Source organism: Pongo abelii, chromosome X, assembly GCF_028885655.2.
Source record: "Pongo abelii isolate AG06213 chromosome X, NHGRI_mPonAbe1-v2.0_pri, whole genome shotgun sequence".
NCBI lineage: Eukaryota > Metazoa > Chordata > Mammalia > Primates > Hominidae > Pongo > Pongo abelii.
Genome location: NC_072008.2, coordinates 52034470 through 52178648, shown reverse-complemented (window position 1 = coordinate 52178648; position 144179 = coordinate 52034470). Strand labels below are relative to the sequence as shown.

The window sequence follows — 144179 nt, the reverse complement described above, 5'->3', positions numbered from 1 at the left end:
ACAGTGGTACATGAAAAGTAACTTGAGCATCGTCTTCAAGCTGAGGCCCCAACTCTGGGCAAACAGCTGGCGAGTGGACCTGGTCCTTCTGGCCTGGATGGGGGCCTCCAAGGAACTACTTTTTCTCATACTTTTGCTTGATGTGTTTCCACAGCTTCCTCTCGCTGATGTGCTGGTAGATCTCGTCCACGCCCTGATGGAAGACTCGCTCGAAGAACAGGACGCCCACAGCAATGGTGAGGGCGAAGGTGGAAGTCCTGCGGAACAGCAGGGAGTACAATTTCGCAGTCAACGTCGGCATCACCATGTTTCTTCCTCTATTATCTTTTTAACAATAAATTTTGGTATTAATTTTAGGGGTTGCTCAAGGGTTACCATATGCATATTTAACTTATCATAGCCTATTAGCGTTAATATTTACAACTTCACATAAAACATAATACATTTACAATAGTAAAAATTCATTCACGTCTCTCAATTGTGTAGTTGTGGACATATATTTTATTTCTACATTCATTATAGACTCCACAATAGAATTTTTTTGCTTTAGTTTTCCTTTTTATAATTAAGAGAAAATAAAAGATAATATTTTATGCTTACCTACATATTTAACATTTCTGCTGCTCTTTATTCCTCATTGTAGATCAAAATTTCCATTGAATCTCATTTTCCTTCAACCTAAAGAACTTCATTTAGCATTATTTGTAGTACTATTCTGCTGGTAACAACCTCTCTTAATCTTCACTTCTCACAAAAGATTTGTATTTCACATTGATTTTTCAAGTACATATATAATATATACGTGATATAAAATGTTGGTGTAACAGTTAATTTTTTCGTTTTGCACTTTACATATATTGAAGAAAAGTAAGGCAGCAGTACTGTTTTGGGAGTAATGTAAAAATTCTGTTCTAGCTCTTGATTGCTAAATCTAAATCCTCCTTCCTCATCTTTCATGTTTTTCTGACTTGGTACTAGGACTAAAAACCTAAGCATTAGTGCTTTCCAGATGCACAACAATAGGCCACCAAAACCAAGGGCCTCTATTATCCCTGAGGCAACCCTGGCCCTCCTGTTGTCATCCAATTAGGAGATAAGAAAGTAGCTTAGATTATCCAGGAGGCAGATGCAGAGAGGGAAAGGGATGGGGAAGGGGACTCACCCATCAGGTATTACACACATTGTTCTGCAGGGAACTGATATCACCTGCCTGGCGACTTGACTTAACATTTCTTTGTACCTCCACACCTTTCACAGAGGGTTGAGGAGCCCTAAGGAAATACAAAAGATTGGAAACACTGTGTCAACCCTGCAGGACCAAGGGAAATTCACATTAGAACAGACAGACCAGACTAGGAGGCAATGCAGCATTTTCTGCCAGTTCTAAAGGATCATTTTATCCAGCTTCTTTCTGACCAGTCTGATCAGTCTGTCCTCAACCAGAAACGAATATTCAAGATCTTCTATGCTCTTGTTCAGTAGATTTAATGGATTTAAAAGAGCATATGCCTGCCATGCAGAACACGGGAATGACAGTGATGATGATGATGAAGCTGAAGATGATGATGAAACCGAGGAACTGGGGAGTGATGAAGATTATATTGATGAAGATGAGAAAGAATATTTGGAGATTCTGGCTAAGCAGGCAGGTGAAGATGGAGATGATGAAGATTGGGAAGAAGGTGATGCTGAAGAGACTGCTCTGGAAGGCTATTCCACAATCATTGATGATGAAGATAACCCTGTTGATGAGTATCAGATATTTAAAGCTATCTTTCAGACTATTCAAAATCGTAATCCTGTGTGGTATCAGGCTCTGACTCACGCAGTCTTAATGAAGAACAAAGAAAACAGTTACAAGACATAGCAACTCTGGCCGATCAAAGAAGAGCAGCCCATAAATCCAAAATGATTGAGAAGCATGGAGGATACAAATTTAGTGCTCCAGTTGTGCCAAGTTCTTTGAATTTTGGAGGCCCAGCACCACGGATGAATTGAGTTATCTCTTTCTTTCCTGCTGTGTGATTGCAGTGAAGAGCTTGTGTTCCTCCTAGTAGTGGTTCCAGAAGTGGTTTATGTTATCTATTCTAAACTAATGATCAATAGATGGAAAAATCAAACAAACAAACAAACACCAACAACCCGAGGAGATGGGACCTGATCATGCAACCTGGCACTGGAAAAGAAACCAGCGGGGTTTGGGGGGTGAGGGGATGGGGAGGTACCTTAGGGGGCATATTTTCTTTATTTTTTGAAGAAAGTAAGATCCTGACTCTGAAGCTTCAAAGTGACACTGTGGAAATCTGAAACAAGAGGGGATGTCATGAAGGCAGCTTTTCTTTTTCTGAGGAAAAAATAGGCATGGGCTACAGGACCATTTAAAATGTTTCATTTGCAGTATAAAGCTCAAAAGTAGATGTAATGTTTACACCCATGGGTATTTGTCCAATTTCTGTCTCTTCCTCGCCATTGGGTATCTATTCTTTATATGTAAATAAGATAAGGTAACCTGATAGCCTTATTCAATCTTCATCATTTTCATTCATCATTGTTCCTATGTAGATTATTGGACACTTACTGTAGCACTACATAACTGATTATACAAATCTGTAAATGAATTAGCACTTTCATATTAAAACAAGGCTGCTAGCCTATGTATAAAATAGCAAAATATTTTCTGTTTATAAAAAGATGTAATGGGGTGGGGAGGCATGGGTAATTTCAAGTTATTAATTTAAAAATGAACTAGCAATTTTATACCTGGTGACTTTGTGTGACACTCACCTCTGATAGTGACTTGAATTTGGTATGTGGTATTTCATTGCTGCTGAAAATAATGACTCTCTCTGTGTCCTGTTTTTCTTAAAGCTGTCAATGTACAAGTGGGTATTTTAATACCAGACCTTACTATAAAAAATAAGAAAGGTGGTATCTAGAGCATGTAAATTGGATATGAAGTTCTACTCTTAAAAAGTTCATCTAAGAGTATGGCTAAACATCTATATATGCAGTCTATCAAAAGAACTTAATTCGGCTATTATGTCTTGATTTGATTGCAGTTTTTTCCTAATTAAAACATTTTTTTCCTCACTGGCCTGTTTTTAATCCCATACCTAGAAGAGTACAAAATGCGCACTTAAAAAAAGTTGATATCTAACACTTACCTACTCCCTCTTCCCCATCTCTTCTACTCCTCTTGTTGATTGTGGTATCTAATCTTGACTAGATAGGCTGATGGCACACAGTTCCCTTCAAAAACCACTATTGATACCAGTGCAAAAACAAGCCAGCAAAAAGACAGTGTAGAGAGGTTGGCTTGCTTCCCTCTCTTCCTAACTGCATGTTGAAAAATAAGCCTTTATTGATCTTAAACATCTGTCAGATGAGTCATACATTGGGTTATTTTTTATATACATGTATACACAAAATATTTCAAATTGAAAGCAACATCTTAATGGATTCAAAACTATTACAAGCTGTTGTCTAAAACAGATGAGAAAATTTATAACTGTAAAAACAAATGCACATACTGATATTTAAAATGCATAATTAAGAAAACCCATTGGTGTTGTGTTTTTCTTGTATACCAATAATTAAGCCACTACTGTCAGCACTGTTTGGTTTTCTATTTTAACACTGAAGAAGTGAAAGTATTTCCTATATTTATGAACTTACTACTAAAATCTTGGCAAAAAAAGAAAAAAATTGTCTAAAATGTGTGGGTGAAAACTGTTAATCAAGTGTGTTTCTACTCCCCCCCGCACCCCCTGAAAGTTGGACCCCAACTGTATACCCTAGGTTGCTTGAGGGGATTTCACTATTATATAAAGTCAGTAAAAATGAAGTGGTTGTATATATGCAACACTGTGTACAGAGGGGAGATAATGAATAGTATAAAAGAAACATTCTCATCTTCCTTTACCTTTTGTTCCCTAACACCCAGTCTTCTTTTTAAATGTTCAGACTTCACTGCCTTTTGAATTCATAATTGTAATTTTCACATTATTGTTAATGGAAAATCATATCTAATAAAGGTTTTAGTTATTCCCATGCACAGTATGAAAAAAGAAAAAAGAAAAAGAAAAGGACAGAGAGCTCTATGTTAATGAAGGTGCTGGATAAGAGTGGGTGGTGACTCTCGGGAGAACAGGGAGAAAAATGGGCCTGCTAAGGAAGTTTAGTCAAAACATAGAAAATCTTAAAGGCACATGACACGGAGTTCTATGTTTATCCTACAGGTGATAGTTAAAAGAATTTTAACAGGGGTATGTTGTTACAAAGCAAATACTACCAGCACTTTAGGGAATGAACAAGAGTGGTGGATGCCTCTTCTTTCACGTAGTGAATAGCATAAACTACTGCATTTGTCATTGCTAAAAAGTTTCTCTTGGGAATATTTTGAATATTTTGTGGTGAAGTATCCATACCCTTTTCTGGAACACTAGGATGTTATCTAATCCTCTCTCTTAGCAAAATACTCATGCTGGTATTTTAAATTCATTAGATAAAAATAAACCTACTAAATAGGAAACTTAAATTCAGGAGCCATGAAAATGTTATTCCCCTGACACAAATAAATATTACCAACTATGACCATTAAACAATGTAAGCTTGGTCCAAAGCTGCAAGATGGTGTTACAGGTTTCTCACGTTAATTTTTTTTTTTTTTTTGAGACGAAGTTTCGCTCTTGTTGCCCAGGCTGAAGTGCAATGGTGTGACCTTGGTTCACTGCAACCTCTGCCTACCAGGTTCAAGCGATCCTCCTGCCTCAGCTTCCCAAGTAGCTGGGATTACAGGCACCTGCCATCATGCTCAGCTAATTTTTTGTATTTTTAGTAGAGACTGGGTTTCACCATGTTGGCCAGGCTGGTCTCGAACTCTTGACCTCAGGTGAGCCATCCCCCCTCAGCCTCCCAAAGTGCTGGGATTACAGACGTGAGCCACTGCGCCCGGCCTGGTATTAAATTTTTTAATTCCTCATGAGTTAGTATTGTTAATACGAGCTGATAAAGTCTTTTCGTCAAGACTTTCAGTATTCAGATTAACAGAAATGGAAAAGTGCCTCCCATCCTGAGACCACTTTACTGCACCAATCCTAGCTTTGTCATAGGATGATTCCAGTCCCCTTTCGTGAGCATATATTAGGAATACTTACTTTATTACCATTGCGCTAGGGCTCAACTTGTGTGATGGCACCATGTGATATGAGTATGATCTCACAAATGGATTTGTTTCAAGATGGCAGAGGAATGTAACTCTACCAAAGCCCATGGGAACAGAGAATTGATTTTCCAATGGTGGAGAAACTGTTGTGTAACAGACAGTTTAGGATTGATTATAGAGACTCTAAAGCAGGCTCTACCTGTCATGTGAAGGTGTAATTGGAAACTGACCACCAAAGAGAAATTTATTCACCCTATTTTGACTATGCTTATATAAATATTTGACATGAGCCTGTGTGAGGTTTGTGTGCAAGAGAAAATTTATATTGGAAAGTAGTAGCAATGCTGCAGGACAAAATTTCAAATACATAACTTACTGAGAGCTGAAAGTTACTTCTTGAAAACACAAGAGTGATATGTGCTCTCTCTTTCAAGGAAATCAAATAATATGAGGTACATAGAATAGCATTATGTGCAAGGAAAGCTAACAATTAGTTAAAGATGTGTGTGCAGTTACTAAAGATGAACTTAATTGTCCAATTCTAACTGTAATTAAGACAACTGAGAAGTGGCAAAAAACAGCAAGTTCACCTGGGATGTGTTTGTCAGTTTGGACAATTTAATGTCAGAGTTAAATTATTGAGAAGTAAAATTGTAGCTAAATGAGGACAACCTGCTTACTGTGAGACTAGATTAAAAACCAAGAACTGGTTTCACAGCCCCTGAGGATGGTGCATGAAACATAAAAAGAAAAGTAAAGAGTAGGGAAACTAACAGAGTTCAAGAGGCCTCCCATCAGTCTTTTTATTCAAGTTGCCTGTATTGCATCACCATGAATTCTAAGAAGACAGGGTACGGGTGACATCTTGACATGAACTCAGGAAATGAAAGCAGGTGCCAATAAGGCTAAGTATCATAGAACACCCTAAAGAATAAATGGGGAAGAAACAAAAAGGAGAACAGGGAGGGAATAATGACTCTGCAAATGATTGAAACTACTAAGAACTACAGAAAGTTACCCTTGTCTTTTCATACATGAAGTCCACCAATCATATCTGCAAACACCTAGTGCTGACATCTGGACGGGGGCATGGCAACACCTGAGGGCATGTCTATTTGAATGGGTATGTCTATTTAAATGGGTATGTCTATTTGAATGGGTATGTGTGACATTTCAATGTGGATGATGACATTTGGGTCACCATCTGCACCACCTGCAGTAGAGCGAGAGATATCCAATTATGTGGCATTACTGGTAAGAATCTGACAGTGTGGGGTTAGCATTTGTTCAGAGGCTACAAGAATACCATACTCCTATGTTACACTGCTTTATTGCCCCCCTTAGGGCTTTCCTTGAAAAAGACACGCACACAAGGACCTGAAATATCATTCATTGGGCCAGTTCCCATGACCCGTCAGTGCAGAGCCCTCAGGTCAACTTGAATTGAAGCACAGGTTTAGGCACAAGAATGAAGCAGGGTCTCTTTGCCTCTTTTATTCTACAGAAATCTTATCATCAGCTGACCCCTAGTAGGCAGGAATGACGGAGCCCAAAATCTCCAGTGAGAAGAAAGAGAGGCCAGTGTGTCAATGCCCAGCTTTCACAGTCAGCACCAGCTTATCTCATCACTTCAGTATCATAAGAAAGAGAAGAGCTTAGATGTGTCTTACATGTATGGGTGTCACCTAGCAATGCACAGTGGTACTCCTTACAGTGCTCCAGAATTTGACCTATCACATTGGTCTTCCTTCCTCTAAGGGAGTAGTGAGGAAGAAGCTTGAGAGAAAGAGGCTTTTCTTGAGCTAGAGATGAGTTATAAGAGAAACCTGCCCCCATCCGAGTGACCTAAATCACTAATGCTTGGGTAGAAACTGATATGATCATAGAAAAAATTAGGTCATGTGTAAAAAAGGATTTTGCTGCTCAAATCTCAAGTGCATCAAGTCTAAAAACTATAAATACTGAGGATTTTCAAGTTTTAATAACAGTGTAAATCAGCCACATTTTTTCATTGACAATATATAGCTACATTTACAAATATAATAGGATAGTGACTTCACAAATTTATTATATATTCATTGCTTTATAAAAATCAAGCACTATAGGAAAATATAAAGGCAAAAGCAATATATTATACCAAATTGAAACACCAAGAATTAAGCAGTGTTAACACAGGATCAAAAACACATCAAAAGTAATGTTTCTACACTTCACTCTAAGTGGAATCTTAACAAATGTTCATATAACCTATAGGGAGCAGAGAGAGAGAGAGAGAGAGACAGAGACAGAGAGAAACAAAAAACAGAGAGATGCACAGAGAACAAAATGGCATACTTAAGCCTTAAAATAGGGACAGTTATTGTAAATATAAATGGTGTAAATATACCAATTAAAAAGAGATTAGACCACCAAGAAATGATAGATGTTTAAGGTGATGGATCTGTGAATTACCCAAACATGTATACATGTATACCCAATGTATACATGTTTCAATACATGTTACCATTATACAATGTATACATGTATTGAAACATCACAGTGTACCCCATAAACATGTATAATTAGTATGTGTCAATTATAAATACAATTTTTTAAATACTTGGCAAAAAAACAGATTGGCAGTATGAATTTTCAAAAAATCCAATGTATACTATCTACAAGAAATTTACATCATAGTACTTCCTGTACTATATTGAATAGAAGTGGAGAGAGTGGGAATCTTTACCTTGTACTGGATCTTAGAGGAAAAGTTTTTCATTTTTCCTCATTGATTATGATATTAATTGTGGGTTTTTCATAAATGACCTTTATTTTGCTGAGAAACTTTCCTTTTATACTTAAACTGTTCAGCATTTTTATCAAGGAAGGATGTTGAACCTTGTCAAATGCTTTTTCTGTGTAAATTGAGATGATTTTTGTGTGCTTTTTATCTTTCATTCTGTTAGTGTATCACATTGACTCATATGCATACTTTAAAACAGGCTTGCATGCCAAGGATAAATTCCACTTGGCCATCGTCTTAGTCTTTTCTGTTGCTTATAACAGAATATCCAAAAGAGGGTACTTTATTTTAAAAAGGTATTTATTCTTACAGTTATGGATGCTGAGAAGTCCAAGGTCAAGGGACTACATATGGTAAGAACGCTCTTGCTGCTGGGGACTCTGCAGAGTCCTGAGGCGGCTCAGGGCATTACATGGTGAGGTGGCAGAGCATGCTTGAGTCTCTTTCTCTTCTTATAAAGCCACCAGTTCCTTCCCATGATAACCCACTAGTCCATTAACTCATTAATCCATTAATCTATAAATGGATTAATCCATTCATGAAGGCAGAGACCTCATTACCTATTCACCTCTTAAAGGCTCTACTTCTCAATATTGTCACACTGGGGATTGAGTTTCAACATGAGTTTTGGAGAAGACATTCAAATCATAGCAGTCATGATGTATAATCTTTTTGATGTGTTGTTGAACTTGGGTTTGCTAATATTTTATAGAAAATTTTTGTATCAATGTTTATCAGATATATTGGCCTGAAGTTTTCTTTTTTTATGGTGTCTTTGTCTGGCTTAGGTATCATGGTAATGCTGGCCTCATAAAATAAGTTTGGAAATAGTCCCTCTAGCTCTAGTTTTTGGAAGAGTTGAAGAAGTATTTGTATTAATTCTTCTTTGAATGTTTTGCAGAATTCAGCGATAAAATCATCTGTTCCTGGGCTTTTTTTTTTGTTGGGAGCTTTTAAATTATTATACCACTTCAATCTATTTGTTATTGTTCTGTTCAAACTTTCTATTTCTTCCTGATTCAACCTTGGTAGGTTGTATTTTTTCAGGAACTTGTCCGTTTTATCTGAATTATCCAGTCTGCTGGTGTATTGTTCATAATAGCCCCTTATGACCCCTTTCATTTCTGATTTTATTGATTTGACTCTTCTGCCTTTTCTTCTTAGTCTAGCTCTTTTTGAAAAAAAAACACTCAGTTTTATTGATTTTTTCCTATTGTTTTTCTATTCTCTATTTGATTTACTTCTGTTCTAATCATTATTACTTACTTCTGCTAAAAAAGAAATAAAAGGTATTCAAGTTGGAAAGAAGAAAAGTAAAATTATCTCCATTTGCAGATGACATAATCCTATATATAGAAAACCTCAAAGATTCCACACAAAAAAACTGTTAGAACTAATAAATCAATTCAGGAAAATTGCAGGGTATAAAACAATCCCATTTATGGTAGCATTAAAAAACATTTAAGAGTAAATTTAACCAAGGAGATGAAAGACCTGCACATGGAAAACTATAAAACATTGGGGAGAGTAATTGAAGAAGATACAAATAAATGGAATGATAGTCCATTCTCATGAAATGGAAGAACTATTAGGTTGGTGCAAAAGTAATTGTGGGTTTTGCCATTTCTTTTGGTTACAGTAAAAACCACAAATAGTTTTGCACTAACTTGATAATATTGTTAAAATGCCCATGCTACCTAAAGCAATATACAAATTCAATACACTCTCTATCAAAATTGCCATGGTATTCCTCCCAGCAATAGGAAAAATAATCCTAAAATTTGTATGGAATCACAAAGACACTGAATAGCCAAAGGAATTCTGAGGAAGAAAAATAAAGTTGGAGGGATCACACTTCCTTATTTAAACTTATATTACAAAGCTACAGTAATCAAAATAGTATGGTAGTGTCATAAACAAACACATAGAAAACAGTGGAACAAAATAGAGAGCCCCAAAATAAATCCACACATATACGGTCAACTAATTGTAGATAAGGGCACCAAGAGAACACAATGGGGGAAAAGATAGTCTCTTCAACAAACGGTGCTGGGAAAACTGGGTTTCCACAAGGAAAAAAATGAAATTGGACTGTTATCTTACACCATACACAAAACTCAACTCAAAATGGATAAAAAGACCTAAATGACAAAGGAACCAAAATACACATTACAGAAAGGACAGGCACTTCAATAATTGATGCTGGGAAAACTTGATATGTCTATGTATAAGAACAAAACTAGACCCCTATCTCTCACCATATACACAAACCAACTCAAAATGGATTAAATACTTAAATCTAAGACCTAAAACTATAAAACTACTAAAAGAAAACATTGGGGGAACATTTTAGACTGTTGGTCTAGTCAAAGATTTTTTTAAGACCTCGAAAGCATAGGCAGCAAAAGTAAAAAATAGACAAATAAGATTACATCAAGATAAAAACCTTTTGCACAACAAAGGAAACCATCAACAAAGTGAAGATACAATCTGAATAATGGAAAAAATATCTGGAAACTGTTCATCTGACAAGGGATTAATAACCAGAATATATAGGTGATATGGTTTGGCTGTGTCCCCACCCAAATCTCAACTTGAATTGCATCTCCCAGAATTCCCACATGTTATGGGAGGGACACAGGGAGAGGTGATTGAATCATGGGAGCTGGTCTCTCCAGTGCTATTCTCGTGATAGTGAATAAGTCTCATGAGATCTGATGGGTTTATTAAAGGTTGCTTCTTCCTCATTTTCTCTTGCTGCCAACATATAAGAAGAGCCTTTCACCTCCCACCATGATTCTGAGGCTTCCCCAGCCACGTGGAACTGTAAATCCAATTAATCCTCTTTTTGTTCCCAGTTTCGGTTATGTCTTTATCAGTAGCATGAAAACGAACTAATACAATGGGTAAATCAAACAACTCATAGCAAAAAAAAAAATCCAATTTTAAAATGGGTAAAAGATCTGAATAGACATTTCTCAAAAGAAGACAAACAAATGACCAATGGATATAGAGAAAATACCCAATCACTAGGAAAATGCAAATCAAAATCACAATGAGATATCATCTCACTCCAGTTAAAATGGCTATTATAAAAAAGACAAGAATAACAAATGCTGGTAAGAATGCAGAGTAAGGGGAATACTGGTACAGTGTTGCTGGGAAGGTAAATTTGTACAGCCACTATAGAAAAGTTCCTCAAAAAACTAAAAATAGAACTTCCATATTTCTCAGAAATTCCACTGCCCGGTATATATCCAAGAGAAAGGAAATAAGTATACTTAAGAGATATCTGCACTCCCAGGTTTATCGTGGTACAATTCACAATAACCAAGACATGGAATCAACTTCAGTGTCCATCAACGGATAAATGGATAAAGAAAATGTGGTACATGTATACAATGAAATATTATTCAGCCATAAAAAAGTATTAAATCTTATCATTTGCAGCAACATAGATGGAACTGGAAGTCATTACCTCAAGTGAAATAAGCCAGGAACAGAAAGACAAATGCTGCATGTTCTCATTCATGTAAGAGTGAATACTGCATGTTCCCATGTGCATTTAATGGGAGCTTAAAAAGTGAATCTCGTGGAAGCAGAGAGTAGAAACGTAATTACCAGAGGCCAAAAAAGGTAGGGGGGCAATGAAGCGAAATTGTTTTAGGGATACAAAAATACAGTTAGATAGAAGGAATAAGTTATAGTATTCAATAGTACAGTAGAGAAACTGTAGTTAACAATAATTTATTGTGTATTTCAAAATAGCTAGAAGAATCGCAATGCTTCCAACATAAAGACAACATAAAGTTTGGTGACAGATATCCCAATTACCCTGATTTAATTATTACACATTGTATACAGGTATCAAAATACCACATGTACACCCAAAATATGTACAACTATTATGTATCAATTTTAAAAGAAATAAAAATACAAAGGATGAAAGTGAAGGATGGAAAGTGATGTATAATGCAAACATTAATGAAATGAAAGCAGGGGCCGGGCGCAATGGCTCACGCCTGTAATCCCAGCACTTTGGGAGGCCAAGGCGAGTGGATCACTTGAGATCAGGATCTCAAGAGCAGCCTGGCCAACATGGAGAAACCCTTTTTCTACTAAAATTAAAAAAAAAAAAATTAGCCGGGCATCGTGGTAATCCCAGCTACTTGGGAGGCTGAGGCCAGAGAATCGCTTGAACCTGGGAGGTGGAGGTTGCAGTGAGACACTGCACTCCAGCATGGATGACAGAATCAGACTCCGTCTCAAAACAAAAATGAAAGCAGGAGTATTGATATTAATATCAAATAAAGTAGAATTGAGAGCAAAGGAAATTACTGGAGACAGAGAGACACTACGTAATGATAAAAGGTCAATCACCGAGATTTACAATGATTTACAAGAAACTACAATCCTAAATGTGTATGCATCAAACAAAAGAGCCTCAAAATATATGAAGGAAAAGCTGATAGAGCAGAAAAAAGAAATAGACACACTTAAATTTATACTAAGGGACTTCAACAGTGCACTCTCAGCAATTGATAAAGCTACTAAACAGTATATCTGGAAGGATATAAAAGAAATGAGCAAAGCAATCAACCAATATGATATAATTGATACATATATATAGAAAGAGCACTCCAACTAACAACAGCAGAAAACACATTTTTTCAAGCACCAGTGGAACATTCAATAGGATACACTATGGGGAAAACTTCAACAACATTAAAACAATTGACATCATACGGAGTATGTTCTCTATCCATAAAGAAATGAAATTAGTAATCAATAACAGAAAAACAACAGAAAATCTACAGATGCTTGTGAATTAAACAACATATTTCTACATAATTCATGAATCAAAGTTTCTAAGAAAATTTTAAAAATACATAGAACAGAATGAGAATAAAAACAAAAAATATCAACGTGTGGAATACTACAAAGCAAAGATGAAATGGAAATTTAGAGTACTATATGCTTACATTAGAAAGAGGAAAGATCTAAAATCAGTGATCTAAGTTTCTATTCCAAGAAACTAGAAAAAGAAGAGCAAAGTGAACCTAAAACATGCAGAAGGAAAGAAATAAAAAAGACGAGAATAGAAAACAATAATATTGAAAACAGGAAAATTATACAAAACATCAATGCAACAAAGGCTGGTTCTTTGAAAATATCAATAAAATTGATCAAACTTCAGTAAAGCCGACAAAAATAAAAACAGAAAAGATATAAATGACCAATATCAAGAATGAAATAAGACTATTACTACAGACCCTGCAAGCATTAAAAGGATAATAGGGAACATGACAAATAACTATGCTTATAAAAGCTACAACTTAGAAGAAATGAACCAATTCCTTAAAAACTACAAGATACCAAAATTCAATTGAGATGAAAGAAGTATATAACTATTAAATAAAATAATTTGTAATTTCAATGCTCCATAAAAAGAAACCTACAGGTCCAGGTGGCTTCACATGAGAATATAACCAAGTATTTAAACAATTAGTATTGATTTCACACAATATAAGATACAAATAACATAAGAATAGAAAACACTCCCAAACTAATTTAATGAGCCAAGTATTTTCCTTTAAGTTAAGGAATAAGACAAGGATGACCATTGCAGCCATTTCTATTCAACACAGTATTAAAGTCTTATCCAGAACAATCAGGAAAAGGAAAAGAAAAAGAAAAAGCAAAAAGCATCCACACTGGAAATGAAGAAGTAAAATTATCTCTCTTTACAGATGACATGATCTTTCTTATATGCTGAAAACTCTAAAGATTCCACACACAAAAACTGTTAGCACTAATAAACAAATCTAGGAAACTTGTAGGATACTAAAATCAACACACAAAAATAAATTGCATTTTATACAGTAACAATGAACAATTCAAAAAGAAAATTAAGAAAACAATTCCATTTTCAATACAATGAAAAAGAATACAATACTTAGGAATAAACCCAACCAAGGTAGCAAAAAGACTTATACACTGAAAACCATAATATATATATAATATTATATATAATATATTATATTATTATATATTATATATATATTAAATATATTATATATTTTATATATAATATATATTTTCATCAAATATATATATATTTTCATCAAATATATTATTTTCATCAGTAATATATTATATATTATATATTATAATATTTATTTTATATATATGGTACTGGCATAAAGATAGACATATAGACCAATGAAATAGAATAGTGAGTCAAGAAATGAACCCTCATATATGTAGTTAAATGATCTTTGACAAGGGTGCCAAGATTCCTCAACGGAGAAATGACAATCTTCAACACATGGTGCTGGGAAAACTGGACATCCATCTGCAAAAAAGTAAAATAGACCTTTTACAAGATAAAAATTAATAAAATAGTTTAGAGATTTAAATGTAAGATCTAAAATTTAAAAACTCCTAGAAGTAAAGATAGGAGAAAATCTTCATAACACTGGATTTGGCAAATAATTTCTGGTTATGACACCAAAAGCAAAAAATAGACAAATGGGACTACATCAAACAAATACGTTTGTGTATCAAAGGACAAAGTCAACACAGTGAAAAGGCAACATACAGAATGGGAGAAGATATTTGCAAAGTATATACCTAATAAGGGATTAATAAGCAGAATATATAAAAAAATACTGCTCCACAACAAAAAATTGAATAACTGGTTTGGCACAGTGGTTCATGCCTGTTATCCTAGCTCAGCAGAGGTGGGAGGATCGCTTGAGGTGAGGAGTTCAAGACCAGCCTGGGCAAAATAGTGAGAACCTGTTTCTAAAAAAAAAAAAAAAAAGAAAAAAAATCAATTAGCCAGACATGGTGGCGTTCACCTGTAGACCTCACTGTTCAGGAGGCTGAGGTGGGAGTATCACTGGAGCCCAGGAGGTTGAGGCTGCAGTGAGCTACGATTGCACTCCAGCCTCGGTGACAGAGCAAGATCCTATTTCTTAAAAGAAAGACACAAGTAACCCAATTGTAAAATGGACAAAAGACAGACATTTCCCCAAAGATTATATGCAAATGGCCAGCAAGCATATTGAAAGATGCTAAACATGGCTGATCATCAGACAAATGCAAATCAAAACCACAATTAGATATTACCTCATACCGATTAGGATGGCTGCTATCAAAAGAGAGAAAATAAGTGTCACTGGGGATGCGGAGAAATTGGAACCCTTGTGCACTGCTGGCGGGATTGTAAAATTGTGCAACTATTATGGAAAATAGTATGGCTGTTCCTCAAAAACTTAAAAATAGAACTACCATATGTTTCAGTATTTCCACTTCTGGGTATATATCCAAAAGAATTGAAATCAGGGTCTCAAAGACATGTTTGCACACCCATGTTCATAGCAATACTATTCACAATAGCTAACAGGTGGGAGAATTCAAAATATCTATTGACAGATGAATGGATAAGCAAAATGCTTTATTGTTCAGATTTGAAAAATAATGGACTTTTATTAGCCACATGCTACAACATGAATGAACCTTGAAGACATTATGCTAAGTAAAATAAACAAGTTACAGAAAGACAAATGCTGTATAATTCTGTTTATGAGGTACATCATGTAATTCTGTTTATATGAGGTATATCGCTTGAGCTTGGGAGGTTGAGGCTGCAATGAGCTGTGATCGCGCCAATGTACTCCTGCCTGGGTGACAGAGCGAAACACTATCTCAAAAACAAAACAAAACATCATGTTGTACTCTGTATATATATATATATATATATATATACACGTATATATATATATACATATATATATATACACGTATATATATATACACGTATATATATATACGTGTATATATATATATACAATTTTTGTCAACTGTACCTCAATAAAGCTGAAAAAGAAAGAATGATGGAAATAGAAAGTTATTTTTGCACAATAAACATGGTAATCATTAAACAAGGGAAGAATAATTAATGGATACTAAAACCAGTCGATGAAAAAAATTGACATTATGTATGTGTCTAATGCCCCAGGAGAAAGTGTAACCTGCCCAAGCTTGTCTTTAAGGCTTTTCTTCAATCTGGCCTCAGCCTACACTTGTTATTTTGGTCCCCTCTGGGCCCTCTAGTCCAGTCTTTCTGCATCATTCACCTGCCCCTCTCCACACCAAATCAAACTTACTAAAATCAACTCCCACATGTGAGCCCTTTTGCAGCTTACTGCTCTGTCAGAGACAGGGAAGGTTGATGCCAGGCTCCAGATTCAGAGGCCATCCCAGTCCTTCCCCTATCATCCTACTGCACCAGTCTGGCCTCCGCCAGGATATCCAACCAACCATTTAGGGTACCTACCCCAGGACTCTGCTGTGCACACATTATTTTGAAGATATTTGGCAAATGGGATCTAATTAAACTCAAGAGCTTCTGCACAGCAAAACAAACTACCATCAGAGTGAACAGGCAACCTACAAAATGGGAGAAAATTTTCGCAACCTACTCATCTGACAAAGGGCTAATATCCAGAATCTACAATGAACTCCAACAAATTTACAAGAAAAAAACAAACAACCCCATCAAAAAGTGGGCGAAGGACATGAACAGACACTTCTCAAAAGAAGACATTTATGCAGCCAAAAAACACTGAAAAAATGCTCACCATCACTGGCCATCAGAGAAATGCAAATCAAAACCACTATGAGATACCATCTCACACCAGTTAGAATGGCAATCATTAAAAAGTCAGGAAACAACAGGTGCTGGAGAGGATGTGGAGAAATAGGAACACTTTTACACTGTTGGTGGGACTGTAAACTAGTTCAACCCTTGTGGAAGTCAGTGTGGCGATTCCTCAGGGATCTAGAACTAGAAATTCCATTCGACCCAGCCATCCCATTACTGGGTATATACCCAAAGGACTATAAATCATGCTGCTATAAAGACACATGCACACGTATGTTTATTGCGGCATTATTCACAATAGCAAAGACTTGGAACCAACCCAAATGTCCAACAATGATAGACTGGATTAAGAAAATGTGGCACATATACACCATGGAATACTATGCAGCCATAAAAAATGATGAGTTCACGTCCTTTGTAGGGACATGGATGAAATTGGAAATCATCATTCTCAGTAAACTATCGCAAGAACAAAAAACCAAACACCGCATATTCTCACTCATAGGTGGGAATTGAACAATGAGAACACATGGACACAGGAAGGGGAACATCACACTCTGGGGACTGTTGTGGGGTGGGGGGAGGGGGGAGGGATAGCATTGGGAGATATACCTAATGCTAGATGACGAGTTGGTGGGTGCAGTGCACCAGCATGGCACATGTATACATATGTAATTTACCTGCACATTGCGCACATGTACCATAAAACCTAAAGTATAATAATAATAATAATAATAATAAAAGAAAGAAAAAAAAAAAAAAGAAAATAAATTCTTCCAACAACCTGGAAAAAAAAAAAAAAAAAAAAAAAAAGAAGATATTTGGGCTTTTAGGTGTCTTATCCTGGAAGTGCAGATATCATTTCTGTACACTGGCCAGAAATAGTCATATGATCCCAACACAACAAGAAAGTTGGCTGGGAAATGTAGGGGAGTGCATGAAAATTCAGTTTTTGCCAAATAGTGTATTTCCTCACCTACTTTCATAGATGAGTAAACTAAGACTCAGAGAGGCGAAGATACTTGCTCAAAGTCACACCACTGAAGAAACGTGGGATTAGAATCTAGGATTCTCTGATGGTGAAATCCAAGTTCTTTCCACAATACCCTGCTGCCTTTGCCCTCCTAGAGCTCAGTGTCCAGCCCCTTTGTAATCCATACATATTCCATTACTTAAGATTTTGTATGCAAGCAATGATGTGCTGGCAAATGGTTAATAACTGGTTCTCTGATTTTAAAAATTCGCAATTGGTAGTCTGCCATTTTTCACAAAGTTAATAATCCCACCATGGCCAATTTCACCGAAGGCAAAGGTGGGACGAGGTACATACAATACACTGCCTCAAGCTGGTACAAACTGGCTTCACCACATGACTGGTCACAATCAATAAGAATTTTTTCTTGTCAATGTAAATACAATGGATTTTGTTAGACAGATGTCAGAGGCTCACAGAACTGGAGGGAGACTGGAGAAAGTAACTTGAGAACTGGATAGGAGCGTGAAACACAGGAATGGTCTGATAAGGATGCTGCTCTGGGGATAATAATCACATAAGCCTTTTTTTTCACTCTTGTGTCAATCACTTAAGTTTCAAAGTCCAAGGAGAGGGCATGTAATTGACTAAGAATAGGTTGTATGACTGTACCTTGGCAATATTGGAATCAGAGAGGAATAATCTGATTTACTCCTTGTCAATAGCGGGAGGAAAACATCTAGACATGTCATTCCACAAAGACTACATATTGGTTTTCTTTTAATGCACAGCAAACAGCCACAGACTGAGTGGCTAAAACAACATCTATTTATTATCTCCAAGTTATTATAGGACAGAAGATGTGGCATGCCTTGGCCAGGTTCTCTGTTCAAGCAAGATGGAAATCAAGGTGTCAGCAGGGCTGCCTTTCTTTCTGATGCCTTCCAGTCTCATTCAGATTATTGGCAGAACTCTTGTACTTGCAGCTATAGTTCTGAGGTCCTCATTTCTTTACTGGATATCAGCTGGAGGCCTCATTAAGCCCATAGAGGCCACTCATATTCTTTGCCACGTAGCATCTCCATCTTCAAATCTAGGAATGGAGAATTTCCATGCATAAATCCCTCTTGATCTTCAAATCTCTCTTCCCAAGATGAGTGCAGTATCCTCTAAAGTCTTACTTGAGTAGGTCAGGCCCACCTGATTTTAAGGTCAACTGATTTTGGATGTTAATTACATGCACAAAATCCTTTCACAACAGCACCTAGATTAGTGTTTTACTGAATAACTGCCAAAAAGTCTATGTACACCAGAGGGTGGGGATCTTGTGGGCCATCCTAAAATCCCATTTACTACATTTGGAAACTGTATTATCCTAAAAGGAAAATGGGTGCAATCAGGATACCAACTAGATAAATATTCACCCCAGTTCATTTGGCTAACATATACAGATATTTTTTTGTCATCCCACACTGAAATTTCACAACAGTGAATGAGGCATTCTGTAGGATCACAGGTGGTGATAAGACAGAAATATTGTGTGTAGGGAAGGCAAATCCATACCTAGAATATTCACTTATTGCAGACAAATCACAAAGCCAACAAACCCCTCCATAATGTAATGGGCCCAATGTAATTAATTTACTGCCAGGTACTGGGCTGGTGCTCTTTGGATTGGTACATATCAGAAACTCAGGATAGTTTTGGAAATTTGCACACTCAGCAGTAGGGGTAGTCATATCAGCCTTTGTGAGAGCCTTTTGTTGAGGCCATACATAGCCTTGTTCATGCCACCATATGACTTTGTATAGGTGCCCATCGAGCAAGCAAAGGAATAGCTGAGAAAAGAGTCTTCCTGACCTCCAATGAGTAGGTAATACTGCTCACCTGATTACTAAGAGCTTATTGGTGAGAATTCACATGTAACACTAAGTCTCATGCTTTGGATCAATCCCAAGAAGTCCACATACCACTTCCCTAGACCTCTTTTTTGGATATTTTCCCACATGTCCTTATTCAAAATCCCTGCTAAATTAGGATGAACAATTATCCCTGGATTTGTATCTGCATGCAACAGCTTATGAGACTTTTGGTTTTCTTGCTTTGGAAAGGAGTGAATGCACTTTTGTTTGTATGAAGAATAACTGCATCATGTTGCACAGTGACCTTTTCTCAAAGGGTGCAATGTCAAGAAGTGTGTGTAGTACCATGGAATACTATGCAGCCATAAAAAAGGATGAGTTCATGTCCTTTGCAGAGACATGGATGAAGCTGGAAACCATCATTCTCAGCAAACTATCACACGGACAGAAAACCAAACACTGCATGTTCTCACTCATAGGCAGGAGTTAAACAACAAGAACACATGGACACAGGGCGGGGAACATCACACACCGGGGCCTGTCAGGGGGTGGGGGGCTGAGGGAGAGCATAAGGAGAAATACCTAATGTAAATGACGAGTTGATGGGTGCAGCAAACCAACATGGCACATGTATACCTGCGTAAGAAATCTGCACATTGTGCACATGTACCCTAGAACTTAAAGCATAATTTTAAAAAATTCCTATAGAAATTAATTAAAAATTATAATAATAATTAAAAGGAAGTGAGCATTTGGTGATAAAAAAAGAAGTGTATGTAGTACATGCTAGTCAGATGAACTTCAGTGAATATTTGTAAAAATAAAAGTACTTTTTAAATTTAAATTTTTATTCTGATATAATTGAAGACTTACAAAAAATGTTGCAAAACTAGTTAAAAAAAATTCCTGTCTACACTTAACCTAGATTCTTCAATGTTAACATTTTATCACATTTGTTTTATCCTCCCTGTCTTTTGTCTCTCCTTCTCTATGTATGTGCACACACACACACACTTCCATAAATGTTTGGAGACTAAATTACAAAGACACTCTTTTACAGAAAAAATAATATAATCAAAATAAGGCCACTAACATTAATATAATATTGTTGTCTAATCTAAATCTAAAGACTTTGTTCTGATTTTGCCAATTGTGCAAATTACGTAAGAATTTCACGAGCAGGGAAGGGACAGAATCAAACCTATTCTGGGGCGTGGACAGAGCAGAATGGCCTACTGAAGCCTGGAGTAAGGTGCAGTCCACAGAGCTTCCACAGGCATTAGGCCTCCTCTGTCAGCCCCAAACCCCAAAGATGCAGCCCCAAACCCCAAAGATGCACCCTCCTCCTTCTTCAAGTTCCCTAAAACTCCCACGTGATCTTCCACACTCCTGGTGTTGCCACAACCACATTGTCCTCCTGATAAACTTGGCCTGGCACTGATCACCCAAGGCAGTGGCCCCAGGACTCTTCCACCTCTTCACCACCTAACGTGGCTTGGAGGATCCGCAGAGCTACATCAATATTACATAGATGAGACTGATGTCCTGTGGACCTCAAGAGCTGTGGGCAGCCGTAGAGTTCATCTCTCACCTCCATCCCCATTTACAAATGAGCAACTGAAGCTCACAGAACTAAGACTGTTAGGGGCAGAGGTGACAGGATGCCCTGTTGGCTGCCTCTTAGGCCTGGTGTCTTCCCCACACATCACACTGCTGTCTAAATTCCCCAGGCAAGTCATGATCTGTACACAGTATGAAGCTGGGAGTGTGGGTGGTGATGGGCGGGAGGTGATACCCCATGGAAGACCTGTGCCTACCTTGGGGACTTATGGAAAGATGGATTGTTCTTTTCCAAGGCTGCAAGGTGGAGTCCATCCACCTGAATGTGGAGGCCATGAACACACACCGGGAGAAGCCTGAGGTAGGTAGGGGACTCTGTTGCCCAAGCTGGCTGTGGACACAGCACATGGTGGAAGCACCTTCTCCACAGAAAGGCTGCCCCAACCCCACCGAGCCTGGGTGTTTTGCACCAAAATATGGAAAAAACAGCACCCAGAAATGCAGGAACTACAGCCCAGACCTGAGGCATCATGGAGATGCAGGGCTGGTGCAATCCCTGCCAAAAAGGCCTCAGGCTGAGATTTCCCCCAGGCCTACCTGAGGGTCAGGATCCAGGCCTGGTTGAAAGAGGGGAGCTTGGCAATGAGGACAACAGGCAGGGGAGGCGTTGGGGCCCTGCGCTGCTGTCTCCTTCCTATTAATCCTGGCCTGTCTCCTCAGAATGTGGACATCACTCAGGAACCTGAAGAAGCAGTGGACACCATCCCTACCCACTACCAAACCCTTCCCAGGAGGCCAAATTGCCTTTGCTCTTTTTTCTGCCCCAGGAGCTCCCGTCTCTGCCCTTGTCTACATGTCCAGATACTACCAAGCACCCAAGGAAGTTATGGCCTAGGCCTAATTTTGTCCTCAGTGGGAGAGCCTTGCTTCCAGCGTAGAACTCGGCAGCTCAAGCCAAGTTCCTGCTCACAGTCACAGTCAAAGCCTGTGCATGGAGCTTTGTCTTACTTTGTAATTCTTGTTCTTGAGGTAACAAAGTCTTCTCTTTCTCCCTGCAGGAGAGAAGAGGCCGTTGTGAGGCCTCCTTCACTGTACATAAGATCCTGTCTCGATGAGGCAGCCCCAGTCCTGTGCAAGTGGGAAGATTGTGAGGGCCTCGTAGAGGGACAGGATCCTGGGCAGCATTTCCAGAGATGGGGAGGAGTGCCTATGAGCCCATCCCTTTATGAGCAATGTGACTAGGGGTATATATTCCTTCTCACAGAGGAGACTCTGGCATCTAACTCATAGTGTTCTCTACTCCTACTCCTGCTGCCCTCTTGGAGTTATTTCACTTTCCCCATGGGTTGTATAACCAACACCCTAGAATCACAGGCCATGGACCCCTTATCTCCAGAATAGTCACCTTCTGTCCCCTTCAACTACCTACTCTCTGGACCTTATCATCACCTGGAGCTCCACCTCCTCTGTATTCTTAAGTGCAACTGTCTGAGAACCAATACCCTCTCTCACTATGCGACTTCTCGCAATGTCACTCCAGGACACCTAGCAGCATATCTATCACATGAGAGTCACTTAAGTGATATTTATTGAATAAACTATACCAGTTCTTGGGTCTCGTGTTCATTGATCCTGCCTTTGTATCCCAATCCAGTAGCTGGATCTTCCCACATTTCCACCTGCTGAAAGCTGATCTACCCTTCAAACTAGAGCTGAGGTCCTGTCTCTCCCACATAAACATGTTGCTCACTCCCCAAATACAGGGAAAAAAAGAAGCAGAGAGCACATCTAATTCACTTTGCAATTTCAATGTTTATTTCTGATACCAAAACTTGACAGCACACAAGGGGAAAAAAAGCAGTAGACAAGGAACAGCAAATAAATTTATCTTGCATGCCACTTTCAGTCAACAGGATGTGGCTCTCTAGATAGCTGTGTTTAGAAGGAATCTGAGGCTTCAGCCTCACACAGGGGAAAGACTACTGCGATTGATAGCAATATCTGTGAATATAAGAAAGAAGAAGTAAAAAAATCAATGATATATATCAAATAATAAGGAATATACATACCAAAGAGTGCTGCCCCATACTTTCCTCATCTCCCTACAATGAGTTTCCTAATACTCCTAGCTCATGCACATAAATACAACCCCATGGACCCTATATCCCCCAGAGATCCTAACTGCCCAATCCAAAGTGATATACCTACCCAACATCTCACTCAACCCAGAAGAAACCAATGGCACCAAAGTTGGCAGCGAAGTTGGCACTGGCTGTACCACCAGGACCAATAATGGGACCGGCAAAGGTCTGAGGGAATCTGGAGCGGGCATTCTGGTGGTATCTGGCCCAGAAGGTAAATGGAATTCTGGACCAGGGATCTCCAAAATCTCCTTCCTCATCCCAGGTCAGCAGCTCAAACTCAATGTCATCCCAGCTCCAGGGCCCAGACACAGCCTCATCTCCAATTCCCATGCGGGTTCTTGCTTCAGCCCGGGCTTCGGCCTCAGCTGCAGCAGCATCCAGAGCATCCAAGGCCTCATCTGCAGCCTCCATGAACTGTGCAGTCCAGTCACGAGGGTCTCTTTTCTGAACCTGAGATGAGGAATAGGAAAAAAACAAAATCCATTTACAACAGCCAAGATATGGAATCAACCTACGTGTCCATCAATGGATGAATGGATAAGGAAAATGTGATACACACACACACAATGGAATACTATTCAGCCTTTAAAAAGAAGGAAATTCTGCCATTTGCAACAACATGGATGATGCTGGATGACATTATGCTAAGTGAAATAAGCCAGACAAAGAAAGACAAATACTGCATGACCTCATTTATACATGGAATCTAAAAACGTCTAACTCATAGAAGCAGAGAGTAGAATGGTAGTTTCCAGGGCCTGGGGTCAGGAGGGATGGGGAGATATTGGTTAAAAGGTACAAAGTTTCATTTAGATAGGAAGAATATGTTCTGGAGATCGACCGTATAGCATGACGACTACAGTTAATAATAATGTGTTGTTTATTTAAAATTGCTAAAAGAGTACATTTTAAATGTTCTCATCACAAAAAAAATGTCAAGTATATGAGGCTATGGAGAGTTAACTAGCTTGATGTAATCATTCTGCAATGTACATGTATTATCAAAACATCATACTGTACCCCATAAATATATATACTTTTTATTAGTCAGTTAAAAATAAATGAATGGGCCGGGTACGGTGGCTCACGCCTGTAATCCCAACACTTCGGGAGGCTGAGGCAGGCAGATCACTTGAGGTCAGGAGTTCGACACCAGCCTGGCTAACATGGCGAAACCCTGTCTCTAATAGAAAAATAAAAATTTAGCCAGGCATGGTGGTGGCACGTGCCTGCAATCCCAGATACTTGGGAGGCTGAGGCACAAGAATCGCTTGAACCCGGGAGGCAGAGGTTGCAGTGAGCCAAGATTGCACCACTGCACTCTAGCCTGGGCAACACAGCAAAACTCCATCTCAGGAGAAAATAAATAAATAAATAAATAAAACAAAATACTTAAAAATTACATTGTACACCATAAATATATACAATTTTTGTCAATTACAATTTAGTAAAGTTGGGAAAAAATAAAAATACTATAAAAACCTAAAAAAAACACCCAAAACAAACTCATAATTGTATTAGCTAATATATTAACATATGTTAGCACCTAATACATGTTAAGTTTACCTAACAGCAACAACAAATACCACCAGCAATGCGGCACCTACCACGTGCCACACCTGGGATCTCATTCCTACCCTGGGCCTTTCCCAGCCAGCGATACTTCATCCCTTGACCTATCAATGCTGGAACAGTTCCTCCATTACCTCTGCAATGAATCTCAGCACTTTCATCTTGCTAGTCTCATGGTAGGAACGGAGGCCCCAGAGGAACTCATACTCCGGGGGGTTGCTGTTGGGCACTCGTCTGTAGTCCAAGTATCTGAAAGACCAAAACAGTCTTTGTGTCTACCTACCCAGGCAGAATGGTAGTCCACTAATCAAAAATAATCTTACATTTTTTAACAACAGATTTCAGACAGCAACTCCCCCTCGGGCTCATTCCTGAACACCATCAGGGTATTTACCCCTTAATCATCAAGCCTTGAATTCCTGCACTAGAACACTAAGCACTCACTTAGAGATGCAGACGAGGCTTGTATAGGGTCATAGAAAGGACAACATTTCCTTTCACTCCTTCTGCCTCAGCTCCAGCTCCAGATTCTTGTAATCTTGTCAGTGAGCCACAGAGGTCCATTGAAATGAGTACAATGCAGTGCAAAAGTGTCAGCCTGGCCCAGCCTTGGGAATGTCTACTGTGGGGATGGTGGATGGGCTTCACTTGCAAGACAACTACTTAGAAAAGTAGAAAAATTAGAAAAATTCTGGCCGGGTGTGGTGGCTCACACCTGTAATCCCAGCACTTTGGGAGGCAGAGGTGGGTGGATTGCTTGAGGTCAGGAGTTTGAGACCAGCCTGGCCAACGTGATGAAGCCCCATCTCTAATAAAAATACCAAAACAGCCGCGCATGGTGGCACGCACCTGAAGTCCCAGTTACTCGGGAGGCTGAGGCACGAGAATTGCTTGAACCTGGGAGGTGGAAGTTCAAGCGAGCCAAGATTGCGCCACTGCACTCCAGCATGGGCAATAGAGTGAGACTCAGTGTCGAAAAAAACAAACAGAAGAATTCGCCCGGTACGGTAGCTCACGCCTGTAATCCCAGCACTTCTGGAGGCCGAGGCAGGCGGATCACCTGAAGTCGGGAGTTTGAGACCAGCCTAACATGGAGACACATCATCTCTACTAAGAAGTCAAAATTAGCTGGGCGTGGTGGCACATGCTTGTAATCCCAGCTACTCAAGAGGCTGAGGCAGGAGAATCGCTTGAACCCAGGAGGCAGAGGTTGCGGTGAGCTGAGATCACGCCATTGCACTCCAGCCTGGGCAACAAGAGCGAAACTCCATCTCAAAAAATAAAAACATAAAAAATAAATAAAAAATAAAGAATTTAACCATGAGGAGTATATGCAATAAATACTCCTGAGGACATAAGTGTTTCTGTATGCACAGAAACACATATGCACAGGTGTAGTATAAGAAACGAGCTAGAGAAGGGCTTTCTTTTATTTTTTTTGAGACAGGGTCTCACTCTGTTGCCCAGGTTGGAGTGCAGTGGCATGATCACAGCTCACTGCAGCCTCAACTTCCTGGGCTCAGGTGATTCTCCCCTACCTCAGCCTCCCAAGTAGCTGGGACTACAGGTGCATGTCACCACGCCTGGCTAATTTTTGTATTTTTTGTAGAGATGGGGTTTCGTTATGTTGCCCAGGCTGGTCTTGAACTCCTGGGCTCAAGCGATCTGCCCACCTGAGCCTCCCAAAGTGCTGGGATTACAGGCGTGAGCCATTGTATCCGGCCAGGAAGGGCTTTCTAAAGCTGACCAGCACACAGGCAGAATCATAAGAAGCAGGAAAAGCCCCTTAGGCATCACTTACTTTTGCTTTACAAATTCATAGGTGAGAAGTTTCCTTAGATCTCCAAGGAGGGGATGTCTCACCCTGAAGGTGAAAAAAGGAAACCCACAATCAGAGGCTGTTACCATGCCCAAAGAGCTTCCCAGAACAGAGGTCAGAGATGAGAAAAGAGGCAGAGAGTTCAGAACTGTTTCCCCATCCACCCAGGTCACATCTTTGGGCTCTGAACATCCCCAAACCAAACCCTCCAGACCCCCAGGTTAATGCAATCCTGGGACCATCCACTGTTGCCAAAGGATGGTACAAACAGGCAAGAGATGAGAGAGCCCAATCATACCCAGGACGCAGTCCCATCTTGCGTAGTGCCTCCCAGAGGACAGCTGCAATGGGAGGCAAGGGGAGACAAGGGACGGAAAATAAGCATGGAAATCAGGCTGTGGCCAACCCCCAGCTGCAGGTCCAGCCACTCACCCTCACTGGCACGGTTGCCATTCATGAAGATGACACCCAGAATCACCAAGAGGAGACCGAGCTTGGGTGTGTCTTTGGTCCTAAGGGAATATAGAAAGAATATATTTTCAGCAGCCATTTGCGTGAGAGACCCCAACCAGCTTGCCCATCTAGCCTCCCCAGTATTCCTCAGCTAGGGGAGAATTATACCCCAGCTCTCCCCATGACCTGCTATGTGACCCTGAACCCTGATCTACGCGAAACTCCTAGAAAAAAAGCACCACTGAGAAAGGCCATGTTCCACCTTCTTTCCCATCTTACGTTCCCAGTATGCCAGCCAGGGACTCGGGGGTACTGATGAGAATATACAGGTGTTCTTCTTTGTCAATTTCTTTCAGCTGAATCCCAAATTTCTACAGGGGCAAGAAAACAGACTATGAAATTACAATATCTAGCATAAGCTACCCATAGGCAGACACTCATCTCCCTGAGACTTGCCCTGAACTCCCAGTAGGAACCCCATGAATCTTTGAAATCAAGACTTTCCCCATTATTCCTGTACCCCAGGGCTGCCTTCTCACCTTCTCTAGGACAAAGCATGCACGTTCAATGATTTCTGGATAAACATCAGTGTATTCACGGATGATATCTCTCAGCATTTCTGTAGGAGAGAGGAGGGAGCTCTGAGCCAAGCGGGGGCCACAGAGCAGCAGTCCCTTTGCCAGCCCTGCTGGGGGTAGCACAGTCAAGGTCCTCAAGGGTGGAAAGAGCCAACCATGGAAAGGAGGGGACAGAAGGGGAAGGGTCATACAAGCAGAAGAATGCCGACAGAGCATGGAGTGAAGGGAAAGGCAGAGCTTGGGGAGGGGACACTGGATGCCTACCTGAGCGCTTGATGGGCACCTTTGTGTAGTCCTTAAGCATCAAGTACTTGACCAACTTATTTGCCTGGGAGGGAAAAAGGAAATCATTAAATTTATAAGATATTTACAAAAAAAACTTGGTTGAATTATAGATGAGAGGGTGACAAAGAAAAGAGCAAGAGAGGGGAAAAGTGACTGGGGAGTTATAGCTCTTACTCTTTCCTGAAGAAGGGCCACATCTCGGGGCTGTGCAGCACCCAGGTTCTGTGAGGCACGCGAGTTGGGGGAAGGGCGCAGGTTAGGCGAGGGGCGCAGGTTCTGCCAGTCAGGTGGAATTGGCCAATCAGCGGGGATCCAGTCAGGTGGTAGTGGCCAGTCAGTGGGAAGTGGCCAATCAGGTGGCAGTGGCCAGTCGGGTGGTAGCGGCCAGTCAGGAGGACCTTGCCAGTCTGGAGGACCCTGCCAGCCCGGTGGGGTCTGCCATCCAGGTGGGGTCTGCCATCCAGGTGGATTCTGCCAGGCCAGTGGATTCGGCCAGACAACAGGGCCAGGCCAGACAATGGGGTTTGGCCAGATCACTGGGTTCTGCCAGATTACTGGGTTTGGCCAAATCACTGGGTTCTGCCAAGCGACTGGGTTCTGCCAGGCTGGTGGGGTCTGCCTAGCTGGAGGGCTCTGACGTGCTGGTGGGGTCTGCCTGGCTGTCTGGTTTTGCCAGCCTGAGGGGTTCTGCCAAGCCAATGGCGTCTGCCAGAGCACATTGGGGGGTGCGCCAGGTGGGTTCTGAGTGGTCACTGGAACTGGTGCAGACCTCCAGGTCCCTGCAGCCAATGGGGCCCGCCTCTGATCCCCACTGCTGTTCTCTTCAACATTCAAGTTATTAATCTGCATCACCAGAGAGAAGAAAAGTTCAGAATCGCCAGTGGGTTCTGTCCTCACCTTATCTATTCCAGGAATGCCCTCTAAACCCTCACCTGTAGTGGCAGCCTGCCCCACTAGCCATTGGTCACCCTGAGTCCTGGGTTTGTCTTTCACTGTCTTTCAGGCAGGAGTTTCATCTCCGAGCCAGGCCAGCAGCAACCCAAAGATGGGGCCTGAGGCTTCTCCTCTTCCTACGTCCACCACTGGTTCTGCCTGTACCACCCTGAACAAATCACTCGAGTCACTTCACCTCTCTGGCACTTAATTTCCTTCTCTGTAAAATTGGGACTATGATCCCTACCTGGTAGGAGGTGCCTTTAAGATTTAATGAGACAACCTGCGTGAATGTGCCTAGCTCAAGGCTTAACACATGGTGGTTACTAACATAACAAAATGTAAACTGAATTACATACAGGTTGTATATATTATTTGTGTCCATGTATTATCTCCCCATCAGTTTGTGAACATCCGGAAGACAGGAATAAACATTCTCTTCAAATGCCCTATAGCCTAGCTGAATACAGTTACATACATTGTTTTGTTTAGAACAAATGAACACCCTCAGAGAAGAAAGGAGAGAGCCCCAAAGCAAAATGAAGTTAGCAGGGATCTCACCTTGCGGGTCCTCTTGCCCCGAATTATTGTCCGGGACTCCAGATTCTGAGCCTGGGAACCATCGGCTGATGTCTGTGCAGTTGCACCGTCAGGTTCAGAGATACCTGGGTCGGTCTCTATGTCAGCCTGGGAAGTGGCCATTTTGGCCTGATTTACATTCTGGGTCTGGGTATCAGCTGTTGGGGCCTTAGTGGTATCATTCCAAGCCTTGAAGGGGGTCTTAGGCCTGCTGTTGGCCAGGTCATTGGCATTGAGAGACTGAGAGAAATTGTAGGTGGCATTTGGGCCCACTTTGGTAGTGGCATTCTGGGCCTTGAAGGCCATCTCAGACTTGTTAGCAGCTAACTCGCCAGTGGTTGCTGCCTGGGAAAAATCATAAGCAGCATTTGGACCCTTTGGGGTAGCATTTTGGGACTTAAAGGCTGCCTTGGGCTGCGTGTTGGGCACATCCTTGGCATTATGAGCCTGAGAGAAATCATAGACACCATTTGGGCCTTTTGTGGTGGCATTCTGGACTTTAAAGGCTGACTTAGGCCTAGCGGCAGCTGCTGAAACCTCAATGTCAGCCATCTCATTGGCAGTTGGGGGCTGTGAACTCTGGGGACTAGCAGCTGCGGTGGCCTGGTTAGTAGGTGGAGCCTCTGAGATCTGGATGGCCTCCATCAAGGTCTGCATAAGCAACGCGCTGTCTTCTACGGAGGCCTCAGCCTGCAAACACAGGGGGAAAAAATTAAATCTCTAGGCTTCTGAGGCAGGAGGTGGGGTGGGAATAGGGACCCCGGGTGGCAGCGCAGCAGGGGAGCTGCAGGCGGGCGGTGGGTGCAAAAACAGGGGGGCTGAGGCAGAGATCTAGGGGGCCCGCGAGGGGCGATGGGGAGCGAGGCGGGTACTAAACATGTGGCAGGGGTGAAGTAGGGCAGGGGCAAAATGAGGGGTGGGGCGGTATGCGGAAAGTGGGCACGAACAGGAGCCGGGGACGCTCCAACAGGCGTGCAGTAGCAGCTAAGGACGGCAGGCGGATGGCGGAGTTGAGAATAAGGGGGGTCGCACGGAGTGGGGAATGCAGAAAGAGGGAGGGTGGAGGCAGGAGGCTGGGGGAGGGGGTGACAGACTGCTCTACAAGCGTCAGGACTCTGGAAAAAAAAAAAAATGGTTCCTTACCCACCCCGCAGTCTCTGGGCAGATTGCCCTGACTACTAACAGGGTCTCCCCTCTCTCTGAGCAGGGACTGATGGCTGAAAAGAGACGCCCCTCCCCCCCTTCGATAAACGATGGGAATTCGAAAAGCCCACGGAGTCTAGTCACTAAATAGGGTCAAACCGGATCCCGGCGTTTGGGAGACCAAAGAGGCCCGCAGGGAGGGGTGACTGTCGGCTGGGGAAATGGTGGGGTGGGGAGTGGAGATCTCACCTGGAAGCCGAGGAGGCCCGCACCACAGTCCATTTTCTGAGCCATGGCTCCTGTCCCTCTGGCAAGAGCGGAGCCTGGGGGCTGTGGGAGAGGGGCAGGGCGTTATACTACAGAGGGCAAATACGAAGGACCGAATTGGGAGGGGGGGTGACTGTGGTCTGACTGTGCGGGTGGATAAGGTGAATGTGAAGAGGAACGGATCGGAGCGGGAAAAGTGAATGGGCGTCCAGATGGAGGTTCTGAACCCCGAGAAGCTACTGACAGGGAGAAGCTTCAAATGGGGATCGGGAAGCAGATGAGTTCTGAATTCGGAGGGGGGGTGCGGTTGGGTTGGGATTCGCATTTGGGAAGTTGCATGGAGGCTTTGAGTCAGGAGGAATCATCTAACAGTACAGATCGAGGTCAAGGAATCTGAGGATTTCGAACGATGGGAGGGATCGGACAGGGGTTTTGAATCAGGAAGGATCGGGAGGGGCATGTGAATTTGGGTTTGGGGGGTGGAAGGGGATTCAGAATCCAGGGTGAAGGGATCGGGATAAAAAAAAATGGGGGCCCGCACCAGGGGGCAGATGCCCAGTCTGGGGGCTAATTCTCACCTTGCCTCAGGCCCCAACCCCAACCCCCTCGCTGCCTCCCTTCTTCACGACTCAGAGGATCGGGATTGCTGGGCTCGGCTCTCAGCAGCCGCACTCTCTCCTCGTCCAGGAGAAAATGCCAGCGCGGCAGCTTGGGCGACCCCGCCTCTTCGCCTAATATACCACCCACCGCCTCAGGACGTTATGCGCATGCGCAAACACTGAACAGCCAAAGTCAGTCCCGCCTGCTTTCCCAACAAAAGCTTCGTCCTGGAGACCATGATGCGCATGTGCGCTGGAAAGCGGTCCCGCCCCCTTTGCCAACACACCACCCCACCACCAACCAGGTCGACACTATACAACAGCACCTCCCCTTCCTCTACGCCCCCTCCCCCGACAGATGCGCTGTGCCTCTTGGTTGGTTCCACCCCTTGCCCCACACACCGGCCCCCTACCTTTTCCGCAATGCGTCTCTATTCCGTCCCTCCCCTATTCAAGGCCCCTACTGTCAGGTCGGCTTGCATCTCCACCCCCTTGCCCAGCATGCTTAGGTCTCTGTGTGGGGTCTCTAATTGCAACAAGTGTTAGACCTCTGCTGAGGAAACCGAATGGCCTGAGAGGATACACTATTGGAGCTAACAAAGTAGTAGTAGTAAGTCTGTGGCTGCCACGTGACTCCATGATTTCTCCCCCACCCCCTGCCCGCCCCCACAAGCTCCCAGACGCAGAAAGAACGTTAGTTTCTTCCCTGTTCTTTCTGCAGCTCCGGTGATGGACTCATTTTGTGTGTGTTGGGGGAGGAAAGGAGGGAAGGGCACAGCTTGTACATCACAGCAGGATTTGTGCTGGGGCTTGTCTTCCTGTCACAGCAGCCCTGGGAGGTGGATGTCAGCACCCCCATTTTGCAGATCAGGAAGCTGAGGCACAGATACATTGCATGAACTAGACAAGGCCACAGAGCCAGGAAACAAAATGCAAAATTTGGGTCTGGGTCTTCCTGACTCCAAAGCCCACGTTCTGCTCATGCTGTCCTGGGGACTAAGGGTACCCCTCCCTCCTCCATTTGAGCAACAGACCACGGCACCCCATTTGTACCAAACAAGCAAAGTTTGTGTTCTAGGAGGCCCAAGCTCATGCTCTGCATGCAGGAGGACCCAAGCAGAGGCCCCCACCCTCTCCCTGCCCTGTGTGGGTCCATCCAGGTGTGGGAATTGTTCCTTGGGGTCCACTCTGTGCTCAGAACGTCAGGCCTCTTCCTTATCAGGGATACAATCATACTGTCCCTGAGGCCTTCCTGGTGCCCACTGGAGCAGCCAGGACAATCAGACCTGTGTGTCTGAGCCATGGCAATCCCTGGTTCCTTTCAGGCCTGGGGCCTGGGGCAGCTGTGGTTTTATGGAGAGAAACTGGGCTGGGCTTCAGAATTCTAGGGATGGAGTGCTCAGCCTGTCTGTCTCGAGCTGTGTGAGCCCGCACAGGTCACTCAATTCTCTGGGCCTGGTTTATCAATGTGCAAAGTGGAATGCACAGCAAGTGGGTCCTACCCAAGGACACACACGCTGCTATGCTTCCAGGATAACTGGAGAAACTCAAAAAGGCAGAAAATTAAATACAGATGTGAGGTGACTCAAATTAAACTGGTACATTTCCAAAATTCAAGACAGATCTTTGTGCAGTTCACATTTGTTCTGGCATCAACTCATGCCAGAAGCCTGCACATGAAAGGAAGCTAATGCTAGGAAGGACTGCAGCATTTGGTCCCCAAGGGCCAACATCAGTTCTGCCTGGCTGGATGACTTTCCTCATCTGTTGCATAGCAACCTCCTCTGTCAGCTGCCTGTTTTTCCTCAGCACTTCCTCTGTAAAGTGTCTGCAGTGAGACGTGATCAGACTCAGGAAAGGAGGTCAGAAACACCATTTTCTATGCTATCTGTTTCCATATCTGTATCTTCGATCATGACTTGGCCTATGAATTCTAGATTCATAGTAACTACCTACCTCACTTCTCCAAATGGATATCTCTCAGTATTCTCTAAATTAACAGGTCCCAAACCGATTCCTTCATACGCCTCCTCCTTCCCACCAACACAGTGTTTCTCCTCTAGTTATGCCTTTCTCCCCCATTTAGAGTGTAAACCTCTTAGGGAGACAGATTTTTGTTTTATTCATTGTTGTTTCCCCAGCGCCTAGAACCATGCCTGGCACATTTTTATATCCTCAATAAATATTTGTTAAATGAATGAATTGCACTCTCCATCCCATTGCTAAAGCAAGAAACCTGAGAGGCAATTTTTCCTGTGATCAATTCACTTGTTTTTCCTCATTATACAAATAATGCACACTCATCACTATACATTCAAACACTGCCTAAATATTTTAGAAATTAAATAAACATCACTCTAAATCTCATCACCTTGGACAGTTGCTTAGATTTGGTGCTACCTTTTCATACTTTACGCACATATATGTTGTTACATAAATGATGTGTTATATCTGCCAGACCTTAAATCGCATTCTTTTCCTTACTGCTTCCCACTTTCTTTCAATTCTACCTTCACCTGCCAAACACTTGTTTTTAACACCATTTGATATCCTTCCATACTCAAAAGTTGTTTTTTATTTTTACAAATTTAAGATTACATGAACTTTTATGTGTCTGAATTATCTTATTTGACAACAGTCTACCTCTGATTCGTTCTTTTAAATGACTGCATAATATTCCATGGTAAGAATGTACCACAATGTATTTAACTATTCCCCCATGGATGGAATCCATTTTAGTTTCAGGATTTTTGTGGGGAGAATGGCACATACAACAACACTGCAATAAAAATACTTGTACATATATTCTTATACTTTAATAATTAATGTTTGTCTTTATTTCCGTGACAACAGAAGTAAGACTGACATACTCTACAAGACTTTTCCATTTTTTTTTTTGCCAATCTTATGTGTATTTATTGGTATCTGCTTATGGTTTTAATTTATATTTCTGATAAGCAATGTGGTAGAACACATTTTTATACATTAATGAACATATTAGATTTATTTTGTAATATGCTTGTATATTTTACCTGTTTTTCATTTGGGTTGTCTGTCTTACTGACTTTTAGGAGTTCTTTATATAGCGTTATAGATCCTTACTGAAAACCCTTGGGGCCAGATGTATTTCGATTTTTAACATTTTAGTAAGGTCATATATATTCTTACTTAACAGTTCCAACTGCAAAAGCCACAAAGGCCAGATATTTACTTCTTCACATGCCCTTGGCAGCTAAGAGAATGTGATCTAGGATTTACCAGTGTGGCAAGCTCCTGAAGACCATCCTCAGATTCAATGATTTGCTAGAAGGACTCGGAGAACTCAGAAAAAGTGTTATGGCTATTGTTTATTACAGTGACAAGATACAGATTAAAATCAACAAAAGTAAAAAGTGCATAGGGAAAAATTCAGGAGAGACCAGGCACGACTTTTCAGTTGTACTCTCCTAATGGAATTGTATGGCCAGTGCTTAATTCCCCCAAAAATGTTGTATGAAAACATGTATGAAATACTGTCAACCAGGGAAGTTCACCCAAGCCCTGGTGCCCAGAGTTGTTTTGGGGGTTCAGTCAGATAGGCACGGAGCACCTGTGTGGTTGACCTTAGTTATTCAGTCTCTAGCCCATGCAGAGGTTAAACTAGTATCTCTCAGCCCAAGGCTCACACCACAAATCACACTGTTAGCATAAACTATCCAGTGTGGGCCAAGGCCACAGTAAACAAAGACACTCTAATCAGGCAGGATACTCCAAGGGCTTACAGATTATCTCCCAAGAGCTGGTCAAGAGCCAAAGCATTCTTTGCAAAAGACCTTTTTTTGGAAAGCACAGGGTTTGAACATTGCAGACCTGATGAGTACAACCCTTTCACTGCAGTTACAACTTAGACCTAACACTTTGTCTCAAAGGAGTGATTCAAATATGCAGTGATGGAATTCATCGCCATAGTTGTGGTGGTGGGAGCAGCAGCCACAAGAAAATCCAGTTTCTAGGGGCAGCATTAGCGGCAGGGCTAATATCCAGTGTCCATTGTTCAGTAGCGGCAGCAATGGTATCCAACCAGCTAATACATATGGCATGACTTTTTTTTTTTTTTTTTTTTGAGACAGAGTCTCACTCTTTCATTCAGGCTGGAGTGCAATGGCATGATCTCAGCTCACTACAACCTCCACCTCCCAGGTTCAAGTGATTCTCCTGCTAGAGCCTCCCGAGTAACTGGGATTACAGGCACCCACCACCACGCCTGGATAATTTTTCTGTTTTTAGTAGAGATGGGGTTTCACCATGTTGGCCAAGCTGGTGTAGAACTCCTGACCTCAGGTGATCCACCCACCTTGGCCTCCCAAAGTGTTAGGATTACAGGCATGAGCCACCATGCCCAGCCCTATGGCATGATTTTTGAAATATAACTGATGCCCTACTGCTTTTAGGTAATATTTTATTAATTCTGCTTTTAAAAAACTTTTTAAACTTTTTATTTTGAAATAATTACAGATACACAGGGAACTGTGAGGATAGTACAGTGAGGTTCTATGTACCCTTTATCTGTTTCCCCAATGGTTACATCTGTGTAACTGCAGTACAAAATCAAAACCAAGACACTGACATTGGTACAATATGTGTATATAGTTCTATATCACCTTATCACATGTAGAAGTCTCTACAAACACCACAGCAATCAAGACACAGAACTATTTCATCACCACAAAGATTTCCCTCTTACTACCCCATTATAGTCACAACCAACCCTCCTCCACCGCCCCCATCTGTAACCCCTGGCAGCCACTAATGTGTTCTCCATCTCTATAATTTTATCATTTCAAGAGGTCATGAAAATGTAATCATACAATATGTCACATTTTGAGATTGGCTTTTTTCACACTCAGCATAATGCCTGTGAGATGCATCCCAGTTGTCTTGTGTATCAGAGTTTCTTGTTTTACTGTTAAGTACTATTACATTGTATAGAGGTGCTACAACCGTTGGTTTAACCATTCACCCACTGAAAGACATCTGGGTCATTTCCAGTTTTGGGCTACTGTGAATGAAGCTGCTATACACATTTGTGTACAAGTATCTGTGTGAACCTAAGTTCCCATTTCTCTGGGATAAGTACCCAAGAGTGCAATTGCTGGGGTATATAGTAAGTGCATGTTAGTTTTACAAGAAATTACCAAACTTTCCTAGAGTGATCATACCATTTGACATTCCCACCAGCAATGTGTGAAGGATACGGTTTCTCCAAATCCTTGCTGGCATCTGCTGGTGTCAGTATATTTTGGCCATAGGTGTGTAGTAATATCTTACTGTGGTTTTAATTTGCATTTCCCTAATGGCTAATGATGTTGAACATCTTTACATGTGCTTATTTGCCATCCATATATCCTCTTTGATTAAATGCCTCTTCATGCGTTTTACCTATTTTTTAATTTAAAAAATTTTATGGGTACATAGTAGGTATATATATTCATGGGGTACATGAGACGTTTTGATACAGGAATGTAATGTAAAATAAGCACATCATTGAGAATCCATCCCCTCAAGCATTTATCCTTTGAGTTACAAACAACCCAATTACACTGTTACTTTAAAATGTACAATTAACTATAGTCACCCTATTGTGCTATCAAGTAGTAGGTCTTATCCATTCTTTCTAAGTACTTTTTGTACCCATTAACCATCCCCACCTCCTTCCCCGTCCCCCATTACCCTTAATTGCATTGTTTTCTTTCTTTTCTCTTTTACTGTTGAATATTGAGAGTTCGTCTATTTTATGTACCAGTCTTTTGTCAGATATATGGTTTGCAAATACTTTCTCCCAGTTTGCAGAGACTTATGCAGGGGAAATTTTGAAGAAATTCAATTTATTGGGTTTTTTTTTCCTTTTATGGATTGTGGGTTTTATGTCATTTCTAAGAAATCTTCAACAAGCCCTAGTACCTCACAATTTTTTCCTACAATATCTTCTAAAAGTTTTATGGTTTTAATTTTTACATTGATGTCTGTCATCCATTTAAGTTTTAATGAGGTGTGAGGTTTAGGCTGAAGTTCATTTGGCAGCGGGGGGGGGGGCGGGGGGGCGGGTGTCAGAGCTATGGATATCCAGTCAGGCCAGTACAGGGTGATTAAAGGGTGATCCTTCTTCCTTTGAATTGTTTTTGCACCTTTGTCGAAAATCAGCTGGCATATTTGTGAGGCAATTTCTGAGTTCTCTGTTCTATTCTATTGTTCTGTGTCTGTTCATCTATCAAATCCTACAGTCTTGATTATAATAGTCAGTAGTGTTAAATTTGAATAGAATGATTTCTCCCACTTTATCTTTCTTTTTCAAAATTATTTTATGTATTATTCTAGTTCTTTTGTCTTTCCATATATTTTGGGATAATCTTATTTATATCTACAAAACATCTTGCAGGGATTTTGATAGGAACTGCACTTAAACTGTGTATCAACTTAGGGAAAATTAATATCATTTTTTACGTTGATTCTTACAATCCATGAATGTGATGATATGTCCTTCTCTATTTACTTTGCTCTTCTTTAATTTCTTCACTAACATGTTGTAGTTTTTAGTATAGAAATATTGTATATGTTTTGTTAATTTACACGTATTTCACCTTTTTTTGGGGGGGTCATTGTATTCTCTTTTTTTTCTTCTTTGTTTTGAGACAGGACCTTGTTCTGTTGCCGAGGCTGGAGTGCATTGGTGCGATCATGGCTTACTGCAGCCTTCAACTCTTCGGCTCAAGCGATCCTCCCACTTCAGCCTCCCAAGTAGCTGGGACCACAGGTGCGTGACACCATGCCCAGTTAATTATTTGAATTTTTGTAGAGATGTGGTCTCCCTATGTTGCCTAGGCTGGTTTCGAACTCCTGAGCTGAAGTGATTGCTCCCGCCTCAGCCTCCCAAAGTGCTGGGATTACAAGTGTGAGCCACTGTGCCCAGCCCAGTATTCTATTTTTAATTTCCACATGCTCATTGCTAGGATATAGAAATAAAATTGATATTGGTAAGTTGATCTTGTACCCTGTGACCTGCTAAACTCACTTATTAGTTCTAGGAGATTTTATTTTTTTGTAGATTTTTGGGAATTTCTACATATACTATCATGACATCTGGAAATAGTGAGTTTTATTTCTTCCTTTCTGATCGGTATTGCTTTTCTTTCTTTACTGAGCTGGCTAGAATTTCCATTATTATTTTGCTTTTTGTTGTGCTTTGTTTTTTAAGAAGTATGCTTAGATTTATCTTTAATTTTTAATTTTTATGGATACATATTTGTTGTATATATTCATGGGTTACATGTGATACTTCAATACATGTATATGATGTATAATTACCTCATCAGGGTATGAACTTGTATAATGATCTCATCAGGGTAACTGAGATATCCATCACCTCAAACATTTATCATTTCTTTGTATTGGGAACGTACCAAATCCACTCCCCTAGTTATTTTGAAATATACAATAAATGATTGTTAGCTATAGTTGCTGTATTGTGCTACTGACTACTAGGTCTTATTCCTACTATCTAACTGTATTTTTGTACCCCTTAAACAACCCCTCTTTAGGCTCCCCACCCCCCACCCTTCTCAGCCTCTGGTAATCATCACTCTACTCTCTACTTCCATGAAATCAAATTTTCCTTAGCTCCTGCATATAAGTGAGAATACGTAATATTTGTCTTTCTGTGTCTAGCTTATTTCACTTAATATAATGTCCTCCAGTTCCATCCATGTTGCTGCAAATGACAGGATCTCCGTATTTTTATGGCTGAATAATATTTCATTGTGCATGAAATATTATTTCTGTGTCTAGCTTATTTCACTTAATATAATGTCCTCCAGTTCCATCCATGTTGCTGCAAATGACAGGATCTCCTTATTTTTATGGCTGAATAATATTTCATTGTGCATATATACCATATTTTCTTTATCCATTCATCCACTGATGGACACTTAGGTTGATTCCCTATCTCGGCATTGTGAATAGTGCTACAATAAACACAAGAATCCAGCTATCTCTTTGATATATTGATTTTTCTTTCTTTTGGACCTATCTCTCACCATATACAAAAATCAAATCAGAATGGGTTAAAGACTTAAATATAATACCTATAACTATTAAAGTACTGGAAGAAAACATTAGGGAAGTGCCCCAGGATTGGTTTGGGCAAAGATGTTTTTAGTAAGACCTCAAAAGCACCGCAAACAAAGAAAAAATGAACAAATGGGATCACATCAAGCTAAAAAGCTTCTGCACAGCAAAGGAAACAATAAAGTGAAAAGAAAACCTACAGGATGGGAGAAAATATTTGCAAACTATTCAACTGACAAGGAATTTAATAACCAGAATATATAAGGAACTCCAATAACTCAATAGAAACACACACACACACACACACACACACACACACACACACACACCACAAATACTCCAATTTAAAAATGAGCAAATGACCTGAATAGATAATTCTCAAAAGGCATACAAATGACCAAGGGAATATATTTTTAAAATGCTCACCATCACTAGTCATTAGAGAAATACAAATCAAAACCACAAAAAGATATAATCTCACTCCAGTTAATAATGGCTATTACCAAAAAGACAAAAAATAATGGATGTTGGCAAGGATGTGGAGAAAGAGGAACACTCATACATTTTTTTGGGAATGTAAATTAATACAGCCACTTTAGAAACAGTATAAAGGTTCCTCAAAAAACTGAAAACAGAACTGTCATGATCCAGCAACCCAATGCTATTTTGATAGCAGTGGTGAGTGCAGATATACTTACCTTGTTCCTGATGGCAAGGAGAAATTCAGTCTCTCACCATTAAGTCTGATGCCAGGTGAAGGTTTAGTGCATATCTTAAAAAATCAAATTGAGGAAGTTACTCTCTATTAGTGGGTTGCTGACAGTTTTTAGCAAAAATGAATCGTTGGATTTTCTAAAATGCTTTTTCTTTGTCAATCAATATGATATGGCTTTTATTCTTTAGCCTGTTGATATAGTGGATTACATTGCTGGATTTATGGATGCTGAACCATACATGGAATAAATTCCACTTGGTCATGGTGTATAACGTTTTCTACAACACTGGATTTGACTTACTAATATTCTGTTGAAGACTTTTGCGTCTATGTTCGTGAGACATATTAATGTGTAAGTTTCTTTCATGTACTTTGGTTTCGGGATGAGGGTAAGACTGACTTCATAGAATTAATGGAAGTTGTTTCCTCTTATTTTCTGGATGAGATTGTGTAAAAATGCTGTTCATCCTTCTTTGAACAATTGTCAGAATTCTTAATTTCTTTTATAAGAACTTCCTTTGGCCATTATTTTAGGATAGGTAGGCTAGAAACAAACTCTTTGTTTTCCTTCTGGAAATGCCTTGATTTACTCTTCATTACTAAAGGGTATTTTATTTTCATTGAGTATTTAATTCCAGGTTGATGAGCCTTTTCTTGCAGCACTTGAAAAATATTGTGGCCTCTATGGTATCTAATGAGAGAGCTTCTGTCTGTCATTGCTTTGGTATTCTCTATAGGTAAGGTGTCATTTTGCTCTGGTGGGTTTCAAAACTTTTTGTTCTGTCTTAAGCTTTCAGAAGTTTAAAAATGGTTTGACTGTATCTTCTTAGGGGGTTGCTCAGCTTCTTGAATCACTGAATCTGTGGGATTGTCTCCCCCACCCCCAAATTTGGGACATTTTCAGCCATTGTATCTTCAACACTTTTTCGGTCCCTCTTCTCTCTCTTCTGTGATTACAATGACACATATTTAAATCTTTTGTAATAGTCCAACAAGTGCCTAAGGCTCTGTTTTTAGTTGTTGTTGTTTTGTTTTTCAGTATATTTTTCTCTGTCATTCAGACTGAATAATTTCTATTGTTCTATCTTCAAGTTCCCTGATTAATTCTTCTGTTATTTTTATTTTGCTGTTGAGTTCATCTACTGAGGTTTGTTTTTTAAAGTCCATGTATTAAAATTTTCAGTTTTAAAATTTCCTATTAATTTTTCTTTATATCTCTGATTTCTTTTAGAGATTTCCAATTTCTTTGCTAAGACATCCTTTTTTTCATTTGTTCTAAGCATGTTCACAATTGCTCACTGAAACATTTTTAGGATGGCTGTTTAAAAATCTTTGTCAGATGATTCTAATAACTGTGCCATCTTGATGTTGATGTGTGTTGACCGTCTTTTGTCACTCAAGTTGTGATTATTACAGTTCTCACTATGACAAGTGATTTTCAGTTGAATCCTGGATATTTTTGCATATTATGTTATGAAGATCTGGGTCTTATTTAAATCTTCTATTTTACCACATGTAGGTGGAAGTCCAGGTTCCACACTCAGATTCCACTGATACCTGGGGTTGAGGAGCTTCCTGTCACCATGGGCTAAGTGACAGTTCCAGCTTTTACCAGTACCACTCTGCTTGGGAGAGACTGGGTGCCCAGTTACTTCTCTCCAAATGGCCTCCACTGAGACCACTGATAGGTATCATTGTTACTGTTGGGTGGTGATAAAAACCTGACTCTTCATTAGGCTTCCTCTTGATACTACACCATTTGTTAGGGGAGAGGCACCTCATTATCACTCATTAGGGGTGGAAATCTAGGCTCCCCACATGGTCTCTACTAACTGAGGGGACTAGGATGTTCCCACTCCCCGTTCATCTTACCACTCTATCAGGGAACTAGAGGTCTTATTACAGGCTGGCAAGGGTGGAAGTCTCTCTAGTTGGCCTTTGCTAGTAGGGGTAGAGGTATAGTCTCCTCTGGTATTTAGCTACAGTAGAGCAGTCATTGTTTAAAAAATTTGGTCAGCCAGGCGCAGTGGCTCACGCCTGTAATTCCAGCACTTTGGGAGGCTGAGGCGGGCGGATCACCTGAGGTCACGAGTTCGAGACCAGCCTGGACAACATGGCAAAACCCCATCTCTACTAAAAATACAAAAATTAGCCAGGCGTGATGGCGCGTGCCTGTAATTCCAGCTACTCAGGAGGCTGAGGCAGGAGAATCGCTTGAACCCAGGAGGCGGAGGTTGCAGTGAGCCAAGATCGCACCACTGCACTCCAGCTTGGACAACAAGAGTGAGACTCTGTCTCAAAAAAAAAATAATAATAAAAAATAACTGCCTTACTAAGCTGTCTGTTCTTTAGATGAAGAAAGAGTGGATTTACATTGAAGCTGTTTTTTTTTTTGTCTGTGCCCTTTGGTGTTTCCAGTTTGCCAGTTTCTCTAGCATCTGGTCTAGGATGTATGCAGCAAAAAGAAAACACAGGGAACTTACCTCCATGTTGATTCCTTGGTTCCAAGTTCCCTAGAGAATATATCATCTTCTTTTCAACTTTCTGGGTCTTCTTATGTTTTGTGTATATATTTTTATATATACCCTGTTTACTACTTCTTTCTGGAAGTAGAAGTCCTCAATTCCAGTATTTTATTTTTTAAATAATCTACTGTGATTTCTTAATGTACAATCACACTATAAGAAAAAGAAATAATTTGATCACTTCTTTTACAATATGAATAGCACTTATTTGGTGGTCTTCTCTTATATGAGTTGCTAAAACATCAAGAGCAATATTGAGTAATAATCTAAATAAATAACATCCCTTTCTTTTTCCTGAAGTGACTTTACCATTTTGCCTATCAGAATAATTATGGCTTTTTGATAAGTAGTTTTTAAAAATCATATTTAATAGCTTCTTTCTCTCCCTATTTTACTTTGGGTTATTCATAATGCCTCCCTCTGCCTTATTCCCCAGTTAAACCCATCACCTATTCCTGTTACCATTTTAAGTACATTTTTATTGCATTCTATTACCTTTTTCTCTCTTTTCCACCATCTTGTTAGATGGAAGCATGAAGAGTGGGAGAAATTAGAAAGAAGATCAAGTAGGAAAGAAAGGAATTGAGGAGGAAGAGAGGGAAGAAGAAAAGAAGAAAGAATATAACAGGAATAAGAAAAGATGAATGAAAATAGCAGCTGGAAGTAAATGGAATTAGAAAGATAAGGAAAAATAAGATAATGGAGAAAGAACGGATACTAAGTTGAAGTAGAAAAAGCAAGAAGAGGCCAGGTGCAGTGGTTCATGCCTGTAATCCCAGCACTTTGGGAGGCTGAGGCAGGTAGATCACCTGAGGTCAGGAGTTCGAGACCAGCCTGACCAACATCGTGAAACCCCGTCTCTACTGAAAATACAAAAAATTAGCTGGGCGTGGTGGCAAGTGCCTGTAATCCCAGCTACTCAGGAGGCTGAGGCAGGAAAATCGCTTCTACCCAGGAGGCGGAGGTTGCAGTGAGCCAAGATCTCACCATTGCACTCCAGCCTGGGCAACGAGAGCGAAACTCCGTTTCAAAAAACAAAAAAAAAAGAAAAGAAAAGAAAAAGAAAAAGCAAGAGGAAAGAGAAGAGGATGTAAGGTAGAAGAGCGTGAGAGGGAGGCAGGAGTAGATAGAGGGGTGGTATGGACAAAATGTTTGCGGCCCCACCAAATTCAGATGTTGAAACCTAAATCCTCAGTGTGACTGTATTGGAGATTGGGACTTTGGGAGGTAATTAGGTCATATGGGTAGAGCCCTCATAATGAGATTAATGACCTTATAAGAAGAGAAGGGAGAAAGTTTACTTCCTCGGTCTGCTCTCCACCTTGTGAGGATACAAGGAGAAGATGGCTATCTGCAAACCAGGAAAAAGAGGGCCCTCAACAGACAGCAGATCTACCAGTGCCTTTGTCTTGGACTTCCCAGCCTCCAGAATGGTGAGAAGTATATTTCTATTGTTTAAGCCACCCAGTCTATGGTAGTCAGTTACAGCAGCCCGAACTGACTAAGACAAGAGGTTAAGGAGTAGATAAGGAGGGATGAAAAATAAACAAGGAGAGGGGTAAAAAAGAGGAAGGAGGGAGTAGAGGAAATAACTAGGGAGAAAAGAGAAGTATTTGAAGTAAGAGGGACAGGGACAGGAAGATGAAGAAATGAAGTAGAATCACACCTCACCAATGACAGTGATTTCATTCTGCAGAGAAGTTGTCCTTTGCTCTCCTCAGATTCCCAGTTCCCTTTATGTTGGTACCCACCAAAATGCCAGAGGTCATTTCTCATATCTCATTCTGGCCTTCAGGTAAGACCACCGTGGTTTTCTACTATAAGAGCCACATACCCCATGTTTTGAGTAGATAAATTTGTTTGAGATACTCAGTGTTTATCACCCACTTTTTGTTAATGATTGTTCTGCTGGTATGGGTATCATCTGACAAACTCCGGTATGCAGGAAATGTAAGTTATTTTCTCTGCAACTCAACATAAATTCTATGTCAAGTTCCCATTCTACCGAGTGGTGGAAACTTAATCTCCAGCAATATGGAGTCCCCCTCTCACTCTCTGCTTTGGGGTTGTATTTAAGTTCTAGGGATGTTAAATAGTGTCAAAACATCAGGATGGGTAATGTATGTTGGGTATCATGTATCCATGCTGGCATACATGTCATATTTGTTCACCAATGTCTGTCCAAGCAGGAAGTTGTTGAGTGAGCTTCCTTCTTTACTGTAAAGCTGCTTTGGGTCCAACTCTCTCTTTGGGTATCATATATCACTCATACACATGGAAAACATTCTGCTGTTCCTATGATATGCTGAGGTCTATTAATCTCTGTGAGGCTGTCTTTGTCTCACATATACTCCCGTAAATACCCTGAGCTGAGGGAAACCACACGAAGAGGCTCTAAATAATTATAGACACCACACAGACAATTCTATTTTGTAGTCTTGTCCTCTCTGGCCTTAGCCAGAAGGTGAGACACAAGAACACATTGCTTAAGGATCTTACAAACCTACCTGGCATTTCTTCCCATCCCTAGAATATGGGGCTTATGGTTCCTCCTTTTTAAGGAACCCACAATATCTACTGACGCTTTGCTTCCCCATGCCTTTCTTCCACCACAGAATCAATGTGAGGCTGGAGGCACCAACAACCAGAAAAAAAACCTGGACAAACTAAAAATCAATCACTTTTTTGGACCTGTCAGAGAAATGAAATTTCAGGGCAAATCATCACCCTAAAATCTTGATGGATAGGCAAATCTGGAGTCACATATGCATAATTGGAACATCAGATGGAGAAGAGAAAGAGAATAGAGCAGAAGAAATATCAGGTAATAATGGCTAAGAATTTTCCAAAATTAATGACAGACACCAAATTACAGATCCAGGAAGCTCAGAGAACACCAAATATCTTACTTATAATAGAACAAGAATAATAATTACAGCAGCTTTCATCAGAAACCATGCAAGCAACAAGAGTAAAGTGAAATATTTACAGTGTTAAAAGAAAAATGACTACCACCCTAGATTTCTACATATAGAAAAAGATCTTTCAAAAGTAAAGGAGAAGAAAAAAAAAAGTAAAGGAGAAATAAAGACATTCTCAGATGAACAAAAATAGAATGAATTGATCACCAACAGACCTGCCCTGCAAGAAATATTAGAAGATTTTCTTCAGGCAGAAAGAAAATGATATAGGGCAGAAACTTGGAAGTACATAAAGAAAGGGAGAGCACTGGAGAAGGAATAAATGAAGCTTTCCTTCAAAGAGGAAATCAAATCTCCAATTACAGAATATTTGAGGATGCTGTAATTAAAGGAAATTTATGTATCTTTCCATTATAAAGGCAGCTACATACAATTAACAAGAGAAATATCTTAAACATAAAGATACAGCAAAGATGAAAATAAAAGGATGGAATAAATTATGACATGCAAATAATAAAAAGATGACGTATTCATATCAGACATAGTACTTTAAAGCAAAATATAATAAAAACAAAATCATAGCATGAGATTATAACACCCCTAAGTAAAGGATAGAATAACCATATGAAATAATGGGTCCTTCTTGAAGCCTCTACATTGATAATATACACTGAGACCCAAACATAAAGCAATATGGTGCCTCAGAATAAACACTTTAGAATTCTTAAATCCTTCATCCAAGTTTTCTAGACTTGAGTCAACTTGATTTTATCTTCTTTATTTATATATGTATAAGAATTTTAAAACATTGTAAAAGTATACCTAGTAAAGTGCTACACATTGTGATAAGTGCTGGAGAAATAATGATGGCAAAAATACATGTATTACCTGCTTTCAAGGATTAACCGATCTGAGTCCAGTCAGATTTCCACAATTTTATAAAGTTGGCTGGATTTCTGGTGCCAATTTGCATCATAAGAGCAGACAAACTGACATCTTAGGATTATATCTAATGCATTCCTATGGCTTCAGTATGTATTTAACAATAATGAATGACATCCAAACTCTGCTTGAATGACCATCCATGATTACTACATTCATAGAGTTCATCACTGTTAATGAATTTTGATGTTAATAAGATCTGAAGCTTGGCTAAAGGCTCTTCAATGCTCTTCACACGTTTTCTCACCATCGCAGGCTTTCTTGGTGACTTGTAATCTCTTACAGACTTAAATAGATTACACCTTCCTTCATATTGCACAATTCCCTTCCAGTTAATTCCTCACCCCCATCACCACAGCAACTTACATTCCATTAATAAGCAGAAGGTTATCAGAAGAGACAAGGGGAGGAAGCCTGCAAGTAGAACCTCAATGCACAGTTTGGGGATGTTTGTTTGATACTGCCTCATATGACCTTACCATGTGAGCTTCTGGTATCTTGTGACATAGAGTCCCTCTTTGATTTGCACTGGAAAATTTCAAGACATATCTGAATGCTCTCAGACACCTGGGATATGATTTAGTGCCATATGTGTCCTCAATGTTCAGCATCAATATAAACCTCATAAACCACTTAATTTGGGAATCATGGAACATTAACAACAATTACAACAGATATGTAGCTGGACTCAGAAAAGTCATATGAGTTCAGCTACATAGTATGACATTTCCTGACTTCATTTTATAAAAGAAAAATCATCTGAATAAATCATGCTGCTATAAAGACACATGCACACGTATGTTTATTGCAGCATTATTCACAATAGCAAAGACTTGGAACCAACCCAAATGTCCAACAATGATAGACTGGATTAAGAAAATGTGGCACATATACACCATGGAATACTATGCAGCCATAAAAAATGATGAGTTCATGTCCTTTGTAGGGACATGGATGAAATTGGAAATCATCATTCTCAGTAAACTATCGCAAGAACAAAAAACCAAACACCGCATATTCTCACTCATAGGTGGGAATTGAACAATGAGAACACATGGACACAGGAAGGGGAACATCACACTTCGGGGACTGTTGTGGGGTGGGGGGAGGGGGGAGGGATAGCATTGGGAGATATACCTAATGCTAGATGACGAGTTGGTGGGTGCAGCGCACCAGCATGGCACATGTATACATATGTAACTTACCTGCACGTTGCACACATGTACCATAGAGCCTAAAGTATAATAATGATAATAATAATAATAATAATAATAAAGAAAAAGAAAAAAAAATCATCTGAAAAACATTGGGAAAATGGTCCATACCAAGTCTAACATCACACACATACATGCACGGTTGTAATTAATATACTACATCTGAGATTCTTTTTGTATATAATGTTTTATCACAATTATCTTGGCATAACATTTTCTATGACATTAAAAAGTCTTTGCAAAATTCTTTATGATAACGTGTAATATCCCATCATATGAACTTACCTACTTGACCAAATAACAAAAATCTTGTTTCCATTTATTTTTGTTCACTAGATTATCATTGTGGTGATTTTCCCATAACAAACCTCTGTGCATACCTCCAATTATTTCCTTATGGTATATTATTAGAAATGGAATTACTAGTTCAAAGGGGCATGAACTATTTTAAGGCCGTTATTCAATAATACCAAAATGCTTTCCAGAAAGGTTTTTGTCAACACTAGCAATGCAGAAGACTTCTCACATACCCTTAATAGTGCTGAACATTTGCTTTAAAAATATCTTTGCCATTTTGATAGACAAAATGACATTTAATTGATTCAAACTGTATTTATTATTATTATTAATGATGGGAAGATACTCTCGGTGTTTCTTAATCATTTGTATTTTGCTGTGAGAGTTCTTTGTACATTAAGGTTATTAACCTTGTATCTGTCACACTTGGTGCAAATGCTTTTTTTGGCTGGTGTCTCGCGTCTTAGTCTTATTTACGAATTCCTGATCTAGGAAAAAATGCAATCTATGACTTTCTTTTCCACTATCATTTTCTCCATTAAAAAAAAATGCTGAGGATGTCCTTTGCTATTGAAAAGCCAAACAAATATTCCTTTTACTAGAAAACAATTCAGAAACGTATATTTAGAGCCTAAAAAATATCTATACTTTCTTAGTAATTTACCTTTGAAGACTATGCTCTAAACTGGGAGTGATAAAAAATCCGATTTAGATGTTTTTAATGGCAGAAGCATGCTTCTATTGTAACATTAAATGAGAAAAGATAATATAAATTTAGCAGGTTATTGAATGGAACTTTCACATTTTCCTCAGAATTTTGGTTAAAGCCATATAGCCTTTTAAAAAAAAAAAAAAAAAGAAAAAGAAAAAGAAAAGAAAAAGGTACCCAGTGCCTCCACATTCTAAAAAGAACATCCCAGGAGATCTGAACACAATCCTACGGGCCTTACGTGGGGAGAGCATACTAGTCATGCTACTGGTATTCATTCCATTCCTTTTCAGCCCATATGTACTCAGAAAGCTAGAAAGAACTAGATAAGAATTTATAGTGTTGTGAGTCCTTGGCTTGAGGAAGAGTGTTTTCCTTTTTCTTGAGGAAGGAGAGGGGCATGCAACTCCCTCACCAAAGCCATGTGAGGAGGGATCCAAAGGAATCACTTACACAGATTGGGGGAGTCTGCATGGGATAAGAACAGAGTGGAGTATCACATTTTGTATATTCAACAGTTTCTCTCCAGGTTGAAATTTCTCATGATTACTCGGGTTTGATTTGTTCCTGAAGGCTTTTTTCCACTGACTGCATTTCTATGGCTTCAGTATGTGTTTAACAATAATGAATGACATTTGAACTCTGGTTGAAAGACCATCCACAAAGTCAAGTGAATGTGAAAAGAAAAAAAAAAAAAGAAAGAAAGACCATCCATGATCACTACATTCATAGAGTTTATCTCTGCTAATGAATTATCTGATGTTAATAAGATCTGAAGCTTGGCCAAAGGCTCTTCAATGCTCTTCATGCGTTTTCTCACCATCATGGCCTTTTCTTGCTGATTTATAGTCTCTGAAATTGGTCTGAAGCTATGGTCATGTGACCCACACTATGGGTGTGGGTGTGGGCTTGTCCTATGTATGGTTTCATCCTCCCGTAGGATGTCTGAAATTAGAGCACAATTACTCTAACACTTACTATAGTCTTGGAAGCCCCCTGGCTGGGAACCAATCCTGTGAATATCTACCCCAAGCCTTAAACATCTATCCTTTGAAAGAAGGTTAATCTCCTTTTCTAACTTGTCTTTATGCTCAGAAGTTCCTTGTGGTTAGAGTCATGAGGAGTTATCCTTGTAATATATGGCCACATTCCCCTGTGACCCAAATTGTTCCTCAAATCCCTGATTTTGAATACATTTCTTATTCTCAGGCTTTTCTCATTTGATAAAAAAATTATAACTGTCACTCATTTGTGATACTTGGAAGTAGTGAGAAGGTCAAACAACTGTAAAAGAAAAGAAAATAATTATCTAACAGGTCTCCACCATATAACTTCCTAAGAGGCAAGCTGGAGACAGGATTTTGCCCTCCAACCTGACAAAAAACACTTAAAAATGGACAGAAAATATGAAATAATGGTTTTTCAAGACACTGAACATTAGGCAATGAAGAAGAGTAATCCCTGAGAGATGAGGAAAAAAGAAGTGAGCACTTACTGCTTGAGAGGTTCCAGTTTGTGGAGCAACAAGGGAGAATGTAGTCAGAATCCAGGGGATTCCCTGAATTGGAATGACAGAGATGAGAGACCAGAAAGACCAAGGTAGCTAGAGTTCACAGAGCAGAGTACCCAAAAAGAGAGAGTTACACAGGGAGAACACTGGAGATCTTTGAAGGATTGCCATTAAGTATTCAGCAGAGTACTGATCAGTGAATTCATAAAAGGAAATTGCCTGAGGCTGGGGAAAGAGTCACCTGAAAGGATTAAAGGGAACAAGTGCCAGAAGCTCCAACAGGTCTGGGGACCATGCTGTTCTCACCAGCTAAAGTGGAAAACTTCCTAATTCTTGAGGCATGGGACACTCAGATGGGTCTTGCCTCATCAGTCAGGGATAATTAGCTTTATGCAAAAAACTGCTGTGGTCCTGCCTAACAAATCATAAAAGCAAGACTCAAAAAGATCTAACTGTTTCCAAAGAAGTGCATTTCAGAACAAAGCAAAGGTAGCTTTGTAGGAATATAAAAATATCTAGCACCAAAAGAAAAAATTTCACCAAAATTTTACCGAAAGGTAAAATTCACATTGCCTGGCATCGAATTAAAAAAAAACAGGCATACCAAGAAGCAGAAAAATAGGACCCATCTTGAGGAGAAAAATCAATCAATCCAAACTTACCCAGAACTTACATATTTAATAGATGTTATAATTAGCAGATAAGCACATTAAAAGCCATTATAACTATTTCCATGTGTCCAAAAACTTAGAGGGAAGAATGGTCATGTTAAGTAAAAACATGAGATCTATTTAATAAGGTCCAAGTCATACATCTAGATATAAAAACTATAATATTTGAGAAGAAAAAAATGCTAGATGATATTAATTACTAAAGATTAGTGATTAAGTTCACTAATCTTTAGTGAATAGAAGTTCACTAATCTTCTATTATGAAGACATAATAGAAAAGATTCTAAATGAAATAAAATACATTTTAAAAGACAACAGAGCGTAAGTCTCTTTGTTCATGCTGTTTCCTCTTCTGGAAACACTTTTACCCCATCCCATCCACAGATCCTTCAACCAATCAATTCTGAATCTGTCTTCCGATTTCATCTCCATCATTACTTCCTCCCTGCTTTTACTTCCCTGATTAGGTAAAGCCCTCTTTTAACCTATTCACAGAACCATGTACTTCCCCTCCATAGCACTTACCAGTGACAACTTCACAAATATTTGAGTCTGCGATTACTGTCTTCTTCACAAGACAGTAGCTTCATGAGGGCAGAGACAATATGTCTATTTTTGCTTACCATGATATCCTCCAGCATCTCAAACTCTGCCAGTCATATCCCATCTGTATCTAGCACCTTTGTGATTTTCATCTATTAATTATACTCCCTCTCCCAAATCTTCAACCTCTCCTTCTCTACTGGTGATATCCTACCAACATCCCCTTTTCCTTACTAAGAAACTGTTTTTTCTTACCATGTTCTCTCAGCTACAGATAGCGGTGGCTACGTGTCACAGTTCTTTCCCATGGGATGTATTTGGCAGTCACTGGATAGGATTTTTGGGAAAGCTCTGTATAAGGAGACTAATTCCACTGACAAGGTATTTTTGCCCTCTCCTCTGCCTCATTCTTTCTACCTGAAACATAGAAATGATGGCCAGAGTTGCAGCAGGCATCCTTCAACCAGAAGGCACCTGGAAGATGAGAGCTATATACCAAGGACCATGGAACAAAAAAAATATATAAGGGGACTGAGACATTGATAAAATTGTGGAGGTCCTGGGCTTGTTTCAGGTAAGGAAAAGATATCCCCTAATTATTTTAAGCAACTCATTTTTAGGTCTTTGTTACTCATATCCAAATGATATTCCAAATACCCATCCTAAAACATGACATGCCCCTACCCCAACTTCTCTCTCTCTCTCTCTCTCACACACACACACACACACATACACAGAGTCTAACACACTGTCTCATTCACACGACTCTCTCTGACTCATGATCATGACTATGACTTATAAAGTATGATCTCCACATATTGTCCCAGTTCTCCAAACTATCATATTCACACTTTACCCTTCAATCCTGCTGATATGGTTTGGCTCCGTGTCCCCACCCAAATTCCATCTCAAATTGTAATCCTCATAATCCCCACATGTCAAGGGAGGGACCCAGTGGGAGGTGACTGGATCATGGAGTCATTTTCCCTTATCCTGTTCTCGTGATAGTGAGTGAGTGCTCATGAGATCTGATGGTTTTATAAGGCAGTTTTCCCTACTCTTGCTCACTCTCTTTCACCTGCCGCCATGCAAGATGTGCCTCTTCCCCTTCCACCATGACTGTAAGTTTCTTGAGCCCTCCCAAGCCATGCAGAACCGTGAGTCAATTAAACCCTCTTTCTTTTTATTTTTTTATTTTATTATTTTTTTTGACAATGAAAGAAAGCAAGTTTATTTGAGCAACAGTATACAGCCAAGTGACTGCTCCATAGACAGAGCAGGGCCACCCTAAAGGCAGATTGGTCCAGAGTAGCACTTGTGGATTGCTGGCTACCTATATTTATACCCATTCTTAATTATTTGCTAAATAAGGGGTGGGTTATTCAGAAACTTTATGGAAAAAGGGAAGAGAGTTCCCAGAATTATATAAGGTAACTTCCAGGTCATTGCCATGGCATTTGTAAACTGTCATAGTAGTGGTAGAAGTGTCTTATGCAAGTGCATTATAATTGCTGGTCCTACCTGGCTTTGGCCAGTTTCTTTGCTACATACCATTTAGGTAGACAGGGTCTTGACCAGTGCTCAGAAAACAAGTCCTGCTGATCGCCTACCTCAAAGCAAACCAAAACATTAATTGTGAGAATATTCTAGAAAGACAAGTTGGTAAGAAAGAAGATACTGTAAAGACTCAAACAGAAATGTAACATAACATATAAAGAATGAAATAAGAAAGGAAATATAGCAAAGATGCTAAATCGGTGTAAGTTAAGAGTTAAATGAACCCAGAGAACAAATGATAAAGTCCTTTAAAAAGCACTATGATGGAAAGAATAGGGTGCTCCTGGTGGAAAGCCTGGCACAGGTAGAGTTTTGTTAGCTTTCCAGAAAGATTAAAAGATTATGCCCAACAAGGACTTCATGTCTAAAACACCAAAAGCAATGGCAACAAAAGCCAGAATTGACAAATGGGATCTAATTAAACTAAAGAGCTTCTGCACAGCAAAACAAACTACCATCAGAGTGAACAGGCAACCTACAGAATGGGAGAAAATTTTTGCAATCTACTTATCTGACAAAGGGCTAATATCCAGAATCTACAATGAACTCCAACAAATTTACAAGAAAAAAACAACCCCATCAAAAAGTGGGCAAAGGATATGAATAGACACTTCTCAAAAGAAGACATCTATGCAGCTAAAAAACACATGAAAAATGCTCATCATCACTGGCCATCAGAGAAATGCAAATCAAAACCACAGTGAGATACCATCTCACACCAGTTAGAATGGCGATCATTAAAAAGTCAGGAAACAACAGGTGCTGGAGAGGATGTGGAGAAATAGGAACACTTTTACACTGTTGGTGGGACTGGAAACTAGTTCAACCATTGTAGAAGTTGGTGTGGCGATTCCTCAGGGATCTAGAACTAGAAATACCATTTGACCCAGCCATCCCATTACTGGGTATATACTCAAAGGATTATAAATCATGCTGCTATAAAGACACATGCACACGTATGTTTATTGTGGCACTATTCACAATAGCAAAGACTTGGAACCAACCCAAATGTCCATCAATGATAGACTGGATTAAGAAAATGTGGCACATATACACCATGGAATACTATGCAGCCATAAAAAATGATGAGTTCATGTCCTTTGTATGGACATGGATGAAGCTGGAAACCATCATTCTCAGCAAACTATTGCAAGGACAAAAAACCAAACACCACACGTTCTCACTCACAGGTGGGAATTGAACAATGAGAACACTTGGACACAGGAAGGGGAACATCACACACACCCGGGCCTGTTGTGGGGTGGGGGAAGGGGGGAGGGATAGCATTAGGAGATATACCTAATGTAAATGATGAGTTAATGGGTGCAGCACACCAACATGGCGCATGTATACATATGTAACAAACCTGCACGTTGTGCACATGTACCCTACAACTTAAAGTATAATTAAAAAAAAAAAAAAGTTTATGCCCACAATATTCCCTTGAGAAGTGGCAGGTGTAAGAGGACTCTGGAAATCAGTAAGTAATGCAGCTTCAAAAAAATAATTTTTAAAAAGGAGTCTCTTCTTGAGGAGAAATGGAGATCCAAAACAGATGTTCAAGCACATCAGAGGCCCCTACTGTTCTGCATCTGCAGAGGCAGAATCTTATGCAGTCTGGGCTCCTGTTGTCACCGAGGCCATTAAGCCATCTCTGAGCACCTGCTGGGGGACAAACACAGCCTGAACCCTCTCCGGGAGTGTGCTGCCAAGCACTGGAGAGGAGATTTAATTTGGTTTTATTCTTATCATGATCATGTTTTATTAATTTATATCTTTCATTCCTCTATAACATGAGGTCCATTTGTCATCCATGAAATACCTTAAGCCAGATCTATACTGTTTTCACATACCATGTAATATTTGATACGATTAAGAAAAGCCATGCTTGCTTTGGCAGCACAAACACTAAAATTGGAACCGTGCAGAGATTTGCACATGGCCCCTGTACAAAGATGACACACAAATTCATGAAGCATGAAAAAGAAAGAAAAGAAAAGCAGTAAACTAGTGAGTTAACAGTTAACTGGAAAAGTTATCACTTTGAAGGCAATCCAACGTATTACCCTTCTACATATCAACCTTACCACCTGATTCTAAATTTAAATACTTGCTGTTTACCAACAGGAAATTACAACTCCATTTACATGTGTCTCTGGGGAAAGAGCATGCAAAGAATGACCACATCTCTACATATGCAAGGCAAATATCTGGAACAAAACAAAACAATTCTGGAATCCCGCATGACATTAATATTTTAGGAGTAGAGCACAAGATCCCCAAAGAACAACAAAAAAAACTTCACATTATAGAAAAAGAAATCACATACACATCAATTCTGAGTAAGATAGAGCAATATATCTCAATCTACTTGTGCAAAACCAGTTGGTTTTTTGTTCGCTTTAATTCGTTTCAACCAATACTTTTGTGAAATAACAGTCTGTTTCTAGAAAAAATGATATTACAGTAAATTATAGAATACAAAACACAAGCCTCACTTTTTAAATTATTGATTCAGCATAAATAAAATCACTCTAAAATTGCAGTAAAAGTTCCCAAACACTTAGGCTCAGTTCTGTATTTAGTTCATGGCAGACCAGATCACCAACCCACACTTGTCCAAGAACCATATTTTGAATACACTGAGATAAAGTGTCTAAAAATGGAGATCTTAGCCCAGCACGGTGGCTCACCCTCCTAGTCTCAGCTACTCAGGAGGCTGAGGCAGGAGGATCCCCTGACCCCAGGAGTTTAGGCTGCAGTGAGCTATGATAGCGCCACTGCACCCCAGCCTGGGCGCCAGAGCAAGACTCCGTCTTTTTGTTTTGTTTTGTTTTGAGACAGGGTCTCACTCTGTCACCCAGGCTGGAGTTCAGTGGCACGATCTCGGCTCACTGCAATCTCCGCCTCCTGGGTTCAAGCAATTCTCCCGCCTCAGCCTCCCAAGCACTGGGACCACAGATACCCGCCACCACACCGGTCTGATCTTTGCATTATTTTTGTAGAGACAGGGTTTCACCATGTTGCCCAGGCTGATCTCAATCCTGAGCTCAAGCAATCCGCCCGCCTCGGCCTCCCAAACTGCTGGAATCACAGGCATAAGCCACTGCGCCCGGCGGATACCCTGTCTCTTAAAAAAAAATTAAAAATGAAAAAAATCATAAAAATGGAGATCTTCCAGGCCAAGTACAGTGGCTCACGCCTGCAATACCAGTACCCTAAACCTTCTTTCTTTTTAATAAATTGTCCAGTCTCAGGTATCTCTTTATAGCAGTGTGAAAATGGATTAATATGCCCACTAACATGCACACTGTCTCTATCACTCCCATTTCCACACATACTCTGTCCTATCCTGTACTATCATAAATAAAATGTCTTTAGACCAGAACAGATATGGTACCCACGACACCCACTGCCAAATACAACTAACTTAAATCAATCCCCATTATCATACACACCATCCCCATCATTCACATAGTCACACCCCAATTACTCAATCCCTACACTACACCATTATGCCGTGTCTAGCCACACCCACTATCATACACACAGTCCATGTCTCCATTATCAAACTTGTATCATCCTCCAAATCTCCTTCCACACATTCTCATACCACCTCCATTTCATACATACTCACAACCAATAACCACATCAACTCTGCTCTCACACACATATATTCCCCATTCCTCACTGGCACTCAGAAACTCTTTGCATTTTCCCATCATGTACTTTATTCAACAACCCTATTCAGAAACTCATGATTTTCCCACTCCAAATTATCACATTTTCATTGACTGTGATTACCCATGCTCACTGTATCCATCTGTCCTCACAAAGAGACACACTTCTCATTTTCCCCAGCACACATAGACACACAGACATACACCAACCTTCTCACCTCCACCATGTACCTATCTTCCATAATGACATTAAACTTGCCCCATTCCATCCTCCTTCTACATCAACATGTCCCATCCACATTTTCACACACACAATGATCCCAGTGTCCCATTATCCTGTCCTCTCCCTCCCCACTTTCTCGCACAACCATATTCACACACATGCACAATTCTTGTCTTTCACATATACTGTGACCATAACTACAACTGTCACATACATTCTGATCTCTTCCTGTTACTGTCACTCACATTGCCTCTGTCTTCATGATCACAGTGATTTCATACCATCCTTACACTGTCCCCATTGACACCATTATCACACATACCTTGGCCACATATCTCCACTACCCCACTACCACACAATACTCTCCCTATCTCTCCATCAAACACATGGCCCACATCACTTAGGATTTTACACTTGTGGTGCCCATTTCCTGATACTCATTTTCCTTCTCTCTTTTCTTTTCTCTCCTCTCCTTTCTTGTCCCCGACTCCTATCTTATTCTCTCGTACACACACACACACACACAAACACACACACACACTTACTTTCCTGATATGTGGATCTTACATCAACCCAGATATAACAGAGAAGTTTCTCACTTGAAGCCTCATTGCAGAGTTCTAGTAGGTGTTAAGTGGAGAAACATATCATGCTCTAAAGATACGTTTGATGTTCCCATTGGTAGAGAGTGGTGAATGGATTCCTTTTGGTACATCTGCCTTTAAGAAGCATTTCTTCATGTTTTGTTATAGCATTTAGATGGGGTTTTAAATATTCTATTGATATGTCATTAATATGATATTCTGTAATTGAGCTATTTGTACTACAGTCTTCCTAAAATATCCTAATACCTTTCGTGTCACAGCAAAATTATGATATTTTTGGTCCTGAAGAGATAGACAAGTTCAAGCACATGGCAATACTGAATATATCACTGAGCTATGTTAGAGGGAACACTTAATCTTTACTTCTCATGTTTCTAAGTGGAAGAACTTCAAATAGACTAACACTCCTGCTTTTCTGTCCACAGAAGAAGGAATGAGTTATATGACTAGTATGTTTGGAAGAAACATCTGAGTATGCTTGTGTGATGGCTAATACCGAGCATCAACTTGATTGAATTGAAGGATACAAAGTATTGATCCTGGGTGTATCTGTGAGGGTGTTGCCAAAAGAGATTAACATTTGAGTCAGTGGACTGGGGAAGGAAGGCAGATATACCCTTCATCTGGTGGGCACAATCTAATCAGCTGCCATCGAATATAAAGCAGGCAGAAAAACGTGAGAAGGAGAGACTGGCCTAGCCTCCCAGCCTACATCTTTCTCTCGTGCTGGATGCTTCCTGCCCTTGAACATTGGACTCCAAGTCCTTCAGTTTTGGGACTCGGATTGGCTCTTCTTGCTCCTCAGCTTGCAGATAGCCTATTGTGAGACCTTGTGATCGTGTAAGTTAATACTTAATAAGCTCCCCTTTATTTTTATGTGTATATATAGTTCTGTCCCTCTAGAGAACCCTGACTAATACAGCTTGGCTTAGGCTCTTGCTCTCTGCCCTTCATCTACATGCTTACAGAAAACATATCATGCATCAAGTGGCCCACTTTTGGCCCAGAGTCTTGTGGTTTTTCATCATTGCTCATCATTGCTTATGGTGGTCTAGGTAAATCTGCTTAATTCTGGAGTCCAATATTAGGAAGTCCACATTAAAGCCATATTCTCTGAAGTGTTATCAGTAATAAAGATGATGTTTTGAGTTCCATTTATCTGATTCCTACATCTTTCAATTTCAATTGGTTCTGAACCTAGTCAGGAAAGATGAGTGTTATTTATTGATCCCTCACAGCTCCACACAATGGATCAATGAAATCATATAAATTCTCTTTACTGGTGTTATCCATGTTTTACCACAAACAGGTTTCTAGGTGGAGTTTGTTTTTGATTAGCATTACCAGCAAACACTGATACAAATTAACATCAAGTCTAAACAAGGATATTGCATTGCCACTACCCCAGATTCCTCGTTTCCCTGAACTAGGAATTCAAATTCTGAATGGGTAGAGTTACCGTGGTACAGTAGGTGAAAATTAATCAGGAGTAGAAAAACACCCTTTGATGAAAAAATTTAGAATTTAGTCTTATAGAATGCTCTTGTTAAAAACAGGTTATTTAGAATTACATCTAACAGTCATTTTAGCTCTTTCTTTTTTCTTTTTGCTAGCTAGCTTTGTGTTACCTTTTGAGCCCTTGCATATAAACTTAAATACTGTGCTTGTCTGCTCTCAGTGAAAGAACAATATTTCAGAGTGCAATTTGTGTCCAAGGTGACTAGGCCTAAATATTGGAATTTTCACAGTTTTATCTGGGGACAATCAGTGTTCTAAAGAAATGGCAACTTTTCGCTGGAGATAAGGCAGTGTGAAGATCAGAATTCACATGTCACCTCGTTTCCATAGTAACACCATTCATATCTGCACACAGTTGATATTCTAGCAGTACTGACTCAAATACATTCCAATCTACATCAAGGCCCACAATGTGATCATTAATAAAAACAAACATTAAAAAGTTTCAGCAGTCAGAGAGAAATAAAACAAAGCTATTAGACAAGATATGTAAAAACCGACTAAAAAGTAATAAGAACATCTGAGGAAAATGCAGCATATACACACAAAAACTTTCTAGAGCTCAAAGCTTTAAAAACAAATTCTATATTAGTCTGTTCTCACACTGCTATAAAGAAATTCCCGAGACTGCATAATTTATAAAGAAAAGAGGTTTAATTAGTTCATGGTTCCACAGGCTGTATAGGAAGCTTGGCTGGGGAGGCCTCAGGAAACTCACAATCATGGCAGAAGGTGAAAGTGAAGCAGGCACATCTTACATGGCCAGAGCAGGAGGAAGAGAGAGAAGGGTGGAGGGGCTACACACTTTTAAACAACCAGATCTCGTGAGAACTCACTATCATGAGAACAGCAAGGGGGAAATCTGCCCTCTTGATCCAATTACCTCCCACCAGGCCTCTCTTCCAAATTAGGGATCACAATTCAACATGAGATTTGGATGGGGACACAAATCCAAACCGTATCAAATTCCAATTAAACAATAAAATGAAAAATGATGTCAATGATGAGCCCTGAATTACTTGACTAGAAAATTAAGTGCAAGATTTATATCAAGGCACTGAGCAAAAAAACCCATAAAGCAATAGATATAATGAGATACAAGACAAGATATCTAGAGGATAGTGTCAATGAACCTAAAATGTGAATATGGGAGATGGATGGGGAGTTAAAGGAGAAAAGAAATAGAAGGAAGAAAGGCAATACTTAACTAAATGATAGAAGAAAATTTCCCTGAGCTAAAGAAAGGGCTACCTGAATTCCAGACAAGATTGAGTACCTGTTCATCCATCCATTCATTAATTTATGCATTCATACATTAACTTAATCAACTCATCTAATGAGGACTTATTACATAGCCAGCACTGTTCTAGGCACTTGGGATATATCAGTGAACAAAACAGACAAAAATCCCTGTCTTTGTGGAGCTTACATTCTAAGATATACTCAGGATACCCTGATTAAATTCTTGAATTCAAGGAAACAAGAAAAAAAATTACAATCTTAAAGAGAAAGAGAAACAAAATTCAGAAATCTTCAATGATAAAAACTCTCAACAAATTAGGTATAAGAGGAATGTACCCAAAAGCAGTAAAGGCCGTATATCACAAACCCATGGCTAACAACATACTCAATGTTGAAAAGCTGTAAGCTTTTCCTCTAAGATCATGAACAAGACAAGGATGCCCACTCTCACCATTTCTATTCATCATAGTACTGGGGGCCCTAACCAGAGCAATTAGTCAAGAAAAGGAAATAAAATGCATCCAAATTGGAAAGGAAGAAGTGAAATTATATCTGTTTGCAGATGACATAATCGTATATACAGAAAAACCTAAGGACTCCATAAAACAAACTATTAGAACTAATAAATGAATTAAGTTACATAATATACTATCAGCATAGAAAAATCAATAGTATTTTTATGTACTAACAATAAATAATCCAAAAGGGAAATTAAGAAAATAATCTCACTTATAATAACATCAAAACCAATAAAATACTTAGGAATAAATTTAACCAAGGAGGTAAAAGATCTGTACACTGAAAACTACAAAACAATAATGGAAGGAATTGAAAAAGACACAAATAAATTGAAAAGTATTCTGTGTTCATGGATTGGAAGAATCAATATTGTCAAAATGTCCGTACTAACTAAAGCAATCTGCAGATTCAATAAAACCCCTATTAATAACTAAAAGCAATCTTGAATAAGAAGAACAAAGTCAGAGGCATCATACTTCCTGATTTCAAATTATGTTACAAAGCTATAGTAATCAAAACAACATGGTACTGGCATAAAAACAGACACATAGACAAATAAATAAAATAGCCCAGAAACAAATCCATGCATATACAGTCAACTAATCTTTGACAAAGGTATCAAGAATACATAATGGGTAAAGGATAGTTTCTTCAACAAATGGTGTTAGAAAAACTGAATGTCCATTGCAGAAAAAAATGAAATTGGATCATTATCTTACACACACACACCACACACACACACACACACACACACTCTCACACCCCTCAGCTCAAATTGGAAATTGGATTAGAGATTTAAATGTAAGTCCTAAAACATACAACTTCTAGAAGAAAACATCGGAAAAGGTTCTTCACATTGAACATGACAATGATTTTTTTGTTATTACACCGAAAAGGCAGGTGACAAAAGCAAACATAAACAAGTGGGACTACATCAAACTACAAAGTTTCTGCACAGCAAGGGAAACAATCAACAAAATGAAAAGGCAACCCACAGATTAGGAGAAAATATACACAAACCATATATCTGATAAGGGGTTAATATACAAAATATATAAGGAACTCATATAGTTAACTCAGTAGTTAAAAAAAACACACACACAAATAACCCAATTTAAAAATGGGCAAAGGACCTGAATAGACATTTTTTTCCAAGGAAGACATACAAATGCCCAACAGGTATATGGAAAGTGTTAAACATTTCTAATCTTCAAGGAAATGCAAATTAAAACCACAATGAGATATCATCTCACACTTGTTATGATAGTTATTATCAAAAAGTCAAATGATAACAAGTAGTGGCAAAAAGTGGCAAAAAGCGAACCTTTATACATTGTTGGTGAGAGTGTAAAGAGGTACAGTCGCTAGCAGAAACAGTATGGAGGTTCCCCCCAAAATTAAGAATTGAACTACCATATGATCCAGCAATTTGACTTCTGGGTGTATATCCAAAGGAGATAAAATCACTATCTTAAAGAAGCATCTGAACTCCCCTGTTCATTGCTGCATTTTTAGCAATAGTTACAATATGAAAACAATCTAAGTGTCTGCAACAGATGCATTAAGAAATTGTGTGTATACGCACACACACATACACACACACAATGGAATATTGTTCACCCTTGATAAAGGAAATCCTGCCATTTGCAACAACACAGATGAACCTGGAGGACACTATGCTAAGTGATATAAGCCAAACACAGAAAGACAAATACTGCATGATCTCACTTATATGCTGAATCTTTAAAAAGTTGAACTCATAGAAACAGAGAGTGGATGGGTGGTTACCCAAGGTCAGCCAGTGTGTGGGGGAAGTGGAGAGATGGTCAAAGGATACAAACTTGTGGTTGTAAGATGAATAAGTTCTGGAGATCTAATGTACAGCATGGTGAATATAGTTAGTAATAATGTATTACATACTTGAAATTCATTAAGAGAGTAGATCTTAAGTATTCCCACAAAAAAGGTAACTGTGAGTTGATGGATATGTTAATTAGCTTGACTGTAGAAATCATTTCCCAATGTATATTTATATCAAAATATCACTTTGAATATGTATACACCTTGAATATGTATAATTTTTGTCAACTATAACTCTAAGAGAGCTGAAAAGAGAGAAAATGTCACCTGCAATAGAAAAATTAAATTAGACAGACAGGACTTTCATCAGTAACAGTAAATTTCATGACCTCATTCACTAATTATCCCAGAAATGGCTTTACAGTTCTCAGAGAAGCTAAAGTCAGTTTTTGACTCAGAACCTCTGTTTTCCTGGGAGACTATCTAACAGGGGCAACAGTACCCTTTTCTCACACAACTAGGTTTGTGTTCGCTTTTCCATGTTTTCAAAACTAAACAATATGTTGTTTAAAAACATATATACAAGTGATAAAAATATACGAAAACCAAAGAAATTGTTAATACAAAAATCAGGGTAGTATTATCTCTAGGTGGAGGTGGACAGGAAGGTGTGATTGGAAAGGGCACTAAAGTACTGATTATGTTCTATTTCTTGTCCTGGTCGGTGGGTCTGGAGGCATTATTTCATTTTTATTATTTTAAATGTAAATATTAATTCATTCAACAAATAAATGTCTATCATGTATCAGGCACTATTCTAGGCACTGGAAAAACAGAAATAAATAAAATAGATAAAAATGTGTCCTTATGGAGCTCACAAAGTATCCAAGAAATAATAAAACTTTCCAGAGTCCAAGTACAAAAACATACAAACTGAAAGAGTTTACCTACCAGGTATCTAGGACAACAGATATACAAATATCCACACATCATCATGAAATTTTAGAATATCAGGGATAAAGTGGAAATCCCAAAAGCTTTCAGGATTGAAAACAGCCCAGACTGGATCAAGAGAGAAGGCTCTACAAAGGGGATTTCTAGAAAATAAATATTCTGAATATTCTGACGTTTTTTAGCAGTTACACAAAAATAGACATATGATAGAGCTAACGGAAAAAATAAGGATATTTTGGGAGGCCAAGGCGAGCAGATCACTTGAGGTCAGGAGTTCGAAACCAGCCTGGCCAACATGGTGAACCCCCATCTCTACTAAAAATACAAAAAAATTAGCCGGATATGGTGGGCGCCTGTAATCCCAGCTACCTGGAGGCTGAGGCAGGAGAATTGCTTGAACCCGGGAGGCAGAGGTTGCAGTGAGCCAAGATTGCGCTATTGCACTATAGCCTGGGCAACAGGGCAAGACTCTGCCTCAAATATATATATATGTAAAAATACACAGATAAAAGGGAATTATAACTCTAGAAATGATACAAATGTGTTCAAAACAGAAATGTAGACACAATTCACTACCTGTCTCTTTAGTGAACAATGTTTGCACAATCACAATGTATAAACATCATTAACCAAAAAGTATGCTATAGCTATACTAAAAGAATGGAGAAGGGAATTGAGGGAGAAAAAGTGAATTAAATCTTCATCTACCATAATGGGAAGTCAACAGCTAATATCCGAAATAGGTAACTCATGAAATAATGGTATTTAGATAAAAACCAAAAGAAGTAGATTTCAAAGTTGGCTAATTTGCATTCTAGCCTTCAAGCGTTCAAGTCTGGTGGTGAAAAAAAGTGAAGCTAATACTGCTATTTTTTGTTATTTCTTTTTTAAGCCATACATAGGTCTTGCTATAATATACAGTATATTTACTATAATAAAAAAATTCAAAATAAAATGTCTTTTAATTATAAAGGGAGTGAAGGGATATGATGAGAGCTGAGATGTACTAAAATTAATGAGGCCAACAGAATAGATCAAAAGATGGTGGAGCATATAAATGTGGAAACTGAAGCCCCGCCCCACTGTTTGCTTTTTATTCTTTTGCAACATGGGGGTGGGGTCCAAACTGCTCTTGAATTGTGGACATAATCGAAGAGGAGCTTTACATTTGAGAAATGACCATGAGAAGACCTGGCAGCTCCATTCTCCCAGGTAGGGTGGGAATGGAATTATGAGTCAGAGACCTGGAAGACTGAAGACGAGAGGGAAAATTTATGCTGGGACATGCTCAGCTTGCCACAAGAGGGCAGAACAAGAATGCTGTATCTCCTCTGGTCCCCCTCCTACCTTTCTTCTGCTGATTCTCAGCTTTGTCTTCCCTTAAAATGCCTAGGTTTCTGAGATTCTGCCTTGGGTCTTTTTTTTTTTTTTTTTTTTTTCTCACTCCACACCACCCTCTGCCGGGGCAATCTCATTGATACTTCAATTAAAACCACCACTTCTATATTTGATGACTACCAAATTTCTATCTGATTTCTATCTGTAACCCTACTTGCTTCACAGCAGCAGAATGAATTCCGGACTACCTACTGAATAATTCCTCTTGGACACTGCAAAGGTCATTCTTTCCCCAAAAACCTGCTCCTTATTCTGAGTTCTCCATGAATGGTTTTTACATCTTGTTAACCATCCAAGGCAGAAAGAAAACTGGGCATCATCCTTGATTCCTTCTTCTCCATCAGTTCCCCTATATCTAGTCAGTGACCAAGTTCCAAATTTCTTGCATATATGGTATTCTCATTTCATTCCCACTGCCTTAACCCAGATTTCAGTATCTACTTTATAAATAGCCTCCTAACTGGTCTCCCTGCACGCAGTTCTCTTTTCCAATCTATCCGTCACACTCCTTTTTTTCTTTTCTTTTTGAGACGGAGTCTCACTCTGTCGCTCAGGCTGGAGTGCAGTGGCGTGATCTCAGCTCACTGCAACCTCCTCCTCCCAGGTTCAAGCGATTCTCCTGCCTCAGCCTCCCAAGTAGCTGGGACTACAGATGTGCACCACCATGCCTGGCTAATTTTTGTATTTGTAGTAGAGACAGGGTTTCACAGTGTTGGCCAGGATGGTCTGGAACTCCTGACCTCAAATGATCTGCCCGCCTCGGCCTTCCAAAGTGCTGGGATTACAGACGTGAGCCAATGCACCCGGCTATCCATCACACTCCTACCCACAGGATCTTTCCTTCTTTCTTTCTTTTTTGAGACAGAATCTCACTCTGTTGCCCAGGTTGGAGTGCAGTGGCATGATCTCAGCTCACTGCAACCTCTGCCTCCCAGGCACTTCTTTGTTCATGGCTCCTTTCTCCAAATTCAAAGCCAGCAGCATAGCATCTTCTTTCCTCTCTGACCTCTCCTTTAGTCCTCACATTCTCTCTCTATAAGTCTGGCCCTCCTGCCTCTCTCTTATAAGGATCCTTGTGATTACATTGGGCCCACCCTAATAATCCAGTATTATCCCTGCATCTCAAAATCCTTAATTTGATCACATCTGCAGAAGTCCCTTTTACCATTTCAGGTAACATATATTCACAGATTCTGGAGATTAAAATGCAGACAGTTTTGGGGGGCCATTATTCAGCCTACCAACTGCAGGTTTTGCAAATTGTGGACCGCATGATTCTGCAGAATACCATTCACATTATGACCATCAAAGATATCTGTGTTTATTATGACAATTTTCTAGCAAGTGGTAAGAAAGTCTTTTGAGGAAGAGGTATTATTTTACAATTCACACAAAGGTACCATATGAGCCAGCAGAAGCCCCATAATCTAAAGTGATTAATACTATCACAACACAAGTGTAACACATTCATTCCCCAACTGGGGTAGGAGAGGTCTATTATAGAGTGTTAAGATCCTTGCAGAACCAACAATAATATATTTTAATAACATATTTGTTAGGTATGTACTACATGCCAGGCGCCGTACTAGATACTTTATACCCTTTATCTAGAATCCTTACAACTTGGTACAGTATTATATCCTGACCTAAAAAAAAAAATTAGCAAGGTGAGACTCAAAGAGATTTATTAATATAACTAAAGTCACACAGCTAGAAGGTGGTTAAGCTGGCAAATAAACCCAGTTATACCTGAAGGTAGATCCTGGATACTTTCTGGTGTAGCACACTGCCTCCTTGAAGTGAGAAGGTAGAAAATCAATTTATTAATATTTCTTACACCTTGAGTTTCTGAAAGTCACGCTTATTTTTGACTCAGTGCTAGAGTACTGCATATTTCTGAAGCAATTTCAAATTCAAGTTCCTCTGAATACTGGGTGATACACAAGCAATCTATAGCTAAATCCATCTGGGGAGAAAATCATGCCACATACCCTAGCTTCTCCACTTCTTTATAGGCTGAATTCTACTTTATTTTGGCTTGTTTGGTTATAATTCCTAGAACGACCTGGCTCTCTTCCTGAAGCTCTCACCACATCTGTCCTCTCCATTCCTACTCAATCTTTTTAAGAACTGGGTAACTCTACCTTGTTCCCGATGGTGAAGCTATCCTGGCCAGTCCCAGAGCCTGTGCTTTCCATCCCACTCCATGTTGTCTACACCACAGAAAGTGGTTAGGGTGAGCATTTGAGAACAGAATTTTGTTATTAATGAAATCTTTCAAGATTGGAAGTAATCCCTATTCAAAGGGATAATATAAATATGATAAAGCCTTTATAGTCCTTACTAAATTTGATAGAACCCAATGTACAGTCTCTAATTCCAAAACTGACTGAAGGCTCCCAATACTCACTGAAGAGTGAATCCTGATTTCTGAAGGAATTTCTTAATGATGAATAAAGACTAACACATCCTTGAAGATTTACATATTGCCGCTACAAACCCAGAACAATTAAACTCTCTAGGACTCAAACCCTGGCTCTTCCAGTGACAAGTATGTGATCTTGGGGAAGTTTTTCCACCTCATTTCTTTGGTTTCTTCATGTGTGTGTAAAACAACAATGAGGATTTCCACATTGTATGATTATTGTAAAAAAATGATTAAAGAAGCTATGTAAAGTTCTTGTAGTCCTTGGCACACTGGCAGGCGTGTAATAATGTAGTAACTATTTTAACTAACTTTTACGAAGAATCTTTTTTCATTTTTACCAAGACCTGATTTTCTCATAAAGACTTTCCCACACGCATTACATTAATAAGATTCCTGCCACTCTGTATTTTCTGATGCTGAGTAAGATTAAACTTCAGATTGAAGGCCTTTCCACATTCACTGCATTTAAGCAAACTCACTATGGACTTGCTGATATCAAATAAGGCTGATATCCTGCTGAAAGCATACCCATAATTTTTTACATACATAGAAGGTGATGCCTTTATGAATATTCTGATGATGAATAAGACTTAGCCTCTAATTGAAGGCTTATTCATTACAGGTACAGAGCGTCTGTCCACTATGAATCTGCAGATGACGAACAAGGAGTGATTTCTGTTTGGAGGTTTTTGTATATTCATTGTAAAAGATTTTCTTTGATGACAAATAAAATTTGAGCTCTAGATTAAAAACATTTCCATATTCATTACACTGAAAGGATCTCTTTCCATCTCCGCTATAAATTTTCTAATGTTTTTGAAGGTCTGTTATCTCCAGATACCCTTTCCCACATTCATCATTGCATAAGGTTACTTTCCACTATGAATTCTCTCATGTTTAATAAAGTCTGAGCTGGATCTGAAAGCCTTTCCACATGCATTATGAGCATAGGGTTGTTCTCCACTATGAATTCTCTCATGTTAAAAAAAAAAAAAAGCCTGAGTTTGTCCTGAAGCCTTTCCCACAGTCAGTACACTCACAGGGTTTCTGTCCAGTATAAACTTTTGCATGATTCAAAAAGCTTCATCACCCACTGCAATTTGTCCAGCACTGGGAAAGTTTTTCTACCCTATGAAATTTCTGGTGTTGAAAGAGAATCATGTCCTGCCTCAAGACCTTTCCACATTCTTATGGCCATAACAAATCAATGAATTCTCAGGTGTGAGTCCTCAGATGGCAAGTAAGACTGGCATCATGATTAAAAATTTCTTTATATTCACTACATTCACAGCATTCATAGGGTTTCTCTTTACCGTGAGTACTCTGAGGTACCCTTGAACACTGACAAAGGACTTTTTGACGTTAATCACATACATAAGACTTTTCCCCATCAGAACCTCCCCAGTGTCTCACAAATTCTAAAACCTTTGCAAGAGTTATGGTCATGTGAATCATATCTCTGTGCTTTTTTTCCTAGAAGATTCCCATATATAATACACATCTAGCTTGCCTTTCCTCAGTTAATTCACTCACAGCCTTTCTCTTCAGTCGTATAAGTGGCAGTACTGTGCCTGTAACAAATTTTCCTGCATAAGGAATACGTTCAACTCTTCCCTGCCAAGCTTTCCTGCAGCCATCCCTTTACCTATATGTCATCACATGCCAAGTCTTCTCCAAAGAAGAGACTCAGACCAATAGTCCTTGGATTCTGGATCCATAACATTCTTTGGAATTTGGCTTTTTCTGAAATTTCCCTCTTTAGAGTAGAACTCACTCTAAATCATAATCTTATCATCTAAAATGACAGACTCACATACATAAATGGGCAAAGAACATGAGTAACAGTTCACAAAAAAGGAAATGCAAACAGATTAATAAATACATGAAATATTCCATTTTGTTAGTCATCAATTAATGTAAAGTAAAACAACCATGAGAGTTTATTTTTCCTTTCTCATTCCCACCAGCAGCTTGTATGAATGCCTGACTGACTATTCTCCTTCCTGGTATGAATGTAAATTAGTACAACTTTCTGGAAAACAATTTTGCAGTATGTAATTAAAAACCAGAGAATAGTCATACCTTTTGACCCAATAATCACTCTTCAAGCAATCTATTCCAAGAAAATAGTCAGATATCCAAACATCCATGTACAAAACTACTTATGGAAGCATTTATATTAGTGAAAAAATGAAAACACCCAAAAGGTCCAAGAATATGAAATTGATTAAGTAAATTGTGGTATATTTTAATGATGGGATATTATGTAGTCATCAGAACTATTGTCAAAGAATTGTTATCGACAAGTGGGAATTCTTAAAAGATAACTTTTAGAGAAGAAAGCAGGTGTTATGGGCTGAATTGTGTCCCCTCAAAATTCATACGGTGAAGTCCCAACCCCTAGTACCTCAGAACGTGACTATATTGGAGACGAGATCTTTAAAAAGGTAGTTAAATTAAAAATGACATCATTAGTGTCTAGTTAGGTAGTTAAATTAAAATGACATCATTAGAGTTCTAATCAAACATGCCTGGTGTCCTTATAAGAAAAGGAGATAAGCCCGGTGCAGTGGCTCATGCCTGTAATCCCAGCACTTTGGGAGGCCGAGGTGGGCAGATCATTTGAGGTCAGGAGTTCGAGACCAGCCTGGCTAACATGGTGAAAACCTGTCTCTACTAAAAACACAAAAATTAGCCAGGCACAGTGGTGGGCACCTGTAATCCCAGCTACTCAGGAGACTGAGGCAGGAGAATTGCAAAAATAAAATAAAAAGAAGAGGAGATAAAGACAGAGACACACAGAGAAGGAAAACCATGTGAGGACACAGGAAGGAGAAGACGGCCACCTACATGCCAAGGAGAGAGGCCTGAGAAGAAACCAACCCTGCCAGCACCTTGATCTCAGACATCTAGCCTCCAGAATTGGGAAAAAATAAATTTCTATTGTTTAAGCCACCCAGACTGTGGTACACAGTCCTAGCAAATGATACAAAACTGTATATACTGAAAAGAAATATATCAATTACTGAACAGTATTTATCTCTAGTTAATAAAACTGTGGGTCACTTTTATTTCCTTCCTAATAAAGTTTTGTTGTTCTCTAAAGTCTTCAAAATGAGCATGTCTCTACTTTTATAATGTAAAATATGTAAAAAAGGAAGATATCCATAAGCAAACAGCTTAAAAAATAATACACAGAAAAACATAATTTTTACTTGATGAAAAGAAGCTGACAGAGAATCAGTTGAGAAATTAAGGCCTGCTGAGACCCAGTGATATGTCTCACTTTGGGGTGGCCTCCCAAATCAGGGAGAGAGGGACATGAAGAAACAAAGTGATATGAGCATGACTGGTTTATCTGGAGGGCAATGCAGAGGCAATGAAAAGAGATTAAATTGAGTAGGGAAATGGGAAGATTATCTGAACAAAGGAGGTGTTGACTGTGTAGAACTAGGAGAGGAAAGCAAGGATGGGGAAGAATGTAGAGGGTAAGAGATCTTCAGGAGACTGAAGAAGGTGATGCAATAGAGGAGAGAGGAGTAACTGGGCATACACACAAATGAAAAACGAACTCTCCTGCCTGGTCTTAGGGCACCCACCAGATGAAAAGTTTGAGAGGGGACAACAATAATAATAACTACCACAACCATTTAGTAAGCATGCACCAAACACAAACACTTCACTGAAATACATCATTGGTATTTCACATGGAAACCTCTAAAGTTTGCCACTATTATTCCAAGTTTGTAGATGAAGAAACTGATGGTCAAGAGAGGGAAGCTGACTTGCTCAACATTTTAGAGTTAATATGTAGGTGAATTGATATTCAGCTGAAGTGGGTCTGGCTCCAAAGCTCCTGTATTTGTCACCATGACACGGTGCCTTGTGGGCATTCACCAATCCAAAATCTTCAACTATGCCACCACTATACAACTAAACTGTAAGTTCTCTAACCCCTACTTGTATCATTCTCCTTCCTCCTTTCATCTAAAAGGATTGCTTCCTGGGTCCCTTTGTCCTTAGCTCTTTCCAAATTCAGCAGGGAATTCATCTAGGTCTTTTCAGGAAAATACTGCAGTTGAAAACGACATCAAACTTTATGGTTACAGTTGGATACTGAATGTCCCTGAATTCAGTTCTGAAAGGTACAGGGTGGGTGGTAGAAAGGGATACTTATTTATCAGGACGTCTTAGAAACAGGACAAGGATCTTGTGAAAAAAGCATAGAACTGTGTGTGCTTCCAAGAGACAGGGAGATAGATGGGTCTTGACCTTGAGAGAGAAAACTCAAGGAAGAAAATCACGAGTCATTTACCTGCTTCCTAAAAGAAAGAAGTCCCAGAACCCAGGAACAAAAATTGACACAGTGTACGTTTCAGAGTTGGACAGAGCGGGGTTCAAAGCCCAATATTACCACTTACTTGCTATGTGACCTTGAGCAAGTATTTGCACTTTTCTGAGCGTCAGATGTGTCCTCTATAAAACAGAAGAAACAACATCCAAAAGATAATGAAGTTCTGAGCCTAAATCTAATCTTAAAGAAAATGTAGCAAGGAGTTATAAGAAATGTTTCTAGTTCTGATGATTGCCCGCCACATTATTTGGACCAATCCTCAGGTTGAAAACAAATTTTAAAAATCTTGATGAAAGAAAAGTAGTAACACCTACTTAAAAACAATAAAATGGCAGTATGGAAACACTAGGGCAACATTCCTGGGAAATGGGGAACCTCGAGATAAATACAGCAGTGAAGCAACTTCTGTCCTGGGCATTTGTCTATTCCAAAAATTTCAGCTTTCATTTTGGCTGCCTTGAAAGGCAAACGAGATAAGAGATTAAAACCCAGAGCTACATTAAGTAGGAAAACTAAGAGGAGACATTCGCAACAATAAGCTGGGACTTCAAAGGGCTACCCCCTAAAGGGGAGGGTGAATGGAAGTAGGCCAGTTTTGCAGCTCAGATTTGGATCACATAACTTGCCCTGGGAACCTTGAGCCTTGAATTAGATAAAGAAGCAAATCAGCAGGATCAGCTGACAACAGAAATGTTCACAAAAAGACTTTAAACAATAGGATTATCAAACACGAACTATAAGACAATTATGTTTACTATGCATAAAGAGATAAATAATAAACTTGAAGATCTTACCAAGCAACAGGAAGCCATAACAAATGGCAGACCATAATTGAACCTAATCAAACATTTAGAAAAAAAATACAATACTCAAAATTAAAAACTCAAGGGATAGCTTTAATCAGCAGATTAAGTAGAGAATTTAAATTTAAAGACAGGTAAGACGAAATTATCTGAGCTCAGCAGGAAGATACAAAAGGGTGAAAAGTACAAAAAAGAAGGTAAGAGACTCAAACTGCTCTCGTTCATCAAGCAGTACTCAGGGCTTGTTAGTGGTCACATTAAATCTTCACAACTACTTTACAAGGCACAAAATATAGAATTTCATTGGTAATAAAATCCTTTCAGCTTTTTCTCCATTTCTGCCAGCATAACTAGGCCCCAGACATGTTTTTTATTTAAAACTAGCTAAGAAATTCCAGAGCCTAGCTTTACAAATGCAAATCTTCAGAATTAACAAAAGGAAACTCGGAAAGATATGAAGGCTCTGTGCCCGCTCCCCTGCTGCTGTGGAGGCGTGGAAACCATTTTGCTGCACAATAATTTCAAATAATCTGAATTTAAAAAGGCGTTAAATTGAGAACTGTAACAATCATGTAAATCTTGTTCCCCTTTGCAATATGGTGATTTGAGAATATTTGTAGCTGTTACCAACTAGTTCTATTCTCTGTTAATACAAATCTTTCCTTGGAAGTATTGTCTAAATAAAGCCATTTTATAAGACTCCTACAACTTTAGAAATTAATGCCTGTTTCAGTGAAAATAACCTACAAGAGAGATGTGTAATTCTAATTAGGTATTTTACTTGGTAATTCATTAACCTGGTGTGGTAGGCAGAATAATGGTCCTCCCAAGATGTTCAAATCCCAACCCTTGTGAAGATGTTACCTTACATGGCAAATGGGCTTTGCAGACGTGACTAAGATTCTGAGATGAAGAGATTATCCTGGATTATCTTGGTGGGCCCAATGTAATTACTGGGATCCTTATAAGGAGGCAGGAGGATCAGAGTCAGAGAAGAGATGGCAACGGGAGCAGGTCAGAGTCAGAGAGCTGAAGATGCTTTGCTGTTATATCTGAAGATGGAGAAAGGGAGCAGGAGCCAAGGAAGGTGGGTGGCCTTTAGAAACTGGAAAAAGCAAGAAGACAGATTCTTTTCTAAGGGTCCCTAAGGGAAGGGTAGCCCTGCCAACACCCTGATTTTAGGACCACTAACCTCCAGAATTGTAACATTAAAAGTGTGTGGTTTAAACTACTGTTTGTCATAATTTACTACAGCAGTAATAGGAAACTAATACATCTGGTGGAAAGTTGTAGTTGTCATCTCTATACAGCAGTACTCCTTTATCCGTGGTTTCACTTTCTGCAGTTTCGGTTACCTGCAGTAAACTACAGCCCAAAAATATTAAATGGAAAATTCCAGAAATAAACAATTCATACATTTTAAATTGCACACTGTCCTGAATAGCATGATGAAATCTCTGGCTGTACCACCTGGGCCATGAATCCTCCCTTTGTCTAGCGTATCTGTGCTACAGATGCTCCCTGCCTATGAGTCATCTAGTAGCTGGCTAGGTTATCATCTCTCATCATCACAAGAAGGTGAGTATGGTGCAATAAGATATTTTGAGAGAAAAGAGAGAAAGAGATCACATTACCATAACTGTTATTACAGTCTATTGTTATAATCTTTCTATTTCATTATTAGTTATTGTTGTTCACTGTACCTAATTTACAGGTACATTATGTATAGGAAAAAAACAGTATGTGTATAGGGTTCAGTACTGTCAACAGTTTCAGGCATCCACTGAAGGTCTTGGAATGTATCCCTGGAGGATAAGCGGGGACTACTTGTACTTGGAAACAGACGGGTACTATGATTTATTCCGGCAAATTAGGCATAATCATTGACTGGCACTTTCTTCTTTACTCACAGGCCTGGATAAGCAAATGCAAGCCTGTGATTCTGCTGGATTTACTCTATAATAATTACTTTGAGATGCTGTATTTCTTTTAAATTAACAATGTCATGATTTCTATTTCACCAGTGAGAAAATGGAAACTCTGAGAAGTTAAGTGCAGTAACTTGCCTAAGGTTCATCCACAAAGAGCTAGGATTTAAATCCCTGTCAATCAGTTATTGAACCCAGTACTTTTCCACTGCATCTTGCTGCCTCTCAAACTGCTTGGGGTGTGATAAAGAGAAGGCAGAGTAACTGAATATATTCCTTAATACAAAGGATTCCACGTTTACAGGATTCCTTACTTTCCTTCGCTTTAGTGCTAGGTCACAGTAAACAGAATTTTGCTTTCTCTTTTTTTTGTTTGTTTGTTTTTGAGACGGAGTTTCACTCTTGTCGCCCAGGCTGGAGTGCAATGGCACCATCTCAGCTCACTGCAACCTCCACCTCCCAGGTTCAAGCAATTCTCCTACCTCAGCCTCCCGAGTAGCTGGGATTACAGGCCCCTGCCACCATGCCTGGCTAATTTTTTGTATTTTTAGTAGAGACAGGGTTTCACCATGTTGGCCAGGCTGGTCTCAAACTCCTGACCTCAGGTGATGCGCCTGCCTTGGCCTCCCAAAGTGCTGGTATTAAAGGTGTGAACCACTGCGCCCAGCCAGCATTTTGTTTTCTTAGTTTGACTTCCCATGTACCTCAATACTGAAACTGACATGCCCTGTATACAAGGCCTGAGTGTGTTGACCAGTGGAAATAATACATTAGTATGATGTGTGTGTTTTTCTCTCTGTACCTGTATCTATGTTAGTCTCAGTAAATTAATTTGTATTTGTTTACCACCAAGTCTTGTTTCAACATTTCACAAATGCTCAGAACCAAATCCTGGACTGTGGTCAACTAACTGAAATCACCACTCTGTAGGCCCTTTTGTTAAGTTCTGTTGGAATTTCCAAATAGTGGTAATTTCCTTTCTTTGATAAGTTGAAAAGCATTGACACATCCAACACAGCTCACTAGAGTGTGAGCCTCCTCAGGTGCTTAAATAAAATTGTTTCAGGCCAGGCGCAGTGCCCCACGTCTGTAATCCCAGCACTTTGGGAGGTCGAGGTGGGCGGATCACTTGAGGTCAGGAGTTTGAGACCAGCCTGGCCAACATGGCAAAACCCCATCTCTACTAAAAATACAAAAAATTAAATAGGCGTGGTGTCGCGCGCCTGTAGTCCCAGCTAGGCAGGGGAATTGCTTGAACCTGGGAGGCAGAGGTTGCAGTGAGCCGAGATTGTGCCACTGCACTCCAGCCTGGGCGACAGAGCAAGACTCTGTCTAAAAAAAAAAAAAAAAAAAAAAAAAAGAGATTATTTCAGAGAAGAAATTCTATTTTATTTTACATAGAAAGACATCAAATTCTGGAGGTATAAGGAAAAGGGAAAAAAATTATTCACAAATTACATAAATAAACCAAAAACACTTTGTGACATTTCATTTAGCTCTATAGTTATGGTTCATGTAATTTTAAGTATGTTTTATATAATATTTATATAAAACCCTAGCAAAATATATAAACAAATAATTGGACTTAGAGAGAGAGGTCAGCAAGGTGGATGGATTTAACAACAATATACCAGAATCAAGCATTCCTATACACCTGGCACACCCAATAACAAAATGTAATTTAGAAATATTCATGAGAGCAATAGGCACACAAAAATATATCATGAGAGCAATAGGCACACAAAAATATATCTAGCAAACTATGAATTAGATACTTATAAAAAAACTTATAAAACTTTCTCAAAATAATGAAAAATACCTATATAAAGGGAGAGATGAACCACCTTCACTTTTGTAAAGATGCCAGTTCTGTCTCTAATCTATAAATAAAATGCAGCTCTAATCAAATCTCAATGTTTCTTACAGACCTTAAGATTTAAAGTAAGTTGACCTTAAACTCATATGAAAAGAACATATTTTTGAGGGAGAGGAATGAGAAAGAGGCCTTTCCCTACCAAATATTAAGATGCATTATAAAGCTACAGAAATAGACAAATGAACCAATGGAACGGAATAGTAAGCCTAGAAGCAGACACACATATATATAGGAAATTGGTATGTGACTGAGATAACATTATAAATCTGTGGAGAAAGAACAGAATAATTAATAGTCCTGGAACCACTCATTAATCATTCAGAAAAAAATTAAGCAAGATGCTTACATCCCTACATTCTTCTAATAGAATTTCTTTTCTACAAAAAGAAATTCCAAGTGGACCACAGAGCTAAATTGTGAAAAGGAAACTATAAAATTTTACATGAGAATTTATAGTAGAATATCTTTATGACATCAAGGTAAGGAAGAATTCCTTAAACGAGATGAAAAAAAAACAGGAAAGATCTTAATCCCACTGGAAGCAAGAAAAAAAAAGAGAAAAAAAAGAAATAAAAAACAGAAAAAGTACAACATGAAGGAAAAGGAAGATAAATGTGACTATTAAAATATATGCTTCATGTGCAGGAAAGGGTTAACTCAAAAACCCCCAAACCCTGCAAATTCTCAGGGAAGTCCTGTCTCCAGGAGTGGCTGGCCCTTGCCCAATTCTTGGGAGATGAGTTCTCAGCCACTGGCATATTCTGCTTCACGTTGTTTTCATATGCCTGAGGCCTTGGGCCATACAGTACCATTATGATCAGATAGTTTGTGCAAATGCTGTGATTTGTAGTAAGTGCCTGTTTTTGTGCTTTATGGGTGAGGGGGAGGCTGTAGTCTCAGTAACTAAGGCTAGTCATGCAAGTGCTGCATTCTTATGTGACTGATTCCCAATTTTAAAAGCCCGGGACACCAAGGTTCAGGTATGCTTCCCTGGCTGACAACACTTCACATGCACCATCACACATCCTAATAAATTGTAACCGTGAGTATAACAGCTTTTGTAAGTTCTGTGAATCCTTCTAGGAAATCATCAAGCCTGAGGATGGTCTTGGTTAAAATACACAATAAGCAGATGGAAAAGACAGGCCGCAGACTAGAAGATATTATAAACTGTAAAATCAACATAAATATCCATTGTATATAAATATATAACAACAATATGCAGTTTATATACCCTTGCAGGTATATAAAAAAGACCCAACACAACAATAGGAAGAGGATGTAAAGTGGCAAATCATAGAAGAGGAAAAAAGAATGGCCAGTCAATATATGAAAAGATGTCAAATCCCCCTAGTTTATCTAAGACATTAAAGTTAGATACCATTTCACACCCATAATACTGACAAAAATTTAAAAGTCCAACAATACAAAGTGCTGAAAATATAGGGAGACAAATTGAAATTAAAGTGTCACAGCCACAATTTTTCAACATCTAGCTAACTGAAGATGTACATAACTTACATACAGTAATTCTTCTTCTAGATATCTATTCTAGAGAAAATCTTGCACATGTACACAGGAAATTTGTACAAGAATGCTCATTTCAGCATTGTAATATTGAAAAAACTGGCAACAAGTAAATGTCCATATTTGGTATATGACATATCAGGAATGGAAAGATAAACACCACAAAATGTAATACTGATAAATGCAGGAGAAAGAGATAGGCGGAGGGTCCCCCTGAGAATCTCCGACGAGTTTGCCCACTGGGAGAATGAGGTGGAGCCATGGGAAGTTCACTCTTTGCAGTGGGGAGGAGCCTGGCCTCTTCATCTTCGGTTCCTGTGTAGTGGCCTGGCATTCAGTCTGTGAGATGGGCAGCCTGCTGCTGGCAGGATCCCCTTGCTGATTTTTTTTTTTTCCTTTTCACCCAACAAATTCCATTCCCCTCACCCTTCAATGTATCCATGTTCCTAATCCTTCCTGGTCTTGTGATAAGAACCCAGTTCTAGCTGAACTAAGGAGCAAAATTCTGCAACAATACTATATAGCAGTTAAAAATGAACTCAATAAATCTAAAAACATGTTGATGAATAAGGAGTTAAATAATAGGTACAGTATGATAGCATTTATACAATATTTTAGAACATAGAAAACAATACTATATGTATTTTAGGGGTATATGTCCAAAAACGTGACCCAAAAGGATACATACCAATCTCAGAATAATGGTTACTTTTACAGAGGAAACAAGGGAAATGGGATGAGAGTGAGCTGAAGGTGTATTTGTACACTTTATTTCTTTTTAACAAGACATTGAAATAAGGTGTGGTAAAATGTTAACTTTATTTTAATCTGGATAGTGAATCCCTGACTGTTATTTTCTGATTCTTTTCTATAGGTTTGATGTATTTGATAATGAACATTTTAAACAGATACCTATTTGTTTGCTTTAAGAAGTTGTAATCCTCCTGTTGCTGCTATAACAAATTATGACAAACTTAGTTGCTTAAAAGAATACAAATGTATTTCCTTATAGTTGTGAAAGTCACTGATAAGGTTTGGATCTCTGTTCCCACCTAAATCTCATATTCAATTATAATCCCCAATGTTGGAGGTGGGGCCTGATGGGAGGTGGTTGGATCATAGAGTGGAGTTCTCATGAATGGTTTAGCACCATTCACTTGGTGCTGTTCTTGTGATAATGAGTGAATGAGTTATCACAAGATCTGGTTGTTTTAAAAGTGTATAGTACCTTCCCCCTCTCTCTATTCCACCTGCTCCGGCCATGTAAGACATGCCTTCTGCCATGATTGTAAGTTTTCTGAGGCCTCCCCAGAAGCAGAAGCTGCTATGTTTCCTGTACAGCCTGCAGAACTGTGAGCCAATCAAACCTCTTTTCTTTGTAAATTACCCAGTCTCAGGCATTTCTCTATACCAGTGCGAGAATGAACTAATATAGTCAGAAATGCAAAATCTGTTTCACTGGGCTAAAATTAAGGTGTCAATATGGATCATTACTTTTGGAGGCTTTTGGGGAAAATCCAGTTCCCTGCAGTTTCTAGCTTCCACAGTCTACCTACATTCCTTGGCTCATGGCTCCATCTTCCATCTTCAAAGCAGGCACTGCAGCATCTTCTCTTCTCTCTGATCTCTGCTTCCAACCTTGTATCTTCCCTTTCTGACTCCAAATCTCCTGCCTCCCTTATAAGGAACTTTGCGACTACATTGGGTAATACAGGATAATCTCCCCACCTTAATATCTATCCTTAACTTAATCATATCTGCAAAGTCTCTTTTCATCGTGTAAGGTCATATATTCACAAGTTTCAGGGATTAGAATGTGGACATCTTTGGAGGCCATTATTCAGCCTATGATAGTCCACTCTCTGGCCCCCAAAGATTCACATCGGGCCGGGCACGGTGGCTCATGCCTGTAATCCCAGCGCTTTGGGAGGCCGAGGTGTGTGGATCACTTGAGCTCAGGAATTCAAGACCAGCCTGGGCAACATGACAAAAACCCATCTCTACAAAAAGTACAAAAATTACCCGGGCGTGGTGGTATGCACCTGTAGTCCCAGCTACTTGGGAGGCTGAGATGGGAAGATCACCTGAACTTGGGAGATAGAGGCTGCAGTGAGCCATGGTCACACCACTGCACTCCAGCCTGGGTGACAGAGTGAGACCCTGTCTCCAAAACAAAACAAAACAAAACATTCACATCAGATCCACATAGAAAATACATTCATTTCATACCAAGATATGAAAAGTCTCAACCCATTACGGGATCAAGTCCAAAATCTCGTGTAAGTCTCATCAGCTCAAAAGTCTCAAATCTCATCATATAAGTCATCTCATTTAGGTATGAGTGAGGCTCTAGATATAAAGGATCCTGGGGCAAAATTCACCTCCATGGATGGAACTGTTAAACTGCAAAACGAATTATCTGCTCCCAAAATACAAAGGTGAAACAGGCATAGTTTGATAGTTACAGGCATTCCCATCCAAAATGGGGAGAAAAATGAAAGAGAAAAAAAGAGCTACCAGTCCCAAGCAATTTTAAAATCTAACCAGTCATACTCCATTAGGCTAAAGGCCTAAAAATATCCTCTGTGGCTCAAGGGTCTACCCTCTGGACCTAGGCTCATTCCACCTTCAGAGTCATTCTTTTTCATAAAAGGTAGCATGTATTTACAGCTAAATTTTTTGTTTGTTTTGTTTTGTTTTGTTGTTTGTTTTTGAGACAGAGTCTCACTCTGTCGCCAGGCTGGAGTGCAGTGGCTCGATCTTGGCTCACTGCAACCTCCGCCTCCTGGGTTCAAGCGATTCTCCTGCATTCAAGCGATTCTCCTGCCTCAGCCTCCTGAGTAGCTGGGACTACAGGCATGCGCCACCATGCCCAACTAATTTTTGTATTTTTGGTAGAGATGGGGTTTCACTGTGTTGGCCAGGATGGTCTCGATCTCTTGACCTCGTGATCCTCCCGCCTCAACCTCCCAAAGCGCTGGGATTACAGGCATGTGCCACCACGCCCAGCCTACTGCTAAATATTTTTATCAGCCTGTCTTCTGCCTGTAGAATTTTAGAAGTCCAACAGCCTTCTTTCATTCCATTCTCTCTCTGTCCCTTTTAGTCCAAGCTGGTAGTGTTTCTGCTGTTACAACGTTCTAAAATGCCTTGTGGGTCTCTTGTGTATGTCTCAGTATTCACTCCATTAGACAAGGACTTCCTCCAGATATCTATCCTGGATAATTCCATCTCTATTCCTGGCTTAGGGGATTTATGAGATGCATACCTAATCGCTTCACAAAGCCCTCTTCCAAGGCAGTAGCAAAAGGCTGTCCAGTCACACCTTTGTGTGTGGCTGAGATCAGAGAGAAGAGAAGATGCTGCAGAGATGCCGCACTGCCTGCTTTGGCTTTCTCTCCATAGTAAGCTTTCCTGACTGTGAATCTCCAAATTTTAACGTCATTTGCAGTCTGGATAGGCTGAGAATTTCCCAAACTATCAAGTCCTAGTTCATTTTTGCTTAACAGTTCTTCCTTCAATTTCTCTCATTCTTGTCACATTTTAATGAGCATCAAGAATAAACTAGCCATACTTTTAACACTTTGCTTGGAAATCTCAGCTAAATATCCAAGCTTATTGCTTACAATGTCTGCTTACTACAAACCTGTAAGTCACATTCAGCTAAGCTTTCTGCCACTATATAGTAAGGATCTTCTTTTCTCCAGTTTTGGGGATTAGAATGTGAACATCTTTAGGGGGCCATTATTCAACTTACCACAGAAACAATTTGGGAACCTGGAAAGCCGCAGAGAGAGAAGTCACGTGCTGGCTCACATCTAAGAGAGGAGCAATAAAATGTTCCTCATTTCCTTCTGTGCTGTCACCAGCAATACCTTTAAAGTCTACATATCTGCCTTCACATGAAGCTTTATTAATATCTGTATTTTTAACAAGCTAATATAGATTTTCTTTAGGATAATACAGGTTTTCTCTGATATGTGCCTCACTTCCTTCTGGGCCCTCACTATTAGAATGTTTAACATCTATGTTTCTACTAACAATTCAAAGAATTCAAAGAAATGTGGCTTTTTCTATCACACTTCTCAAAATTCTCCATCCTCAATCATTCTCAAAATTCTTCCACGTATTCTCAAAATTTTTCAGTTCTCAACCATTACCCAATTCCAAAGCCACTTCCACATTTTTAGGTGCTTGGTACAGCAGCACTCTACTTCCAGGTACCAAAATCTGTATTGGTTTCTTACTGCTGCTATAAAAAAATTACCACAAACTTAGTAGCTAAAACAATATGAACTTATTATCTTATAATTCTGGAGGTAAAAAGTCTAAAAATTTACTTCCCTGGTTTAAAATTAAGCTGTTAGTGAGGTTCGTTTCTTCTGGAGGCTCTAGGTGAGATGCTATTTACTGGTCCTTTCCATTTTCTAGAGGCTGTTTACATTCCTGGGATCACGGTCCCTTCCTCCATCTTCAAAGCCATCAAGATAGCATCTTCTCTCCTCTCTGACTACTTGTCAGTCTCACATCTTCTCTCTATAACTCTACTTCCCCTGTCTCCATCTTATAAGGACCCTTGTATCACATTGGGCCCATCCTAATAATCCAGGATAATCCTCTCATTTCAAAGTCTTAATCATATCTGCAAGTCCCTTGTAACATGTAAATTAACATACTGACAAGTTCTGGGGTTCAGAATGTGAACATCTTTAGGGGACCATTATTGAGCTTACCACAGAAACAATCTGGGAACCTGGAAAGGGGCAGAATGAGAAGTCACACCCTGGCTCATGTCTAAGAGAGGAGAAGCAACAGTTAATGTGTTCAACTGACAACAAACATTGTCAACAAAGCCTTCTCCAAGAAAATAAAGCCCTCAAAAGGAGACTTATAAAAACTCTTTATAAGGCCAGAAGTTATTACTTCAAGCAGTTTAATAACGTGACACCTAGCTGGGTGTAGTGGCTCGTGCCTATAATCCCAGCACTCTGGGAGGCTGAGGCGAGTGAATCACTTGAACTCAGGAGTTAGAGACCAGCCTGGGCAACATGGTGAAACCTCATTTTTACCAAATATAAAAAAAAAAAAATTAGCCAGCCATGGTGGTACGCACCTGTGGTCCCAGCTACTCAGGGAGTTGAGGTGGGAGGATCACTTGAGCCTCAGAGGTGGAGGATGCAGTGAGCCAAGACCACTCCACTGCACTCCAGCCTGGGTGTCAGAGTGATACCCCATCATATAAATAATTAATTAATAAAGTGGTATCTAATATTGTTGGCACATTAAAAGAATGTCAAATCATACTCAAAATATAAAATCCACTAAGAATAAAGAGAAGTGATGTCTTTAAAGTGCCTACAGCTGTATGAGCTTCTGATAGCCTGACCTCATCTCATAGGAACACCATTAACATTTTGGGGCCTCTGCTCATTGCCTTTTCTCCCTTGGCCCACCTAACTTAGCAGGACTCAAGATTATATCACTTTACATAAAGAAGATATGCAATTGGAACTTAAAGCTATAGCAAGTATACTACATATAGAAGGTGAGAAAGAAGACATGAGAAAGTGGAGCAAACCAAAGCATTCAAACAACAAAGTCCCCAAATCACAATGTTGAAAATAAAGCTTTTCCTACTACTAAAAACCGACTATCTCACCAACAAACCAGAAACTCTTCTATTAATGTGTCACATAGTACAGTGGTAAACTAAATAAACAAAGGCTCTTCAAATATATTACAAAACTAACAAGCTTGTAAGTTTTTATTTGCTCCTCCATGAATGAGGTAGAGAAGAAAACACCAAAAGTATCTGCACTGTTTGAGAATACATGTAAGTTCATTACAACATTATTACTAGGGTAACAAATCATCAATTAAGACAACCAATGAGAACTATAGGTTTTTCTTCTGAAGTTTTTTTCAGAGGACATGGCAACAGTTTCTAAAGTCTTTGGAATCTTGACTTTCTTCACAGAATTGGAAAAAACTACTTTAAAGTTCATATGGAACCAAAAAAGAGCCCGCATTGCCAAGTCAATCCTAAGCCAAAAGAACAAAGCTGGAGGCATCATGCTACCTGACTTCAAACTATACTACAAGACTACAGTAAACAAAACAGCATGGTACTGGTACCAAAACAGAGATATAAATCAATGGAACAGAACAGAGCCCTAAGAAATAATGCCACATATCTACAACTATCTGATCTTTGACAAACCTGAGAAAAACAAGAAATGGGGAAAGGATTCCCTATTTAATAAATGGTGCTGGGAAAACTGGCTAGCCATATGTAGAAAGCTGAAACTGGATCCCTTCCTTACACCTTATACAAAAATTAATTTAAGATGGATTAAAGACTTACATGTTAGACCTAAAATCATAAAAACCCTAGAAGAAAACTTAGGCAATACCACTCAGGACACAGGCATGGGCAAGGACTTCATGTCTAAAACACCAAAAGCAATGGCAACAAAAGCCAAAATTGACAAATGGGGTCTAATTAAACTCAAGAGCTTCTGCACAGCAAAAGAAACTACCATCAGAGTGAACAGGCAACCTACAGAATGGGAGAAAATTTTTGCAATCTACTCATCTGACAAAGGGCTAATATCCAGAATCTACAATGAACTCCAACAAATTTACAAGAAAAAAACAAACAACCCCATCAACAAGTGGGCGAAGGATATGAACAGACACTTCTCAAAAGAAGACATTTATGCAGCCAAGAAACACATGAAAAAATGCTCATCATCACTGGCCATCAGAGAAATGCAAATCAAAACCACAATGAGATACCATCTCACAGCAGTTAGAATGGCAATCATTAAAAAGTCAGGAAACAACAGGTGCTGGAGAGGATGTGGAGAAATAGGAACACTTTTACACTGTTGGTGGGACTGGAAACTAGTTCAACCATTGTGGATGTCAGTGTGGTGATTCCTCAGGGATCTAGAACTAGAAATACCATTTGACCCAGCCATCCCATTACTGGGTATATACTCAAAGGATTATAAATCATGCTGCTATAAAGACACACGCACATCTATGTTTATTGCGGCACTATTCACAATAGCAAAGACTTGGAACCAACCCAAATGTCCAACAACAATAAATTGGATTAAGAGAATGTGGCACATACACACCATGGAATACTATGCAGCCATAAAAAATGATGAGTTCATGTCCTTTGTAGGGACATGGATGAAACTGGAAACCATTATTCTCAGCAAACTATCACAAGGACAAAAAACCAAACACCGTATGTTCTCACTCATAGGTGGGAATTGAACAATGAGAACACATGGACACAGGAAGGGGAACATCACACACCGGGGACCGTTGTGGGGTGGGAGGAGTGGGGAGGGATAGCATTAGGAGATATACCTAATGCTAAATGATGAGTTAATGGGTGCAGCACACCAACATGGCACATGTATACATATGTAACAAACCTGCACGTTGTGCACATGTAGCCTAAAACTTAAAATATAATAATAATAAAATTTAAAAAAAAGTCTTTGGAATCTTGAGCAGCGGTTCTCAAACTTCTTGTTTTCCAGAGCCTTTTATACTCCAAAAAAATTTTTTTGAGGACCCCAAAAGGCTTTGGTTTATGTGGGTTCTATCTATCCATATTTGGTGTATTAGAAATTTAAATATTTATTCACTTGTTTTTAAATAATAACAAAACTCATTACATGTTAATATAAATAACCTATCTTATGAAGAATAACTGTATTTTCCAAATAAAACAAATAGTGGGAAGAGTGGCACTGATTTACATTTCTGCAAATCTCTTTAATGTTTGACTTAATAGCTGACAACTAAATTCTCATATCTGATTCCTCACCCAATCTGTTATGACATCTCGCAACATACAGTCTCTTTTTAAAATCCACTGTATCACTGCAAGATAATGAAATTTAGAAAGCAAATATCTTAGCATTACTGAAAATAGTTTCAGTCTTGAGAAGGCCTTGAAAGGGTCACATGGACACCCAGGGCTCCCTGGACCACATTTTGGGAACCATTGTCTTACAGGACTCCATTTGTTGACATGAAAAATCTGAAGGACAGATTTCTATTAACCAATAAGACCACAGATTGGTAACAGTTCTGTATATTCACACAAATCTCCATGCAGCAAAAGAAAACCAGATAAAAATATTTGCAGACATATTGCTTTCTATATCAAATAAGATTCGTTGAATTGGTTTTATAATACAAGATAGCATGTATCCCTTTGCAGCTAAAGGCATGAAGACTCATTTTGTCAATTATGAGCCCTGAATTTTTAAGGCTAAGTTCTAAAATTTTATTAAGTAAGATTATAGAAAAAAATGCAAGCTTAAAGAACATATTTTTTTCTGGCAGAAATGGAGGAAGGCTGAATTTTATATAACAATAGAGACAGAAGCATACATATTTTCTTATAAAACAGTTTTCTCTTAGAACAAAAGAGCAGGTATGGAACAGGAAGGGAAGGACTTGTCATGGATCTGAAGCTGCTCATGCAGTTGACTACTCAAAGGTTTCTGCCTGGATCCATTTCTGTACACATAGGACAGGAGGATATTGCTTTTTAGTACACAGAAGACACATCTTCCTGGATACAAGGAATTCTGCTAATGTGGACACACTAGTAACTTTAAATATGTGGAGAATAAAAAGAAAAGGAGAAGCAGTGAGACTTGATAGATTGAGATAAATTTAAGTATTGAGAGTATAAATATTTGGGATAAATGTTCGAATAGTAGTGAATCTGACTGGAATAAAATTAAGAAACACTCTGCTCTCCTAGAGAGCTCTGGCAGAGGAATGGCCATAAGAAACCTTCACATAAACAATCTCCAAAGTGGAAGAGGTTTGATTTTTTTAATTTTAAAATATCCACGTTTAGGTTCTTAAGCCACTTATACTCTACAGAAATAGATCTCTCCCTAAGTGTCCCTCTGTGATACTATTTGTCTTTTAAAATTTATATCTAGTGTATTGTTGTGCAGACTTTTGCTGAAACATGTTAATCACTATTCCATAGTCAGAAAAAAAAAGCAATTTGAAAGTGGTTTTACTTTGAAGTGATTTCTCCAAGTGTTTGCAAGCCAATTTCCTCCACTTCGTCAGCTTTATCGTCTGTGTGAGTTTTGTATCCTGACCACTGAGGTCAATGTATGCCACTGAGAAACCTCACCCAGATCTTAAGGAAGAAATTCCTATTTTCATAAAGACGTGATTTTTAGTTTACATTCTTCTCATCGGTCCTAAGTCTGCTTCAGCTCTTTATTAGTAAAGCAGAAAGTTATGTTCATAAATCCTTTTTAGAAAGCAGCTACTAATAAATTAAGAGATTTATTATTGTGCAGGATCTGGATTTTATGAAAAAATTTTAAAAAACAAAACAAGAGATGTACTAATTTGCCCAAATATTCCCTGGTACCTGAGTTAGTTAAATCAGAAATACTTTATTCCTATAATCTGCCAATAGGAAAGAAAAGAAATTTTTGTGATGGAATCACTGCATTCTTGGTGTAGATGCCTAAAGATTCTAATGCAGCATCTACATTTCTTTAAATATCAGCTTCACAAATGGCTATTGAATGGCTTGGGCCTGTTTCTTAAACTTCTCCAGAAAAAAAGTTAATTACTGACACTAAGAGTACATGGGGTTTCCTAGGCAACAATTCGTATTTTATTGATTCTTAACTATACAGAACCTCTGCATCTTTCTGGAACAAATATATGGAGTTAATTAGAGCCATTAGGCCAGGGTATTACAGCACTGAGACAGCAGAAAGTAGTAAACAGCCAATCCCTGGCCTGCAGCCAACAAAACTCATGGGATAGCAGGAATCACGTAACTTGAATCTAGTAAGTTAAATTCCTCAAAACCAACCTGCTAAGAGGGCTACAATTTTACTCCCATCTTTTCCTATAGTGAAATACCTACTGTTTGTAACTTTTGTTGATAGTGGTTACTTGGCTGGCATAAATAATTGAAATGTGAACACTAAGTGCTAGAAATGTCTTTGTGGTCATTTAAATGAACCAACTGACAATTGCATTTAATACTCTCATATTAGTTAAGAGCAGAGAAGTACAGTGCAGAAGAAGCCTGGGCTCTAGTGCCAGGTTTCTTAGACTCGAATCTCAGCTTCACCATTTATTATGTGCAACCTTAGGAAATGTATTTAACCTCACCGTCTCTCATATGTAAAGTGAGGATAATAACAGTACCTACCTCTTATGTTTGTTTTGGGCCTCTCATGCATTAATATAGGTAAGTACTTTGAAAGATGGCATACAATAAATGTTGTTTGACAGTTAACTTAAGCACTAAACTGTTACTCAATAACTTAAGGGCTTACAGGAAATTCTTGTCAAACAGCACTTGTAAACTGATGTGAAAGAAGAGCACAAAGGCTTCATTGTAAAAAACAAATAATGACATTAGAAATGTGTTCCCCCTTTAATAATGGGAGTCAGGAATCACTGCTATCATCCCTTTAATTCATTATACTGAAGGCCCTATCCAGAGGTGTGAGAGGAAGTAACAGGAAGGAGGAAAAGGAGAAAGCAGAAGAGAGTAAGGATTAGAAATGAATAAAGGAAATTGTTAATATTTAGAGTTGATAAGATTCCCTACATAAAAAACTTATGAGAATCTTAACATTTTTTAAACTCTCAGCTGAACTTGCACTTCTGGGCAAGATGGAATAACAGGGACCATTTACCCAACTTGTTGAAAAATTAAAAAGTAAATTATTTTCAGAACAATAGATATCAGGTAGTGAGGGCCAATAATCCTTGAGAAATGGTAAAGAAACAAGGTGACCCTATAAATGCCCCAGCATACTTCCCTGAGAGAATTTTCAGATCATGCCACAGGCAAGGGTAATAACTGAGACAGAACCTGGCAGATCCCCTGAGGTAAGGAGACAAAGCTCAGAGTCCAGTGAGAAGAAAGCAGCTAAAATCTGCAGGTAATAGTTAGCAGCATGGGGAAACAGTGCAGAAAAATAACTCCTGAGATCTGCAAAGGCTCCACTGAGTATTCAACAGAGTATACATTGCCAGGCGCGGTGGCTCACGCCTGTAATCCCAGCACTTTGGGAGGCTGAGACGGGCGGATCACAAGGTCAGGAGTTCGAGACCATCCTGGCTAACACGGTGAAACCCCATCTGTACTAAAAATACAAAAAAAATTAGCCGGGCGTAGGTGGCGCATGACTGTAGTCCCAGCTACTCGGGAGGCTGAGGCAGGAGAATGGCGTAAAACCCGGGAGGCAGAGGTTGCAGTGAGCCGAGATCGCGCCACTGCACTCCAGCCTGGGAGACAGAGCAAGACTTCGTCTCAAAAAAAAAAGAGTATACGTTAGTGTATATAGAGGCAACTACCCAAGGCAGGGGAAAGAACCATTTGAAATCACTAGAAAGAACAGTTTTCATCACTTACACTGAGACAGGAACAGCACCTGTTACCAACAGCCAGCAAGGAATAATTTTCTGTAGACTGAGCACCACCCTGGTTCCACCTAATCAATCTTAAAAGCAAGACATAAAAGGATCAAACTGTTTCCATGTAGTTTTATCACATTCCAGAATAAAGCTCAAGAAATTTTTAGTTATATAAAAATATCTAGCATCCAACAACGTAAAATCCACAAGGCTTGAATGTAAACAAACCACCAGCAATGCAAAGAAGCTTGAGATTACAAAATAAAAAAAAAATCAATAAATTGAAACCAACCAAGAATTGATGCAGATGTTAGAGTTACCAGACAAGGACATTAAAAAAGTTATGACATAATCTATCCATTTACAAAGTTAAGTAGAGGCATGGAAAACTGTAACAAAGACACCCAAATTAAAATTTTAGAGATGTAAATAATAATATCTGAGCTTAAAAATACGCCAAATTGGATAAATGACATATTAAACTATGGAAAAGGAAAGATTAAAGAATTTGAAAAAATGGAAATAAAAATCATCCAAAATGAAACAGAAAAGAATTTTTTTGAAGTATGAAGAATATCAGTGGACTGTTGAACAACGGCAAGCAACTTAACACACAGGTAATTAAAGTCCCCAAAGAAGATGAGAGAAGTATTAATACTTTTCACCTGGCAGATCCCCTGGATCCCCTGAGGTAAGGAGATGAAGCTCAAAGTCCCGGGAGAGGAAGGCAGCTAAAATTCTTAGCCACTGTTTCTTCAAATATTACTATTAATTGTGGGTTTTGCCATTATTTTAGCGATAATTTTAACCTCCAAATCAAAAAATATCAACAAATTTGGTGCAAAAGAAACATGAAGGAAACTACAAGGCTCATCACAATCAATGTGATTAAGAGATTTTTTTTAAAACTCTGGAAACAATCCAGGAAAAACAAAAAGACACATTAATAACAAAGGAACAAAGAAACTAAATTAGTAGTACAGACAATTCCCAACTTATGATGGTTCAACTTACGATCTTTCAACTTTACGATGGCACAAAAGCAATATACATTCCATAAAAAATATACTTTGAGTACCAATACAACCATTCTGCTTTTCACTTTCAGCACAGTATTCAATAAATTACATGAGATATTCAACACTTTATTATAAAAGAAGCTCCGTGTTAGATGATTTTGCCGAACTGTAGGCTAATATTAAGTGTTCTAAGCATGTTTAAGGTAGGCTAAGCTAAGCTACAATGTTTGCTAGGATAAGTGTATTAAATGCACTTTCAACTTACAGTATTTTCAACTTAAACAGCTTTATCAGGATTTAACCCCATTGTAAATCAAGGAGCATCTGTATAACCTTCCCACAAGGAAATTTTAAAGAGTCAGATGACTTCGCTAGCAAATTCTACCAACATTTAAAAAAGAAATAATACCAGTTCTACACAAACTTTTCCAGAAATTCAAGAATAGCAAATACTTCCTAACTCATTCCATGAGGCCAGCATGATCCTGATACGAAAACCAGACAGACATTACAAGAAAAGAAATAATTTATACAACAAAAAATAAATAGATCAAAGTCCTAAATGGGAAAAATCAACTTTAAAGGTTTTAGAACATTTAGAAGAGCATTTTTATAGTCTCCAAATCAGAGAAATATTTCTTAAAGATACAAAGATCAATCATAAATAAAAAGACTGGTATATTTGATCAAAATTTATATCAAAATTCATCACCTCTGTACTACAAAAGAAACCATTAAGGTAAAAAGACTAACTACGGACTGAGAGCAGATATTTGCAACACTAACAAGGAATCCATATCCAGAATATAAATGTAACTTCTACAAATCAATAAGAAAAAACAAAAAGTATCCATAGAAACATTGTTTTCAACTATAAAAAAAGGAAACAACCTAATATCCATTAACAAAAGAACACTGAAATAATTTTTTGAATACTCCACAAGGACAGGATGGACTCCAGTTCAAAATTTGGTTTGAATGTCAACACCAATGATACCAAACAAACACACACCAATATTCATAAAAAAGCTGATTACTCACATAATGAGGCTTTCTGCAGAGAGCAGGGGTGGCTCTCAGACACATCCAAAAATGGCTTCATAGAGCAAGGACAGAAGATTGGCTTGGGTTTTTATGGTGGTTGGGAGTGGGGCTGGGGTTAGGATTCTCACCTGTGGTTTGAACTTTACACTGGTGGTAAAGAACGCAGCATCATGGCTTTCTTATCTTGCCCAGATGTGGGACAGAGGGAGAAGAGGGAGAGATAAGACTTCAAAGCTGTCAGCAGTCAAACATTAAAAAATGGAGTGAGACTTTTAATTATGATTTTATACAGGATTATAAATAGATGCATGAGTTTTGCATTCATCAGTGAGTCTTACAAATACCATGATGAACAATAAAAAAGCAAGTTTGTAGAAGAATGCATACATTTCTACCATATAAATAATGTTCAAAAAAGCAAAATAATTTCATATATTTCAAGTGATATTTATATAAGTAGGAAAATCAAAAGAAATGCAGAGGAATGATAAATACTGAATTGAAGATAATGGCAACATGTAGAGGGAAAGGAGTAGGATGTGATTGGGGGTTCATACAGGGGGCTTCAATTGCATTGCGATTTTCTAAATGTATTGAGTTAGGCAATAAATGCAAAAGTGTTCATTGTTTTATTATTTACACTTTTCTGCATATTTTAATATTTCGTAATTTTATAAAGTGGAAGTCAGCTTTTAACACATATAGTGTCCTTAGTTAAATATCTTTAAATATCTTGATGATGGTAAAGTCTCAAATCAAATAAATCTTAAATTACTTGGTGTTCTCCAGCTTCTGACAACCACAGAGAAAAAGTAGACACTTTACTAATTGGAGTAACACTAATAAATGAAATGTAATAAAACAAGTTTTCTCCTATATAGATTAAGAATCTTCAAACATAATTTAGTTACAAATATTGAAATATTCAGATAAAAGTTACAAAATGGTTAGCACAAAAAGTAATGACAGATGAAACCCTGTAGTATTTAATATAAAAAAAATTGATTCAGTAACAGCACACTTACTAAGATTTTTTAAGAAATTAAAGGTACCTCACATTTGAGAAATATAGAAAAAAACTAAATGTATGTGTGTGGGGTGGGAGAGACTGGTTGACTTAGGGTATCAGAGAGCAATTCCACTATCTTATTCCTGTAGAAAAAAAAAAAACTAAATAAAGTAATTTCTACCACTTTTTACCTCCTGAAATCTAACCACAATATAATGCTTTAGTTTAATAAACATTTCAAAGGATTCACATATGGGATTTGTCAACTCAAACTTTTATTCTTCTTCTACTTTCTTACTAACTTTCACGAATTAAATGTAGCCCCAAACTGCCATTTACAAGAAAATTGCATTACAAAACTGTTTTCCATTTAAAAAAAGAAAATGCCATAAATGGTAGTTAGGTACTTACGTTGGACTACATAAGATTGCTTGACCTATGTTGGTGCTGAAATTTTCCAATACTATTATAGATAAAGACCACTAGTAAAACAATGTGCTTTTATGAGGAATTAATAAAAGGGGGCTAACACTGAGATGCTAAGAACCTATCTTCCAGTGCTATATCCCTGGTAGTACTGCTGATTCTCCTACCTATCTCCTTGATATCCCATTTGGCTCCCAGTATGAGTAGAACTTCCTAGTAATTCCTGAAGAGTGAAGGTGGGGAGGCATTCAGAAGTAGGGCTGCAGAAGTTTTGGCAGGTGAGGAAAAGCAGAGGTAAGAAGACACATTAAGGCTCGTGAGTAGCAGGGTCAAGACCAAGTTTCCAATCTTTCTTGTCTACCTTTTCCCTTCTCTTTCCCCTCCATGGAGCCTGGATGGGAAAAAAGAAGTGGAGTCAAAAAGACAAATATCACATGTTTTCACTCATATGTGGAAGCTAAAAAAAAAAACTGAACTCATGGAGAGAGTAGAATGATGGCTACCAGAGGCTAAGAGTAGCAGAGAGGGAGAGATAAAGTGGGAGTGGTTAATGGGTACAAAAATACAGTTAGATAGAATGAATAAGATCTAGTATTCAGTAGCACAATAGGGTGACTATAGTTAACAATAATTTATCGCATATTTAAAAATAACTAAAGGAGATCGAGCGCAGTGGCTCACGCCTGTAATCCCAGGACTTTGGGAGGCCAAGGTGGGCGGATCCCTTGAGCATAGGAGTTCGAGACCAGCCTGGGCAACATGGTGAAACCCCATCCCTACTAAAAATACAAAAATTAGCCAGGTGTGGTGATGCACGCCTATAGTCCCAGCTACTCAGGAGGCTGAGGTGGGAGGAACCTGAGCCCGGAAGGCGGAGCTGCAGTGAACCGCCTGCACACCACTGCACTCCAGCCTGGGTGACAGAGTGAGATCTTCTTTCAAAAAAATAATAATAAAAAAAATAAAATAATTAACAGAGTGGAATTGGAATGTTCCTAACACAAATGATAAACACTAACTTCATCATTACATATTATATGCTTGTATCAAAACATCCCATGTGTGCCATAAATATACACAACTATTATATAGCCATAATAATTAGAAATAAAAATAATTTCTTTAAAAAGGAAAGAAGTGCAGAGTGCCTGTTTAGCCTGCAAAGTGGAAGAAGATGAAAAGGAAGTTACCCATAGAGCCCAGTGAGGATGTCCATTTATCTTTTGGAAACTCTGTATTTGGAAAATTTAAAGACTCATAGTACATTGCTTCCAATGCCCAAACAACATTGGGAACTTACTAATTCCTGAAATTTTCTTAATCATTAAAATTATTATTTATTTATTTATTTATAATTTAATTTAATTTTTGAAGCAGCAACTCACTCTGTCGCCCAGGCTGGAGTCCAGTGGTGAGATCACAGCTCACTGCAGCCTTGACTTCCTGGGCTCAAGCGATCCTCCCACCTCAGCCTCCTTACTAGCTAGGACCACAGGTGCACACCACCATGCCTGGCTAATTCTTTTATTTTTTTGTAGAGATGGGGGCTCCCTGTGTTGCCCAGGCTGGTCTTGAACTCCTGGGCTCAGGTAATCCACCCGCCTTGGCCTCCCCAAGTGCTGGGATTATAGGCTTAAGCCACTGCCTCCAGCCTAAAATTATTTTTAAATACATTTATTGCCAATATTTTTTGCAAGAGCTATGTCAGAAAACACTGTACTTGCATCTCAGTGTAACTTTGTTAGGAATATTTTGTTACTTTTTCAAGTCAAGATTGGGAATAACAGTTGCTTGATATGTAGCTATCATATATAAAACACAAAGAAGGCCAGGCGCAGTGGCTCACGCCTGTAATCCCAGCACTTTGGGAGGCCAAGGCAGGTGGATCATGAGGTCAAGAGATCAAGACCCTGGCCAACATGGTGAAACCCCGTCTCTACTAAAAATACAAAAATTAGCTGGGTGTGGTGGCACGCGCCTGTGAGAGTCCCAGCTACGCGGGAAGCTGAGGCAGGAGAATTGCTTGAACCAGGGAAGCAGAGGTTGTAGTGAGCCGAGATCGTGCCACTGCACTCCAGCCTGGTGACAGAGTGAGACTGTCTCAGTAAATAAATAAATAAATAAATAAATAAATAAATAAATAAATAAAACACAAAGGAGACAGCATATGAAACATTATTTACAAATAGCTGCATCAGTTAAGAAATACATTTTTTGCCTTAGGTGACAAATACATGATAGATCAGTTGGGGAAAATGGCTGTGCTTCACTCCTCACAAGCTGGGTCCTGGTACTTTAATCATCTCTCCTTAAACCTGTACTTTGAACCACTCCCACTCCTTAGGCTCCTTCCCACCAGTAGTTAAATCTATTTGAGTTTTTACCACCTTGAAAGTAATTTATCCTCCAGATTTCTGCATCTTTCTCCAGGTACTACCTTTTTTTTTCCCCCTCTTTCCTCATCGCCTATAAACTTTAATTGGTATTGGTGTTATTTTGGAAATATCTCAAAAATATAGAATAATATAGAATATCCACCCAGAATTAACAATTGCTAACATTTTAAAAAATGTAGTCACACTTGCTTCATCTATTTTATGAAATAAACTAAACATTCTAGATAAAGATGAAGTACTCTTTAAACCCACCCCCAGCCATTATCCTTTCCTCTCCCCAGAGGCAACCAAATTTGATATGGTGTGCATCATTTCAATTCCTTCTTTATACATACATTTTCAAACACACTTGTATCTATGAACAATATATAGTATTTTTGTATGTTTTAAATTTATATAAATGGTATCATATTATGTGATTTTTCTGTAACTCACTTTTCTCAATCAGCATTATGTTTTTAAGATGACACTGATACATACTGGTGATTTCTTCATTTTCACTGCCATATTAAATTGCACTGTATGAATAGATGATGACTGATGAGTTACTGATCATTCCCCTATTAATTTGGAACAGTTGGGGAATTTAGTTTATTTCCAGTTTTTCACAATATCACGTAATACCGCAATGTTTTCTTCCATGTCTCCTGGAATTGGAAATGTTGCGACAGAGAGAAATGCCCATCTACAATTTTACTAGATCCTTGACAATTAATTTCATTTGAAAGTGATTGTATTTCTTTCCACCCACATCAAACATATATGAAGACTACTGTTTCCCTACAACCATGCCAATACCAGGCATTGTCAAACAATAAAATTTTTACCTGATATGTTAAAAGTGACATTTCATTATTTTGATTTTCAGTCCCTTGTTATTAGTGCAATTCACCACATTTTAATGTATTTATTGGACTTCTGTATTTCCTTTTTTATAAATTACCTGTTCATAACTTTGCTCATTTTTCAGATTGGATGGCTTATCATTGATTTATAGGCATTCTTTATACATTCTGTTTCAACAACCCTTCCCTTCCCTGAGATAATAAAAATAGTCCCCTAATTTTTTATTAAAAAAATTAAAGTTTTGCTTTTCATAATTGGGTTTATAATCTATAAAAAATTAATGTTTTGTTTTTGGTGTTGGTATTTTATTTTTTTCTATATGGATAATCAATTGTCCCATCACCATGTATTGAATGATATATTCTGCTCTATTAATTTATGTTGACACCTCTTTCATTTACTAATTTCACATACACACACACACACACACACACACACACACACAGGTCTATTTCTGTATTCTCTATTCTTTTCCATTTGTCAATTCCCATATCTAGTCCATATCTACCCTGAGCTCCTCGCCACATTTGACACTATTTGAATACTTACTTTTCCTTCAAACATATTCTTCCCTTTGTTTCAGTTATACTTTTGCTGTCTTCAATTTTTCTCTGACTTTTCTTTCTCTGTCTTTAGGCCTCTCTTCCTCTGCTTAATACCTAACTGTTTGTATCCCCAAAAGTTCATCCTCAACTCTCCTTCCTTCTCTTTCTACATATTCTCTTTGGACCTGTGCTGCCCAATGCAATAGCCACAAACCACATTGGGTTACTGATAACGTGAAATACAATAGTTCAAAGTGAGATGTGATACAAGTAGAAAAAATCCATATGATATTTAGAAGAGTATTTTTTTTAATGTAGAATAGCTCTTAAGTATTTTTATACAGATTACATGTTAAAATGTTATTTTTTACATGTTTGGGTTTATTAAACATGTTTGGGTTTGGGTTTATTAAACATGTTTGGGTTTAATAAAATACTTTATTAAAATTAATTTCACCTGTTTTCTTTTTACTGTTTTGGTAACATATCCACAAGAAAAATTTAAAAATACATACGTGAGCACCTCTAATTGTAGCTCCAAATTGTAAAGAACTGGGAAGATGTCACTCCTGCCCTTACAAGACAGAAAAGCTAGACAAAATGAAAATCAATAACTTTTTAAAAATCATCAGAGAACTGAGGCCACATGGGAAATCACCACTTGAACATTTGGAGAGACAGGAAGATCTAGCACTTATGATTTGTTTACATGGTAGAGAAACTGCTGGATACCATAAGTTGACATGTCCTGCAAGAAATGTCAAAAGAAGTTCTCCAGGCACAAAAAATAAATAAATAAATAAATAAAATGTTAGAAACTTGAATCTTCATAAAGAAAGTCAGAGAAAAATAAATATAAGTTATATAAAACTTTTTATTTTTCTTAATCAATCTAGGAGGTAACTGTGTATAAAGTAAAAACATTACAATGTATGAAATGCCTGTAGCATATAAGTAAGTGAAAGGGGTGACAGCAATGTCAAAAAGAAAGCAAGGGAGAAACGGGGGATAACTCTTATAAGGTACCTACACTACACAGGAAGCAATACAATAGTATTTGAAAGATTTAGATTAAAAATGTGTACTGTGCAAACTAGGGTAACTACTAAAAAGTTAAGAAAAACAAGTATAAATGATATGCAAAGAGAGGAGATAAAATGCTCAATTAAAGCCATATAAACACAATTACAATCAAAATTTTAGCAAGCATTTTGTAGACATAGCCAAACTGAATCTAAAAAATATACATGCAAAGGCAAATGACCTAACAGCTATCACAACTCTGAAAAAGGAAAACCAAGTTAGAGGACTCATGTTATCTGATTTCAAGATGCAGCATAAGTCTATAATAATCAAGGTGCCATAGTATTAGCAAAAGAAATGACACACAGATCAACAGAACAGTATAGGGAGGCCATAAATAGATCCACACAAATACAATCACAGATTTTTTTTGATACTGCAAAACCATTTATTATTGCCTGAGGATTGGGGCAAGGTGTGGGAGACAGAAGCATTTTTTTTTTCAGTTGACTTTTAAAAAATTGACTTTAGTTTTTAGATAAGCTTTAGGTTCACATAAAAACTGAGTCCAAGGTAGAGATTCCTCACATACTCTCTGCTCTCATAGATGCACAACCACCCTCACTATGAAAATCTCCCACCAGAAGGGTATGTATATTTGTTATAGTTGATGAACCTATATTGACATATCATTCTCACCTAAAGTTCATAGTTTACATTGGGGTTTACTCTTGGTGTTGTACATTCTGTAGGTTTTCACAAATGTATAAACATGTATCCACTATTATAGTACCATACAGAGTAGATTCACTGCCCTAAAAATCCCATGTGCTCCGTCTATTCATCCATTCCCAACCCCCAAACCCTGGAAGCCACTGATCTTTTTCCTGTCTCCATAGTTTTGCCTTTTCCAGAATGTCAAATACTTGGAATCATACAGTATGTAGCCTTTTCTTTCTTTTTTTTTTTTTTTTTTTTTTGCTTTGTTTTTTTGAGACAGGGACTCGCTCTGTTGTCCAGGCTGGGGTGCTGTGCAATCTCAGCTTACTGCAACCTCTGCCTCCCAGGCTAAAGCTATCCTCCCACCTCAGCCTCCGAGTAGCTGGGATATGCAGCCTTTTCAGATTGGCTTATTTTAAAACTCAGTAATATGCACGTATGATTCCACCATATCTTTTCATGGCTTGAAAAGGCTTTTCATAGCCCTTTTTTGGCACTAAACTCCATCGTCTGGATGCACTACAATTTATCCATTCACCTACTAAAGGACATCTTGATTGTTTCTAAATTTTGGCAATTAGGAATAAAGCTACTATAAACATTTATGTGCAGAGGTTTGTGTAGACATAAGTTTTCAACCCATTTGAGTAAACACCAAGGAACGCAATTGCTGGATCATATGGTAAGACCACATTTAGTTTTGCAAGAAACTCAAACTGTTTTCCAAAGTGGCTATACCATTTTGTATTCCCACCAAGAAAGAACGAGAGCTCCTGTTGCTTCATCTTTCCACCATTATTTGATGTTGTTAGTGTTTTGGATTTGGAACATTCTAATAAATGTGTAGTGGTATCTTTTTTAACTTACAATTTCCTAATAACATATGCTGTTGAGCATCTTTGCACATGCTTATATATCATCTGTATATTTTCTTTGGTGAGGTGTCTTTGTTCAGGTCTTTTGCTTATTTTTTAATCAGGTTATTTCATTTAGTCAACTGATTTTTTTTACATAAGCATAAAGGTAATTCAATGGCGAACGACAATCTTTGCCAAAAAAAATGGTGCTGAAACAACTGGAATCCATGTGCAAAATAAAATTATGACACAAACCTCACACTTCACATGAAAATTAATTCAAAATGGATCACAAATCTAAATACAAAACAGAAAATTATAAAACTTCTAGAAGAAAACAGAAAACTTGCATGACCTTAGGCTTTAGCAATGAGGTTTTAGATACAACACCAAACTTATGGGAATTCTGGAATGGCTATGTGAGGAACTCAGTGAAATCTCCTCCCCAAAGAGACATCTAATAAAACTGGTCAAAACAAGCAAAGCCAATCACCTAAAGTCTCTGGGGATTGATCAACGGCAACAAAATCTACAGAACTAAGTAAGAACAAGGAGAGTCTGTGGCATTTCAGCCAGGGGCTGCTCATTTCTCCCTACATTTCTGTGCTGTCAAAGAACTACATTAGCTGGCTCAGCTGTTTAGCAGTGGCATCAACTCCCAAAGCTTCAGTTCTAAAGAACTGTCATTATTTGTCCTGTCTGTTGGTTCCCCAGAAGACGCTACTTAAAAGGTTTATGTTTGATTCAGTGCAAAACCCATACTAAAAGCCCCTCCACAAATTGGAGCAAACAATAAACTAAATAAAAAGAATGAAAGGAAAAACTGAGGAATAAGCTATCAATAGGGGATTTGAAGAGTTCTGATATTTTCTAGGGAATATAGAAGACCATCTGCATGTATAGGGCTGTGTGCATGCTCAGGAAACACCTGAGAAGGCCATAAACTCTCACTTCTAACTGACTTTTCGGCTCTTTGCAATCAGGAAGTGAAGGCTAATGTATGGTTGTAAACTGCCTGGCTAAGTGTTGTATGCCGCAAGATGTATACAGATCCCTTTGTTAAAGATGATGCAATTTATTGGTCCCAGGCATTTAAGGAAATCTTTATCCGATGATGGCTAAGCTACTGAGTAGATACTTTAGTGGTTACGCATAGAATAAATACACTTTGTTCTTTGCTTCTTCAGCCCTTCTCCTCTACGAAGTCAACCTCTTCTGCTCTCAGCTCATTTGAACAAGTATTCTATTTTGTGGAATAGTGTTGCCTGATTCTAGAATCACAAATACGGCCAAGTGAGATCTTTAAACTAAATTTGTTGTAATTTTGTCTTTTGACACATTGTTGCCCTTTAGAGCTCTCTCTGACCCAGAGACTCCCCACTGTGCTGCTGAGTAGCCATCACCTAAACATGTAAGTCAAATCCCCTCTACAATCTCCGTCTCTGGAAATTCCATGGCCTCTTCCCCTTCAGAGTAGTAACTCCCAAGCCATGGCCTCTGGACAGGCTCCTACTGTGAGAGACTTCCCCAACATGCAAGCCTGTCAACACATCTCCCAATAAAGCTTGTGTGTGATACTGCCACCTCATAGTCATATGTCTTTCTCTGATAAGCCCCTAAATCCCTCAAGCCTCCTACAAATATAAAGTAACAGATATGAAAAATTCATTAGAGGGGCTCAAGAGCAGATTTACACTGATAGAAAAAAATAATCAGCAAGGTTGAAGATAGTCCAATTCAGATTATCCAGTCTGAGGAACAGAAATTTTACACACACACACACACACACACACACACACAGAGGTTTCTGAGACTGTGTGTGTCTGTGTGTATATATACGTGTGTATATACGTGTGTATATACGTGTGTATAAACGTGTGTATATACGTGTATATACGTGTGTATATACGTGTATATACGTGTGTATATACGTGTATATACGTGTGTATATATGTGTATATACGTGTATATATATATATATACAGACACACACACACACACGGAGACAATATAAACACAACCTCAGAAACTTGTAAGAAATCATCTAGCAACCAAAATACATATAATGGGAATCAGAGAAGAAAATAGAAAAGAGGAAGAAGATATTTGAACAAATTACAGCTGAAAGCATCACAAATTTGATGAAAAAATGTTTACATACACATTCTAAAAAGCAAACACCAAGTAGGAAAAATGAGAAGTATATACACATAGGCACATCATAATAAAAATACTGAAAGCCAAAAACAAAGAGAAAATCCCAAAGAGCAACAAGAGAAAAACAACTCTTCACAAACAAGAAAACAGAAGTTTAACAGTTAACTTCTCCTCAGAAGCCATGGCCAAAAAGCAGTGGGAAGACATACTCAAGTTACAGAAAGAAAAAAAACTGCAATCAAGAATTCTATATCTAATAAAGGAAGTAAAACTATCCTTCAAAAGTGAAGGAGAAAATGGGACATTATCAGATAAACAAAACTGAAAGAGATATCAAGTAGCTGGCAGATGCCCTATGAGCAATACTAAAGGAAGTCCTTCAGTCTGAAAGGAAAGGACACTAGATAGTAATGTGAAATCATAAGATGAAATAAAGTACACTGGTAAAGGTAACTACATAGGTAAATATTAAAAACAGTATAAATATAGTTGTTGTTTTTTTAAAATTTGCAATTCCTGTGTTTTCCAGTCTGACTTAAAACATGACTACCACAATAATTATAAATCTACGTTGATGGACACACAGTGCAAAAAGACATAATTTGTGACACTAACAACATAAAGAAGGTTACAGTGCTATCAAAGAAGCAAAGCTTTTGTATTCTATGACAGTAAGTTCATATAAATCTGAACTAGATTCTCATCAATTAAGATATAATGGTAATCTCTAAAGAATGAACTAAAAAAAAAATACCAAAATATATAGCAAAAGAAACAATAAGGGAATTGAAATGGCACAGTGGAAAATATTTAAGACAAATGAAAGCAGTAATGTAAGAACAGAAAAACAAAAGTGACATAAGACATAGGGAGGACAGATAACAAAACACACATGTAAATTCTACCTGAAGTGTAACTGCACTAAATGTGAATGGATTGGACTCTCCAATAAAGACAGAGACTAGTTAAATCGACAAAAAAAGGTATGGCCCAACTATACATTATCTTCAAGAGAATGATTTTAGATTCAAAGGCACAAATAAGTTTAAAGTAAAAGAATGGAAAAAGAGATACCATATAAACATTACCCAAAAAAGAGTAGGAGTTGGTTATACTAATAGCAGACAAAATAGACTTTAAAACAAATATTAGTAAAACAGACAAAGAATAACATTTTGCAATCTTTAAGCTGCCAATCCATAACAAAAATATAACTATGATAAACTTACATTCATCTACCAACAGATTCCAAAAACTGACAGAACTGAAGAGAGAAATGAACAATTCAACAACATATTCTGGCTGCCTCAATATCCCACTTTCAATAATAGATAAAAACAATCAGACAGGAGATCAACAAGGAAAAAGAAGACTGCACCTAATAGACACTATAGAACACTTAACCCAGTAACAGACGAATACACATTCCTCTCAAGTGCATATTAAATATTCTCATGGAAGATAGACCATGTTAGATCATAAAACAAGTCTCCATAAAACGGACTGAAATAATAAGAAGTATCTTCACCAACCACAATGGAATTAAATTAGAAATCAGTAACAGAAAGATATTTTGTAAAGTAATTCAAAAATAGAAATTAAACAACACACCTCTAAATAAGCCAAAGGTCAAATAAGAAACTACATAGGAAATGAGAGAGTTCTTTGAAATTAATGAAAACTTAAACACAACCTACCAAAACATATGAGATGCAGTGAAAGCAGTATTCTTTATTGATGAAAATTTATAGTTGTAATAACTATATTACAATATCCCTTATGAATATAAACACAATAATCCTCAACAAAATACTAGCAAACCAAATTCAGACACGTATAAAAAGAACTCCACACCATGACTGAGATCTATTCTAGAAATAAAAAGCTGGATAAATATATGAAAAACAAAAAAGATCTAAAACAATGACCCTAGCTTTTCATCTTAATTAACTATAAAAAGAAAACTAAACTCAAAGCAAACAGAAGGAAGGAAGGAAACAATACAAAGACTAAGGAGTAAATAAATGACATAGAGAATCGAAAAATAATAGAGAGCCATCAATGAAAATAAAAGTTGGTACTTCCAAAAGATCAACAAAATTGACAAACCCTTCACCAGAATGACCAAGAAAAAGGATAGAAGACTCAAATTACTAGAATAAGAAATGAAAGAGGGAATATCACTTCCAATCTTACAAAAAAATGCTATAAATAAGTGTATGGCAAAAAATCAGATTAACTTAAATAAAACAAACTCCTAGAAGAACAAAAACTACTGAATCTGACTTAGGAAGAAATAGATAAGATAAAGAGACCTATAACAAGTGAAGAGATTGAATTAGTAATCAAAACACTACCCACAAGTAAAAGCCAAGGCCAAGACGGCTTCACTGCTAAATTCTACACAAACTCCTTGAAAGGAGGGAAGACAAGGGAACACTTCCTAACTTATTCTGTGAGGCCAGTATTGTTCTGACAGCAAAACCAGACAGAGGTATTACAAGAAAAGAAACCTACAGACCAATATCCCTTATGAATATAAACACAATAATCCTCAACAAAATACTAGCAAACCAAATTCTGACACATATAAAAAGAACTCCACACCATGACTGAGATCTATTCCAGAAATAAAAAGCTGGATAAATATATGAAAAGCACTGTAATACACTATATTAACAGCATAAAAAATGAAAACCACATGACCGTCTCAATGGATATAGAAAAAGCCTTTGATTAAGCCCAATAACTTTTCATAAAAAAACCCTTAAACTAGGAACAGAAGGAAATTTCTTCAAACTGATAATGGCATCTAGGAAAAATTCACAGAAACACCATACTTAATAATTAAAGATCAGGCCCAGGCACAGTGGCTCATGCCTGTAATGCTAGCACTTTGGGAGGCCAAGGCGGGCGGGCTGCTTGAGTCCAGGTGTTCGAGACCAGCCTGGGCAACATGGCGAAACCCAGTCTCTACAAAAAATACAAAAACTATCTGGCAAGGTGGCATGTACCTGTAGTCTCAGCTACTTGGAGGGCTGAGGCAGGAGGATCACTTGAACCCGGGAGGTCGAGGCTGCAGTGAGCAGAGATTGCACCACTGTACTCCAGCCTGGGTGACAGAGGGAGACCCTATCTCTAATAATAATAATAATATCAATAAATAATTGATGATCAAAAGTTTTCTCTCTAAAATCAGGAAAAAGACAAGGATGTCTACTCTCTCCACTTCAACAATGTACTGAAGATTCTAACAAGGGCAATTTTAAAAGAAAACGCAGTGAAAGGCACTGAAGTTATAAAGGAAGAAGTACAACTATCTCTGTTTGTGGATGGCATGATCTTGAATGTAAAAATTATAAGGAATCCACTAAAAACTACTAGAACTTATAAATGAGTTCAGCACAGCTGCAGGTTACAATATCATAAACAAAAATCAATTGTAGTTCTACCTTGCAATGAAAAATCCAAAAATAAAATTAAGAAAACAAGTCTAAGTGAAATAAGCCAGGCACAAAAAGACAAATAGCACATGATCTCACTCATTTGTGGAATCTTAAAAAAGCTGATCTCATAGAAGTACAGATTAGAATAGTGGTTACCAGAGGCTGAGGAGAGTAAAGGGGAAAAAGTGGGGTGGAAGAGAGGCAGAAAGACTAGTTAAAGGGTACAAAATTACAGTTAAATAGGAGCAATAAGTTCTGTTGTTCTATTGAACAGTAGAATGACTATAACTATAATTAACAATATTGTGTTATACATTTCAAAATAACTAGTTGAAGGATTTTGAGTGTTCTTACCACAAGGAAATGATAAATGTTTGAGGTGATAATATGCTAAATACCCTGATTTGATCACTGCACAATGTATACATCTATTGAAACATCACACTGTACCCCATAAATAAATAGAATTATTGTGTGTCAATTAAACATAAAATAAAACTTAAAAAAGAAAAGTCCATTTACAGTAGCATAAAAGAAAAATTCAACACTTAGGAATAAATTTAGCCAAGGAGGTGAAAGACTTGTCAACAATATTGGGTATGGGGACCTTAATGTGTGGGATCACAACTTGTACACTGAAAACTACAAAACATTGCTGAAAGAAATTTAAGACCTTTAAAAATGGGAAAACACTTGGTTTCATTAATTGTAAGATTTAATATTGTTAAGATGGCAATACTCTCCAAACTGATCTATAGATTCAGTGAAATTCCTATTAAAACTCTAAATACCTTCTGTGCAGAAACAGACAAGCTGACCCTAAAATTAATACTAAAATGGAAGTAACTCAAAATGGTCAAAACAATTTTGAAAACGTGGAACAAAGTCGGAGGAGCCACATTTCCCAATATCAAAACTTACTACAGGGCTTCAGTTACTAAGATTCTATGGTACTAGAATAATTGTAGACATATAGACTGATGAACAGAATTGAGAGTGTAGATATAAACCCTTATATTTATGGTCAATTGACTTTTGACAAGAGTGCCAAGTATAGTCTCTTAAACAATGGTGCCAGGACAACTGGATATCTATATGCAAATGAAACTGGACCCCTATCTCACACTACATACAAAAATAAACTCAAAAGAGATCAAAGACTTACATGTAGAAGCTAAAATTATAAAACTCACAGAAGAAAGCATAGGTGTAAATCACTGTGAACTTGATTAGGTAACAATTTTTATATAAGACACAAAAGCACAAGCTATAAAAGAAAAACTAGACAGCTTGGACTTCATTAAAATGAAAAACTTTTGTACTCAAAAGACACTATCAAGAAAGTGAAAAGACAACCCATAAAATGGAAGACAACAATTGAAAATCATATATCTGTTAGGGACCTAATACCCACAATACATAAAAAGTCATATAACTAAACAATTAAAAATATAAATAATGTAATTTAAAAAGAAGGGGCTTGAATAGATATTTCTCTAAAGAAGATATACAAATGGCCAATAAGGACATGGAAATACGTTCAACATCATTAGTCATTAGGGAAATGCAAATAAGAACCTCAATCAGGTACTACTTGACACTGTGAAGAGGAAGAAGGGACCCCCATCCCAAACTTAGGTTAGACGTTGAGACTGGTTACACACACCAAGAGGGTACAAGAAAGTTTAATACTTACCTAAATGAAGATTTTCTTGGTGGAGAAGGTCAGGCTTCCCAAGCAGGTAAGAAACAGCTTGACAGAACAAGGAAAGGAGACAAGCTTGGGTTTTCGTTGTGGTTAGGGCCAAGTGTAAGGCTTCCTATGCACATGACAGAGCTTCCATGGTTTGAATCTTTTCCTGACCCCCAAGGAGGGAGCAACCAGAGCTTCTTATCAATTTGCCCCGATGTGGGGCAGAGGGGAAGAAGGTGAAGCTTAAAAAAATGTCAGCAAACTTGAAAAAAATAGAGTCAGAATCTTACAATTCACCCCTGATGTTTGTCTAATGACTGAAATGTGCCATGTTCATTTAATCAAATATACATTTGTTTAATGAAGCCAGTATGGTGCTCTGTAAGTCCTGCAGAATGAAGTCTGTAAGGAAAGTAAATGTTTTGTTGAATTCCTTCATTAAGCCCAGCACTGTATATTCTAAGAAATGAAATGAGTGCCTTCGTCACTATCAATGATGCCTCAAATTCTGAAGGAAAATAAGGAGTCTCTTGGTGAGACCTTATGTTTGACTTTCACTATGTGAAGATAAATGTGTTAACTTGATTTACATTTTGGGTATCTGTAAGGTTAGAGATTCTCAGAGTTCTTTCCCCAAAAGGGGCAACCTTAGGCAGTGGCTCAAGAGTCTGTAAAAATGTGCAGATGGGGCCAATTGTTGGCTAGGGCATACAGTGCTAAGGTGAATGCCTGCAGTTTGGCCAACTGTACTGAAACCTGTGTTCCTGTCCTTATCAGAAGCATCGCAGTTAAAGGATGAAAAGCATAAGCTCTCCAGCAAACTCCATTGTATACAATGCTTGTGGTGTCATCCATAAATTGTACAAACCATTGTTTTTCACTCCATTTGATCTCAAGGAGCTCTGCAGGTAGCCACAGGGTCTGGGAGAGGGGTGATGGGTCCCCCAACACCATGGTATTTAGCAAGGAACTAAAGACGGGAGGCTACCCCTTCCTCCAAGTGGTATATGACAGAAGACCCAGGTTTTTCTCCATCTTGTAGCAAAGAGGCCTCAGTAGCCATGCCCAGCTTGTAGTGCCATGGCTTCCATGACCCAAGGCACAATAGGCAGCTGGATATGGAGGGTCACAGGCTGAGGGATTGTGATAGCCTCTATTTCTAAGACAGTCCACTATGCAGCTAGCAATTGTCACTCCAATGGTGTATAAAACAGGTCCAAGGATGACAGTTTCTTGCATCAGAAACCCTTGGCAACTTATGGCAATGATGGATGGTCCAGAGGGAGAAATGAGGAAGTTGCTAAAACCTCTATGGTGAAGCACATCTGGGGTCACTAATGAATTGTCATTAGTGACTAATTGTCGTTAGTGTCATACTGCAATTTTGACAGATTCTAGAGCCTCTTGTTGGAGGGGATCCCCATTCAAGATGAACTGATTTGTAAGAAATAGTGTAAATGGGCTTCAATAAAATTTGTAAAAGAGGAATGTTTTGTCTCCAGAACACAAATGAGCCTAAAAGAAGTTGTGGGTGCTGACAGGGTCAATAGCTGCTTTTCTGACAGTGTCAGAGACAGAATGGTCTTCAGTTTAGCAAATAATGTGTAGGTATTGAAAAGTGGTAGGGCCTTGCACTACGTGTGGCACAACGGCCATCCCATTTTATGAGCAATTTTGTGAGTATCTGTATTTCCTGAATGAGTGTGTCAAATAAATCTCCTCAGGGAAGGATGTCATCAATGTAACGTCACACCTGTACATCTAGAAAAAGCTCGGTACAGTTAAGATCTTGCCAGCAAAGATAGCGTACAATGGCAAAGCTGTGGAGGTATCCCATGAGTAGCCAGGTACATGTTTATTGTGTCCCTTCAGAGGTGAAGGCAAACTGAGGCTGAAAGCCTGTTGAAATAGGCAGTGAATAGAACATATTAGCCAAATCTATAATAGCAAAATATTTACCAGTCACAGACTGGATGGAGTCAGTAATGTCAACAATATTGGGTATGGGGACCTTAATGTGTGGGACCACACATTAAGTGCGATCTCTGCTCACTGCAACCTAATCCACCATTAGGTGCCATTCATTTGAAGTTTAAGAACATGCCAAATTGGGTTGTTAATGGAGAAGACATGGGGATAATCACCCTTTCACCAAATAGGCCTTGTATCATGGGTTTCCATATTTGTAGACTTATTCTAATTTACAGCAGGCTGTATTAACCTATTTTAACTGGGGGTATAGTCCTTGGGATCTCACGTTGTCAAACGGATTCACATGTGCCAAATACTTAATTTTATCACTCATTGGATCAGAGTGCTCATACCCACTACGGGATATTTTAAGGCAATGAATGGTACAAATGTGAGGAATTCAGGCAAGGCAATAGTTCTGATAGTTAATGTGAGGTATACTTGTTTATCTCTTTCCTGTTCAGGAACTCCCCTTAGATTACAGGAGGCACCTTGATTAAATATAGTGGGATCCTGACATAATAACCAATTTGAGCCCCAGTATTAATTAAGGTCATGAAGTTTTGCCACCCACTGCATTTCAACACCAATCAGCACCCTTTTATCTTTTTGCTCTTTTAGTAAAATTTTTCCATAAATTCTGGATTCTAATTGGGTCAAATTGTGGATCTCCGTTTCTGTTTGTTTCCTCGGCCGCTCATATCTGTTTTTTTTCTTTCTTTTACAATCATGTCACTTAGCAATGGAGATACATTCTGAGAAATGCCATGTGTCATTAGGTGATTTCATCACTGTTGTGCGAATATCACAGACTGTACTTACACAAACCTAGATGGTATACACTACTACACACCTGTGTTATATGGTATGGACTATTGCTCCTAGACTACACACCAGTACAGCAGGTTACTGTACTGAATACTGTAGGCAATTTTAACACAATTTGTGTATCTGTGTATTTTTGTATCTGTGTATCTAAACCTATCTAAACATAGAAAAGGTACAGTAAAAAAAAAAAAAAAAAGACAAAAATATGGCCAGGCGCGGTGGCTCACGCTTGTAATCCCAGCACTTTGGGAGGCCCAGGCAGGCAGATCACTTGAGGCCAAGAGTTCGAGACCAGCCTGGCCAACATGGTGAAACCCCACCTCTATTAAAAATACAAAAATTGCTGGGCGCGGTGGCTCACGCCTGTAATCCCAGCACTTTGGAAGGCCGAGGCGGGCAGATCACAAGGTCAGGAGATCGAGACCATCCTGGCTAACACAGTGAAACCCCATCTCTACTAAAAATACAAAAAATTAGCCAGACGTGGTGGCGGGTGCCTGTAATCCCAGCTACTGGGGAGGCTGAGGCAGGAGAATGGCATGAACCCGGGAGGCGGAGCTTGCAGTGAGCCGAGATTGCCCCACTGCACTCCAGCCTGGGCGAGTGCCGAGAGTGCGAGACTCCGTCTAAAAATAAATAAATAAATAAATAAATAAAATAAAATAAAAAAATAAAAATACAAAAATTAGCCGGGCATGGTAGCAGGCATCTGTAATCCCAGCTACTCGGGAGGGCGAGGCAGGAGAAATCACTTGAACCCGGGAGGAGGAGGTTGCAGTGAGCAGAGATCGCACCATTGCATTCCAGCCTGGGCTACAAGAGTCAAACTCCATCTCAAAAAAAAAAAAAGACAAAATATGGTACACTTCTATTGGGCACTTACCATGAATAAAGCTTGCAGGACTGGAAGTTGTTCTGAGTGGGTCAGTGAATGAGTGGTGAGTGAATGTGAACGCCTAGGACATTACTGTACACTAATGTGCACTTTAGTACACTTAGGCTACACTAAAATCATTTTTTAAACATTTCTTTCAATAATAAATTAAGCTTAGCTTTCTATAACTTTTTACTTATAAACTTTTTTAAATTTTGTAAAGCTTTTTGACTCCTTTGTAATGATGCTTAGCTTTTAAAACACAAACACATGGCCGGGCACAGTGGCTCACATCTGTAATCCCAGCACTTTGGGAGGCCGAGATGCGCAGATCACCTGAGGTCAGGAATTCGACACCAGCCTGACCAACATGGAGAAACCCCGTCTCTACTAAAAATACAAAATTAGCCGGGCATGGTGGCACACGCCTATAATCCCAGAACTCCGGAGGCTGAGGCAGGAGAATCGCTTGAACTCGGGAGGCGGAGGTTACAGTGAGCCGAGATTGCACCATTGCACTCCAACCTGGGCAACAAAAGCAAAACTCCATCTAAAAAATATATATATATATATACAGCTATACAGAAATACTTTCTTTCTTTATATTATTATTCTATAAGCTTATTTGTTTAAAATTTTTTATTTCTTAAAAACTAAGATACACACAAATTAGCCTAACCCTACACAGTCAGGATCACCAATAACACTGTCTTCCACCTCCACATCTTGTCCCATCGGAAGTTCTTCAGGGGCAATAACACACATGGAGCTGTCATCTCCTATAACAATGCCTTCTTCTGGAATACCTCCTGAAGGACCTGCCTGTGGCTCTTTTATAGTTAACTTTTTTTTTTAATAGGTAGACTACATTCTAAAACACTGATAAAAATTATGGTATAGTAAATACATAAACGTGGTTGTTTTTCATCTTTTTTTTTTTTTTGACAGGGTCTCACTCTGTCACCCAGGCTGGAGCGCAGTGGCACAATCTTGGCTCACTGCAAGCTCTGCCCCCCAGGTTCAAGCGATTCTCATGCCTCAGCCTCCAGAGTACCTGGGACTACAGGCGTGCATCATCACGCCCAGCTAATTTTTTTTTTTTTTTTTTTAAGAGAGAAGTTTTCACCCTGTTGGCCAGACTGGTCTCAAACTCCTGACCTCAAGTGATCTGCCTGCCTCGGCCTCCCAAAGTGCTGGGATTACAGGCATAAGCCACCACGCCTAGCTATTTTTTTATCAAGTATTATGTACCATATATAATGGTACTTGTTCTAGTTTTATATGACTGGTACTACAGGCTTCTTTACACCAACATCACCATAAATACATGAGTAATGCGTTGCACTACAATGTTACAACAGCTATGACATCACTAGATGACAGGAATTTTTCGGCTCCGTTATAGTCTTAGGAGACCACCGTCCTCATATGTGATCTGTCATTGACCAAAACATCATAATGCTGTACATGACTGTACTTCCTTTTTTTGTTGCTGTTGTTTCTGGATATATTTATGGGGGGTCCCTACCCTGCTCATATTTATAAATGTCTTCCTGCAGAAAGTCTCAAATCAGCACTGTCATTGTAAGGGGCCTCCCCAAAGGCAATGGTGGTCATATAAGATTAAAGAACTAGGAGCTTTATGGGTTTGAATTATCCCTTTCTCCATGCTACAGGGGTGCCACTAATGTTTTTCCCTATAATCCTGAAGATGAGGATCTTTGTTGCAACAGAAGCACAGGTGGTGGTGGCGGCAGCGGCAGCGGCGGCGGCAGCGGCGGCGGCAGCGGCGGCAGTAGCAGCAGTGGCAGCGGCAGCAGCAGCAGCAACAGCAATAACAACGGAGGTATTTAAAGGTCCTAGTGAGTCATTCGTGCTTCGGAGTCCAGACCCCAGCAAGCCACATAATAGCTGTTTCTTTTCTCTTTTCTCTCTCTTTTTTTCACTCCCTGATGACTGCTCTCAAAAGCGACCACCCAATGGGCAGTCAGCTGTCAAGGTCAGAGCCTAATTGAGACACAAAACCAGCTAGTCATAGACATGGTTTTCCTCCTGAGCCTAGCATCAGTCACAGCTTTACGTTAAGACACACAAATAGGTCTGGGCTGAGACACATGATCCAGGGCTACTTTAAGGATCCCATACTACTGTTCCTAAATGTCCATGAAATTACCTAAACTTCCAAGTTAGCTAAATCTATAAGAGAGGTTCTACAGGAGTCAAGAATACAACACAGCACAGCACAACTAAAAAACTAGCTACCCTTGCAGGCTCAATGTTTATGCTTGCCATCAGAACCAATTAGTGAGCCAAAGCAATTAAGGAAAGATACTCCCTTCCCCCCATGATGGCTGTCATTATCTGAGCACCAAGCTCACTGTGCCAGTTGTTCTTGCCATCCTGCAGAAGAAGGAGGGACCCTACCCAAATTTTGATTCCAATGTTCAGACTGATAACACCTCACACACAAAGAGGGTATGAAAATGTTTACTACTTACTTACATAAATGATGCACTTCTGGGGACAGCAAGGCAAGTCTCCTAAGCAGGTTAGAAAAAGCAAGGAAAGGAAACTAAATTGAGTTTTTACTGTGGTTAAAGGATGAGGCAGGAGTGAGGGTTCTTAAATTCAGGAAGACACTTGCGTGATTTGAATCTCTTGCTAGCTCCAAAGGAGGAAGCACTCATGCTTTCTAATCAACTTGCACAGTTGTGGAGCAGAAAATGAAGAGGGAGAGGTGAGGCTTAAAAGATGTCAGCAGTTAGCAGAACATGGTGGCTCACACCTGTAATCCCAGCACTTTGGGAGGCAGAGGCGGGTGGATCACCTGAGGTTGGGAGTTCGAGACCAGCCTGACCAACATGGAGAAACCCCGTCTCTATTAAAAATACAAAATTAGCCAGGCATGGTAGCACATGCCTGTAATCCCAGCTACTCAGGAGGCTAAGGCAGGAGAATCGGTTGAACCCAGGAGGTGGAGGCTGTGGTGAGCCGAGATGGCACCATTGCACTCCAGCCTGGGCAACAAGAGTGAAAGTCTGTCTCAAAAAAAAAAAAAAAAAAAAAGATGTCAGCAGTTAAATATTATATTTTAAAAATTAAGTGAGATTCTTTGTTATATATACTCACTAAGATGGTTGTAATTTTAAAAAAAAAAGGAAAACAACAAGTGTTAGCAAGGATGTGGAGAAATTGGAACCTTATACATTCCTGGTGGGAATTTAAGTGGCAGACCCATTTTGGAAAAGAGTTTGGCAGTTCTTCAAAGAGTTAAATATAGAGTTACTATCAATTTCACTCCTAGGCATATACCCCAGAGAAATTAGAACATATGTTTGCACAAAAACGTATACCAAAAGTTCACAGCAGCATTATTCATAATAGCCGAAAAGTAGAAACAACTCATCTGTCCATCTACAATCTGATGAATGAATACATAAAAGGTGGTATATTCATACAATGGAATATCTTTCAGCCATAAAAAAGGAATGGAAATACTGAGACATGCTATAATATGGACAAACTTTGAAAACGCTATGCTAAGTGGAAGAAGTGAGATACAAAAGGCCACATATTACAAGACTCTAATTACATGAAATGTCCAGAATAGGGAAACTCAGAGAGACAGAGGGTATATTAGTGGCTGCCATGGGCTGGGAGAATGGGGACACCATTTATAAAACTATTCCTTTCCATTTGCCCCTTTTCCTTAGCTTTACTAGACCACAGAGTAACCTCTAAATTGCCCATTACTTTAGGTACTTTCAAGCTCAAGGCTAAATGGCATACCCAGTCAGCTACTTTACATCATCTAAATTACCAATGACCACTTGCTCTCTGGTCCCACTCACAGCTTTTTTTTGGCCAAAATTCAGTTCTTAACATGGTCTCTTCTAGGAAGCCTTCTCTGAGCCCTTAAGATAGGTTAGAGGTCCTTCCTCTATGTCTCTACTGCCAGCACCACACCTTGGTCTCTCCTCTAGCATAGCACCGCTGTTGCAATGTCTATGTCTACCTCACTCAGTTGAAAACATGTTTAAGTCAATTACATGTTCTCATTATCCAGCTAGTCATCAGTATGTTTTTAGTTAACTGACTGATTAATTAATTAATGATCTGTCTTTTCTAAGACTTATCAATCCATCCTAAGTCTTGCAATCTGTCTTCCCCCTACTGCTCTCCTATCACATCTGACGTTCTCAGACAGTGTATGTTTTCCTTTCTCACCTTCTCTGACTCCCTGCTTGTTCACTCATACTTCTTGCCTTTCAGGACTCTGGGAACATATTATTCTTATAATAAAGAAGATAAATAAAGAGAATGAAAAGTAGTAATCTACTCCCACTTCCCCTTTAATCTACTGTTTCACATCTGACGTTCTCAGACAGTGTATGTTTTCCTTTCTCACCTTCTCTGACTCCCCGCTTGTTCACTCATACTTCTTGCCTTTCAGGACTCTGGGAACATATTATTCTTATAATAAAGAAGACAAATAAAGAGAATGAAAAGTAGTAATCTACTCCCACTTCCCCTTTAATCTACTGTTTCACTGCTCTCCTTCCCACCTGGAATCTTTTCTTTGTGACCTCTAGAATCCCCCTTCTTAAAAAATAAGCTTCCCCACATTCTTCAATGATTTATAGAACACCCCTTCACCTCCTGGCCACATATGAGATGTGGTTCCCTCCTAAGCCTAGTGATTCTCCCACACTCACGGTCCCAAAATTCCCAACTGGTAAACCATAGCACTCCGGTAAACCACAAACCTGTGTTTAACATACTATTCATGCAGTATCTGTCAGATGGATAGCCTCAGGTGCAACATGCTGTAAAATGTAACAGGTATAGTATAACGTCCAACTGGTAATAGAGATGACATGTTTTCTGGAACAACTTTGCCTTGTGAGTATGTAAGGGGCTGTAATTATGGTATTAAACAGGTTGACACAAATAGCAGCCAAAGGATGAAGGAAGATGAACAGCCCCAATAAACATGCCACTATTTTTAATGTCATATCTTGAAAATTCAGATTCTTAACACGTATAAAGCAAAATAATAGTAAAAAATAAAGAAGCAGTGAACTAAAACATGAAATAGACATCTCCTAACTGTAACTATGCTTTAATATTAATGAAATAACTAAAAAATATGGTCAGGTCCAAGAAGTACATTAAATACTAATTTTAATTAGAATTTGGATTATTTCATTATCAGATTTAAAATAAAAATCAACAACACATACATACAACATTTTACATCTTCATGTCTGTAGTAAATAGACTATTTTGTCAATCTTCTGAAAACTGAAAAACTTACACAATTATGTTCCCATCATAACCAACTACATATATGCCTTTCCTTGACTATATCAAGATTCCCCCCTACTTCTTCCATTTTGCTGACTGGAACACTCTTCATTACTCTTCTACCTTCATACCTCATTTACTCATCCAGTATCAAGCATTATCTTCCCTTTCCAAAGCATTTTGGGATGACCTCTCTGTGCTCCTACAGCCTGTCACCCCATTTGCCTATGCCCATAGTATGCTCAATGTCTAAAGAGTATGAACACAGTACTGTTCACTGCTCTTTAGACACTGCCTATTTGCTCATATCCACACTAGAATGAGTCTTCTCCAAGGACAGGAGACCAGTCAGGTTTACCCTCATATTCCCTGTGCCCAGCATAAGACCAGATACATGATAGTAAGCATTCTATAAATTTTTGCTGGATGAATGACTACATAAACAAATGAAAGCCATGTTTAGTGAATTTTCAATAAAATGCTGCAAGAGTCATTCCAATGTATTCACAATAGCAGGGAAAAGAGCACAACAAAAGATCAGGTAGCATGACTTTTAAAATAATAATCCCTTGAGTATTCCCATCTTAGTTTCTAAATACCAGGGTTCACTGAAAAATTACATAGCTCCTCATAAAATGGCTAATTCCAAGGGTGGGGCAGGGAGTGTACATGATGAGCCTAAAATAGCTTACGCCAAAAAGCAAGGATGCCAACAAGGACTAATGAGATAATGTGAAAAAAAACATAGAAATTAAACAGAAGGGGCTCCTAATTTATAAGATGACACTGTTTAAGCATTAAAAAATGATCACAGTGGGTTGATACACTTAAAATACATAAAAATCCATGAATTCCTAATGATATTAAAGAAAACAGTGGCGGTTGCTAAGAAACCAACTCGTTACTATGAACACTGATAAATGAAAAAAAGCAGCAGCGGCAGCATCATTTATCTTGATTAGTATGAAATATACTTCAGGACAAAAAATAGCTGATAAGGAAAAAGTCTTCTTTATAAAATAATTCCAGTTAATAATGCAGAAAGATTGAAAGAATTAAATATCACCATTTTTCAACCTCTACAGAAATAATGAATCTAGGCAATTATCATCAATGGCTGCTAAAACCAACAGAAGAAAGGTTTGTGGGAAAAGCTACAATGGAGAGATCAGCCTGACGACACCCTGAAATGACAAATCAATCCCAGCATCAATTAAAAAAAAGATAAAATTAGACATGATAAAATACAATAGAAAGTAAACAGCACTGCCTAAAATGAGTCTTTCTCTTAAAAAATAATCAAAATTGAATCTAATCAAGCCTCTAGCTCTAAATGTCAGTAAATAGGAAACACGAGGATGAGAAAACAAAATAAATGCCACCTCAAGGAAGCAATCATCTAAATCCAGATATGACAGTCTATAGAACTAATGACATAGTTTCTTGAATTAATCAACGATCTTTCAAAAAGGACACTAAGGGGCCGGGCGCGGTGGCTCACACCTGTAATTAATCCCAGCACTTTGGGAGGCCGAGGCGGGCGGATCACAAGGTCAGGAGGTTGAGACCATCCTGGCTAACACAGTGAAACCTCGTCTCTACTAAAAATACAAAAAATTAGCCGGGTGTGGTGGCAGGCGCCTGTAGTCCCAGCTACTTGGGAGTCAGAGGCAGGAGAATGGCGTGAACCCGGCAGGCGGAGCTTGCAGTGAGCAGAGATCGCGCCACTGCACTCTAGCCTGGGCGACAGAGCGAGACTCCGTCTCAAAAAAAATAAAATAAAATAAAATAAAATAAAATAAAAAGGGGACTATGCAAGGGCTTTATAAGACTTAAGAGAAAAACATCCATTGGCAATAAATGGTTCTTGTTTGGATACTGACTTAATAAAGCTACTGTATAACTATAACTTTAAGAAAATTCACCAGGCACAGAGCAAGACTCCGTCTCAAAAAAAAGAAAAAAGAAAGAAATTATTATTTATCTTACTAAGTATAATAATGACGTGGTGGTTACTTAATGCACCTATGAATTAGAGATATATACTGAGTTATTTACCTGTGTAATGACATATCTGGGATGTGGAAAAAAATGGGTGAGAAGAATAGATAAAACAAAACTTGCCAGTTTTGGCAAAATGTTGTTAATTATTGAAGCTGGGGAATGGATACATGCATGTTTATTTTACTACTTTTTTTTCTAAGGCAGGGTCTCACTCTGTCGCCCAGGCTGGAGTGCACTGTGCAATCACAGCTGTCTTCAGCCTCAAACTCCCCAGCTCAAGCGATCCTCCCCCTTCAGCCTCCCAAGTAGCTGGGACTACAGGCACGTGCCACCATGTCCAGCTAATTTTTAAATTTTTTGTGGAGATGGGGTCTCACTTTGTTGCCCAGGCTGGTCTAAAACTCCTGGGCTCAAGTGGTCCTCCCACCTCGGCCTCCCAAAGTGCTGGGATTACAGGGGTGAGTCACCATGCACAGCCTATTTTACTATTTTCTACTTTGAATATATTTGAAAATGTATGTAACAAAAGAGAAAAGACACAGAAGCCAATGTGAATGTGAATGGGCTCCCACTTGCCATGATTGGACAGTTGGAACAACAGAAGAAATAACGACTGCAATGGATTGAAAAGTACTAAATATATAAATATTCACAAGTTCGACAAAGGAGAGAAAATAACACCAATAAAATCCCCAAAAACTTAACAATACATTAATCTAGGTTGGATGATAGTTTTAAATACCAGCTTACAAAGGCTTACTGAGGAAAATAAATTTGAAAAGATTAGGTATTTGTTGATATTAGGGAATCATTAATTTTCCTTAGTGAGATAATGGTAATTAGTTACTACAAAGTAATGCTAATATTAGGAGATGAATGCTGAGATATTTAAGGGTGATGTGCCATGATATCTGCTCCCTAAACTGATCTGTTAGATGGTATCTCAATCAGAATGCCAAGAAGAATGTTTGTGGAAATTGACTAGCTCTAAAACGTATATGGAAAAAGACCAGGAATAACGAAGGCATTATCGAAGAAAAAGAACAAAAGTGTAAGACTCACATAACCATACATAAGATATGTTGTAAAGTTACATTAATTAAGACAGTGGTATTCATACAAGGATAGACAAACCAAACTGAACAGAATTCAGAACTAAATCAAATTATTGATTTATATATTTGAGTTAATGAAAAGGATGGCACTACAAAAGGGAAAGAATGATCTTTTCAATAAGTGGTTTGGGGTTGACTGAATGTCCACTTCAACAACAAAAAAAGGGCCTTTACACATACCCATACTGACAATATACACAAAAATCAATTACAGATTATAAATATAAATATGAAAGGTTAAACAATAACACAGCCTAGGAAACTATCTTCATGACCTTGGGAAATATAAAAGTTTCCTAATCAGTACAAAGGAGCACTAACCCTAAATGAAAAAAAATAATGAACGGAATGATATTAGAATTCAGATATTCAGTTCATCAAAAGACACCATGAACAGACTGAAGATACAAGCCACTGAGATTTGTAATACTGACAAAGCATTCACATCCTTAATATAGAAAGAGCTCCTATAAATCAATAAAAAAAGTTAGCCCAGGAGAAAAAGTACTCAAAAGATTTGAACAGGCACCTCATAAAAAATATCCAAAAGACTAACAAACTCATGGAAAGGTCCATCAACAGAGAAATGTGAAATAAAACCACAGTGAGATACCATTCATAACCATTAGAATAGCTACCAAGACAAAGGCAAGTGTTGGCAATATTCTAGAGCAACTTCCACTCTGAAAAATTTCTGGCCAGGTGCAGTGGCTCAGGCCTGTAATCCCAGCACTTTGGGAGGCGGAGGCTGGAGAATCACAAGGTCAGGAGTTTGAGACCAGCCTGGCCAACATGGTGAAACCCCATCTCTACTAAAAATACAAAAAATTAGCTGGGCGTAGTGGCGGTCACCTGTAATCCCAGCTACTCGGGAGGCTGAGGCAGGAGAATCACTTGAACCCAGGAGGCGAAGGTTGCAGTGAGCTGAGATCACGCCACTGCACTCCAACCTGGGTGATAGAGCAAGACTTTGTCTCAAAAAAAAAAAAAAAAAAATTATGTTAGGAGTGTTCTCATACAATCACCTTGGAAAGCTGGCTGGCAGTATTTACTAAAATTAATCATATACATAACCTGTGATTCAGCAATTCTACTCTTAGGTATATGTCCAACAGAAATGTGTGAATATTTCACCAAAAGACATGTACTAGAATGCTCACAATACTATTTGCAAGCTGAAAATGGAAACAACAAAGATGTCATCTACAATAAAAGGGTAACTACATTGTGGTACATTCACACAATGGAATAGCAATGAAAAAATCTCAAAAACAAATCCTCAAGCCAAAAAATTAACACAAACTGTGTTACTTTTTAAAGTTTAAAAACAGACAAAATTATTATTATACAATGACAGAGGCCAGGATTGTGGTTAATTTGGAATAGTAACAAATAAGGGATACATTTAGGGTCTTTAAAAATTTCCCGATCTTGATGCTGGTTACACAGCTGAGTTCACTTTGTGAAAATGCTTTGAGCTGGCAGGGCGCGGTGGCTCACGCCTGTAATCCCAGCACTTTGGGAGGCCCAGGCGGGTGGATCACGAAGTCAGGAGTTCGAGATCAGCTTGGCCAACATGGTGAAACCCCGTCTCTACCAAAAGTAAAAAAGTTAGCTGGGCGTGGTGGCATGTGCCTGTAATCCCAGCTACTCGAGAGCCTGAGGCAGGAAAATCGTTGGAACCCAGGAGGCAGAGGTTGCAGTGAGCCAAGATTTCACCACTGCACTCCAGCCTGGGGGACAGAGCAAGACTTCATCAAAAAAAAGAAAAGAAAATGCTTTGAGCTGTACACTTAGGATAATGTGCACTTTTCTGCATGTATTTACATTTACTTAAAATAATGCCTGCAAGCGTCAAATGGTTCAGCCAAAATAGATCAAAAAATAGATGGATGGATGGATAAATGGATGGACGGACAGATGGATGGATGGATGGATGGATGCATAGAGAAAGAGAGTGAGTAATAGAGAGAGTGAGCTAATATGGCAAAGGTTAACAGTTGTTGAATCTAGGTCCAGAATATAAAAGTTTTCGTTGTACTCTTCTTTCAACTTCTGCTTGTTTAATTTTTTATTTAAAAATATTCTGGTAAAAAGAGGCATTATTCATGCCTCTCAGAGCTTAATATTTATAATTAGGGAGGAATTCAAGCACCTGATATGATCTAAGTTGTGAAAGAAGCACAAAAAATAAAATTTCTATACCCAGATTGTCTTATAAAATAATAAAATATTCTGTATATTTTTTATTTCTCATTAAGAAACAGAGATAGAGAGAACCAGACCAGGACTGAGTGTCTGAAAAACCTTAACTCCATAAACTGTACCACAGTTTAGCAAGTTACTACAAACCTCCTAGTCTTGGTTTTAGCATTAGTAAAATGACAATGATAATACTGACCTTAGAGAATAGTTTTGAACATTAGGGGGAAACCATATTTAAAAGTTTTATCTTTTATAAACAAGCACAGAATTCATTTCACTTTACCATACCAAATATTTATGGACAACATATTATGAACACACAGTGGTAAGAGCAGCGAGAGAGATAATCAAATATCCTGTAGGATAGCACACAATGCACCAGCAATCAACAAACTGAGGATGAGGTGGGTATGGAGATAGTGATATGTCTTCCTAAAGAGGCTGACAAGTCACCTAAATGGTAGCAAGAAGCCAGCCAGGAGGAAGAGAATATGAGAAATTAATGTGAATGAATCAGGTTATTTGAGTATGCAGAGCGCTGAATTAATGCTATGCAGAAAAGTGACCACTAGGGGAATGGGAAGGTGGGGGCGAGTTAGGAAACAGCGAACGAATGCAAAGACTATGACATAAATCCTGTTTTCCCATTAATATCTGCATAGTGTGTGCCCTCACTTCCTTCAGGTTCCTGCTCAAATATCACCTTGCCAATGAAGCCTTCCTGCCCATCCTATCTAAAATAGTAGAGCCCCTCCACATTACAACCTATTACATATTTATTTTTTTGTTTTTTCTTTTTTATTTCTTCATATTTTTTTTGTTTTGTTCATTTATTTTAACACCAGTGCCACTTGCCAATATATATTGTTTATATATTAAGTTATTGTCTGTCTCCCAGCTATAGTTTAAAAGGCTTTGTTTTTGTTATCCACTGTTGTATCTCCAGTGCTGAGAACACTGTCTGGCAAATAAAAATTATTCAATAAAAAATTATTGAATGAATGGATGGATGCACAGTGGGTTGAAACAAGTGTGATAATATTTAAATGTTGTGTAATAATGATTTGAATAGAGTATAAAGAGACATCAGCAATACTCTTTCCTAAGTGTTCTGGTGTCACAAAAGCTCTGCCTCATTGTTTATTCTTAAATAAAAACGATACATGGCCTAGAAAAGATAATCACCCCTTATTTTGGCAAGCATAGCACACAGGAAGGAGTCCACTGCTTGTTCAAAGAGAACTTTGGTTAAATTCCTCGTTAGATCCTGATAGAGCCTGGAAAACTCTGATTCTCAGCATAAATTTAATGATCATTTCGGTATTGTGATTATTATTTAATAACTAATGTTCTCACAAGATAAATTTGACATGGTAACAAATGTAATAGAAAAGTACATTTCACATTGCAACAAATAGATTATGTAATACTTGCAAAGCTCTGAGAAAAAGTCTTTGTCTGAAAAATGTCAGCTTGCTGTTTAATGTTGCTATCAGAGACCAGAAAAGAAATTGCGTAATAAACTCAACTCATATAAAGTAATAAATTTGTGATTTGATGCCATTCCTATCAACCATTTCACCGCTAAGAGAAATTTTACAGGGGATGGGAAAGCTTACGCTGAAGCTGAAACCAGGTTATAGGTATAATCCACTATGTTTGCCCCCCAAAATTTGAGGATTCAATTCTATGGCAACATAAAAAAATAAATGCAATGTGTAGAAGACTGAAACCTGTGCAATAGTATCTAAACAATGTGTAATTTTGTTTAGAGTTAAAAAAATAAAAGAACGTCATCTGGACAAGTGCCTATGTCTCTTAGGGCTCTAAGGTTTCTGCTTCTTTGCTTATACTTTAAAAGAACCAAAAAAAAAAAAAAAGGCCTTGACCTTGAAGTCACACCTACTGTTGCAAAGTACGTAATTTACTGGTCTCCGCGGGAGAGGAACAGGAAAGACCAAACGCCAGCAGGTGGAGTAAAACAGAGTGTAGGAAGGGGCTCGCAAAGAGTCGCAGGTTAAAAGGATGGGGGCAGAAGGCGGAGGTGAGAGGTAAGAGGTAGGAGTGACCTGTGGTAGAGGGAATGACCCTGGCTCAGACCAGAGAAGAGGATCCGGGATAAAGAGGAGAGGTGAAGCATGACCGGGAGTCAAGCGGTTAAAGGGACCACCAGAGTCAGGAGGTGAGGCAGGAGCGGGCCCCCCATCTCCGGAGGAGAAGGGAGGAGATAGTGAGGCGATCAGGCGCCGGAAGCATCCTTCATACAACGTACGCAGGGATGAATTCTCCTTTCCACCCCACGTTGAGGCACAAAAGGAGGTTTCCCTGGAGTGTATGGGGATTTGTGAGAATTACCAAGTCCCCTTCTTTACACTCACCTTGATGAAGAAGGCAGCAACGATGGCGTGACCGGAAGTGCTGTCCTCTTTTGTTTGGCGGAAGCTTTAGCTTCTGCAGCCGCCACCCCCTCCTTCACTTCAGGCAACTTCCTGTGCCTCTCTAGCAAGCTCTGCAATGCTCTATCTCATTGACTCCCTCCCTAGATCAACACCTACATTGTGATGTAAACTGGCAGAGAGAGAGAATCACTTTTTACAAATCCTAATTCTAGTCGTGCCAGGAGCTGCAGTATCTCTGCCAAATCCCTCATGTACAATTCGCCACCTCTCCTTGTTGATTCCCCTTAGAAATATCTCCCTTCATCTTAGTCCCTTAACTCAGGCCTCATTTTCTCTGCCTTGGATGTCTACAGTTACGTATTTACCAAACTGATTTACTGTTTTCTGGCACACCACTTTTAAAAAGTTCATTTGTATTAGCGGTACACTTCAATTTCAAGCTTTTAAAAAAAATCTTAAATCTAAATCATTTTTGCTTTGAAATCGTATCCAGTTACATATCGTATTCAAATGTCCAAAGAATAAAGGTGGACTCATTTAGAAAGCATTCTTGCATTATTTCACATACTCCCCAAGAAAAGGAAGAAAATGAAAACTGAAAAGAACGTTTCAATAATAAAAATCCGTACTCTGGTTAAATACTTTCAGAACAAGTTTAGAACTGAATTATTTATTGCCACTACCTCCAGAAAGTTCTTCTGGCCCCCAAATCTGTGCCACAATTCTCACCACAGGGGAGGAACTCTTGTGGTTATTTTTAGTCAGTCCACAAGTATATACTGAACACCTACCATGTCCCAAATACTATGCTACACCCAGAGACACTACACTAGGATCCCACAGCTTAGAGCTAAAGATGACATTTAAACACTTAAGAGCCTAGCATAAAATATGTGTTGATCAATGTTTGTTAAATGAATAAATGATCAAAACGTGGTCAGAGCAAAGAAGGAAACTAGCAATAAGGTCCGTAGTTTTGCTGGTACTTTTACAATTTATTTCAACAATTTGACTCACGTTTCCCACTAAGCACTGCTTTAGCTGCATCCCACCAATCTTTATATTTTGTATTTTGATATTTTTGTATATTGATTCTAATTTAGTGCAAAATGGTCTCTAATTTACCTTTGTAGTTCCTCTTTTTTTTTTTTTTTTTTTTTTTTTTTGAGACAGGGTTTCACTCTGTTGTCCAGGCTGGAGTGCAGTGGCGTGATAATAGTTCACTATAACCTCAAACTCCTAAGCTCAAGTGATTCTCCTGCTTCAGTCTCCTGAGTAGCTAGACTACAGAAGCACACCACCATGTCCAGCTAATCTTTTTTTATTTTTTGTAGAGACGGGGTCTTGCTTTGTTACCTAGGCTGGTCTTGAACTCTTGGGCTCAAGCAGTTCTCCTGCCTCAGCCTCCCAAAGTGCCGGGATTACAGGCATGAGCCACTGTCTCCAGCGTGTACTTCCTCTTTGACCCATGGGTTCTTTAGAAATGCATGTTTAATTTCCAAGTATTTGGAGATTTTCCTGTTATTTTCCACTATTGTTTTTTTAATTCCATTATGATCAGCAAACTTACAATGTATGATTTAAGTTCTTTTACATTTGTTAAATTTTGTCTTATGACTGAAGATATGGTCAATTTGGTGAATGTTCCATGTACACTTGAAAAGAATGTGAATATGTATTCTCCTGTTGTTGAGTGAAATGCTCTATAAATATCAGCTAGAGATAATTGATAATATTCAGTTATTCTGTATCCTTGGTTATTTGCTATGTAAAATATTATATTAATTATTGAGAGAGGAGTGTTGATGTCCCTAATTATATTTGTGAATTTATCTATTTCTTCTTTCAGCCTCTGAGATTTTGCTTTATATATGAGGGGTCTTCAAACTGTTCATGGAAATACATATTATAACAAAAACTATGCCTGGATTTCAACAATCTTTTGCACCAAAATAAATGCTAACATGTCTGAACAGGATCTAGCTTGAAGCGCTAAGAAGGATAGGACATCAGTTTGAACAGAGCACCTGTGAGAGCAACATGAACTCCGCTACAATTGAAACAAGAAAAACATCATATTTATGGTGAAGCTGGGTGGATGCATGGTGAAATCATTGATGTTTTATGAAAAGTTTATAGAGACAATGCCCAAAGAAATCAGCCGTTTATATATTTTTTTGTAGTTTTAGTAGAGATGGGGTTTTACCGTATTGGCCAGGCTGTTCTCAAACTCCAAGCCTCAAGTGATCTTCCTGACTTGGCCTCCCAAAGTGCTGGGATTACAGGTGCACACATGTAATCTCAGCTACTCAGGAGGCTGAGGCACAAGAATCACTTGAACCCAGGAGGCAGAGGGTGCAGTGAGCCAAGATTGTGCCACTGCACTCCAGCCTGAGCAACAGAGAAAGACTCTCAACAAAAAAAAAGAAAGAAAGAAAGAAAAAAGAAAAGAAAATTTAAAAAAAGAAATCAGCAGTTTACAAATGGATAACCTGTTTTAAGAAGGGATGAAGGTCGGGTGTGGTGGCTCACATCTATAATCCCAGCACTTTGATAGGCCAAGGAGGGAAGATTGCTTGAGCCTAGAAGTTTGAGACTAGCCTAGGCAACATAGCGAGATGCCATCTCTACAAACATTTTTAAACTAGCCAGGTGTGTTGGTGAGCACCTCTAATCCCAGCTACACAGGAGGCTGAGGTGGGAGGATCACTTGAGCCAGGGAGATCGAGGCTGCAGTGAGACATAATCATGAAAACTGCACTCCACCCTGTGCAGTGCCAGGGTGTCAGGTGACAGAGTGAGACCCTGTCTCAAAAAAAAAAAAAAAAAAAAGAAGGAATGAGACAATGTTGAAGATGAAGCTCACAGCAGCAGACTATCCACGTAAATTTGTGAGGAAGAGATTCAACTTGTTTGTGCCCTAATTGAATAGAACTGATGATTAACAGCAGAAACAATAGCCAACACCATACACATCTCAACTGGTTCAGTTTACTGAATTCTGACTGAAAAAATAAAGTTGAGCTAACTATCCACTCAATGGGTGCCAAAACCATTGCGCCCAGATCAGCAGCAGATAAAGAGGAGAGCTTTCAATGGAAATTTTAAACAAGAGGGATCAAGATCCTGAAGCCTTTCTTTGAAGAATTATAACAGAAAATGAAACGTGGCTTTACCAGTAAGATCCTGAAAACAAAGCACAATCACAGTAATGGCTACAAAGAGGTGGCAGTGGTCTAGTCAAAGGAAAAGTAGACTGGTCAAGAGCAAAGGTCAAGGAAACAGTTTTTTGGTATGCTTGAGGCATTTTGCTTGTTGACTTTCTGGAGGGCTAAAGAAAAATAACATCTGTTTATTATGAGAGTGTTTTGAGGAGGTTAGCCAAAGCTTAAGCAGAAAAACACCCAGAAAAGCTTCACCTAAACAGTTCTCCTGTTCAGTCCTCTAATCAAACAAAAGCAATTTTGAGAGAGTTTCGATGGGAAATCATTAGGCATCCACCATGCAGTCCCGATTTGGCTCTTTCAGTCTTCTTTTTGTTTCCTAATCTTAAAAAATCTTTAAAAGGTGCTTGTTTTTCTTCAATTAATAATGAAAAAAAAAAACAAAAAAACCTGCATTAACGTGGTTAAATTTCCAGGCCCTTCAGTTCTTTAGATATGGACTAAATGGCTGGAATCATTGCTTACAAAAGTGTTTTGAACTTGATGGAGCTAATGTTGAGAAATAAAGTTTATAGTTTTTATTTTTATCTTTTAATTATATTTTCCCACAAACTTTTTGAAGTCTCCTCGTATTTTGAAACTCTTTTGTTAGTGTATGCACATGTAGGAAGGTTATGTCTTCTTGGTGAATGGAACCTTTTTATTATTATATAATGCCCTTCTTTATTCCTGGGAATTACCTTTGCTCTGGAGTATAATTTGCCTGATATTAATGATAACCACTCCAGCTTTCTTTTCTTTTCTTTTTTTTTCTGAAGACAGAGTCTTACCTTGTTGCCCAGACTGGAGTGCAGTGTTGCAATCACAGCTCACTGCAGCCTCAAACTCAGGCTCAAGTGATCCTCCAGCCTCAGTTTCCTGAGTAGCTGGGACCACAGGTGTGTGCCACGATGCCCAGCTAATTTGTGTATTTTTTGTAGAGACAGGGGTTTGGCATGTTGCCAGGCTGGTCTCAAACTCCTGGGCTCAAGCTATTGGCCCTCCTCAGCCTCCTAAAGTGCTGGGATTGCAGACATGAGCCACTGCACCTGGCCCTCTATCTTTCTTTTGATTAGTGCTTTCATGATATACCTTTCTATCTTTTTACTTTTAGGCTACTGATGTGAATTTCTTGTCAGCATAGTTAGAAAACCTTTTTCTCCTCCAAGATTATTAACAGCTCTCCTGTTACTTCTAGTGTATCAATGTTTGAATTTAAATATTTGATCCATTAGGAATTTATTCTAGATGAGGTATGAGGGAAAATCTCATTTTATATTTTTTTCTTCCGGGTGGTTTACTTTCTTTTTCCAAAAACATATTTTGACTGAATCTATTTTTTCCCTACTGATATGAGCAGCTAATGCAAATAACCTAAATTTATTTGTTCTGCATCTTTTTGTTTTGCCTTCCCTTTTACTGATTTCTTACTGAGTTTCACTCTCCTTAATTTGAAGATATCCATTAATCTCAGCTTTTGTATGAATAAAAACACAGACTTCCAGAAAGGAAGTATCAGGTGTTCTACAGACCATCCGCACAGGGAAACAACCATAACTGCTAAAAATTATTTTTAAAACAACCATATAAAGTCTCAGAAAATTTCTCTAAAGGCATAGAACAAATGAAGAAACATTTATTCAAAAAATATAAATGTCAGTAAGAACAGTGAAAGTCTGTGGCACTTGAGCCATGACCTACTCAATCCCTCCCGCATCAAAATCAGCGTGATTAAAGCTACCATTTGGGTGGGTATGGCCAAGAAAATATAGCCTCCTCTTCCCCAGTCTCCTGGTCAAGGGCTATTATTTCTCCCTGGGGTGAGCAGGCCACCAGTATTAGTGTTTTTCATCCCCTCCAGCTTTATGTTGCAGAGTCTAAATTCAAAGTGAGTGCAGCTGAGAGGCCCAGGGTGCCCTTCCTCTACCTAGCCACCATTTATAGGGTGGAAACTCTATGTCAGGAATGGCAGGCCAAAAATACTGGGGTTTTAATATCCCTCGTTCAAGTTTGCTCATAGAGTGCAGGTCCCACAGTGGCAGAGACAAGCCAAGAAGATCAGAGGGTGCTGCCTCTACCCAGTGCTCAACTCATAAAGTAGAGCTTTCACTCTGAGAGAAGCAGTCCACTATTTCCACTCCAAGCCCCAGAGCAGTGGTGCAGTGATTTTGCCCAGGAGGGAGACTGGCCATAAGAAGAGAGCTTCAAAGCTCTCTGCAATAAAACTGAATTTATTTGGAACAGAGTGTGGTAAGTTCAAGCACAAGCACAATCTCAAAAACAATGAAGTTTTTAGTGGTAAGCATTGAGAACAGTCTGGTAGATCCATGAGAGAAGCAAAATAAACCACAAGCCAGCTAGTTTTCCAGGGAAGATCAGAGAAAGAGACAGCTAACAAGAGTCCTCCTAGAGTCAGAAGGAACTTCAGTTTGGCTTCAAAAACTATTCCTGCAAAAGGGTCAAATTTAATGGATCAGACTGTTGAGTAATTTATGCCCAAGGGTGTTATCCAAAACAATAGAGCAAATCAGCCAGCAATTAGGGGAGCCTAATAGCAGGGAATGATACTAACAGAGGCAGACAGCGTAACAGATCATGAAAAAAGACAATATGTTATACAAAAAAATGATGAGACAGGCAAACAAACACAAGTGTCTGACCCATGCACAGGAATTAGAAGGAGGCAACAGAAATTGCCAGTGAGATGGCCTAGATGTCAGATATAACAGAAAAAATGTTTAATCAGCCTTTATGCATACATACAAAGAACCATGGGAAACCACAATTAAAGAAGGAAAGGAGGTATGTTGACAAATACAGAATATTAGTAAAGATATAGAAATTATAAAACAGAAAAATTAAAATTTTGGAGTTGAAAAGTGTAAGTGAAAAATTCATGGGAGGAGCTCAATAACAGACCTGAGCAGGCAGAAGGAAGAATCAACAAACTTGAAGATAAATCAATTAAGATTCACCAGTCTGAGGCACAGAGAGAAGAAGAAATGAAGAAAAATGAACAGAGCCCCAGAAAAAGGCAGCACACCATTAAGCCCACAAATATACACATAACAGATGTACAATAAGGAGAGAGGAGAGAAAAGGGAGCAGGAAAAAAGTATTCAAAGAAATAATGACTGATAAAATTACAAAATGTGATTTTAAAAATTAATCTGTATATCCAATAAGTTCAGTAAACTTCAAGTATGATAAACGCAAGAACCATACACAGAAAAACACTGAAAGCCAAAGACAGAGATAATATTGAAAGGAAGAAGAGAAAAACAACTCATCACCTGCAACGGAGCCCCACTAATATTACCAACTGACTTCTCTTTAGAAATAATGGAGGCCACAAGATAGTGGGATGACGTATTCAAAGTGCTGAAAGAAAAAGAATGTCAGCATAGAATCTTACATTCAGCAAAACTAGCTTTTAAAACGAAGACAGCTGTCCACGGTGGTTCATGACTGTAATCCTAACATTTTGGGAGGCCAAAGCAGGAGGACCGCTCAAGCCCAGGAGTTTGAGACCAGCCTGGGCAACATAGGGAGACCCCATGTCTATGAAAAACTTAAAAATTAGCCAGTGGCTAATTCAGTGGCACATGCCTGTGGTCCCAGTTACTCAGAATGCTGAGGCAGGAGGATTGTTTGAGCCTGGGAGGTGAAGGCTGCAGTGAGCTGTGATTGTACCACTGCACTATGGCCTGGGTGACAGAGTGAGACCCTGTCTCAAAAAAATAATGATTAAAAATAAAAAACTTACATGAAGGCAAAATAAATACATTCACAGATTTAAAAATTGTAAACACTTATTGCTGGTAGATAAATCTAACAATAAATGTAATAAAGAAACTTCTTCAGCCTAAAAGCACAGAGCACACAGAATCCACACACACAAAGTAAATACTGGTAAAGGAAACTATATAATAATAAAAATGGCTATGTAAATCTATATTTTTTCTCTGTTCTCTTAACTCATTTAACAACAATTATATAAAAATGCATACAATTTTATTGTTGGGACTATAACATTCGTAAATACAATATAATTTTCAATAACATCACATGGGAGGTGGGTGGGAGCAAAGCTTATTGGAGTAAAGACACAGGTGGCAATTCAAATTCACATTAACAAATAGGAATCAGAAATGATAAATTAAAAGGTTAATGTGACAAACACCATAAATATATAGTTGCTGGCCTTTCATCTCTCAGCTTCTTTACAAGGCCCGAGAGTATGTACAGTAATAATCATAATAAAGTATTATTGGGTTTGTAATATATATGGATATGATATGTATACAAATAATACTACAAAAATCTGGAAGGGGGAACAGAGCTATATAGGAGTAACAATTCTATCAGAAATTCAGGAAGAAATGGCGCTGATTTTAAAATAAAGTTTTTGATTTCTTGTCTAGGCAGGAAAGAGGGAAAAGAGGAAGTAAGCCATTAGTTTTTCCACAGCACCATGCTGCTTTTCATGATCTGAGTCATAATCATAATTCCATTAGCATCACTTACTTTCTGTAGCATCTATTGGTATTCTATGTGAATAATAAACTGGTAACAGTGAGATCAGGGTGGGTTTCAATGTTAAACTGGGAACATCTAAATACTTAGGCCCAATATTCTTGGACAAAAATACTCACTCTGTAATGACCATCTGTTGGGAAAAAAAATGAATCTCTGAAACGGGACTACTTCTGGAAGATGGAGATTGACAGTAGGGGTGGCAGCAGTAAAATTACTCAGATTTGTCCTGATTCTAGCATAAGTTTCCTCAAGATCAAAACAAAAGAATAAGATAGCTTTCAATAAGACAGAGTAGTGAGGTAGCCTGCTAGGGGTGCTTGAAAATGTTAATATCTTGATCCAGATGGTGATTGCACGGATACAGAAATAATTGAGCTATACACACATGAGTAGTACATATTATTGCATATAAAATACCTCAATTAAAAAATTATTTATTGTTCTGTTATGGACAACATGGAATAAGAAGTATCAGATTTACCCTTATAACTGAAATAACCAAAATATGTTTCAGCTATAGGAAACAGTTTCCAAGACATTGGAGATCCAGAAATCCAGAAATGAAGGATAGTGAGCCCTGAATGATGGGGGTGGGGGAAATGAGGTGAGCTCAAAGATCGTCCCAATTTTTGCCTTGAAATATTTTCTGGGGTATGGTACATCAGGAAGATGGAGCTGAGCATCCAGGAAGACTGAGGTGAATAGACTTTGCAGGAGAAAAGATCAGAGAGGAGATAGCTGTAGATAGCTAGATATCTACAGAGATTTTCCTCCAAAATTCAACTGAGGACTGATGAGAGCATGCACGTGAGGAAAGTACCCAAGACCAGATAGAGAATCACCCAAAAAGATTAGACCTAACAGTGTCTGCGGTGAATGAAGGGGCAAAAATAATGGTGTTCTCACCAGCTACACTAGATAACCTCAAAATTCATGGAGCATTGGGTAGAGTGCACAGAAGGATAGCTTCGGTAGTGGAGAATAATTAGGCCTAAAATGAACACCATTTCAGTCCTGTAACAAAATTTAAAAGTATGAACCAAAAGGGTCAAACTAAATACCTTAACTATGTTTCAGAACGATGTTAAGAATATTTATGTAACTACAGAAACAGCACCAAACAAGGTACACTCTACAATGTCTAGCTAATATCCAATTAAAAATTATGAACAATGAAAAAAAAACATAGAAATACGAGCTATATTGAGGAGAAAAAACAAACAATTGAAATTGAGCCACGGCTAATAGAGACGTTAGAATTGGCAGACAAGGACATTTAAGTAGACATTATAACTATGTTCCATATGTTCAAAAAGTTACGTAGAGACATGGAAGATATGAAAAAGACCAAAATAGATATTCTGGAAGTGAAAACTAAAATTTTTAAGATGAAAAACATGATGATGGAAATTAATGGCAGATTAGATATGCAGAAGAACATTGTAGTGTACATGATGGCATAGCAATGTAAACTATCCAAAATAAAACACAGGGACGAAATGAATTCTAAGAAATTAAAAGACCATCAGTGAAAAGTGGGACAACTTCAGCTGACTAATAGATGGGTCGTTGTAGTCTCTAAAAGAGAGAGTGGGAGGAGATAGAAAAAAATTAAAGCAATAATAACTGAAAATTTCCAAATTTGATGAAAACTATAAATCTACAGAACTAAAAAGATAAATGAATCCCAAGAACAGGAAAAATGAAGAAAGCTACACCAATGCACATTATAATCACATTGCTTAAAATCAGCAAAAAACGAAAAAGAGAAAAAGTTAGAGGCAGCTAGAGATAAGAAGCATGTTATATACCGAGGAATATAGATAACAATGACATTGAATTTCTCTCTTCTTTTTTTTTTTTTTTGAGACAGAGTCTCACTCTGTCACCCAGGCTGGAGTGCAGTGGCATGATCTCTGCTCACTGCAACCTCCGCCTCCCAGGTTCAAGCGATTCTCCTGCCTCAGCTTCCCAAGTACAGGATTACAGGCGCCCACCACCATGCCGGGCTAATTTTTGTATTTTTAGTAGAGACAGAATTTCATCATGTTGACCAGGCTGGTCCCGAACTCCTGACCTCAGGGGATCCACCCTCCTCGGCCTCCCAAAGTGCTGGGATTACAGACATGAGCCACCGCGCCCAGCCGACATTGGATTTCTAATTGGAAATAATGCAAGCGAGAAGACAATGGAGAAACACCTTTAATATACTGAAAGAAAAAAATGTCAAAGTAAAATTCTGTAGAGGATCTTTCAAAATGAAGGTAAAATAAAGACATTTCCCAGACATAGAAAAGTTGAAATAACCCATTACTAGCAGAACTGTACTACAAGAAATGTTAAAGTCTTTCATGCAGAAGGAAAATGATACTAGGTGGAAATATGTATCTACAGAAAGGAATTAAAAGGGCCAGAAATGGTAGCGAAAAGGATAAATATATTTTTTAAAATCCTCATTATTTAAAGCCTTTAAAATGAAATTTGACTAATCACTACAATAACAAAACAAAAAGTTACAAGTAATGAACTGACAAAGGAGATAAAATAGAATCAGAAAAATGCTTGACTAGGCCGGGCGCGGTGGCTCATGCTTGTAATCCCAGCACTTTGGGAGGCCGAGGCAGGCGGATCACGAGGTCAGGAGTTCGAGACCAGCCTGACCAACATGGTGAAACCCCATCTTTACTAAAAATACAAAAATTAGCCATGTGTGGTGGCACATGTCTGTGATCCAAGCTACTCGGGAGGCTGAGGCAGGAGAATCGCTTGAACCTGGGAGCAGAGGTTGCGGTGAGCTGAGATGGTGCCGTTGCACTCCAGGCTGGGCAACAAGAGCTAAACTCCATCTCAAAAAAAAAAAAGAAAGAAAAAAAAATGCCTGACTAATCAAAAGAAGGCAGAAAACAGGGAAAAGGGAACAAAGAGCAGGTGGGACAAATAAAAAAATACTAGACTCAAACCAAATCATAATAATTATGACATTAAATGTAACAGGTCTGAACACCCCAATTTAAAGTCAGAGATTGGCAGACTGAATAAAAATGTAACACACAACTATATGCTATCTATTAAAAAAATGCACGTTAGTTTTAAAGGCACAAATACAATAAAACTAAAACATGTGACAGAGATATGCCACGTTAACTTTAGTGAAAAGAAAGCCAGAGAGGCTAAATTTGGAAGAGACAAAGTAGATTTTAGAGCCAAGAATATTACCATGGATAAAGAAGGATATTTAATAGTTATAACTGGCCGGGCACAGTGGCTCACACCTGTAATCCCAGCACTTTGGGAGGCCGAGGCAGGCGGATCACCTGAGGTCAGGAGTTCGAGACCAACTGGGCCAACATGGTGAAACCCCATCTCCACTAAAAATACAAAAATTAACTGGGCATGGTGGCAGGCACCTGTAATCCCAGCTACTAGGGAGGCTGAGGCAGGAGAATCGCTTGAACCCGGGAGGCAGAAGTTGCAGTGAGCTGAGATCGTGCCATTGCACTCCAGCCTGAGGGACAAGAGCGAGACTTTGTCTCAAAAAAAAAAAAAAAAGTTATAACTTAGTCAATTACATAAGCAGACATAATAATCATACATGCTTATGTACTTAATAAAAGAAATACATGGAGCAAACCCTGATAGAACTGCAAAGAGAAATATTCAAATCCACAAATACAGTAAGGGATTTTAATATTCTTCTCTCAATGTAAGCAGAAAAGTCAAAATGATATAAAGCAGATTTGAACAACACAATCAACCAACTAGACCTTACTGACATTTATAGAACACTCTAATCAACAATAGAATGTACATTCTTCTCAAATACATATGGAACATTTACCAATATAGACCATATTCTGTGGAATAAAACATCTCCCTGTAAATTTTAAAGGATTCAAGCCATACAAAGTATATTTTTAGATAACAATGGAATTAACTAAGAAATCAATAATGCATAAACTCTGGAAAATCCCTAAACATTTGGAAACTAAATAACAAACTTATAAATAGCTCATGTATCATAGGATTAAATGAAAAGGGAAATTGAAAAGTGTTTTTAAGCTGGGCACAGTGGTTCATGCCTGTAATCCCAGCACTTTGGGAGGACAAGGCAGGCGGATCACGAGGTCAGGAGATTAGGACCATCCTGGCCAAAATGGTGAAACCTCGTCTCTACTAAAATACAAAAAATTAGCTGGGCGTGGTGGCACGCGCCTGTAGTCCCAGCAACTCGGGAGGCTGAGGCAGGGAAATCGCTTGAACCAGGGAGGCGTAGGTTGCAGTGAGGCAAGATCGTGCCACTGCACTCCAGCCTGGTGACAGAGCAAGACTCTGGTCTGAAAAAAAAAAAAAAAAAAAGGATTTTTAGCCTAACGGAAGATGAAAATGCACTGTATTAGAATTTGTGGGATGCTGTTAAAGAAGTACTTAGGAGGAAATTAATAGCAATGAACATCTACATTAGAAAAGAAGAAAGATTTCAAATCAATGACCTCATGTTCATCCTTAGAAACTAGAAAAAGTGAAAATCCCAAAGTAAGCAGGAAAAAAAGGGAATAATAAGAATCAAAGTGGAAACTAATGTAAGAGAAATGATAAAAACAACAGAGAAAATCAATGAAACCAAAAGCTGGTTCTACAAGATCAGTAAAATTGATTAACCTCTAATGAGAGCGAAAAAAGAAAGAAAGAAAGAAAGAAAAAACAGGCCAGGCACGGTGGCTCATACCTGTAATCCCAGCACTTTGGGAGGCCGAGGTGGGTGGATCACCAGGTCAGGAGATCGAGACCATCCTGGCTAACATGATGAAACCCCGTCTCTACTAAAAAATACAAAAAATTAGCTGGGCATGGTGGCACGCGCCTGTAGTCCTACCTACTCAGGAGGCTGAGGCAAGAGAATCACTTGAACCTGGGAAGCGGAGGTTGCAGTGAGCCAAGATCGTGCCACTGCACTCCAGCCTGGGCAACAAAGCAAGACTCCATCTCAAAAAAATAAAAATAAAAAAACCCACAAAATTGACTATTTCCATCTAAATGGGGCAGCAGCTAGCAGCTACTACTCAGTTTTAATTGATTGGTACCTCTAGGGAATGCGAATATCAAGTTACCAAATCTTCTGATTTTCAAGAGAAGTTTGAAGCTCCTAATTTTACATGAAATCTACTGAGTTTTATCCATAAAACGTTGGCAATTGATGCGAAACTTTCAGCACTGTGATAACCAAACTCAACCTGTCTATAGTCCTCCAGTTAACAAACTCTATATTGAGTACTAGGTAGTTGTTGAATAAACATTGTAAACAGAAGTTGAGTTTGAGATATTTCATTTCTTAAAAAAGACTGCTAGAATTAATTCTAGCTGTAATACTGAATTTTATGTAATTATACAAGTTAACACACCTGTACCCTGTCTTATCTTGTCGTCACTCAGTGGTTCTCAATCTTGGCAGCACAAGTCATCTGGGGAGCTTTTAAAAATACTGATGACTAGGTCACATCCCCAGAGATTCTGATCTGGCCTGGGGTGCAGCCAGGTTATTGGGATATGTTTTAAACTACTCAGGTGTTTCTAACTTGCAGCCACAGATAAGAAGCTTTGACATAGACTGAGATAATAATGGGTGATCAATAAGGTAAATTACCAATTTAATCCAGGAAAAGGAGGGCATGATTTACTCAAAGGAAACTCAATTTTAAATACTTATTTTTAACCCCAATATAAACTCTTTTTTAGGGTGGTATTTTCAACTTGTTCCCAAATATATTGTTTACACTCACTTGTTTGATGATCACCACACATTCCCTAATTCATTCATCCATGTATTCAATGTTTTGTACTCTGTATTAGATGCTAGGATTCCAAGATGAGGTATGATGCCCTGACTTTCAGGTACCGCAATCTAGTAGTGGGAGTCAACATGTACACAAATCCTCTTCCTTGTTATACTGTGCTATGTTCTTGGTCATTGCTCCTCAGCATGTAGCTGGTTCTTATTTCCCCCTGCAATTTCTGCCATTATCATAAATAACCTCAAGATTTATTTGGATTATCCATCCAAATTTAGTCTCAACGTTCCTTGATGCCCACAACCCCAACAATTCCTATGCCCTTTACTATGGATTCAATTTAATATAACTTGTTTCTCAAAATTCACCAGCAATGACTTTCTTTAAAATTTGATACTGTCCTATCTCTTTTATTTCTGCTATTTGGCACTCTCAGCCTATGTCCCCTTCTTCTTCATGTCCTCCCAGGAGTGTCATACTTTAGGTACATACTCTATTTCAAGGACAACTCCAATTGATTAGTTATGATTCCCTGAATCAATATGTTGAGAAAAATAATTGAGGTCATATCTGAGATCAAAAAGTAGTGTCTGCCCATGGATATAGGAGGGGTATGGCAATATACTTGCTTTCCTAGTTGTAATGCTACATCTCGGCCAGGCGCAGTGGCTTACGCCTGTAATCCCAGCACTTTGGGAGGCCAAGTCAGGCGGATCATCCGAGGTTAGGAGTTCAAGACCAGCCATGACCAACATGGGGAAACCCCATCTCTACTAAAAATACAAAATTAGCCGGGTGTGGTCGTGCATGCCTGTAGTCCCAGCTACTCAGGAGGCTGAGGCAGCAGAATCGCTTAAACCCGGGAGGCGGAAGTTGCGATGAGCCGAGATCACACCATTGCACTCCAGCCTGGGCAACAAGAGCAAAAAACTCCATCTCAAAAAAAAAAAAAAAAAAGCTACATCTCCAGATCTCAGCATGTTCCAAACCTTTGAACTCTCACAGCATTTTGATAATGGAATTTATGTTATTATACATCTTATAGTAGCTATTTGTATACCTACTTTATCCTTCTTACTTTTTGACAAACTCCTTGAAGACAAGAATAATGGCTTACTTTTGTTTCCCCTGCAATACTTAGGATGACACAAAATGACAATAGAAACTGCATTTATTGGGTGTCAGGCACTGTGATAAGGCACCTTAATAACAAAATTATCTCATTTAACCATCACAACTACCTTGTGAAACAGGCACTATCCCTACTCTTTTACAGATGAGGAAAAATAGTTTCTAAAAGGTTAAATGACTTGCTTAAGGTCAATTAACTAATAAATAGTAAACTTTGGACAACAACCTCGATCTGACATCAATCCCTACAGTCTTTACTTTGTCCTCAAAATTTGCAGAGCCATAATAATGTTTCAAAGAATACAAAAACAAGCATTAATATAGTTTAATATAGTTTAATTTCTTAAGCTGGATGGTGAGTACATGGGACTGCATTGCACCATTCTTTATACCTTTTTATGTCTTTAGTGTGCTACAATATTTTTAATATTACTGATCACAAGAATGTTAGATAACTGAATCCTATCTCTTGTTAAACGTATCAAGTCACTTTATAACACCCCAAACGTATGTTAACTTCACTTTAACAATTTTATCAGGGATTATTCAGATACCAAATGCTCTTGTGTGACATACCATTGGCTACCATGTACACGATATATACAAATTTGTATCTGAGGCAATTTAACAATATCGAGGTCTATATGAATGACAAGAATGAAACATCAAAGGGGTAGGATAGAATCCAAGAAATTTGAAACCTAATGAACTACATTGGGCACAGACTGAAGAAAAACTAGTAAACAAAGGAGGAATGGGCTGTTATTATAGACCCCAGAAAAATGGTGCATGAAAATAAAAATTGAACATTAAATTCCTTTTGGTAGCAGTGATAAGCATGTTAGGCTCCTTGACACAACCAGTAAGAATCACTTGGCTCTGACTCTTATTTGCTCACCAAGGAAGCTTCTTAATAAAATTTGTTTTCCTATGCAGACAGGAAGAGAACATGTGAATGCAAAGATGCAAATCGTTAGCCCATTTGCAAACTAAAATTCTCCTTTAGAATTGCCAGTCAGGTTTTGGTTCCAGAACAAAATGAAGAAGATGCACTTCTCCCTATTCTTCTCACTAAATATAGCTAAAAACCCTTACATACTATATAAAACCAATATAAGAAGGTTTTGAAAGGTAGAGAGAAGAAATCTGACCAGCTAGGAACTTCAGAACATGAGGTGCAACACAGAAGTGAGACTGTTCATTTTCCTTTTGCCTTACATATCCAAGTCTGGGTACTGCAGAATCTAGAAACCCAGAGATGCTAAGGGCACAGAAAAAAAAAAAAGCCCAAGAAAAGCCTTGTCTTTCTAGCCAGAGGACCAGGAAAGGATCAGCATAACAATATAGAAAACTTTAGAAAATAACCACCCTACTCCAGCTAAATTTCATGGCAAAGAATGTGGCCTTACTACACCTCTGGATTAACAAAGACCAAATTGGGAGCTTAGACTTGCATTCTCACCTGGCTATAACAAAGCACTACTTCTCCCTCACTGGGGTGGTTTCAGAGGAGGATGAATGGGAGGCTGTGACATTCATCCCCACCTGGTAATAAGGAGGCATTCCCCCATGGTTTCAGTAGAGGCCATATTGGAAACAGTAACGAGGTACCCCCTACAACACTGAGACAGAGTAATTCAGTGTTGGCCTGGTGGGGATTCCTACCCTTTTCCCAGCAGTAACGAGGAAGCTCTCCTTCTCTGGGTATCAAGGGAGGCTGAGTGGGGAATCTGGACTTCCACACTCACCTAGCAGTTATAGGGCAACACTCCTCCTTTCCCCACTGATATGGTATCAGAGAAGGTCTGCTGAAACAAAAGATTTAAATAATATCCAGAGTCTCATAACATAAAAAACACTGAGGCTCACGCCTGTAATCCCAGCACTTTGGGAGGCCAAGGCAGGCTGATCATGAGGTCAGGAGTTCGAAACCAGCCTGGCCAACATGGTGAAACCCCACCTCTACTAAAGATACAAAAAATTAGCCAGACGTAGTGGCAGCCACCTGTAATCCCAGCTGCTCACAAGGTTGAGGCAGGAGAATTGCTTCAACCCGGGAGGCAGAGGTTGCGGTGAGCCGAGATCACGCCATTGCACTCCAGCCTGGGCAACAGGGCGAGGCTCCGTCCCAAAAAGAAAAAACACTGAGATGACACAGATGTTGACATTATCGGACAAGTATTTTAAAGCAGCCATCATATAAAGGTTTCAATGTGCATTTACAAACACACTTGAAAAAAATAAAAAACAGAAAGCCTCAGCAAAGAAATAGAAGACATAAAGAAAACTCAAAGATACATTTTAAAACTAAAAATATGGAAACCAAAATTTAAAAAAATCACTGGATGGACTCAAAAGCAGACTAGAGAAGACAGAAGATTGAATCAGTGAACTTGAAATAGAATAATAAAAATTACCTAATATGAACAAAGAGGGGAATGTATACTGGGAGAAAAAGAACAGAACCTCAGGTACTTGATGGACTATTACGAAAGACCTAATATTCCTGCCATCATAGCCTCACAGAAAGCAAGAAAGAGAGTGGAACTGGAAGCATATTTGAAGAAATACTAGTAGAAAAATTTTCAAATTTGGGGAGAAAATTCCTGAAAGCAGCAACGGAGAAGTGATGCATTATCTACAAAGAGGAAGCAATTAGGTTGACAGTGGATTTCTCATCAGAAACCATGATGTCTAGAAGGAAGTGACAAAGCCTTTTTCAAGTGCTACAAGAAATGAGCTATTAATCTGGAAATCTATATCCAGTGAAAACATCTTTCAGAAAAGAAGAGGAAACCAAGATAGTCTGAGATTTAAAGAAACTAAAAGAATTTGTCACGAACAGACCTGCCCTGAATGAATGGTTAGAGAAAATAAACAGGAAAGAATGATAAAGGAAGAAATCTTGGAATATCAGGAAGGAAGAAAGAACAACGAAAAGAGCAAAATTAGGGGTAAATACAACCCACTTTTCTTCTCTTTAGTTTTCCAAATTATGTTTGACAATTGAAGTACAAGTTATAGCATTGTCTTTTATGGTTCATAAAGTATTTAGAAAAATACTAATGTTTAAGATGATTGTATCATATATAGGGGAGGCAAAGGGAATTAAAGCCTAGAAAGTTTTCTACACTTCACTTGAACTGGTGAAATGGGGACATGGGTAAACTATAAGAAGAAATGTATGTATAATGCAATAATATGTATAATACATAATGTAATATCTAAAGCAACAACTAAAAAATCTATATAAAGAAATACACCCCAAAATAATAGAGATAAATCAAAATGACAAAATGATAAAAATGCTATGAGTGAACATCCAGTTCATGGACTCACTTTTTTCCCTGCTCCTTACTGCTAAGTACAACTATATACTATGTAACAAATGCAAGAAGCAATCAAAAAAGATCTCTGAAAGGTAGAAAGAAGAAGGCAAACTAGTAAGGGATCCCAGGACTGTGGGAGCAACCTGTAGGAGTAGGGTGTCTCATGACCCCCACAACTCAACAGAATAAGGCAACCCAGGCTCGACATTTCCCAGACACCAACCTAGCTACAACAGAAAGCCCAGGCAGGCTCATTTCTTCCCTGAATTGAACTTAAGTGCCATCATCAATACCAACAGAGCTAGATAGCAATGGCCAGGGGGATCCACTGACAGTAAATGGCCAGGGAAACTGCTTTCTTTTCTTCTCTGTTGGGCTATCCTTTATCACCAGAGACAGGCTGCAACAGTGTAGCGGGATCCAGCATATTCCCACCACAACAAGCAGCTCCACCCAGATGCCTATTCATTTCCAGGGCTGGGACACCCTAGACAAGGATTTTTAAAGGTGCCATCATAAAAATACTTCAACAAGAAATTTAATTCTCTTGAAACAAATGAAAAAATAGAAACTCTCAGTCAGAAATAATATAATATCTGAATTAAGAAAGCACTTCCTGGCTAAGCTCTAGTGGAGAAGACAGAGGATAGAATTGGTGAAGTGAGGACATATCAATAGAATTTATCTAATCTGAACATGGAAATTGGCCAAAAACAAATAAAACGGTCTCAGGAACTTTTGAGAAGATAGGCTACCGTTTACAAGAAACTCAATTCAAATTAAATGGCATAGGTAGATTAAAGTGAAAGCATGGAAAAAGATATACACTGCAAACATCACCAAAAGGAAGTTCTATGACAAAAAAAGCCAGTACAATTAATAAACCTCTTGGTAGAAAAACAAAATAAAAAAGCACAAATCACCAATATCGGGAATGAAATGGGATACCACTGTAGAGCTTACATAATTAAAAAGATAATAAGTAATAGTATGGACAACTTTATGTTCATTCGTTTGATGGCATAGAAGAAAAAGACACATTCCTCAAAACGTCACAACTTACCAAAACCCAACCAAGATAAAATACATAATCTGACAATCCTATAACCATGAAAGATATTGAATTTTTAATATAAAAGCTTCAGAAAAAGGAGTCTCCATGAGAAGATGGTTTAACTGGAGAAGTCTACCAAACGTTTAAAGAATAATGAAAACCAATATACACAATCTTTTCTAGAAAATAAAAGAGGAGGCAACACTTCCTGATCATTTTATGATTTAAGTATTATCCTAATTCCAAAACCAAACAAAAGCAGTACAAAAGGGGAAAACTACAGGCTATTATTATTATTATTATTTGAGACAGGGTCTCATTCTGTCACCAAGGCTGGACTGCAGTGGCACAATCATGGCTCACTGCAGTTTCCATCTCCCAGGCTTGACAGATCTTCCTGCCTTAGCCTCTCAAATAGCTGGCTATAGGAGCACACCACCATGCCTGGCTAATTTTTCTGTATTTTTGGAGAGACAGGGTTTTGCTATGTTAACCAGGCTGGTCTCAAACTCCTGGGCTCAAGTAATCCTCTGGCTTCAGTCTCCCAGAGTGCTGAGATTACAGGTGTGAGCCACCGTGCCCAGCCAGACAATTATTTTGAATGAACCTAGATGTTTTTTAAGAACCCAACAAAATATTAAAAATAGAATCCAAAGATGTATAAAAAGAATTAGAAACCATGATTAAGAGGGATTTTCTCACCACTGCAGCCCCAGCAGTAACACAAACTGTATAAATGCTTGACACATTCGTCACATTAATTAATTAATTAATTTTTACTGGACCATTCTCTCCATCCAGCAGTCCCGAAGTCAGGTAAAACTCAACATGACTAAAAATTGACTTACTGATTTATATGTTCCTCTGCCTGTCTAGCACAGTGCCTAGAACATAGTCAATATTACTACAAATAATATTTATTGAAAGAATAAATGTATCAGTTAAAGACAGATTACCACTATCCAACCACGTAAGCCAAAACTGAGAGGCTATAGCGACAAATGACATAGACTTTAGAGTCAAGTAGAGTTGCATTCAAATTCACCTCTCCCATTTACCAGATGTGTGAACATAAACAATGTTCTTAATATCTCTGAATTCTCAATGAATTTTTCCTCACCACCCGACTGCTTAGTCAATGCCATTTAGGTTTTTATGGGTTTTGTCTCTGTAGCACTTCACTTCCAGCACCAACAGCTATTTCAGTCAGGTTAAGCTAGATTAGGCCCTTGTAATAAAATATAACATTTTCTTATTCATTAGCTTAACACACCAATGTTTGTTTCTTGTTCACTGTACTTGTTTATCATGAATCAGAAGGGGTATGTGATCCACATTGAGCTCATTCAGGGACTCATAATGATGGAGACTGTGCTCTCTGAACTTTACCAGTTATAGGAGTAAGGAGAAGAAAGCATGGAGAAACACTTAACAATTCTTAATTGCTCCCAAAAGGAAGTGACCATTTTAAAAATTTCATTCATATTTCATTTACCAGAGAAAAGAACATTGCTATGTCTAACTTCAAGAGGACAAGAAAATGTGACATTCCCCTTTGTGCAGAATTTCCCAGATTCAAAATTGGTGAAGAGTGGTAATATCTAACACATATTTGTTTAAGAAACATTTAATAAATATTTGTCTTACATGGCATATCTGATTCATCAGCACATTCTGTCAGCTCTATCTTCAAATGTATCCTGAATCTGTACACTCTCCTATCTTCTATTAACCTCTGTCACAGACTGGGTTCATTGGGATGCAGATAATGAGACAGAGTTGGGAGTGTCAAAATTTTATTTGGGACTGTATTAGTCAGAGTTTTTCAGAGAAACTGAACCAATATGAGATAT

At 38.7% G+C, this 144179-nt stretch overlaps 2 protein-coding genes, 1 non-coding gene and 1 pseudogene across 6 annotated transcripts; 2 read left to right on the top strand and 2 right to left on the bottom strand.

Moving 5' to 3' along the window:
- Nucleotides 1–79: 79 nt before the first annotated feature.
- LOC100445826 (cytochrome b-c1 complex subunit 9-like) lies at nucleotides 80–307 on the bottom strand. The gene has a single exon (XM_054544218.1). It carries the CDS (start codon nucleotides 305–307, stop codon nucleotides 116–118), a length of 192 nt encoding a protein of 63 aa, XP_054400193.1. The 3' UTR covers nucleotides 80–115.
- A 1158-nt stretch (nucleotides 308–1465) lies between these two features.
- LOC100445444 (importin-7-like) lies at nucleotides 1466–2054 on the top strand (annotated as a pseudogene).
- A 20750-nt stretch (nucleotides 2055–22804) lies between these two features.
- Nucleotides 22805–123352, bottom strand: MAGED1 (MAGE family member D1). 4 transcript variants are annotated; one of them, XM_054544563.2, is made up of 13 exons: nucleotides 123264–123351; nucleotides 30768–30848; nucleotides 29358–30065; nucleotides 28038–28706; nucleotides 27843–27906; nucleotides 27540–27619; nucleotides 27280–27371; nucleotides 26980–27059; nucleotides 26846–26888; nucleotides 26530–26592; nucleotides 24863–24977; nucleotides 23221–23606; nucleotides 22805–23013 (listed from the first exon to the last, which is right to left on the bottom strand). In XM_054544563.2, the coding sequence occupies exons 2-12, from the start codon at nucleotides 30810–30812 to the stop codon at nucleotides 23229–23231; spliced, it is 2337 nt and encodes a 778-aa protein (XP_054400538.1). In that variant the 5' UTR covers nucleotides 30813–30848; nucleotides 123264–123351; the 3' UTR covers nucleotides 22805–23013; nucleotides 23221–23228. The 4 variants fall into 4 exon arrangements, with proteins under 4 accessions (XP_054400538.1, XP_002831705.1, XP_063577374.1 ...); XM_002831659.6 differs by lacking the exon at nucleotides 123264–123351 and adding an exon at nucleotides 31364–31507; XM_063721304.1 differs by having other exon boundaries at nucleotides 22805–23606; nucleotides 123264–123352.
- Nucleotides 54977–55078, top strand: LOC112131136 (U6 spliceosomal RNA). Its single transcript, XR_002913278.1, has one exon. It is a non-coding gene; the product is annotated as a U6 spliceosomal RNA (small nuclear RNA).
- Nucleotides 123353–144179: the final 20827 nt, after the last annotated feature.

Excerpts from the sequence above, each read along its gene's own strand:
- LOC100445826 (XM_054544218.1), bottom strand. The coding sequence starts at position 307 with ATGGTGATGCCGACGTTGACTGCGAAATTGTACTCCCTGCTGTTCCGC.
- MAGED1 (XM_063721304.1), bottom strand. The coding sequence starts at position 30,812 with ATGGCTCAGAAAATGGACTGTGGTGCGGGCCTCCTCGGCTTCCAG. Across the intron at positions 27,620-27,842 it reads GGTGCCCATCAAGCGCTCAG|AAATGCTGAGAGATATCATC; the intron begins GTAGGCATCCAG and ends TCTCTCCTACAG. Across the intron at positions 24,978-26,529 it reads TATGAATTTGTAAAGCAAAA|ATACTTGGACTACAGACGAG; the intron begins GTAAGTGATGCC and ends TTGGTCTTTCAG.